This window comes from Rhamphochromis sp. 'chilingali', assembly GCF_963969265.1.
Source record: "Rhamphochromis sp. 'chilingali' genome assembly, chromosome: 5".
In the NCBI taxonomy this organism is placed as follows: Eukaryota; Metazoa; Chordata; class Actinopteri; order Cichliformes; family Cichlidae; genus Rhamphochromis; species Rhamphochromis sp. 'chilingali'.
Window position 1 is genome coordinate 5,914,814 of NC_137932.1, and position 144,179 is coordinate 6,058,992.

The following is a 144,179-nucleotide window of genomic DNA, read 5'->3' on the forward strand; positions in this document are numbered from 1 at the left end:
TACATGCAGCTTAAGAGTCTACACACCTTTGACTAGGGAAAAATTGTAAAGTCTAAGTCGGAATTTCAGAGTTTGCAGTCAGTTTGAATCTGGAAGACTCCCTCAACTCAAATTTCACATTTAAAAAGGCCAACAACTCCAAGCTAACAATCCAAGATGGTGGCACTGAACATAAACACTAGTAAAACTGTAAAACTTTCAATCTGTACTGTCACTGTTGTGTGTTTGTGACTAATTAAATAAGCCACATGCAGAGCACTGACCAGGCTCTATCCATGAAGGTGCTGCAGTGCTGTTTTAAGTGCAACAAAATAAGTATCATGCTGTATTGCCAGGGATACCTGAATGGCTATTCATTGTTAAGAACAAAAAAACAAATCCCGTTTTTCCTCACTCATTCTGACATATGACTTTCAAGGTATCCAGAATGTGACGTGACCTAAAGTACTGGAGTATTCCAGGTAGGAATATTCCAGATGAGGACAAACCTGGCACACATAGGAAGTGTAAGACTGCAAAGACAGTGGACAGAAACTACTGAGGCTACGTCCACACTAGCCTGGATAGATTTGAAAACTGAGTTTTCGTCTGAAAACACTCCACGTCCACATTGAAACGGACGAATTAAAGAATTCGAAGAAAAGCCATCTGAAGCATGTACAAAGTGATATTAATAATCTTTAATAGGGCTGTCAAAATTGAGAACAAACAACTGCCCTCCGCTATCTTTGTTTAATTGGTCACATGACTGCATCATATGACTAACGTGCCTCATCGTTTTCCAAAGTCTCCGTTTTCACTGTCCACACTGCGACGCATAAGCACAGTCTTTAAATGTATTCGTTTTCGAGAGCGTTTTGAAAAACAGTGCATTTTCCTTAGAGGAAAACGCCATCTCAATGTGGACGGGAGGCCAAAACGGAGAGAAAATTATGTGTTTTCAAATGAAAACGCATTAGTGTGGACGTAGCCTGAGACACATGTTTAAACACTCCCAAAATAACTGCCAGGACACCAGTGAATGACTTAGCCATGTTGGGAATTGTTGTCTCAAAGCAGACAATCACTGGAACGCTGAACAGGAACAAACTAAAAGGTTGTAGACCAAGAAAAACACTTTTTGGAGAAGGGACACATCCAAGCCAGACTGAAGTAAACTAAGGTCAACCTGGAGTGAGATTATGCGTACTGGAACTATGTCCTTTGGTTAGATCAGATGAAACTGGAGCTCTTTGGAGCTGCTGTTTATGTTTAAAGAAAGAAGGGAGAGGTGACAACCCACACCCACAGTGGTGGGAGGATTACACTGTGGGGATGCATCAGTGTGTCTGGAACTGAGAATCTTAAGATAAGATAGAACTTTATTAATCCCTCGGGTGGGTTCCTCTGGGAAATTCGACTTCCAAAAAGCACAGCAACGACCGAAGTTACAGTTACAGAATTGTTATATATATATATACACACACACACACACACACACACACACACACACACACACACACACACACACACACACACACACACACACACACACACACACATATATAAATACAGAGACAAATATAAATAAAATATACAAAGGGGATAAATAGAATAAATAGGAATAAAAAATAAAAATACAAGTGAATTGCACATTTCAAGTATTGAGTCTATTGCACTGCTGACTATTTACAAAAAGTATTGCACAAGGTATTGTACAGTGAGGTGAAGAGGCACTACAGCTTAGTTGTTCCCCCCTCCTTTGTCCTCCTGTTTCCCCTCCCTCTCCCCTCCAGAGAGGAGTTAAACAGTCTGATGGCGTGTGGGACAAAGGAGTTTTTAAGTCTGTTAGTTCTTGTCTTGGGGAGAAGCAACCTGTCACTGAACAGACTCTTCTGATTGTTTATGGCCGTGTGAAGAGGATGCCCATAATTGTTCATAATGTCCATCAGTTTCTTTAATGTCCTTTTCTCTGCCACTGTCACCAGAGTGTCCAGCTTCATGCCGACCACAGAGCTAGCCCTCCTGATCAGTTTCTCCAGCCTGGATGAGTCCTTCTTTGCTGTGCTGCTCCCCCAGCACACCACAGCATAGAAAAGTACTCCAGCAACCACCGACTGGTAAAACATCCTCAGGAGCTTCCTGCAGATGTTAAAAGACCTCAGCCTCCTGAGGAAGTACAGTCGGCTTTGGGCTTTTTTATACAGGTGCTCTGTGTTGCATGACCAGTCCAGACCAGTCCAGACCAGTCTTATAAAGATTATGAAAGAAAACCTCAAGTAGTCAGCAGCAAAACTGGGTCTCAGCCATCGGTTCATCTTCCAGTACGACAGTAACCCCAATGATGAATTATATCCAATTAAAAATCTGTGTGTTGAACTAAAGACCAAGGTCAATGCCAAAAGGCCATCAAATCTGGAGGAACTTGATAGATTCACAGAAGAAGAATGGGCTGGGATCGATCAGGAGATGACTGTGAACTATAACAAACAACTACAGGCTGTTATCCAGCAAAAAGGATACACAATTTACTATTAGCATCAGAGGGGCTAACAATTTTGACCCTGGTTTTTTTTTTAGGTTTTATGAAATAACTTTGTTTATGTGTGCAAAGTAAAAATAATGTAAGCATCCAAAATAAAAGTTTGCTTGAGAAATACTTACAAAAATGAAATTGTCATAGGACACCTAATAATTCAGTCCTCATCTGTATGTAATACCATGTTTTCACTGTTGTCTTTGCTATAAGGAGAACATGTGACAGGCAAAAGCCCTAAGATAATTACAACACTCAGCGCCTGTGTGTCTTCTTGGGTGTCTGCTGAAGGCCGGATAATCCTGCTTGTCAAAATGATAGGGAAACTATCTTCCATATCCCGGCTAATGCCCTGTTTTGATCCCCCATGTTAATAAGAGAGCCTTATTAGTAACCTCAGCCTCGCCAAATGAACCTCCCATAATAGCCATCTGGGTTTTATTGTGAGCTTGGTGGGTGTAAGCACAGCTGTTGGTTCCTCTAATGGCTAATGTCCAGGATTGTGATTAAAAGCACAGCGACCATGAACCATGAACTCATTTCAGTGCAGCTATTGTCTGCAGAATGAGACGATAAGAGCTAATAGCTAGATTTTGTTTCAGCACAAGAAAAGAAGAGTGATGTACAGGGGAATAAGTATGAAGGAGGGGCAGGAAATTAGAGTCTGAGTAATAACTGGCTGGATGGTTTACGAAGTAGAGGCAAACACTTTAAGTGAAAACTTTAGCATTTGTGACAATTGTGAGTTTTATTTCAAATGTTAAGTGAGAATGAAAAAGAACCCAGAATAATAAAGTCATTCTCTTTTATGACAAGGAAGAACATGCTCAGTGAGAGTCTAATTGTTCTCAATCATCACCGCTTTACTTCCTACTCTACCGAATAGCTACGGTATATCGAGATAAAAGGATTCATTATTATAATATGATTTAACTGCCTCCATATGTGATTTAAAATGACCAAGCTTTGCAACTTGTGCTTTTAAGTTTCCATCTTCAGACAGTGATTAGAGGAAAGAACAAACCCGGAACAGAGGGTTACAGGTGTTTTCAGGAACTTGATAGTGACATGTGCTGTTCTGGGATCAGGATATTACATCACAATGCAGCAAAATTAAACCTTGACACTACCGAAATTTGGAAGCAAGATTCAAGTTTAATAAAATTACAGGCAAATCTAGCTCAAGCTGGATGAAACAAATCATCCCCTGTGTCAATTTAACTCCTTTGCAGAGTATATTACGTTGAATTATTGCTCCTGCTTTAGTCATACAACCTCTCAAGCTTTGGTTAGACTGCTTCAGGGTTGCAGTAATTAAAGAAATTTCCCCCAACTACATCTAAAATGTACACTCTGGGGAAATACATTTCACTCACAAACTAAATGTTCTACAGAGCGGCTTCCGTGAGCGCTTTAGTCCACTGTGTGTGTGTGTGTGTTTGCACTTGCAAGTATACATGTGTTTGTGTTCAGGAATTTCAACACAGGGCTATGTATTATTTATACTCACAGGAAATCATTATTTTATGTTCCTTTCAACATAATCCAGAAACTCAGTACGGCCTGGCCTATTTCACAAGCTAATTAATCCAAGGAGATTAGAAGAACATTAGCATGGTGTCTGTCTTTTTCTGTATTACTATAATGAAGAAAAAGTAGATCCCTGAATGCACATAAAGTGCCTTTGTTTCATAATAGCAAGTCCATCTAAAAGGTTGTAAAAATTTCCTGAATCACAACATACACTAGATCGACAAACACACTGGCGCACTTGCACGTCACACCTACAAGACCATGAGCCTTTGTGGCAAGGGTCATGGAAACCCTTGCCACGAAGTTCCTGGTACACGGTTTTTGTGCTGATCATGATGTCAGAGGAACTTTTGGGACTCTGCATTAGTGTGTCAGCAGAGTGGCAACTTTTACCCAATATGCACCTTATCATTATGTGGTCTTCCTATTCATGGTTGAGTTGCCATGGTTCCCAAATGCTTCCACTTTGCTATAATACCACTTACAGCTGATCGTAGAATATCACTGAGGAAAAGAATTTCAGAACTTCTTGGTGAGATGGTGGTGTCCTGTTACACTACCAAACCTGGACACAGTGAGCCCTTTAGAACAAGCCATTCTTTCACAAACATTTATAAAGGCAGACTGCATAGCTGTGGGCTTTGTTCTGCTTTTGTGAGTTATTCTTTTTAAGTTTTAGGTTATTGATATTATTGTGAGTCTTTCATTCCTGTATCTGATGTTTGGTGTTGAATTCTCAGTTATTTCTAGCATTTTCAGTTCTAGTTATAGAAAGTTCCTGCACTGTATCCTGCCTCATCTTCCTGTGTCGGTTCCTTTATGTGTAGTTCATTTGTGTGTCTTCACTACCCCTTGTGGTTACTTTTCTCACTTGCTGTTTTATTTTGAAGTTATTTGTCTGTATTGTGTTATGTTTAATTTTACTTACCCATCCTGTCTAATGGTCTTTGATTATCTATACCTGAGTCTTGTTGTCTTTTTACCCTTCAATTCCCTGATTACTTTTTTGTGTATAAATACTGTTGTCTTCCCTTCAGTCTTTGTCTCAGCACCTGTTCCTTTTGGATCTGGATTTCTGTTTGATGCCTTTGGGATTTAACAGTATGCATTTTGGATTCTGACATTAGCATCAGCCACAAAAGATTTTTTTTCCATATATTCTAGCTTAATAACAATGTACTTTAAGATCAACTGTGTATTTCATAGCTCTAACAAAAAAAAAAAAAACAAAGCAAAAAAAAAAAAAGAAAAAAGAATCTAAATGAGCTTAAAGGGTAAAACACACTAGTCCTGTTTCGCTTTAGTCTAATTCATCACCAAATGTTGTGTAAGTATCCATCCATCATCTAATGTTTTTGTTTGCCTTTTACATTTGCTGTTTATTATTTCTTATTTCCATTCTTTATCATCCTGCCAGAAGGCTGTAAAATTCTAAGTGATTTTGCTGTATAAAGATATACTGAGTAAAACAGGAGAAAATTATCTGTACCTTAGAAGTGCCCATATGGTCTCTGTGAGTGTGTGTGTGCGTGCATACATGTGTGTGTGTGTGTGTGTTCTTCTCACTGAATTATGGTTCCTCTCACACTGCTGAATTATAGCTGTGTCACTTCCAATCAGGTCTGTAATATTTCACACAAAGGCAGAGGAGTCCCAAATCCTCTGTCTGAGTGCATTTGTTCATCTGCCTGCTCTAAAAGCAGAACTCTTTGATTGTATCTAGAGAATTGGACCACATTGTTTCTTATACCCACTAAGGAGGAAGAAGACTTTAAAAACTTTTTCCTATGTTGCACAGGTAGTTATGGATATAATGTCACCCACAGGAGTGCTTCTGATGTTTTTGATGTATTAAAAATGTGCTTTGGGATAGAGGACTCTGCTGGTTTGTATAAAAGATGTGGGTGCTGGGAGGGGTGTGGGCGAACAACACAAAAGTTTTTTAAAGATAAAAGTCTGGATTCATGTTGGGAAGGACGCTTGCTGAGCACACCATGTTCTCATTTATACAGAGATCAAGATATTGTGATTTCATCATGTTACTTTAATGGGAGGCAAAGACGAAGAGTAAGAAAAGGTGGAGTGCGGAGCTGCTCTGGGTTTGCTGCATCAGCAAATATTTTAGAAAATATTTTGGGTAATATTTTGAGGTGTTCAAAGGGAGGGTGTGTTTACTGTAATCTTCAGATGCTGAAGCTGTTTTCAGAGGTCTGTAGAGGGCAGCTATGAAAAATGATTTGGAAGGTTGGCAAACTTTTCTTTTTAGTCTCAGCAAAACCTCAAATACAGGAACAAACATGAAAAGCTACCCACAGTAGTAGGGTGAGAGTTTTGCTTCCACTTTCGTACTCTTGAAGTTTTAATTCACCTCTCATATCAAAGCCTGAAATATGCTCAGCATTTATGCCGACTTTAATCCTGTTGTGCACTAAAACACAGCTCCCTCTCTCCTTTTCTTTTGAAGATTCAAGGAATGCTTATTTTGCTCTTGATGCTTTTTACTTGGTGTTTATATAAGTTTGGTCTGAAGCAGCAGAAAACGTGGTCATACAGATAATTTTCTGCTCAGTTCAGTTCATTTTTGTTTGTCTCTTTTGTCTCTAATTTAATATTTTTCACTAAATTAAACAAAAAGTTCATTTTTATTCAGCCAACTTGTGAAATTAAGATTTGTTACAATCTTGAGCAGTTGTTATTTGAGCCATTTCAGAATTAAGAGCTGCCAGCATTACTCTCATTAGCTTGGTGCACAATTCAGTGTCTTAAAATTTGAAGACCCTTTGTTTTCTTTGTAAAGTGTGCACACCATATTGCCAAAAATGTTCACTCACCCATCCAAATCATTGGACTCAGGTCTTTCAAGCACTTCCATGGCTACAGGTGTAAACAAGCACCATTTGTACTATTTGTAAAAGATTTGGATTGCTTTCAGAAGCTCAGCGCATTCCACGATAGAATGTCACCTGTGCAACATGTCCAGTTATGAAATTTCCATGCTGCTAAATTTTCCTCTGTCAGAATACCAATACATTTTGGACAATTTCATGCTCAAAACTTTGTGGGAACAGTTTGGGGATGGTCCCTTTCTGTTCCAACATGACTGTGCACCAGTGCCCAAAGCAAGGTCGGCTTTGGGCATCGGCATCTGTGGGTGGACAGCAAAGAAAGACTCTCATTGCACAGAGAAATGCCTTTTCTCTTGTGACACATGACAATAAACACTTTAAATCTTTTTTTTTTTTTTGCCTGTCCCGTTTGGCTCTTTTGCCATCAGAATTGTTGTCTAAAGGCAAAGAAAGATGCCCAACGGATTTACTTTACCAAATTGACCATCCCAGCCTTGCCATAATGGTCCATTTGATTCACCTTTTATTGTTTATTTTATTTTCACTTACTGAATATGGGACAGACTTGATTGGGGGAAAGAAGGGGAGAAAGAAAGAGGGAAAGAGAAACAGCTGAGAAGAGGGACGGGGGAGAAGGGCAAAAGACAAAAACCAACAGAATGAGCAGAAAAAGAAAAAAAAGAAGAAAAAAAGAAAAAAAAATGCATATATCAATCACCTGGGTCACCTGCTGAGAAAGAAAAAAGAAAACAAGCAGAAGAGAACAAGAGTAATAGAATAAACAACATCACAATGATATATGGGAATATGACAGTAAATACTAAATATTAAACATTATTGTGCAGCACATAAGATCAACAGAACACAGTGTGCTTTGAGGTAGGAGCCAAAAAGGGTGTAGTTTGTGGGTGTGATCACCCGTGTGTACACCTGTGAGCATGGACGCGCTTGTTTTTTGTTTTTTAAAAGGTTCCTTCATGTAATAATCTGCTAGAGGGTGTGGGGGGGCCACAGCCCCGTCCTCCAGGGCATGAAGCAGGTATGGAGGAGATCAAAACTCCAGACATCCAGAGGCCCCCAGAACACAAGAGACCAAGGAAGACCAACAGAGGGGCAGCCGCCCCACTGTCCCAGAAAGAGCTGAGGAGAGTCCCAGATGAGGGCTCACTCAGCAGCCGCGGAGCAGAAGCCAGGGGGAGTTGCAGTGACGCGCCTGAGTGACCGAGCCCCAGGCCGAGAGGCCGGGGGCACCCCACCTCCGAAGTGGCCCGAGCAAGCCCCAGGCTCCAGGCCCCGATAAGCGGCCGCCAAGGAGTGAGCCGGTGTGCTCCTGGACGCCCATCCCCGGACACAAAGAACCACCAACGCACCGATGTCTGAGTGGCAGGGGAAGTGGTGGTAGGGGGAGATAGGCCTCCATACCTTGGAGGGCCTAAGATGTCCCCAGAGAGGTGGCGCCTGACACCCAACCTGACATATAGACACAGAAATACAGGCACACACATATACAAACATCCATTCCCACCCTCATGCTCTCATATACACTTACTCCACACTCAACCAACGTGGAGACAGACATAAAGAGACGCTGTACACACGATCACACTCCCCAAGCGTACTCTAAGCCCCGTACTCTAAACACTTTAAATCTTGAATCTTTGAAAGTGCCACCGATGAGACATTGATGAGATAGTTTGGTGTGGAAGATCTTGACTTGGCTGCAAAGAGTCCTGAACTCAACTCGATAAACAATCGTTGGGACAAATTAGAGCGGAGACTGCGAACCAGACCTTCTCATTGAACATCAGTGTCTGACCTCACAAATGCACTTCTGGAAGAATGCTCAAAAATTCCCATAAACACTCTTAAACCCTGTGGAAAGCCCTCTCAGGAGTGCTGAAGCCGTTATGGCAGCATAGGCAGGCCCAGCATCACATTAAATCTTATGGATTAAGAATGGGATGTCACTCAAGTTGAAGGCAGATGAGCAAATACTTTTGGCAATATAGTGTATGACCCATGTGAGATTGGAAAGGCTTAGCATAAATAATAAGTAATAATAAGTTTTGCATGATTTTTTATATAATAATTATAATTAAATAACAGCTCATTGATGCTTTTAAGAGCCACAGTTGGGATACAATGGGAAGGATACAGTTTTGCAATTCAGATACTATTCAAATTGTAACTGCGGGTCATTTACCCTTGATGGGAAGTTGCTTTGTTAATGACAGAAAACATAAAAACTTTAATTGGCCTAGATGATGTGGAGAATTTAGACCCTGTACAAGCATGCACAGTTTAGTCTGGGTGTCATTTCAGAAACAATTGCATGTAGTTTAGCATTACATAGCAGGATTTATGGTGATTTCAATGGGAAGAAAATCATGGGCTACATCTGCTAATTGTTGGAATGCAATAATCTCTCTCACACCCACAAACATCCACTGTTCCAATTTTATGCTCTTGCGATGATGCTATTTTTTTGCCGCCAGTCTGTTATGGTGGAAATGCACAGAACACGCTCTAGACTGGTCATCTGTACCAACTTACTAGATATTAGGCATGTGACGTTTAAGAAGATATCAGAAGGTTGAAAGCACAGGATGGGCTAAGGCACTCATGACCGTAATTGAAATTGAATCAATTTAAATCTCACCCAAAATTTCTCTTCAAGTGTCGGCTTATGTTACATTTTGTTTTCCAGTTTTTGCTGAGTTTTTCCCTTTACTCTTTGTAAGAGAAAGACGTTCATCCAGATGATATTATATTTCACCTGATATACTTGTATCTGCTTTTATGATCCAAAAGCAATCTGGCTGGCCTGTCAGTTGGTTAAAAATTAATTATGTGTTTTCTCTATAAATACAGCAAGCAAAGAGGACAGAACGTAAGGAGAGGGAGTTGCTTTGTTTTCATTAACTCTGAATTTAATGGCATTTTTCCCTGTCGGCTGGAACTTCAATCTGTCTTGACTGATTAGCTTTGGAAACAAACTCTGGGAGCCGTGCAACAGATGACCAACTGATCCCCTGGGCCAGATCTTTCATTTGAAGCATGCAGCTGGAGCAGTGCTGCATTGCTATGTATCCAGGTCTAATCTGTCACGAGAATATTGACTGCATTACTCATTATCAGCCACGAGTGTCTCTCCAAGTAAACTCTCACTCAGCTATCAAAACCAATACTCAAGAGGAAGTCCGCCCACAAGGAGATGATCCCAGTGCAATATCCCTCACCGTCTCTATTTCGTTGTCATAAATAATCTGCCGCTTTTTCTCCCTCTTCCTCTGTAGCTTTATAGCTTTTTAATCAGCTCTTCTCATCACCAATCCGTGTTCTTCTAGAGGGAGAAGGGAAAACAAGACGATGACATCAACTTCAGACGCTTCAGAAACAAATTTCTCATTCTATATAAATAAAGATGACTCTGAGTAAGAAAAATAATAAACACTCCAATCAAGTGTAATATACATTTAAGGCAAGAAATCATTTAGCATCGATGGGCCAGGAGGTAATGTTCTGAGTAATGCACTTTTGAACAAAGACCCCAGTAACAGTAAAACTGTAACAAATAGCATTGGCTTTCTAGCCAAGATTTAGACATTTAGATATATAGTAGTTTACAGATTCTCCTAACATGAAAAAGATTTCTGGTTTGAGACTGGGAGGAGTTGCCAATTAATGCTATGCATGTCTTTTGACTCTGGGAGGAAGCCAGAGTACCTAGAAAAGCCCCACATATACATGGGAAGAACACAAAAATTCCACTTAGAAAGGTCCCAGAATGGATTCAAACCAGGGTCGGATCTGCAGGGGGGCAAAGGGGAGCAACTGAGAGCCGTGGCCCCCCAACTTTCATGTCCTTAAAATACTTGTAAAGTTGCTTGTTTGTTCAAAAGATTTGTTTTCTTAAAGTGTTTTTGTGGATGTTTTCTTGACTCCATTTCCATATAGGGGATTCTCACATGCTTCGCTGAAGAGGTATGTGCCACCCTGCCCAGACCTGTTGCCCCTCCTTTGCCCTCCCATGTAGAATTTTCTATCACTGATTCGAACACAGGCTCTTCTTGCTGTGAGGCGACAGCACTAAACACTGTACCACCATGCCACCCTCTGTCTGAATGTGAACTAACAACACTTGTCTGATGGCACCTCGATAGCAAACTAATGTGTACTTTTTTTAAAAAAGTGGATTTTGTTACCATGGGAGAGAGGCAGATGGTATCTAGTTATCCACTTGCTGTGGGCTAAGCTAACTCCCTGTTATAGCCATTTAATTAGCCTACTGTAGGCTATGGAACTTTCCAACTCTTGGCAATGAAGGTTATGATTTATCATTATTTATGATCAAAGTCTGTTTAAAGCACTAGATATGAAACTGTCTCCTCCTAAGAGCCTCCTTGGACTCTAACGCTGAATACTTTTCAGCAATGTCTTCCAAACTTTCCTCTGTCTTTGAAAAGTAATTCATGCAATCCATTTATTCAGCTCTTAATGAAGACCAGACAAATGTAATACATCCATTGCCTATATCTATAGTCTCATTTCCCCTAAGAAACACTGAACATTCATTGTCATCTTGTCTTGTCTCTTACCTGTTGAACATAAATAAATAAACAGTCAAAGTCTAGAAAATGTTTTCCGTCAAGTGCTCTCAGGAATTTCAAGCATAAACAGGGTAAAGTTTCCTTTCATCCAGCCTGTTTTTTGTCTCATGACTTGGCTTTTGTTTACTCTATGAAAGTATGATTTATTTGTGCAGCATATCCACCAAGGCATCAACAGCTTCCAAACAACAGCAAGGAAAAACAAAGAAGTGGCTTGAGATACACCCAAATAAAAAGAGAGAAAAAAAAACATAATTACTTTGCAGACTGTCAAATGAGTCCTAAATTTTTTTCTCCTTTCAATCTTTCCAAAGACTGAACTTCAAAGAACAGATCAGATTTGAGTCTCTGAACTAAGAAATGCACCATTGCTGTGAGTAGCATTTTCCAAATGTCACTGAGGAGGGTGAGATGAGATAAATACAGCGATGCAGAGAACATCAAAAGAGCAGAAGAGTGCAAAAATGGTAAAGGAGTTTTATTGTTACTGTCTGAGCTACAATACTGACTGTCACAATGGCTTCTCATGAGTAAACTGAACAACCTCTATGAAAAGAAAAGCCTGTGAAAGATACGCAGGAATTTCCCTTCCACAAAGCACACGTCTTTCTTCTCATAGCAAAAAATAAGAAATATTGAGAAGGTCTAGTTATACTTTCTGTTGTTCTAGGATACCATTGTGTTACAGTTGAATATGATTGGTTGTAAACATCAGCATCATTGGCATTTGTAAAAACGAAACACCATTTTCAGTGTGTTTATAAAACCCATCTGGTGATAATAAAGTAAGAAAACCAGGATCTCCAGCCTGTCCATGCATATTTTTGTGCCTTTTCAGCTTATATTCATATACATCTAAATATTTAATATGTGCACTAAGCTGTCCCTGAGAAATAAAGCCTGGATTTACTTCCTGTTCTGGTCATTATCTCTTTTAGTCATCTCTTCTTTCTTTGTTCTGTCTCTTCCTTCCTTCAAGTGTTTGATTATGCAAAACACACCTTCTGCTGTTGTCCTGTCTCTAAAAGTTTGATGTTTACTCTAAAAACTATTTTACTCAGTGGCCTCTCCAAAACCCACTTGAACCCACTCCTTCAGAAGAGGTTTAGAAAACCTCTAAAGTTCATCAACCTCCTAAAAGTGGTACGCAAATTCAAGAGATACTTGAATATTCTACCCTGCTTAATTCGTTAGTTGAGTTACAGATGTGATTTATTCTTCTTTAAAAAAATATTTCAAGTCCAGTATAGAGCCCAGATGTTGCCACAGAGGAGAAAACACTCTATATTTTATAGCAAATTTGTACACGGAGCACTTACGTGAGATACAATCTTTTAACGTGTTTGATTAATTTGTGAGTGCGCTTGGGTTGATTTGTGGGCATGCTTTGCTGGATAAAGACAGTCAAACAGACAAGCCTTACTCCCTGAAGCACTGATTTAAAAGATATTCATGGTTTTGAACTCCCTGGATCAAGACTCCTAAGGTGAATTCAAAACCATCTGTCTTTTGCTGTCCTCCAGTCTGAGTGTGAAACATGTTAGTGATGTGTGGGTGGACCAATAGCCCATGGGTCCAGGAGGAGAAAAACTGACAAAGCAGAGTTCAGATAATTAAAAACACAAGATGCCTGTAAAAAGCGAGGCTGTAATTACTACTCCACCTTCTTTCTGACCCTGTCTATCACTCTCGCTCACACACATCTCAAACATGCCTATGAATGCGCATGAGGGTGCAGTCTCCCTTAAGCCATGACTATCACTAATCTAAATTACCGAGCTATAAAATAAACTGCATTTATCACTCGTCGCTCTGCTGTTAGGCTAAGATGCAGTCAGTGCTAAGGCAATCAGTGCCTTAGCTAGATGTCTGGAACCCGTGACGCTGTCCATGGTGCTGACGTAGGATCGCTGCCTTCACATTCCCATGATATTCATATAGCTTTATTTTTTTAATATTTCTATGATTGTTTAGTAGCAGGTGTGGCACTGAAAATACACCTAGCCACCCGACTTTGTAGGAAAGGTTTCAGGAAACACATGACAGCAGATATTGTGTTACTATAGATGTTCAGTGTGCTATAGGGGTGGAGTGGAGAAAATGATGGACGAGAGTGACCTGTCATCGATTCTACTTATCCATTCCACTTCCACTTGTGTTACAATCAGATGATATCAGTTCATGTGCCAATGTAGGAAAATAGTGACACAGTCTACCGTGTTGATATGACATTGTTTTTATTTTCATTGCTCTGTTCATAACTATTCCCACCTTTTATGCTACCTTTATCTGTATATATTATGCTCCTATTGCACTTACATTGTACTTATGATTAGATGCAAACTGCATTTTGTTTTCCTGTATTTATACATGTGTAATGACAATAAAGTTCAATTCTAATCCTAAGGCAAGCGTGTGATGGTAAACTGCAAACTGCATGCAGGATGGAAACAATCGCATTATGCTGCTAACACAACTTTGGCACTTTGCAAGCATCTGCACAGACAGCATGCCAATGCTAAGCTAGCCAAGCACCCAGAGTAATGTTAAAGCTGAGTGAATACCGACGCCAGCCCAGCTGCCAGACCCTGAACTTCAACAGGTAACAAAGTTATGAGCAGTCAGGGTGCAGCCTCTGTTTCTATCTGCTCATGTTTCTACAGTAGAATCACTGTGACAATCGCTTTAAAGTTTTATTGTGCTGGTTTTCACCTTTGATTCGTGCTGTCAACTTAGTGTTCATACCTAAATACTAATAGAAAGATCACATGTGTACTCATTAGGATAGGGATTTGTGTTGTACATGGAGCACTTGTGGGGCTGTAACCTTTAGGTTTATGTTGTTAAATAGTAACTATGAGACATTGAGTTTCAGTTCATTATATGGAGAAATGTGAATGTAAAGACCAGAAATACCTCTAGCATATATTCAGCAACATTTAATCACACAGCAGAGACTGTAATGTCTTTATTTCTTTACTTTCTTCTGCTTTTTTGTAAAACAGTACAATTCTATCTCTCTCTTTCTTCCTCTCTTTCTCTCTCTCTTTCTCTCTCTCTCTCTCTCTCTCTCTCTCTCTCTCTCTCCCTCTCTCTCTCCCTCTCTCTGTCTCAATATATTTTTTAGCTTTCAACAAGTTTCTGACAGATTTTGAATATATTTGCATGTATTTGTTTTTACTGTACCTAACGTCCTGTATGAGATAGATGGAAAGAAAGAATTATGACCAAAATGTATACACAAATTAATCAAAATGCAATAATCTTATCAATTTGTATCTTGTGTGCGGTGGTATTTCACACAGCATAAGTGGCCTCTATGGATACTTCAATGCTGATGTTCAAATAGTCACTAATCATCATTTGCATAAACTTACAATATTATAGTCCTTATTAGTATAATACTGTAATTAAAAAGCCACAGTTATTTATTACATTACATTTTTTCTACAGACTGTGAAATACATCAGAGAAAGAATTTAGCTTGTTTGAATTGGTGTTCATTTTAATACATACATTTTAAATGAAAACACATTTTGCAATTTCCTATTTTCTTCATGCATAGTATGCTCTGAATAGGCAATCAACGACCTCCGAAGAACTGAACAAAAGTAAATTTCTCAGTAAATTTCAAGCCTGGATCCTGATCTGAAATTAGGTCTGCTTTTTCACTTTCAGATAGAGGATGCTGGGTGGGGCACAGAGGTAAATTGATCCCAGATTTGATGGAAAAGTCCTCTGTAGCTCAGGGGTATCAATCCACTGTCGCCTTTTGAAGATATAGCAACACTGTTTAGCATTCAAAAAGCAGCTCCCTCCGAGAGAACAGAGGAGTGCAAATAAGAGATCGGTTCATTTCTATGCCCCTGTTGTAACACAAATGCACCCTATCAAAAATACCAGACAAAAGCAAAGGGAGAGGGCCTGGGGCGTCAATATCTTCAATACCTGTCCCTAAACTTGAACCAAGAGTCTGCCTATCTAATTGGCAATCAATCTAAAACCAGAGAGAAATCCTGAAAATTGAAGACCTCTCTTCCCTTGGTGTCTTTTCTTTATGAATGTCTTTCTATTAAAAAATAAATAAGTAGCACCGCTGTGAAAGATAAGGGTGTCATTAAAATTCACTCAAGCTAAATACTTACCGCCACCCTGTTTGACATAAACAAGTCAGCACAAATCCTGCTCTAAGCTATACCAATGCACTTTGTGTGCCGCATGAAAAGGTTTGCACAGATTGTCAAATGCTGGAACAAATGTTCATGTGGCATTTTGCATTCATCTGGTAGCACTGTGTTACACAGGAAATCACGCACACAGAGGAGAGGCTGCTGGAGGTTTGATTCCCCCAAATTTCAGCCAGCTAATTCATAAACCTCAACAGTTATTGTGTTTTCCCCCTTAGGGCCACCGGATAAAATACAAAATAAACACACAACTTTAATTTTATTATGCTGCTGACACACACACACACACACACACACACACACACACACACACACACACACACACACACACACACACACACACACACACACACACACATAACCCAGCATTAAAAGAGGGAAGTTAAGCCTCTATCACCCTGCACTGGATGAAGTCAAGCTTAGTGGAGCCAAACATCTGGAGTGGAGTTAGGAGCCCCAGAAGCAGGGCTTAGGAGCAGCACGCCACCTCTGCTCCAAAGCCAGGAAGGTATTGATGCTAATGGGGCTGGGGCAGCCTCGCAGCCTGCTACCTGTATAATCTCCTCTAATACTCTTACCACCTGCAGCTGTTTACTTTTACATTTGCCTCTGTTATTCTTCCACACATGCAGCTCATTGGTGGGTTGACCCTCTACAGACACTTAAAAAAAACTATTGATATTGTGCAACTTATTGTTTTTTATGAAAAAAAAAATGAGAAGAAGGATGAACTTAAGACTCATTATGCAGTTCTATGTGTGTGTGTGTTTGTATGTGTACTAGAATTGCTACGTGCCCAAAAACCGGTAATCCTCAATCAAATTTTTAATCCGGGATAAAGGATACGCTGATCATGCAAATGTGTCAGCAAACAGGTTCTAGTATTTCGACTGAATAAACCAAACACAAATGCTGCTTTTATTCTCTTTTAGGCAACTCTATGAAAAGACTAAGAAGTGCCTTTTGAAGCAGTTCAATCCTTCTAAGGGAGAATCACTAGGAAAGACAAGAGGAGAGTGCTACAGTAGAAAAAACAAAATACTGGCTTCCTGATATGACAGGACTACTTCTTCTACTTGTCAGTCAGTCGCAGCAAAAGCCAACTGACAACATCCTGAGCTTCCAAGGTGTCATTGTGGTTTCTGTTTCTTAGCATGGCAGTTTTCGAGACCCAATATTTTTAGCACTACTTTAACCACTTTTTGTTATTTGTCAAAAGTCAGCAAATATCATTCATTCTTACCAAAAAAAATATTGGATTACCCTAACTACCAGGGCTCCAAGAAGCCTCAAGTTTCCCCCATATCATTGGGGTCTACTGACATGTGTAGAGGAACAGCTCATAAGTCTAGTGGTAACACCTTAATTGTGGCTGCAGGTCAGGGGGTAGAGCAGGTCATCTATTAATCAGAAGATTGGTAATTCGATCCTTCCCTGCGCCACTCTGCATGCCAAATATACTTGGGCAAGATACTAACCTAAAGTTGCTCTTCGATGCATCCATCAGAGTTTGAATGCTAGACAGCATTTATGCATAGATAAAAGTGCTTAAAGGCATATTGTATAAAATGCTGAGTGCTCATGTAGGGTAGAAAAGCGCTATATAAGAAGCAGTTCATTTATCGTCAGTTATCACATTTGATGTTGTGACTATTTTTAAAGGCAGTGTTTTGTTAAATTGTGTCAAAAAAGAAAAGGAAAACCTCAGGCAGTTTCATCATTTACTTACTGTGAGGAAGCAAAAAAGTTTAATATGCTCAAACAAAGTGTGTGCACGTGTGTGTGTGTGCGTGCGAGCGTGTGCATGTGCATGTGTGTTTTCTAACAAGCTGTCAGAAACTAATAAATGTTGACTTTAGTGTCGTAGAAAACTAGAAAATTTTCAGATTTGAGAAGCTGAACTTTGGCATCATTAATCTATTTTTTAATTGGTTAATCAACCAGTCACTTCAGCTCGAGAGCGCTGTTTGGTTTCTGGGTGCCTTAAGCAATTAAAAGAACGCAGTGTATTCTGGGGTTGAGCAAGCCCCAACAGCGTGTCCCTAAGAGGTTACTCTAGCCATCTATGTTACCATGGAAACATGGCTCTTAGTTCTATCTGTTGTAAATGCGTGTTATGAAAAGGCCTCCCAAGGTAATTTTTCTCAACCTCCCCCCCCAAAACAACAAAAACAAAAAACAGGGATCCGTTCAGGGCCAGGTGCTCCTTGTGTGCTGGTTTATGCTGTAAAATCAAAATCTGACTAATCTTGGAACAAAATTAAGACTCAGAAAGTAAAAAAATAAAATAAAAAAATAGATGAAGTGGAACTCACTCTGCGGTCTCACTGCAGAGCCTCCTGATGAAAGTCGATCACCTGAATGACAGTATGTAACTGTACTTCTAAAAACCAAATAAGCAATATGAAATAGTAGCAGCCATATTTATTACATCTACACTTATTTTTGGTTTTCCATGAATAGATGTTTTTTTTTTTAAAGGTTTAAAGAATAAGTCGATTTTTACAGAATAGGTTGAAAAGACTTTTCATTACATTTTGTTTAGCCCATTTATCAAGTGCAGTGCCATAGATTTATTGGACCGAGCTTCCTAAACGTGCCAGCTGGCCTCTATTCTCTGTTTTGTTCAATTCTAAACTTGAGTTTTCGACTGTTTACAGACTAAACAATGAACAATAATCATCATGTGCATTTTGCAAACTATACTGCTGTCTGCTGTTCCAGTAGCCATACTGGTTTAAAGATTGTGAAATGAGGCAGATCCTGTTTACTACCAAATTGTGCAGACCCTGAGCTGTTCCACATTCCAAGCTCCATTGTTACTACAGACTGTTGTTTAACAGTCAATAGAGCAGGTAAGTGGCAGTAAGTTGATGTTGTGGCACAAGCTGTATACAATCCCAGCTGAGCTACTCAATGCCTGACACCATCCACATTTTTGACTCCCTTTCGAGCTCATGCCAATATGTGTGTCCAACTATTAAAGCAATTGCCTACACTAACAAAGCACCACTTGGACTTGGCAAACATGATTTTTCTTGTATTACGTTGATCCCTTTTACTATCACTTTCCTTTCCCTGATCACTCACTGTTCACACTGACAAGCATATACAAAGTATGTAATATGAGTACTATATAACAATACTATAATATAAAGCACACACATCCTTCATATTATAGTATGTACATTTATATATAAATGTCAATATCTGGCTGATTCTGGCCGAAGCTATTTGAACTATCTTTGCAGACACATTCTCCGAATCCAAAGACAATACTCCAACATTTTACTCAGTGCTCTCCAAGAGCTACTTGTTCTTTGCTAAAAGGGTAATTTTGCTTTACAGAAAAATGATAGCATTTGGTATCCCTTCACAAACACACACACCTAATGAAACCTGACAAAACACATATTTAGTACCTAAACAAAATGAATCAAATCAAAAACAATTCTTATTGAATTCAGTGACAGCAACAGGGACAAAGCTGTTTTTAGAAATCTTTGTCCTGCATCTTGGAACTAGAAACCTCCGTCCCCATAGAGGATGGAAACCATTTTTAAGAACTGATAAAGCCATCCGTTGTACCTGTTTAGAGTACAGGACTGACTCACCTCAGACCACTGGACCATCTCACTATCTGAATCAGTGAGTTTTTCTCTGTGACAGAGGTCTGACCACGCCACCAAACTAAAATATAAAACAGACTTAATAAAAGACAAAACTAAGCAAGTTTACAGTGAAGATGAAGACTGACACAAAGTATGGTGGAAGCAAGAGGTGTTTATTTGCCCACAGATAACTAACGCCATGACAATCAATGACAGGTCAAGCTGCTAACAGCAACAGCAATCACTCTGCTGTCCAATGACAAAATGGCAGCCTTTAATACTCTCAGCTGTTACGGATCAAAACATTATTTACTCTCAGGTGAGTTTTTCAAATCTAATTAAATATATACACACATTTGACCATTCTCTGAAAATTAAATGTTTTACATTTTAACCTTACACCTTAACCCTACTGCAAAAGAATTAAAACCCTGTACAGAGATTCCCCACACTCCCTTAACTCTTGGCCTTTCTGGAACCTTTAAACAGTGTCCGGACCCCGGGGAAACATTTGCCCAAACACCCTGGAGAGGACACAGAAAAGACAGGTGAGTAATCTCACAGCACTTCTTTGCACCAACACTCTAGACTTTGCACAGATATTTGCATACGTTATACTTAACAGTAGAACTTATTTGCTGCAGTAACAATTCCTTCCTCCTCACAGACAACCACCACACTTCTCAATGAGGAGCAGCTGTGCAGGACCTTGAACAAAAGGCTACCTGCTAATTATTAAAATACTCAAGAAATATTCAATATATAATTAAACCTCTTGAGTGCAAATGGTTATCGATGTGCAAATCTATGCTTAAAGCGCCATGCTAAATAAAGTGCTGGTTAAAGTGCTTTTAATAAAGTGCAAAGGTCCTCCTAAAGTGCTATACTAGTTACAATACAAGTGATACTAGTAAGGAAATCATCTTCCTTACAAGGTGAGTCCTTGAAGAACCTTTCTGAGAAGTATCTCAAGGTACCTTTTTGAATCAACACGGTTCCTTCACAGTGGCAATTGTGACTGAACCCCTACAGGATCCTTGAGGTTCTTCTACTTTTAGAGTGTAAAATGTAAATGCTGGGCAAACAAAACCGATAACCATTTAGAATGTCACGGTTGCTATTATTTTGTGAGCTATGAGCTAATCGTTTCTGGGATATGAGTATTAAAAACAGGCAGTCATGACTCAGCAGTGATTAATGAACCAAATAATTATGGTATATAGTAATTGCTTAATCCTTTCATGCTTGAATTCTTAAAGATGGAGCGAGCCGCTTTGCTTCATGCTTTTATTGCTGCTAATACAATGTGAATACATACAGAAGAGCATTATTTTCAAAAACCCAATGTATGACAAAGTTTATATATTAAACACAAGAATATATTATTACAAGCTAGTAATAACACAATGCATGGAATGATTAAATGTCTCAGTACCTTTATTTTTTTTTATAGTATCCACTGCTAAATCCTTTAAACTGTATAGTGACTGCAGTTTTACGCAGTAATATTAATGTAAATAATAATAATAAGGTAAAGAATAAAGCATCAATCATAATAAATAGTCCCAAAAACCAAAGGCCATGTATGACTATCCATGGTAGTGCAAAAGCCTCAAAAGCCAGAACCACCCATTATTTTTTATGTTTTTTTTTTTAAGTAAAATGGGAAATACTTGCAGCGATTTACATGCAGCCATACATGTTTTCCAGCTGACATTGCATGGTGGATCATGTAATGCTGTGACAATACTTTTATTGTGGCAAAAACTATATACAATCTTAGCTTAGTGACTCAACACCTGACATCCAGTGTTAGTGCAAAAAATGCTATTTTACGCTAACTCTCTTGTCTTCAGCGTCTTTCATAGATTCAACTGAAGAAATGGGAATAAATTATATGTTTTTTGTGATAGGCTGCTAGTAACAAAGTGTCCGAAGGGAGAATTTAAAATTGAACTTCTGAGAAGTTGCCTCTTATTTATAAACAGAACACTGGTTCATCCTTTGAGTAAGGTGCCTTTTTTATGCTTGAATGGCTCATACATCAGTGTGGCTTAACATTAGTAAAATGCTGCATTACTTTTCAGAAAAACAGCAACTAATGCATATACTGCTCAAGACCACTTTCAAAAATGAGTCCGTTTCCTTGGAAACACCATAAGAGGTGGATCAAAACTTTAGCACAGGGATGTACACATTTATTAGTGTATATAAAAAGTCGCAAATATTAAAAACTAAAACTAACTTTGCTGCTGTTATCTTGGGATGACAGATTTAGGTACATGGCTCCTAGTGTAATGCTAGGAGCCAGATAAGCCATGAGGTTGGAATTTAAAAAAATTAAAAAACAAGGCACAAACGGTTTTGAACTTCTACATTTGTATTCCACTTAGCTGAAAGGCAGCTGGTTGTGCGAAAAGACTGTCTGAGTATATTATTATCAGTTGCTAACCTGGACATGAATACACACTGTCATTTTGTGACTTTTTTTAAAATAATTTGGCGTAAAAAATAACAGCCTACGGTATTTTTGCCATGCTTCACAATGATGTTTTAAATTTAAATATATCCTGAAATATCCACAGGTTGCTGATTTACATTTTAAGCAGCACATAAGAAAACAAAAGACATACATATTCAGTGATTCAGCAGTGTTGTGCAGACTAACAGTTATATGTTGTGATGAATAATATATGGATAGAGAAGAATAGGATAAAAATATGTGCTGTGTTGAAAGGACTACTTCCTCCGCTAATTCAAGGCCTTGCTGTCAACACATCACCCCTCGGAGTCCAAGTAAAGTCTATAATTGAGCCGAGGGAGACAATGTAGTGCGCTTAACTTTTCTGTTGGAAAACTTAATGCAGCGATGAGATATGTAGTTTCTGGCCAGTTGTCTGTTTTGTAAATAAAACTGTCCATTGGGAGATAAGGGTGTGGGTGGGTCAGGTAAGAAGAAAAAACAAGGGGAAAAAGTCCATAAATATATTTTGAAGCATATTCTTCCTTTTACAACTTGCACTCTGTATATCAGCCAGTCTGAACTGACTGTTTGAGGTATGAGTCATAAAAAAACAAAACAAAACCAAGAAAACAGGATGGTATAAATGTTTGGTGCTGTTCTTTCACTGGAAACACATCTCCACTCTTCTGTGGTCTTCTATACCTCTGTCAACACATTTATATGACAGGCTCTCAAACTACTGGTTGAAAATCAGTGAATAGTTCAGGGAGTATATAAATGAAGTCAGTCTACCATGCAAACTTCAGGTGATCACAGGAATGTGATTAAAGCAATCACAAGGAGGTTTTTGGTGCTGCCCACTATTTGTGACCAACCTCCAGCAACCAAAGACCAATCAGTAGGGAAATAAACTTTTTTTTTTCATGACCAGAAGTTGCCATGGTCTCTTCGACCAGTCTCCAGGTCTGCGTGATCGAGTGATTACAGATGAGGCTGTGCAAATATCGTTATATATAGAAAAAACTTTTGTTTTGTTATATATAGCAAAAACCACATTTGTTTTTCCCCAAAACATACTTAACATGCTTAAAATTGACCAGTCTTACTCTCAAATTGTCTCATGGTGCACCTCTGGACCACTTTCAACCCTATTCTCTCATTTTAAGGGCTTCATACAAGACTATTCTGACCAACATTCCCTCCTGTGACAACAAAATCGCTGCTCTGTAGCTCATAGTTGGGGATCCAACTATCACACGGGAAGGGGAAGAATCGCCACATAAAAATCCATCAGTCTGACACAGAACTTGGTGTTTGGTGTTTGCAAAAGCATGAGATTCATAGTGAAACTGCATGGCAAGATATTAATGCAAGATGAAATAGCCTACAGTAACTAGTATATTCTTGGTTGTGATTTAAAGTGTTTAATATCCAATATTTAGACCTTTTTGCTATTTCGACTTTCATGAAAATGAAGTATATTGAGTCAGAAATAGCTACTCCAGAACCTTGTTAAAAATTGTAACCATGACAATGAAAATCATCTACTTTAAAGTTATTTTTGTGCTCAAACTCAAAGAAAGAAAAATAACTTTAAAAATCTATGTACTGTAATTTAACTCATCAGAAAGTAACCTATATGGTTGCTCCAGATAAAAAAAAACTCGCCTGACAGCTTAGTACAACACAAACCATGCACAAAGATCTGGATGTCTGTGCATGGTTTAACCTAAATGTAACATTTTAGTTGCTAGTACCTCTTAAACACTTTATTACACAGTTATATTTGATTTGTCAAAAAAAAGGTCATTCTTAGTTGTCTAAATGTTTTCAAAGTTTTATGTAATGTGTTCTTTTCTGTATTTTTTGTTGATTTTTTTTTGTTGGTTCTGTCTCTCTCTATTAAAAATAAACTATAGAAAAATGGACTTTGTTCATTTCGTGCAAATAGTAACAAATACAGTATATGCATGCAAATCATGATCTAATTATCAGATCATATATGTATGTATTTAAATAAGTATAGAAATACTTGTGTGTAGCAGTTTTATGCGTACTTGTGTTTTGTGAGAGAAATTTCTTTAGAGTTAATTGCATTGTTGGCAACAGTCCCTAGTGCCAGCATGTGGCTTAAAACGCCCCGTAGGTCCTCGAGTTAGTCACATGATGGCAAATATAGAGTTAGTGATCCCGCTGGGATTATGATGATCGCATTTTTAATTATCATTTAATTACATTATAATTACATTTTCATGTCAGTGTGACTCAGTAATTGTCCCGGCGGCTTTCAAAATATACTACTGGAAGAGTAGTAAGTGAGAAGGAGAGCACTGCTAATATGAATACAGACACATATTACAGATGATTTGGGGGGTGTACGAGACTTCATTTATATTATTTTCAATAATATTTCTAGACAATGTTAAAAAAATGAAGAGCCAACTAGTTCACATGATGGCTTTTGCTGTCAGCATGGACACAAAAATACAATATGCCTGAGATTTTAGGTGTCCTGCTTTGGTCTAGGTTACCCATCATATTTCAATGGAGAAGTTGTTGACCTTTCGACTCTAGTACTAAATCCATGGCTGCGATTACTGGCTTCCGTTTTCAGGCCCTGCTGAGCTTCAGTGCAAGATTGCGCATAAATCTCTGTGAGAAAATAATAAAGGGCTTGTTCTTCCCGTCTCATAGATTTTCATCATAGCCCTGAAAAACCACCCAGACATCTGCACAGTTGCATTGACATTCACACATGCACAAAATGCATCTAATTCAGGGGTGGACAATCTCAGTCCATGAGGGCCGGTGTCCCTGCAGGTTTTAGATGCGTCCTCGAACCAACACAGCTGATTTAAATGGCTAAATTAGCTCCTCAACATGTCCTGAAGTTCTCCAGAGGCCTGGTAACGAACTAATCATGTGATTCAGGTGTGTTGACCCAAGGTGAGATCTAAAACCTGCAGGGACACCGACCCTCGTGGACTGAGATTGCCCACCCCTGATCTAGTTCCTCCATGTAACTGTGATACTGATTGAATTTCTAATATTATGAAAAAATATTTTAAAAAGCACTGGGAAAACATTCTTGAGTGGAAGAATTGAACGAAATAACACATTTAAAAAATCGGTTCGTTGTTAAGGTGCTGCAGAAGACTGTCACACTTTTATTCGAAAGGGTCCCCAGAGGCATCATTTTGGTGTTGAGTGCACACATGACACACAAGAGGGTCTGAAGATGAGCCAGTTACCAGAGCACATCTTTGCAAATGACAGGATCTTCCAACTGTGAGGATGATATATGAATAGTCGTGGCTGAACTCAGTGCTGAGTATATTGCCACATCGCAGCTGTGCTCGGGATCACACGACTCACAAGCAAATCTGGCCAATATATGCCACCTGCACCCAAATGGATCATATAGTATCACAGCTGTTCTTCACACAAATGCACACGTCTGCGCATGCGGGAATCACACATATACAAACATGCATACTTCTATAAGTTAAGGCTTCAAAGCCAGCCCTACTAAGTGAATCTGCTTATCTCTACAGATATGATGCACAGTGCTACTTCTAAAATTAGTAGTTTATCATAAGTGTGGACTGTAACTATATTATGTTGCTCAGCAGCTGCAGCAAGTGCATATAAATATTTATCTGTGTGTAAGTGCCTTTGCGTCTTATGTTTTCTCATATCGTGTGTATGTTTTCAAACATCAACAACCGCCCCGTCTCTACCCTCCGTCCCCCGTTTCTGTATACGCACAGCCTATTGGGATCCCACAGAGTCAACAGAATCAGATAGATCTCCTTGCTACACGCCTGTCTTGTCTACTAATCTTTGCACGTCCCATCCCTCCTTCTGAGTTAGATATCAAGCAAATGAACTGAGGACACATCCCCAGTCAATGGGCTTTCATTTGAAAGCAAGAGGCATTAATGCAAGGTTCTTCTGCACGCCTCCCACACTCTGAGGCAGAGGAGAGGGAATGGGGAAAAAATGACAAGATAGATTTCCCATGGGCTGCTACTCAAATGATTTTTGCCAAAGTGCTTTGTTCAAGGCAAAAGTATGAGGATATATTTCACCACCAAAGGAATGTGTCAAAGCTCTTTATGTAGCAAATATGTTCCCTGCTGTTTCTTAAATAATAGAAAACCTCCACAAAGCTCGAATTCCCTGTTCATCATGAAGCAAGAGTGAATACTTAAATTGGAATTATGTGAAAATTGTGCTTTATTTATACTGACTGAAAGTAAAAACCTCTTTTAAAAGATGTCTCTAGTCAATAGAGATACCAATAACATAAATGTGAATAAATGTGGCGAACAGAAAGTGTATGATTGCTAGTCTTACCCCACTGCTTTTCGATTTATAGACTACTTATTTCCATTCTATGATACAAAGTTAATGAATGACTTGGATGTTTTTTTAATGTCACTGTCAGCATATATCATAGCACCTTTTTTGTGGCACTAATACCCAACCACATAGAAGAAAAAAAACAGGTCACAAACACAAAACTCAGCCAATATTTAAATCTAAGGACGATGTTAAATGGACTAGTATTTACACAGCACTTTTCTACTCAATTTGAGCACTTTCTAACGCCAAGCACCATTTACAAATTCACACAAGCATTATGCCTAAGCAATTACTAGTAGTCACACACTAATACTCCAATGGATACATCAGAGTTCAGTATCTCGGGGTTCAGTCTCTTGCCCAAGGATATTTTGGTACGCAGGCTGAAGAAGGGAGTGTTTGAGTCATACTCTTTCACATTAGTAAACAACCTACTCTACCTTTTGCTGCCCAATCGTTATGAGCAAATACTAAAAAAACTAGAATGCACTTGTTTTTCTTTAAATGAAAGAGGATGTCTTGGATGGCTGGAGGTTTAAGTGACTTCACCACTCAAAAACTGAATGGCGCATTATGTATAGGGCCATAATCAAAATCTGCACCATAGGTGAATTTTTCCTGCAAGCTTCCCTTTCATGCAGAAGCAGGCTCATCCCTCAACTAATCTGTGGTCTACTTTCCCTCTTTGCCATCCTTTGCTCTTACATAAATAAGAAAATGTCAGCTGAAACCATCATGGCACCATTTCTTGTACCTAGAGTTTTTAGTTTTTGAACTTTTAAATTCCTATTATTTACTATTCTCTGTTTGGTTTTTGGTTGTGTTACATCCCTCTGCAGCCTCTAATCTCTTTGCAGTGGCAGTGCAAGAGTGTTCAGCTGTTGTTTATTGACCACACCTAGTCAGGTGTGGATAAAGGCATACCTGAGGCAGGCTTTCTTAAACGCTCGCCAGTCTTTGTCTTAGTGATACCAGCTATTTTAGCCAACTTGTTATGTAATTTAAAATAAAACCTCTTCTCGGTGAAATTTTAGTATTAGTATCCATATTTATGTTGTGGCTTTTGAGCCGGCTCGTAAGAGTTGTATTTTAATTTTTCTGTAGATTCATTAGTACTTTAGTCTTAGTCAGTGGTTCCAGCTTTTGCTTATATTAGGATTAAGTTGTTCCCTTTGTGTTTCCTCAAGTTTATCTTCCTCTGTCAAATTCTTCTGTTTCTAGTGGTCTAGTGACTCATTTCCTATTTTACTTTGGTTGTCACTTTTCTCCTGTGTTTGGATTTAGTTTGACTTCTTGCCATTATCTTAATTAGTTTCACCTGCGTCTCATTTCCCCAGTTCTCTCATTCCCCCCCAATCAACCCTACTGTGTATATTCTGTGTATAGAACTGTGTCTTTGTTCTTTGTCAGACAATCTTTTTTTAAAAACAAATGTAACCTTTTTTAAACGATGTTGTGTGTAGCGACTTCCTTGTCTTTTGCATTTTCTTTGGATTTTGTTACTTGCTTTTTGTGATCTTAGAAAGAAGTTATAACATATTTATCATAGTCACTAACAGATAACACAGCTAATATCATAGTTATGTTATCTGTTAGTGAAGAGGCAGAGCTCAAAATGAAAGGTTAGCTGTTTATTTGCCTGATCAAATGTCACAAACATAGAATCCACAACTAAGGAAAACCTGAGACCACAAAGCAAAGAAGAAAATATCCAGGAAAATCTAGGAAGAAACCTACAACCGATAGGTAACAGTACGACATGACAAACAACCGAGGGGAGACAGAGACTATACATACAGAGAAGGCAATTAGAGAAGCTAAACAGCTGAAAACAATCAGGATAATGACAAAGTAAATAAAACTAAATGCAAAACATGACACAGATGACTATAAAAATAAAACAAGAAGGAACTAAATAGAAAATCACTAACACATGAAGAATTGACAAGATACAGAAAGACACTAGAAAAGTTGGATTAACTAAAACACAAAGGACAGTAATAGACACCAGATTACAAAGGTACCAAGGACTCAAGGTGAAACATGCAGCAACTATTAAAATACAGGAAAAACTAGGAACTCTAAACAACTAAACCAGAAACTGAGGATGCTCAATAGTTCATAAGAATTCCAAAAATAGTCCAAAAATACAAAATGCAGGATTTATCATCCAGTACCATGACAGCCTGTGGTTAGGTCCTGCATGTGGAGTCCGCCTCTACCTCTGTGATAGCTGGGATAGACTCCAGCCCCCCCTCCAGCCCCTGACACGTGGAAGAGAATGGATGGAAAGCTTTCTGTGAAATTTAAGCTTTGAAAAAGAAGTGCATAAAATGCATGGACAAAGCTATCTTCTTTTGAATAAAATCAGTTAAAACTGTCACTAAGTGAACCCAAGCATGGGCTTCTTGCTAAGGTTCACTTTGCAATTGTGTGCTAATGGGGTTAGCTCGTAAATCTTTATTAGACTTGTATAATCTGACACTACACGCTTTAATCAGCCTTCATTCACAGGCAGAGCCTTCTCACACTATAAAGACTCAATTGACCAGCCATCATAAAGGGCTCACCTTCAGAGTGGAATTTCACTTTAGAAATCTCAAATTACTCTGAATGTCATGTACCAAAACAGCTGAGATGAATACCCATATGCCCTTAGCTGTTATTTTATAGAAGGTTCAGCTCATTGCCTTTCTCCTCCAACCCATAGTGGAAAATGGATCAGTTGTGCTGTGTGTCTTGTGTGTACCTTGGCATTCTATGTGGAACATATAGCCTCCCTGAGAGGCTCATACCAGCTGTTCGTATTTATGGTAAAGGAGCTTGAGGACAAGAAACTGAACAAACAACAGCTCGTACATTGGCTCAGTGAAAGCTTTATATATCCTGGAGGGGGGGGAAGCATACTTCCAAGAGAATGGTAACTTCAGGGCTTCTGTTTAGTCCAGTGATAAAAGACATGATTTGGAGCATCTTGTGGTTTATGCCAGGCAAAAGTCTGCTGTTATTTGAAATATTATCCAGTCTTAAAATATGATTTTATGGCACAATTTGTCATTTATCCACATGTTTTCAGTTTCATAGATTTTATTAATAATATATTTTGATATAAATTTTTAACAAAAAAGGTGCTACACCAAATCCTAAAAAATGATGAATGACTTTTTATTGGCTACATTGCTGTGTAGTGGTGCTGCTTGACAGCTAAGCTGACAGTACTTATTGCATTACACTGCTTATAGATCTGAACCGTCTGAAAGTCCTTATTTCCAACACAGAATGTGGTGTTTCACTTGATTCCTTCATGCCTCAAGAATAAATTCTGTTTGTATATGCTGACATTAGATGACTGCTCATTTCACTGTTATGCTGACGATACGCGGTCATATCTCTCTATTAAACACTGAGAATGCAATAATTTGGTCAAATAACAGAGATGATGTAAGTACCTGTAATCACAGAACTTTCTACAATTAAATTTTGCCAAAAAAGATTTGATCACATTGGCTCTGAGACCCTCGATAATCAATTCCAGCCTCTGCTAAGTCCCCTAAGGGCCCTATTAGCAAACCTGAGGGTTATTTTTGATAATTATCTATGTTTTAGAGAAATTAGTGCAATCATATTCCTTGCAGTTTTATCACAGCAATTGTCAACAAAAAATATACAAGCTTTATTTTCTTAAATCCTTTTTTTTTTATCTGGCAAAAACCGTCACACAGGGATGACAGACTTAGAACAAGAAAATACCTCAATTTTAGCTTCTTTCTACCATTTACCATTTTCTTTTAGAATATATTTTATTTCTGCTCACAGCATACAGGGGTTTACATTGCTAGACACCTCAGTACACCAATGCACTTGTAATTTCTTACTATTCACAGAGGGTTCTTTCATCTGATTGGTTGGGCCTTGCAGCTGCTCCAGTGTCCAGGGTGGCCAAATCCAGGCCTCGAGAGCCGGTGTCCTGCAGGTTTTAGATGTGTCCTTGATCCATCACAGCTGACTAAATTACTGGCTAAATTACCTCCTCAACATTTCTTGATGTTTTCCAGAGGCCTGGCAATGAACTCATCATTTGATTCAGATGTGCTGGCCCAGGGTGTTATCTAAAACCTGCAGGAGACCGGCTCTCGAGGCCTGGAGTTGGCCAACCCTGCTAGACAACCAGCAATCGCCCAGGTAGTATTCAATGGGATCATCTCATATTGTTGGTGTTTTCATGTAAATCTTTTAATGAATGAAGTGTATAATTTTGATTGCTTTTTGCTGCTTAGTTTTCAGAAAATGTCTTCAACAATCCTTAATAATGTGCTTGCACTGTGCCGTTTCCTGTACGGTTTATATATTTTGGGGCTTCCTATGGAAATCACCTTTTGCTCCTAGAGTGCAATGCAAATAAACTCTTGATTTGTGCTTTACCCTCCAATCTGTTTGAATTTTTACAGCTACGTACTCCGTTGTGGTACAGCAGAGTTTAAGCTGCAGGAAATGTTTCTGCAGTATTGTAGCCTGTGAAAAGGCAGAATACATTATCAGTAAGCACTGAGCCAACATGTTTATTGCATACTGCTGTAAATAACATGCCTTTGATTAAATTCAATCACAAGAAATAACTGAAGAGTAATGACTCACTTGTGCCTATGGAGATATGAATAACTATAATGAAGCACCAAGGATGATCACATCACTCGTTTCAAGCTTATGTGGAATTTTATGATCTACCGCTGCTCTTTAGTAGATAAAATTGGATTCTGTAAGGAAATACTCAGCATCATTGTTCAGCAACTTCCTGGGGCGTTAATAGATGCCATTCTTTGATGGTATAAAAGCAATTATTTGAAAACAGCATGAATTCTTTAAAATAAAATCTAGCTGTTTTCTATTCAAATGAGCGTGAGACGCAGTGGGGCAGGTTGCAAACTCATATTGTAAACATTAAAACAAAATAGAAGTGGCGGTGTGAGACAAAACATAGGATTAGGCATGTAGAAGCAAAGCATCTTAAACTGTGTTTATCTCTGCCACTTTTCCCAAGTCCATATCTATATTGCAACAGTTCTAAAAGGTTTTACTGAACACGGGTAAAATAGCTGGTGTTTGACAGAAAATGAAAAGAAAATGAAAGAGAGTGAGAGAGAAAGGCAAATCCCATCCCACCCTCCATACCCTGATTAATTAGTTCCAAGTTATCCATGAAAGCAATACACTGATAAGGCCAGGACAAACAGAAGCCAATTACTAGAGTTTCCCTGTGAGCTCAGAGCTCCCAAACACCAGCAGCACTGATGGAAAGCATTTATGGCTTGGTCTTGTGGGCTGATTGGACAGGTGTTGGAGGGGGTTTGCAACTGCTCTCTCTGCCTGGCAGCACACAGCACATCTTTTCATTACTGAGCCAAGCACACCCTTATTCACGCTGTTTTCATCGATGATGGGAGATGAGACCTTGCATGAAAAAGCCATCTACAACAACAGATTGAAGGAAACTTTGGGACCTGTCCTTAGTACACACAAAATACACACACATACACACACTCATTCACACTCCCACAAACACGATCTCACGGTGCCACAACTTTTTTCAAGTCTCCAGGTGTGTTGTATTGCCAGGATTCTGCTCCCACCATGCTTCACAGGCTCCCTTTGACACAGAATAAGAGGTTTTCTACAAGCCTAACAGAAGCAAAATTAAGAACCAGTTACTACTGGACTGGTCTACTAATGCATCATACTCAAAACTACAGACCCAGGAGCTTTCAGCATCCCTACATCTATGTTTTATGTCCATTTGAAAACTCTCAAAGCCTACAGAATCTAAGAATAAGTATACACAAGTATACACTGCATTTAGAAACACCACAGCTTCGTAATATCTATTATGTCCAATCTGGTGTCTCACAAACACAGCTCACCTTCGAACACAGAATGACCTGACATGTTTGTAAAGAGCACATTTACTCTTTCTCCTCATTCTTGTCATTACCTATTTTTGTAAACCAATAATCAAGCCCAATCTCACACCCTGTTATCAGCAATTTCTCTTGTTTATGAAGCCTATTTGCTTCTCCTAAGAGAGCCTATATTCCCCCACACGTCACTTAGAAATTGTTTCTTCTTTTTCCGATTCTCAAGGGAGAAAGGAAAGATGCAGGCAAACACAATTGTTTCGTGATCGCAGTGCTGCCTTGTAAACTTGGCCGTGCCCTGGGGATGTCAACAAAGCCTCCACATACACTGGCTTGCCAGTGGGTGGGGCTGTCATCGGGAGATAATTGACAGTCAATTAGCCACAGAGACAACAACATGAGAGTCAGCGTGAAGGCAGTAAATCACTACCTGTTGTCAGGCGGCCTTGGTTGTCCCGCTCTTGTCTTCATTCCCTTCACACTCTACCTTTATGTCTCTCCTATTTATGGTAACCTCTGAAGCATCCTGCTCTTTGATACCTCTTCTTTTGTCTCCTGGCACTCTCCTCGATTTTATTAACAAAACAAAAAAGCTCTGTTCGGTTTTTACCCAAAACCTTCCGAGGAATGATCACATTAAACTGTGTCAGGACACCTGAGTGAATGGCCTCATTTTAAAGGTTTCCCCCTGCCACCGGCTGATTGTTGCCACTCACATCTTGCTTTGCTTAAAGGCCAGACTGTCTCAGCACCATTCCCCAGGTTACACAGATTGACTCGTGCAGGCAGCTAACCCCCCTTTCATCTCGTCATTGTGAGATCTAAGCTCGTGGCACGGAAGCTCTATTGAGCTGCTGGCTTGTCTCTGTGCTTACAAGCACAAACACAAGGCTGTGAAGCAGTCAATAACTGTAAGAGCCATTTAAATAGACCAGTGTATGCCCTACAGATGTGACAAACCCCTCACAAACCTGGTGTATGTGTAACTAGAAATGAAAGTCTTGGTTATTTTTTTCAAACAATGCAGCAAACTGTTTAATTTTGTGTGTTCTTAAGCTTTAGTTACTTTGGAAGGAGAGCGCTGTCGCTAATCAAAGAAGCTAGTGCTGAAGTCTTTACACAGGTTCTTGATCAGACTATTGGCTAGATGGACTGTGTCTTATATAACACTATTCTACCCAACTTGAGCACACAAAGTGCTTTATACATTCTCATACATATCTCATTCACATAAGAACTTTTCTTCTATGTCCAAGTGCTTTCTATTGAACATTCACACACATTCCCACTCCAGTGAATGCACTGGGAGCAACTGAGGGTTCAGTATCTTACCCAAAGATACTTTGGAGTGAACCAACAAACCTTCCAATTAGCAGATGACCTGCTCTACCTCCTGAGCCACAGTCATCCCTAAGAACTAGTAATAAGTGTAGCAAACAACAAACAAACTCTTCTAGTTATGAGCTCAAAATTAATAAATGAAAGAAATGAGTGACCTGAATCCAATAATACAAATCTCTAGATTCTGGTTCACTGACTGAAGCTGAGACAATGCAGCTGGCCATCTGAAACCCTCCAACAACACAGTAGTAAAAAGAAGGAACCTATGACTTGAATGCACGTGAACAGAAGAATGGCAGCTGCAGGGGGTGTTCCTACAGAACCAGGTGTGCCGTGTAAGATAATGAAAGAAACAAGCGTGTATGGGCGGCTGGTGCATTATTCAAAGTGTTGCTGTTTCCATTTCACGTTGCCTTTCACTGCACGATACTTGAGGCCTCGTCTAGTCTGGTGAGCAGAGAAACTGTAATAAAACTCCCGCTGAGATACTGTCAACTCAATCAAGCATGAGCACACCGAGGACAAGGAGTTCCAGATGCCATTTGACTGTAATGCTGTAATCTTTTAAGAATCATTAATGTGACAGTTGTCTGGCTGGAGTTACAAAAAGTGGACAGATTTATCACTTGACAGCTTCGCATGGTATCGTTCTTAAAATTTAATGAGGATTTTATGACTACCTTCTCATTAAAATGAGAATGTCTGTCTCTCATAAAAATGGCCCCAACTCCACTAATGATATTGTACCTGCATATGTAAATCTGCAAAATTCTTGTAAGAAGAGGGACAGAAACAAAAGGACGTACTTGTCTTACTCAGTCGAGAATCATATTCTCGCTTCGGTGACATTCAGAAAGTCAGGTTGGCCTTGTTAACATGTTTAAATTGGCACTATACAGAAATAAAAGGTATGAATGTCCACATTTCCTCTGCAGTGCATCACTGCTTGAGGCAAACTGCTAGTTCTGATGAACTGCTGCTCTGCTACTCCTCTGCCGCTGTATCAGGCCTAAGTCTGTTTGATGGCAGAGCTGAGCCCACTTTAATGTTTCACTTAATAAAACAGTATCTTAATCCAACTTATGAAACATCTATCTGCGTAGTTCTATTGCTTTCCCTGCAAAATCTCTAATTCTGTCAACAAGAAGACTAAAGTATGCCTTTTTATTTGAGCGTTGAGGGAGAAAACGGGGCTTTAGAAGGCAGCTCCCAAGGACTGTGGGCAGACACTACTTTGACCTCGTTGCTTTGAGTTATCCATTTATTTTGTTGTATTCACGTTTTACCCCATCCCCTTTAGTCCTGAGGAAGATAGCTTTTGAATTTCATAGGCAGTCATGACTGTGCTTGGAGCTTAAACGTTTATTGGAAAGACACACACAAAAGCCAATATAGAAGCAAAAAGAGATTAGTTTTCACTTCTCCTAAAACATGTTTTTGCCAAAAGGGAGGAATTTAAATGACTCTGTGTTTGTGTGTGTGTGTGTGTGTGTGTGTCCCTTCTCGAGTGTGTTGGTATGTTAATCAGTTGTATTTGAGACATGAATAATCTGACACTGTTTCAGCCTGTACACATTCCCTGTGGCATCTTATTGTTAGACCTATTGTTACTGTTACAAAGGAAATGAATGGACTGTAGCATGAAGCACATTCCTGAAACCCTTTTAACCAATGGGAGTTAAGGTCACATGAGGGTAAATGTAAAGGCTTTCTCTCTGGGTTGCCCAGGGATGTGCGTGAAAGTTGCATGTTTGGACTTGCTGCTATTTCCCCCAGCTGGAACCTATAAATATATTACCTGTTGGCAAAAAGTCTCTTTCCCCACAGACCACTATTATATTGTAAAATGGAAGTCTGCAAGAAATCAACAAAAATATTTGTATCCTCTGAGGTTTTCAGCATGCCCAGTCCCCAAAGATTATCAGTGTGTTTATTGATCACAATTTCCGCCGTTTATTTTGATGCCGGGAGGAGACTCAAATCCCCCAGGGGTTGTGTCAGGAAGGGCATCCTGCGTAAAAATCTGCCAAATAAAACATGCGGCGCTACCCGCTGTGGCGACTTGCGAATAAAGGAGCAGCCAAAAGTAGTTTATTTTGGTTTATGGCTTGAATCTGTTAATTCGACTGAGTTGGGTGTTTTGATTCAGTGTTTTGATCCTCTGTGATTTATTTGTGTTTCCTGTGGAATCTGCAGTTAATCAGTAGTGGCGAAGTCGGGTTTGCATGATTAGATCCTAAGCTGTGAGTGATTGGGGGACAGGAGCAGAAGAGGGAGAGAATAGGTGAGTGGTTTTCGGTAGTCATTGACATTCTGTGAATATGTGGATGCACAACATGTTATAGGTATCGATTTTTAAGGAGAGCCTGGGCAGGAACCAGGATGACCTTTAACCTTATTGTTGTATGTATATTTTGTGTTATTTGTGTGTTGATCATCCTCATTCCTGAAAAATAGCAAATGCACAAATTTATTAAAATTTAATATTACCCAAAATGTGTGCCTGATCCAGTGTACCCAAGTGGTCAAATGCACTGCAACTCAAGAAAACACAAGAAAACAAAAAAATGTAACACTGAAACGAAACAGAAGTGTTTCTGGGGAGACAATAACCTGACAGAGCAGCTGTGGAAGTGACAAGCTAGCAGTAAAAGGCTAATGGCAAACATGTATCTACAGTATTATATGAATCATGTGATTAAAACACATATTACCTGCATCTTTCACTAATTCCCTACACTAATGAATCCACCACTTCTTCTAAGTGTGTCTCAGCGCATTGCTTCGCTTATTTGGATTTCTTTCACTTCAGCAGCCGGTGCACAAACGCAGAAATGTTTCTTTTGTGTTTTGTTCAGTTCTGTTGTGCTTTGTGTGCTGTTGCTGCATTTTTCTATTTGCTGGCATTTTCTTGAGTTGCAGTCTGTTCGATCTCTCAGGTCCACCATAGTCTGAGAACATTTTTCCACATATTTCACTGGGATCATTAGTCTTTTTGCAGTTTCGGGTATCGTCCCCTGGTGGTGTTTAAAAAGAATGCAGGTTAGAGGAACCTCCATGTCGACTTCACTTTTCAGACCCAGAAGCTACATCCATCTTTTATTCCGTCTATGCTCTTGATCTAGCTTGCAGTGGCAATCTGCTTTTTACTCCCATGATTCTTAGCTGTCATTTTATTTTATCTTCTGATCACCTCAACCACCCAGTTGCTGCCTTTGACCAACTTTGAATAACTGTGCACAAATCCCTCCTCTAATCTCACACTTCCTTCTTGACTTCGTTTCCTCTTTGCTTGCTTTTGAATTGATAGATAAATCTTTACAGATGTATCTGGGTCTTTCCCGGGGGATTGAAAATCCATAAAATTAGCTCTCTCTCGCCTCTGTTCTTTCCCATGCTTACAGACAAACCGACGAGTGCAGCAGCAAGATAAAAGCCAGTGTTATGTGAAAACACGAAATCACTCACTTTCATTTCATTTGAAAGGATCTTCCTAAAAAACCACTCCCTTTAGTCAAGGAGAGGTGTAGAGTCATGGATAGAGCTCAGCAGCACAGCAGTAGTATGGTTTCAGGCTTTACTAAAAACAGAGATTTTTGTCTGTATGAGATGTTCTCAGGCAGCTCTGTGTTATTCACCTGCTCTGTAGCCTTACTATCCACATGCTTTACTGAGAAACTGACTGAATATGTGTTAATGCACATCCTCCTCATGCCAGCTCGACTCAAAGCGCCATAGCTTTCTGCAGGCATGTAAAAATAAATGTATTTCACAATAAGCTCCTCAGTCTTACGAGTGCACGGAGTCATACACATTCAACAGTTTTGACAATATTCATTTAACTGCAGCCAATTAAAACTCAGGTAACAAAATGAATGGCTCTCTGGCCCTCACTCTAAAGACATTTTTAACTATTTCTCATGAATAACTGACAAATTCAGTTATTCAGCGGGGACATAATTTTATTCTCTCTGCTGAGGTTTCTTTATTGAAAGAGATAAGTGAAAGCAAATATACCCACAAAGAATATCCAGTCTAAATATATTGGCAGGAAAAGGAAAGATAGATAAAGCTCAGTTCAGTTTGAAAATGCAAATACTTCTGTGGGTTTTTTGAGGGTGTGTGTGGGTGATGTGATGTAAACTGTATCCTTGGGGTCTGCTCTGGAAATAAAGCTGAAGTAGCCCCCAGCTTGACTAATACTGTCATCTGAGATGGGAACATTTAGAAAACATAACATCTGTGAGGCGTTTTTGTTTTTTTCTTAAACTGTTTTGGAGATCTCAGTAGAAAGAAAGGCAGCACACACTCCTCTAAGCTCTTTCCCCTGAATAATCTAGCATTACAAATTCACAAGGTATGCTCAAAACCAGCACCTGCTCTTCGTGCTATTTTTATAGACAGCGCCTGAGTCACATAAGCTAAATGAGCCTCTTTTTAGAGTTTGCAGTCTGTCCAAAGCCCTCCTTAATACCCCAAGCAATTTCATTAGAATCCAAAATTAGCATGTTGTTATTGTTTTTAAAACGAGACAACACAATAACAATCCAGCCCAAATCAATTATGTTAAACGTACTTCTTATTTTACAGCTGTAGGGAAATATCATATAGTGTGACCTAAGTGGGAGGAGACGAGGGGGTGCTTGCTCTTCAATTTTCATTTCCATCAGTCTCCTCTACCGATATGGAATTCTCATGGGTGTCTTGGAGCAAGTTATCTCCTCAAAAAGAAAAAGAAAAAGAAAAAGAAAAAGACAATTGTTGATGGGGTGGGGGTGCTGGAAATATCTGGGTTGCGATGCATTACATCCCTAAATCTATGTGCAGAACATTTCTGCAAAAAGTTTATTTTTCCGACCAGCTTCATTTTCATCTTTGTCTCCTTCTGTTGCAGGAAAATGGAAAAAATGAGAAATGGTAACTGCAGTGCACGGCAGCTGAGAAGGAAATCACACTTAAAACCATGAGGGACATGTAGTGTTGACACTGTAATTAATACCCAAATTGTTTCTGTAGTTTGGAAGCTGCTCCACGTCTTTTTTTTGGCTTAATCCACCGCTAAACATGATTACTGGAACAACTCCACTTGCTCACAGATTTTGTTATGCATAAGGGTTCATAAAGTGGGGTTTCCAAAGAACCGCACCATCCTTGAGTGAAACACAAAAATGCATCTGAGAAATCCACATGTAGACTGCAGTCCAGTGCTGTAGCTTCCAGTCAGAAACATGAGGTGAGCAAATACAGCCAGCCTGTTTCTCTCCTGCAGGAATCTTTGGCATTGCCAAGAAACGCTCATTGAAATGATGAAAAGTGACTCATCCACAGATGAGAGCAACCGAGGAAGTTGCTTTGCTTTTTCTTCTTTGTAAACTCTCAATAATTGACAGTCTGTGAAGATTTTATTAGTGACTTCATAACAACAGGCCCCCTTTCCTGCACCTTCACAAATGATTTTATTTAATTTAAATGTACACAAGAAATCCCTCGTGCACAAATCAGACACAAAATATTTTCCCACTCACTGTCTTGTTTTCTCAGGCAAAAGCACGGAGCATTGGCAAACACAACAGCCTTCGTTTGATCTATACTGCTTATTAATTCAGTCTGCTTGTTTGTCTGCCTGTTCAGCATATCCTGGTGGAAAAAAAGTGAAGCAAGCTCTTTGTTTTGTTTTATATGAGCACTTTTCACCCTGGATGACTAGGCAAGCATCTCATCATTGGTTATTGTGCTGCAGCATGTTCACTGACAAAGACATCAGCATGTGACTCACTCCTCACTCTCCTACTGTAATGAGAGCTCTTCCCCAGCTGGTGCTGCAGTCGCTGCTGTTGCATGTATGCTGGCACGGCAGAGCCGCGTTTAACCCTCTCACAGAGGGGATTCGGCTATGCAAATTTAGTTTCTTCATTCTTAAGGAGGAAGGCGTACTTCAGTTTTTGTCAGCATAACTAAAAAAAAAAAGCACATTCATCAACCTGATTCAGCTGCAGCATAGTGACACCAACAATGCTTACAAACTGGAACATGCACAGAGCACACAGCAAGTAACAAATTAGCAGCTTTAAGAAATAAGTAATTCAAATAGCTGGGTGAAATGTTTGACATTTTAAATAAAACAAGCTGTTGAAGCCAGCTAAAATTATTGTAATTAATGTGCATGTTAGCTAATGTAATAGCTAACATATGGTGTATTGTACGGCTATTAAGGCCCCAGTTTGAATTCACCCCAGGTTTACTGGCTGTCATTCCCCTGCTGTTTCTCAGCTTCCTTATCTTCTGTCTACTGTCCTATTCAATAAAGAAAAAAAAATGAAATGATAGAGATTAAGCTACATACTAACCTTTATTATAGCGGTTAATAGACAACAGAATTAACTGTTAGCTAGTGTAAAAATTGAAAGGCAGTGGCTTGAAACTGTAAATACTAAAGGGGAATTAATCAGTTACTAAGAGTAGGAAAAAGTTGCAGCTGATGGTGACTTTGAAAGAAAATGCAAGTAAAATATCAAAAATGTAATGAATAACTGAAATAGCTGAGCTTAATTCAGGGAATAATCCTTTTACAAAAGTCATGTGATACAGCACAGGAAAAGCCGGCCAAAGATTGAGCTTGAGAATCTTGGTAAATACAGCCAAGCAATGATGCGATGCAGAGTTCTAATATTTTGATTTCACCATTTGCAAACATTTTCAAAACTATGTGTGATAAATGTAGTCTGCGGAGCAGTTTGTGATGCATAAATTGCAGATAATGCAGCACTTCCCAAAATCCTCACCCTGTAAACCTATTGACTATAATAGGAAAACTCATACTTGATGAGGCCACACTCAGCCGAAGGTATGATCTGGCCAGTCAGACTTTCAAATTTTCCTCCCTAGTGATGCTGGTGACCTTTTCTTCTTTGTGACAATACCAAAGAAGAAAAGTGCAGACAATCGCTTTTTGCCTTTTTACTAAATCACCATAAATTAAAGAAGGGACACAGTTTGACAAGTTAAAAGTCATGGAGATAGATTAAAAAAATCTGCTTTTTTAAGCCAGCAGTATTAATATTTTAGGAAACAAACAAGTAAAGTGGTGTTTGCGGGCTGCACCACACCCGTTGTGCTCATCTGATACACTGTGGGGGTATGTACAACAACAACAACAGAAAAAAAAGTTGAGAGCCATTGATAATGTGCACCACAACCAACAATCACAACAGAATATAACATCATTGCTCTTCTTTGTCAAAGTGACTGCCGCAATAATAGGACACCATGTGGGAAATGTTAGCTTGTTCTGTTGGCATTTTGTTCACTGTGTGAAATTTTGAGCTGGGTAGGCTACAGCTCTGCTGTTCAATAATCATAATGGTTGACAACACAAAGGGAAATGTACTTTCCTGCATGCAGCAAAGAGAATGGTGCAGTTATACAGATTTCAAAGCTGCTCCTCTGTCTCTTTCTGGCAAAACCACCTACACCCCATGACTCAGTCTGTGTTTGCTTTTGCTTTAAGAACAACTCAAGCATCTCAATTACTCAGCCAGTTCCTTCAGATTGTGAAGGGCTTTTCAGATATGAATCCAACTATAGAACTTCACATTACAAAAATCAGAGAAAGAATTTTTGCTTCCAAGAAAGGCCATCCTTCCTGATTTATTTGTCATTACATTTGAACATGTCTTTATTTGCAATATGTACATGTTGCCGTCACACAAGATAGGAAAGAAATCCCAAAGATAATGTAACAACATTGTTTTTCTTTAACGCGGCTTAAAGCACGACACGAAGAGATCACTATCAACCTGGCATTCAGCAAACTTCTTTGTTGCATGGATGTGTAGCTCATCACAATGAGGAAAAAAAAGAATAACAGCATTAAAACTTACGTATTGTTGTAACACTTTGCACAATACCATGTTGCCAAAGAAGCCAGCTAAAAACACATCATTTGAATGACACGCTACAAAACACAAAGTATCTTCATCGCTATCAGCAATAAAACTTTCTCCGTGAGATGAAAACAAACTTTCGCTATAGGTACAGTGATGGTGATGTGTGCATACACTGCAATCAGTAGCTTGTGAGTTAAGTTTGGGACAAGTGGTCAAAAAGGTGTCAAAGGTTATCAGACTAAACATATACAGATACATTATCCTGTCTTCAGAACCCCTTAAGAGTGCACTGTGGTCCATTTCTGACTTATTTTAGTCAGAAGATGATTGTTTACCCATAAAGGCAGTCAAAGACAACATTCAAAAGAAACTTTGGGGTTTTTGAATTAAACTGCAGCTCGGACCCCAAACTTCAAGCTTCCTCTTGTAGAGAATATGTAAAGATATTCACTCGTCATTAGCACATGAGAACAGAGTTACATTTTAGCCTAAAAATTTCACAGAACCAAGGATGTGTGTAAATGGATTGTTTACTTGCCTGGTTTGACAGCAAGCAGTGACATCAAAAGTGGCTTATTAGTGAAATTAATGTGGTTGTGCTATTTTAGGGCTATGCTCCAGAGAATATGCATTCCTTCAGAAAAAGCCATTAATGGGAGCTAATTGTGCACCATAACTGTCAGGTATGACTAATGCAGGACCTGTGCAGGGTAGCAAAGTGTATATCATCCCCTCTTGAGGCTTCACTGCTTGAAATAGTATCTGCCAGACTTGTGTAAAAACACAAGCTAAAATATCAGACAGAAGCTAAGCTCGTTGCAACATGGCAACTGCCTCAACGCTACCCGAAATTGAACCTCCCCCACCCTCATTCTCTGTATTGAACTCTCTTTTCCAAAGATGAGTGATTCCTCGATCAGATAGATTTATTTGTTTTATTATTTTGCTTTTGTTGTTTCAGCAACATTAAATTTAAAACTGTACTTTTGAGTTAAAATATATATTCATAATTTTAATAAATGACATATTAAAAAGGCATGAACATTTTTTTGTATCGAAAAAATATCGACCCGTGACACCAAAGTGTCGAACCGAACCGTGAATTTTGTGTATCGTTGCACCCCTAATATAATATATATATATATATATATATATATATATATATATATATATATATATATATATATATATATATATATATATATACACACACACACACACACACACACACACACACACACACAGTTAGAAGTCTGGAATCTATATACGTCACCAAATGTTGCATTTCCTTGCTTCAGATTCACTGCTAGGCCTTTACTGTGGTCACATTTAATTGCTTATTATTGGGTTTGTATTTAACGACATGCTCGGTTCAGACAGATACGCACGAATTACTTCACCATTGAAGGATATGTAACTGTTTTGCCTTGGGTTGCTTTTGCAGTATGCTTTCCATTTCCACTGTGAAGTTCAGTGTGATCAGTTTTACAGCTACAGCTGAATCTGAGCAGAGTGTAGTCGTGTCATTATCATCAATAAACACCAGTGACTCAGTTCCACTACCAAATGCCACATTTGACCATTTGAATCTACTCCAGATCTTTTATTTGCTTAATTTATAATACAACGGTGCAGAAAACCAGGCCTCACCTGGCTGTGTAACTGCTTGTTAGTCCATTGTCCAATTATAAGTATTTTTTGAGCCTCTTGAAATTAAATACTAATTAAATACTTCTGTTAAACCACTTGAATGAAATCGGAAAGTCTGCACATCTTGATCGTTTGATTTCCAACAAACCAGAATTTACACAATTAAGTCTTTGTCCAAAAACCAAGAACCTAACTGTATGTAAGTCCTGCTTTGAACTGACATTATGTACTTTATGTATATGGCATCCTTAAATGGCTCATGCTTCATTTCATATTTCATGCTGTGTTATCAGATGTGTCACTTGTAGAAACACTGGACACCATTTGCCCTGAATATCTGGCCATTTCACATCTGTGCTTTACTTCAAAGGCCATAAATGAAAATTAGTTTAAGCAGTATTAATGAAGACACTTTTTAAACAGTAGAGAACACAAAAGGACAAACATTAAAAAAACAAACAAAATAAAGCAAATTTGTATGTATGTAGGCAAACATATCTGCATGAGCAGATTTTAGGAGTACTAGGGATTTGACAGATGGCTAGCTTTACTGAGGAAAAATGCAGGCCTGTGGCTCCATTGAGATTTTTCTGATTCATGCCAGTGCATTTGTTTTAATGAGAAGGGAACCGTGTTCCCTATTATAATTATTATTATTTTGATTTTCAAGAGTTTGATCCTTTATTGATGAACGCTCTATATTTTTTTTCTTATGTCCCTCTGGAAATAAGTCCTTTGTCATGGTTTAAGAAAGTGTAAATATTCTCACATCTTCTTTTTTTATTTTATTTAAATCTTGCGGTGTGAGGCAGTCAGCCCAGAGACAAATGCATTTTTGAGCTGATGGGGGCAGATTATAGTATATTAAAGACAATCCTAGGTGGCAAACTGAGATGATACAGGGCAAGACTCCACAGGGCAGCTCCAATTTTAACAGCAGCTCAAACAACAACAGTATAGTATTGGTTTAGGTGAATAAGTTACACTGTGTTGATCTGAACCTTCCTAAACCTCTGCTTGTTAATAATTGGTTAAGTTCAATAGGTTACTGTATGAGCTTCTCTCTTCAAAGTTTCTTTAGGGCTTGTGGAACCTAAAAATCCGTCAGGAGAGGATGAAGCAAACATGGATTTAAGCCATTGCAATGCAAACTGGGCTCCAACATGGAATGCTTCCTTTACTCAAACCCTCTGTCTCAGCAGTCTCTCTCAATCCACAGGCCTCCCTCTTCTTGCCCTCTTGCTTGACCTCTCTCCAGTCACTGTGGCAAATCTTGGCTGACAGAGGGCCTGCAGGGAGAGAAGTCTGGAACAAAAGGAAGGTGGAGGGGGGGAAAAATTGTACATCCTGGAAAAACTTTCCTCAAAGTCTGCAGGCGCAGTGACATTCCCCAGAGGACGGTGTTCTCTTCCTGGGCTCCCTGGAGGTGTTTGGAAAGAAGGTGTGACTGCTATATGTGCCCTGGTTTAGAAAGGTAGGCAATGAGCGCTACCACTACCCCTACATACACACCGGTGCCTATAGTGATGGAGAGGGCAGCTAAGAACAAAGCCCTTCGGGAGGCGATGTTGGCCAGCGGGAAGTCACCTTTGTTCACTGCCTTAGTGGTCTGTAAAAGAGAAAACAAAGAAGAAGAAGAAGAAGAAACTCAGAGGCTGATATCATTTGCAACGACTTCAAGAGAAATGGTGAGCCACTGAAAAATATGTTGTTTATCGTTTCTATTGCAATGTAAAACCTAAAGTCATGGAAATGGAGAGACCAACTGACTGACCTGTGCAAATAAATACATGAACTGAATAAAAAAATGCATTGCAGGACTAAGAAATCGCAATCAGTGTGAAAATGTGAAGGACAGGAGGTTATGGTCACCTCAGCTGCTATCACTGAATGACAAAAATCGTATGGTGGGAAACAAGATAGATAATTTATCATTGAACTAAAAAAATAATAATTATTTTCATATTTATATATCACACAGTTAATCCATGCTTTCAAGTCACAGAGTGTAAAGCTGGTTCTTTGTGTGCCCACACTGCTTTTTTCCCCCTCCAAAGAGTGACTCCCACTGACATGACCCATTTACAACAGGCACATATAGATCCTCTTCACGAACCCCTGTTAGTGTAGCTAGAAAAAGCAGCCGTTAAACCGCAGTAAATACTAGTTTTTGTTTTCAATCAAATAAGAATCCTAAAATTGGTGTTATATTTTGTCCTCTGACATACATTTATTTTTCAAGCAATCTGCTTTTATAACAAAAACCACTCTGAGAGCACAAACCTCTGCCAAGGCTTCTCGTTGTCTGGGCAGTATTTGGTTTCAAGGAAATGGGAAATGGCATTGAGATCTTTATGCATTCATTTTGCTTTCTTTGTTCTTTTTATTCATTCTTTAAGAAGCGTGTTGTACAATAAAAAGTAATTTCAGGCTTTTCTTTTTTCTCTGTTGAAACCCATTTTAATATACTTGACATGTTTTTCAGTACAATTATGTTTTACTTTACTTACTAAACTTAATTTTAAATGTTTAGTGATAAATGTCAAGCGAAAACGTTTCTATTGATTTTTTGTTTGATAGTTTTGTTTTCCAAATAAAATCATACTTGTTCATGAGCATGTATTCAAATTGTTATTTATTTAAACACTTAGCCTTTTACTGTAATGTATATAACAACATCAAAATATAATATTAATAATATTATAATAAATATAATATTTATTCACTGTTTTCCCATACGTTGTCAATACAAACAATGGCAGTGATAAACATATTTTTAAATACCTACAGCTTTACTATCACTTTGACTTTCAGATCAACCTATTAACATTAAAGGAAAGGTCAAAGGTCAAATGGGGAATGATATTTTATATCGTTATACTGTACTGTACTTTCAATACTAAGAATCATAGTTTATAGGTGAGGTTATAAGGCTTTTGTCAGTTTTTAAATCCATTAATTATTAAGCTGACCTTTAAGACCTTGTAGGATGAAATCCAAGTTTTAATGAATTGTTAACATTACCCAACTCTACACACAAAGTTTTATCAGAAGTGATTCAAAACTCTTTGAGCTTTTCTGTGTTTACAGACATGAATGATGACACGCATGCAGGTACTGCAGCCTTTTTTTCTAAGTATATATGCCAACTGGAAAACCAATTGACAAAAAGAAAAATATATATATGTATGTATACATTTACAATATAATCACGTATATATGATTTGCCATTTGACTAAATTTGATTTGTATATTTAATCTGTCTGATTTGTGTTTCCAGGAAACTACTGACTTTGTGTTTTACAGTGCAAACACTGAAGCGATTATGTTGCATGATTCAGCGTAATGAATATAAGCTTGAGCATTAATATAGTGTATTTTTAGAAGTGTATTAGAAGAGTCTATGGTAAAAGAAGAAACTAAATGAACACTGTGAGATTAACAATGGGCAGTACTTACATTCTCAGAAATAACAATTATTTGATATGTAATAACTTCAGAAATAAACAGACTGAAACTTGGTTATGTTTTGAAGTGGTCCGTTTCCTGCCTCATTAGTCACTGTAGATGTATATTAAACATGTTGGTTGTATTTAAACACATCTAAATGTAATCATGTAGGTGAAAAATTCATCCTAATTTTGTGGTGATTGTAATGTGAAGTCTGGGCTCCAAAACACTGAGCTGAAAATGATTATAAAGCAGGGAGCTGCAGAGTTGTGCAGTGTTTGGATGTAGTATTTGGAATCTACATCAAAACATACATTTTTTTAGCATTTATCATCACACTATAATTATTGTAATATATGCATGCATGTATGTTTCCTATCTCCCACACATAGGGCGGGGGATTTGCTAGTTAATAATGGTAAATAGAGAATCTCCTCTCTAAAGCAGGAGCAGGTATAAAGACTTGTGGTTGCTGTGCTATGTAACCTTTAGCTATCTTCTTGTTCAAATGGATTTCCTCGCCAGAAGGGAAAGGAAGGGAAAATAGACTATTTTGATTTCTCTTTTTCATTTAGTTCACTGAGTGGAGGTTATCCCTGAAGCAGAAATTACAGAGCATAAACTGTTATATTGGCGTTTTTTGGCCTTTGTATTGGCTTTTTAAGTTTCTTGTTTCATTTTTCTTCCACTAAATTAAAATAAATTCAGTTTTTTTATTACAATGCCTTACTGTATTTACTACTTTTTTTTTCTTCACAGCAGTCAAAGATTCAGCAGTCTCCAGTGTTCAACATGTTTATAAATTACAACCATAATTCAATGTGCCAACAACACAACACAGTCAGATGGGTGTGAACCTGTGCTAACAGAATTTTGAAATGCACTGTGTGGATGCATGAAATGGCCTTCATTATTCTTGTATCCAATTTAATAATGATGTGTGGCATGTGAGTATGATGAAGTTGGCCTTAGGGTCACACTAGCTCACTCTGCCACTTTCATTTTGGAGGTGAGCCACAGCACCAAGTACTCATGAGGTAACATTTCTTACTAAAAATCAAGGTTAACAGGGATTGCACTGCTACTCAGGTGCAGCTCTCTCAGTAGTCAGAGAGTTTGCATCTGGCAGAGGCAGGGAGTGGAACCCTAAACACAAAGTCTCCATTAAAAAAAAAAAGAGCTATACTTGGTTTGACCTTTGACTTTGAAAGTCTTGCATATGAGTTGCTTTTGTAGAATTGCTTTGCTCAACATAAGGGAAAACTGAGAAGAATTCTGAAATCTTCTTCTCATTGAGAAGAGCGAGCTGGTTCAGGTATGTAGTCTAATAGCATCTTTCTTTATTTAAGTGTGGTCTTGTTGGATATCTGAGGGGAGAGAAGAAATACTGACTGGAGTAAGGATTACTTGAAGTTTACTTTTTTAACATAGTATAATCTGAGATAGTTCTCGAGGCTTTCTGAAGGCCTTTCAAAGTTGCTTTTCCTTGAAGATTGGCTGTTTGGTTTTTTCTTGTGCTAGTCATATAAATAGTAAAACAAAATCTGTCTTTGTAACATTAAGCCAGTATAATGTTTAAGTATTGCACTTAAAATTTAATATTTTATACAGTACTGTATAATGCTAATACTGTTTTTAGCCGCCTGTAACAAAAACACATAATTTATTCTAATTTCTTTAGTTGAATCTACAAAAAAAAAAAGCCAAAGATGACATAACACAGTATTTTTGTAGCAATAAGGTGATTCCCAAATAGCTGTTAGCTGAAAACGTATCTTGGCATCGAGTGCAACATGTCCTTAAACAAAATGAGGACATTTTCCTTCAGGAAAATGAGGATAGTAGAGAAAATAGAGAGTGGAAGATGCAATAAAAAGTGGCAAGACTATTTCCTAAACTATATTTGAAGGTGATGCTGACATTTTTTACTATTTACAAAGAAGAAAATCCAGCAATGACGTTTGACAGGACCCGAGAGATGCATCTGGCTCTTCAGTTGCGTCATTAGAAATGGTCTTACTGGGAGACCATGTGAAACATACAGTGGAACAGTATCAGCCATAGATTGGCCTCCCCAGAGTTCGGACCGCAACATTTTTGAAGCAGTGTGGGAACATCTTGACAGAACAGAACAAAAGGCAGCACACATCTAAAAAGAGCTTTAAATGTCCTTCAAGAAGCCTGGAGAACTATTCATCAATCAGACTCAGAATACTTTATTAATCCCTAAGAAAATTATTTGGTCACAGTTGCTCCAAGACAATAAGAACAGTAACAGACTGAACTAAATTAAATAATACAATATATTACAAAGTGACAAATTTAAGAAATTGGCTCTAATACATGCAAACAGCTTAGTTCAGTCTTTCTTCAATAATGAAGGTGCTCATACCAATTATTGACATTCAAACTTATTAGAATTGTGCAAACTCTGTGTTTGCCTTAGAAACTGTATTATGTTTGCACGTTTTAATAAATCGCCGCACCTACTTCCTGTTCTACCAGCAAAATATAAGGAAATATCGGAAGGCTCAACTCTTTCGCACATTACAGTACAGTTTACAGAAATACAGTGATAACAAAGAATGAGTGCAGTGTGCGATAAATCTAATGTAAAATATATATTGAAATTTCTATTAGGAAGATTGTCTTGATGCTAGCTCTGTTTAGATTACTGCACATCCCTCTCTCCCGTTTCCCCACTTCAAACTCATCACTTTTTCCTGAGGTCATTTATTCTCTGCCAAACCAATCAGATTGTGCTTTCTCTCCCACTGCCAGGTGTTATTTTAGTGTGGAATTAATGCAATTCTCTTCAACCTTACTGGTGGGTTCTTCACATCCCTCCAGTTCTCATGTCATCACTCCTCGTCCACCACCAGGGTCTAGACTCCATAAAATGACTAACCCGTTAAAATAATGACATCACAATGGGGTCTACTCACAAAAGGCTAATGGCATATTTCTTTTCCCTTTTGTGCATATTAAGTCGAATACATTATTTTAATTACTCTTTAAGTGTCTTGCTTTATCGCTCTCTCCTGACAAAAATATTGTATTATTCATAGTCTCTGCCAATTTGCACTACAGTCATGCAAACAGCGACAAAGCAGCTGTACCAGAATATGACCTCTAGTTACTCATGCCTTCCTCCATTTAGCTCGAAATTCTGGATCTCATTCTCTGCAGTTTCTCACCAGGGTAAAATAACTCCAGTGAAGCAGATATAAATGAATTTTGCATATTTAGTCTGGCTTTAGCCAATTATATTAGAACAGAACGACAGGCATTGTTTATGTAGTCATTTCAATATATTGTTAAGAACATAAATGCAGACAGGATTAATAATCAGTTGTTTTCTGCTTTTAAGGAAGCATTGTTAATTGCCATGAGCTCAGAGCTCAAGAGGATTTTTTGATGCTTACTGGACGGAAAACTTTGTGTTGGGGTTGTTTTTTAGGGTACGGAGACAATTACGAAGCATTTAAACAAAATCAGATGCCTAAAACTTTCTGTATGTTTCTGCGAGTGCCCACAGCAAGTGAAGAAGATGTTTCACTGCAGATTACTGAAAAACCAATCACTAGTTTGAATTCCTGACTTTTGTGGATGTAGCCCTGGCTCAGACACAACGCATCTGTCAGAACCTTCTGTAGTTTTGCAGAATGCACGCAGAGTGGCCATTAGGAAGGGTCTTGTATCACTTTGATTGTTTGAACTTAATAAAAAAAACAGCACAAGGTATTGCCACTTTGCTCTGTTTCTCTAAGGCTGAGCAGATTTTTGAAGACAAAGTTAATAGTCCAAGACAAAGACAGCTAGATTAGAGCCAACGAGAGAGGCTCTTTAGACAAATGCCTCGAAAGGTCAGGAAGAAAATCCAGACGAAATATGTGCATTCGAGGCAGCCTTCAGCTTCCACATCAATACAGTAATCACTGGAACAGAAGCTCCATTATGAGGGGTTTATGGGAAATTAGGCTTTAATTTGCTTTCAAAATGACACAAAGCACATTCTCCCTCTGACAATATATTAGCACAACCCCACAGAGGTCTTTGGGGACACTAAAATAGTTCTGACTTGTTTTGAGATTCAGACTGAAGAGGGGGTTTTTTCTACAGAGGCTATTCAAAGGGCACTCACTCGAGGGTCAGTTTCTCTGGTGCATTTGTCAAATATGATACGCAATGTTTGTCAGTTAAAATGAAATCAAGGCATTTTGTGACAAACTGAAATAATGCTGTAATGTGGACTGAGAGTGATGAAAATATCGCAGCTTAACTTTTAACACTGTCAATCATTGTATTTTTCCTTGAATACCCTTGAGAGCAAAATGGTTAGAAGCATTTAAGGCTTTATCTCCACCACCTTGACAAAATGATTGAAATGTGGTGTCATAGAAAAAAGATAACATCTGAGACTCGGCTGCATGGAGACTCGGCACCCTTAACAGGTTTTTCTTCCAAACAAACAACACTCGACGCCCCCTTCTCTGTGTCTGTGTCTCCGCCTCCCTCGCACAGACAGGCACAAATAGAGAAACAGTTTCACTATAACGAGCTCATTCATTTTCATTCTTTATTATGGCTCGTACGCCATACGATAACTTCAGGGGAGTCTTATTTGCAAGATCGTGAAATAGATTGTTGCTGCTCCTCAGCCCTGCACTTTCCAGTGCAGATGTCTCAGAGCTAAGTGACGAATTTATCAGCATCTCCAAAACAAAACACTCACCCAATTAGCGGCAATAATTGAAACTCAATTCCGCTTCCCAATCAAATGCTCAAAGCTAATTTCCCTCAGATATTTATGGTATTCCAGTTATTATCAGCTGATGTGTGCGTTTGTGGGGGGAGGTTAACACTGAATCTCAAAATTGTGCACCACAAGTTACCATAAAGACATTATGCACAATAAAAGCCGTTGTCTTTGGCGAACAGCGTTACAGCAGCATATGAATGCATGTCTGTTTTTGTGTTAAGGTGTTTGCTGACGCCTTCACTCACTCGTCTCCTTGGCAAAGCAGCGGCGCTGTATTTGACTAGGCCTGACCTTCCAGTGGAACAAAAACACTATTGATCTGCCATCCACAGAGTCTATTACAGTCGCTAACGTGTTTGTTTTTAAATGTCCTTAGAGTAAGTGGTGAAGCTGATGTGCTATCATTTCTAAAATATAAATAAATAAATTTCTTTGCCCTTGTCACATCTACAGTGTTCTACAAAGACAGAAAGCTCTGCCAAAGCAATGAAATGAGCAGGGTGTGTATATGTGAAAGGAACCTGCGACAGAGGTAAATCCCTATCTTAGAAAACTGATTTCCATCCCAGTTTGCATGTTAGGTGTGTTTTAACAGTCAGGTACAGGAGTGGATAATTCATTTTCCCAGAGGGCCACATGAGAACCTGGGACTGTTGTGGAAGGTACAGCCTTCTACAACAGTCCCAGTTTCTCAAGCGGCCCCTTGAGACAATTAATTGCCCAGCCTCGGTCAGGTAGCTTGTTGTAGGTAGGCAATATTTATAAGCATGGCTTAGGGTTGCTTAAGCATTCTCTCTCAGTAGATCTATTGAAGCTTTCTGATTGAAGTAAAGGGTAAATCAATATAGTTTTCATATACGGAATTTTCTTGATGCACTGATTGGAAATTTCAAAAACGTAACTGATTTTGCTATGTGGTCCACAGCTCTTCCAAAACAGTGCCCTCAACCCAGCAGCGAGCGAAACGCATGCTTTGTTGTATCTGAAAGCTCCATTTGTCTGATTTTTACCCCCAAACATCATTGTGACAGACAGATTACCTTAGGCAACAATGCAACATCTGTTTATTGTTTTCTCTCATCAGTTCTGGACAGCACATTCTCATCCCAGGGCATCACTTACTGCTGTTCCGGCAAATGACGCAGGCAGAGATGCACACAGGGTGCGTGCCATGGAAATATTAGATTTGGAAAAATAGCTGTCTTATTTTTGAGATCTACAAAGTACTCATTTGGAGTGGCAGTGGAATAATCAGCCAGAAGAACATGGCTTTGAATTTAGGGACTTTGTTTTGCTCTTTGCTTCGCTTGGTTAGGTTTGGAAATTGAAACAGGGTTCGCTTGAATGCTCGCAGGATTGGGATGTTGGTATCACTAAGGATAGGATTCTAAGATTAACAAAGTCAGAATGATACTATTGATTGTGTGATGATTGCACAGTTTAGGAGGACCAGTTGCTAATCTTGCTATTTGAACCCATGTCTAAAACAAAAACACAGAAAATCAAAATTATCCTTTAATTATATTAGATAACATCCAATCCAAAAAGGAAATCTGACTCAGCTACAACTAGTTATGGTTTGTGTTGGCTTCTTTTAATGAGTCATATATTCCTCAGCCATTATATTTTTATGAAGTAAAAGCTGATAAAGATTCTGATTTTACCTACATGTTGAGTTGATATTGCCATTATTGGCCACCAGTGCAGTGCAAATGCACCGGTAAGCATACTCAGACATGTGCTCTGCTAGCTCCTATAGAATCACCACTTTCAGGTTGGTCCTTCTGAATAACGGCATGAAACGAAGACCAGTGAAGTGGGTTATTGAACTATAAAATTAAGCGATCCCAAACTTCCTCCATATCTTTGAAATCCTGACAGCTCTTCAGGAAAGCACCTTCTAAAGGGGGGAGATTGGCAGAAAAATCATCCATCCCTAAACACAGCCATCACTTCCCCATAATTACCCAGGAAGAATCAAATTAGCTCCTGACAAGATAATTCACTGACGGGCTTAGACTACTTGCGCCCAAGATAAGGCAGCTAAATGCTTGAGCTTTTGATAAGAATTTGTGGTCAGACGCAGGGCAATTTAATGAAAAGCTTGTCTGTCTCTAGCACGTTTGTGTGTTTGTATGTGCAGTGCGTGTGTTTACATGCATTTTCGGACATACTGTGTGTTTACGCTTGTGCTGATAGCCTTTTAATGTGTTGTCTTTATTATGCTGATGATTCACAGGACAGACTTGATTAGCGGCAAGACAAGAGGCACTCCCTGTGCTCTTTGGTTGACATAACATCATCAGAGTCATTTCAAAGAGAACTGAAAAGAGGGAGGAAGTCTGGCTGGAATCTATTAGATACCTATTATGTTGTGATTGCAGACGTTACTGAAAAGAAAATATTGGTAAAGCTTCTCGCTTCAGATTACGTTGTTTAGGGTCATTTTTAGTATTTTTTTATGCTGGACTGCAATAAAACATTCGTTTTTAGTGCATCAGTCAAAAGAATGCCAGTGTGTCTGCAAAATAATTACGGCTCATCTTTCCCAAGGGCTCACCATCTTTAATACATCAGCCCGCCTTTAATTGGGTTCATCTTCAGTCCTCTTGAAAAGTCTACACGTTCAGAGATCCTCTCTCATCTTATTATTTTGAATACAACCTTTCTTGGCATTTACAGATAGAACCTTGAAAGTGATTTATAGACTCTTCCTAAAGGAGGCTCTCAGCCTGTTTACAGAGCATCAAGCAGCCATTACAGATTGGCCTTGAGTTATTGATGCATAGCTCAGTAAAAATTGGCCTTGCAGTAAGCGAGTCAGCTGTCAGTCCTTTTTTAAGAGTGAAGGCTCTTAATCTTTTGGTAATGAGTCATACATAAAGACGGATAGATGTGTGTGTTTACATGTTTGTGTGTTCCCATCTCTACGAATTTATAGAAGCATGTGTATGGGTGATTGGGGGGGAGGGGGTGGGGGCATGCTAGACCTTGACAACCAGATGCTGCATCATTCATGTGTGACAGACCACAACTTTGAAAGGGTATGCATTGCATGCCTGTGTTAATATGTGCATGTGTGGCCTCACCCCTTGTGAGAAGTAAAATGCTGCAATCCCCAAAGGCCAGAAACAGCAGAGCATGGAGAATATGGCCAGGCCGAGATGATCTCGTGGAGGGACAACTATGAAGTTGTCTTCACTCTCGCTGTCGGTAGAACAGTCTGTCTGCACAGAAAACAGCAGTTAATGTTAAAACATATAGCCATTTAAAATTTCATGATGTATATGGGCAGACTGTGTAGTTTCAGTGGCGATGTAGCAGTAAACAGGTGGTTTGAGAAAACACTGGAATTGATTCCTTTTGATTTTTGATGCAGACAGCTGCATCAAAATGCAGACAAAGACTGATGCCACTCTTATGCTTTGCAAAATTTAAGGCTATTGACAACAATCAGTTAGTATACAGCCTGGAGAACTGTAGAGACTAACAGCTAATCTACCCCTGCACAAAAGGCCACAAGCACTTCATTAACTGAAAAGCTATATTTTTGTCACAACTCATAGCCAATGACAAGATGGGTTGTTATGCCAATTGTGACTTTGTTTACAATAGTAAAAACAAAAGTAAAAATAATAAACATGAAGTATGTGGGGTCAGAGGTATCAGTTGTGGCATGGATGATTGAGATAAGCATTTTTCTGTTGTTGAAAGTGGAGTGGATCTTTTTGTTACTTAATTTTCTTAGGTCATTTTTTTCAACCCACAAGACAAAATTTTTTGTTGCTAAAAGTTTTTGCTGCATCTGAAATTTTTGAGTTAAGATCTCAAAATTTTGAAATGCAAAGAAAAAATTTAAAAAGCTAAAAACAAAAAAAACCACTACAAATGGAGAAAATAACCTGAAATTTCAAGCTACCAAGTTGGAATTTGTGTTGACTTGTGAATGAGAAAAAAATGTTTGTTTGCTTTTTTAGTGCCAGAATAAAGCTTCCATGGTAAGTAGGCAAACTTTGATTCTATTTGACAGAACTCTGTTTTATGTGCTAACCAGTTTTTGGTTGAAGACTAAAGTTAAAACCTGACCAACTTAGGTTAGATATTAGCCATTCGTCTTTTGGTATCGGCATATATAATAGCCCAAAAATGAACATTTAAAAAGATAGCAACCAGCTGATCCAAACCAAAATAAATAACCAAACAAAACAGATATTAGCAATATCTGTTTATATTAGGTTTGTGAGAAAGAAAAAAATAATCAGCCATTATATTGAAATATCTCAGTTTTAGATATTGGTATCACTCTTAAAACAGATTCAATATCCTCTAATCCTCAGTGAAAGCACAAGCATTATTAACCGTTGAACAGTTTCTAACTACTGAGATAGAAATTTCTCATTGCAAACTCATAGCAATACAGGTAATACAAGTAATATCACCAAGACACCTCATCCTGTATATTTTTGGGCGCCTAAGTCCAACCATGTGGAACTTCTGTAAATTTTCTGTCACTGGATGATGAAATTTGCCAACAAACATGCAGATAAAAACAGGATTTACTTTAAAATACATATGAGTAAGACTTCATTTATATGGTACAGCAGTCTTTGTACAGGTAGAGTTGGTTTTCAAGTTGAGTGGGTGGGAAAAGAATCTCCACTTATTGAGAAAGAAAAAGGCATTTGTGTAATGGGAAACAAAACATACCAGCGTATGCAGGATCATTTGCTTCCACATAATGTCACAGCTCACATTTATAGACTTTTGGTGATGGCCCATTAGTTTCTCATTAGTTCTGAGATATGCAGATTCCTACATTTTGGCATCTAAACAACAGATGGCATGAAAAAAATAGCTACGGTTGAAAGTACACCCCATTTCAGATGTGAAATAGTTATGAATCAAACACACCTCCTCCCTAAAGCTTTATGAAACTATTTCACGCTCCATGCAACATTTCTCACAAGAAACTGCAGCAAAAGAGAATAGATGCTCATACATCTGCATACAGTTTAGGATGATGCAAATTCAGAGTCCTGATCCAGAGCTGAAAAGATCAGTATGTGTTACAATTCACAAGTCGGTACAGGACGTTCTGACTACGTCATTCTCTAGCATGCACGTATACAAACACGTTCCTCTTGCGGCTTTGTTGTTGGATTCTTCGACGAAGCCGAGACCAAGTACAGAGATTTATTTTCCAGGGATGAAAAGAAGTCTCAGATTGAGGCCACAGTTTCTATATGAGACATTAAGCTGCATCCTTCCCACATTATCCTGTTTGAAGGATGATCCAGCATGAGGGTGGAACATGGAAAATAAATGAAAAATACAATCAAGGCTAACAAATTGTGGGTGACTATTGTGTCAAATAAATAGACGTCAATTTTGCTCAACATTTCAATAAGAGAGATGATGTCTGCACAGATGTTGGATGTCAGGCAAAAGGTCAGGGAAGGAAGGCAGAGTACGTGAGAATCGTTATGATATATGATCTGACCAGATAATATTATTTATTATTTTTTAAGATAGCTATAGTGACAATTTTATTCTTTTTTATACAAGTTCTGGTTAAGGCAGGGGTGTCAAACTCCAGTCCCGGAGGGCCAGTGTCCTGAAACTTTGCTGCAGCACACCTGAATAAAATTAGTAGGTCATTAAGAAGACTACAGAACTTGACTGTATGCTGAGGTGGCAGTTCAGCCATTTGATTCATGTTACAGAAGCTCATGAGTGAATGAACATGGTGCAATAAAAGTACTTTTAGAAGTTACCACCTTTCCTATCGCTCACACGTTGATTCCAGATATTGTATCAAGAACCAATCCTAGACCATGGCTGGCTTGATAGAAGAGTGTACAGTTTTTACTTAAAAATGCATTTCTGATGTTTATTTTTGTGTTTCATATCGGTGAACAAGAGTGCAGAACAGTGACATTAGCATTATATTGAAAGTTACGCTTCTGTAAACATGTTAGAGTATTGGAAATACATTTGGTTTGAGGGCAAAACAGTTTTTAATTAATTTCAATAACACACCCTCCTTGTAACAATGTTGCCTGATTGATGATGAGGATTAGCGGGTGGGTGGCTGAGATGTATGGGGGCCCTGCCCACCGTCTCCAAAAATAGACCCTTTGAATGCAACCGTATTAGAGAAAGTAATTGAGCCGCAGAAGAACATTTCTAATTTCTCTGTGCACTCAGACAATGCCACGCTGTGTGAAAAGCTTTGCCTACAAAGCCGTTAAAAGCTGCAAAAACGGGCCCCTGTCTAGGTGGTCAATATATTTTCATGCTCTTTATAATGACATGTGGACACCAGAAGGTTGCAACACATGAACATAATGCAGCTTAAAGAGTGCATAATGTCAGTCTGCTGTTGTGGCCTTAAGCAAGCACTATGGTGCAATCTCTGCAGAGCCAGCCCTGCTGTGTGCTGTGCCTTAGAGCTCCCTGACAATATCTGCACAGCCTTCTGGCTGTTTGGAGAATCAAAACACACATCATCCAGGGATTCTATTGGCTTAGATTACTGTGGGGAGAAAAGTTCAGGAAGCAGGGGAGGCAGGCAGGTGAAGATTTAGGTTGTCTGAAATCAGTGCAGACCTGCAGATAAGTCTGTGTTTAAGGAAGGAAGGTCATTAATCACAAACCTTCAAAGTAAAACAGGCCACTAACCCGTCTGGAAGACTGTCTCAGTTGTCAGTGAAATTACTTTATCTTTTACAGCATTTTTCTCAAAATTAATGATGGGTATGAAATCAAATCAAGAGCTGAATGACGTTACGGGTCGCAAACTTCTTTACCGGGTTTACAGAAAAACCCATCAACAAAAACTGTTGGATACTGTTTGTGACCACAATATTTAAACTTAGCCCTGCTTCCTGGCCCAACAAAAGCTTATTATTGTTATTAGAATATAATGGTTATTAGAACTGGAAAGTGAATGATGACAAAGGACCGCGTTACCTAGAACAACACAGTGAATCACAGAATAGAATAGCCCTTTATTGTTATTGTACATGTACAATGAAATCATGGTTGATCCACTTCAACTGTGTAGGAATAAAATGTAAATAGCAAGGCAGCAGCAATAAATAAAAAACTGGAGAAATATATAGAAATAGAAACATTTCATTATTTATCATCATTTATTTCACAAAGCTTGAGGGGATAGGTTAATTGGAAAATCCAAATTGCCATTGTGTGAATGGTGTGAATGTGCGAGTGAATGTGAGTGCGAATGGTTGTCTGTCCCTGTGTGTTGGCCCTGCAACAGACTGGCGACCTGTCCAGGGTGTACCCCGCCTCTCGCCCTATGACAGCTGGAATAGGCTCCAGCGCCCCCCGCGACCCTGAAAAGGATAAGCGGAAGCGAATGGATGGATGGATATTTCACAATGATTGCTTCTAAAAACACACCCTGCAAACCGTGCTGCTTTAACCTCTCTGCTCTGTGTCTCTGTTAAGCTCAGCTAAGTTAAATAGACACCCAGACCACAAGAGTTCCAGATAAATACACCACCACACGTTTTTAGTTTGTAATAGGAGATGCTTAAGTAAGAAAACCTTTATATTATTTATTACAGACATATTTATCTGGAAGATGCTGTAGATTATACCTTCAGTTTAAACAGCTTTGTAGTTTTTTGCCAAACTTTAAATGAGCAAATGCGCATGTGGGTTTGTTATGAAATGTTTATCTCTCCAGTAGCAGAAAGGACTAATGACTTGTGTATGCAGATGATGCTATCTGTGCTCAGATATCTCCTACGAGGTGTAAATCCTGTCAACATGCGGTAACTGGCTGACAGTTAATGAACAGCTAACTGATGATTTCACCATTCTGCTGTGACAGCTTAAACAAAAGCTTGTGTAATTTGCACTACAGGAAATGTGCCCCCCAACCTGTAGAATTTAATTAAATGTTTTATTTATTGATTTATTTTCATCAGATCTGATGTCATCTAAATGTCACAATTCCTGATGACAACAGCAAGATCATTTTTAATCTTTGCAAAAATCATAGGGAGGATTTTCACAAATTTGGGTACCGAAGCATTTTATTTTATTACACATTACATGTATTATTTCATAAAATAACCCATTGTGTGTGTGTCTACCCGATAGTTTAGTATGCACTTCTGCCATTATTTTGTGAACAAAATTAAATACATCATTTTCCACTAATATCCAAAACAGTGCAATAAAAGAAAATGAAAGTTATATCTTCAACTACTTTAAAAGCAAAAGCCAGCAGTTTAAATAACAGAAATTAATTGTGTGAGGCTACGCAAAGGTAAAGTACTACAGGATGGTCTCTAGAAAGAAACTACTTAACAGCCACAGGGCACTGAATTATTTACCTGCTTAAAAAAATAGATTACATTCAGAATATTTATATTTCGGGTGGTGAATATGAATTCAGGTGAAATGAAAAGAAATCGTGCAAGAAAACAAAGAACGTTAAAGCAACAAGCAGAAGTCTGTAGCCACTAGCGATTCAGTACTAATCGACACAAAAAAGCACTATTGTAACAACCGTAATGACCTTTTTCCATTAGTACCTACTCCGGTCACCTCGGCACAGCTCAAAATGGTTTTTAGGGATTTCCATTAGGTCATAGTACCTGGTACCAGGTTTTTTTTTTTAATACCTACTCGACCGGGGTTTCAAGCTATCTGAGGCGATCCAAAAATGTGACATCAGCAGACTGCATGCCACGGATTGGCTAGTCAGTGGCATCACTCAATGATTTATGAAAGCATCTTCTTCACAGAAATCAAAACAACCATTTATGAAACTATGAGGGGAGTGGCTGCACAGAAACAATACTCTGGTCTTGGAGTTTGACAAAAGAGCCACAGACTGAGTAGCAGGTATCACATAGAAATGATATTATGGGGTATTGCCATAACAACCACATGCACATTTGGTGGTACTCTGTTGTGTCTTCACCTCTAGCTGACACTCAACTTTACAGTCAGGTAGGCACACAGCCCCTCACCTCGCTAGCAGCTGAACACAAACAGCAACAATAGAACAATGAACTTCAAGGTCAGTTAAGCACTCATTTCAGCAGCATTGGCATATTAAATATTTAATGTAACTATTAACCTGGCCAGTGTACCCATTACCATTAACCATTTAACTATCAGAAATTCCCAGATGGATAACAAACCCAGCCTCAGCGCATCATAAGCTAGCATACAGCTAATGCTGGTATCAAGATAAATGCAATGCGTTAGGAAGGGCATCAGACATAAAATCTGTGCCAGTTCAACCATGCAGGTCCATCCACAGAGTTAATTTAACAGGATAACACCAAAAACAGTTATGTTTCTCTTAACGTCCCAGCAACTAGACAGAAAGAATGCTAGCCTACATTACCAACTACTTATCAAATCAAATATCTGGCATACAAACACCATACAGTTCCGCAACTGTATTTTTCTTTATTTTTCACCACATCAGACAACCTAAAAAAATAGTGTTGTCATTGGGGTTATTGTTTGCACTGTTCTAATCACAATCATTTTTTCACTCCTATGCTTCTGAAAATGGCATAAAGTATCAAATTTAATTTAATGTAATGTCTAAATTTGCATTTTCTTCTAACTAACAGAGCAACACTGCTCTGGTTATTTAAAAAAAAAAAAAGCCTCATCACATTCGATATATGACCTCAGTAAAAATGTTCCTAATAACCATATTTTCTCAGATGTTAGTTTATAGTCTATCAATACAGCACAATGTTTATTCTGTAACTTGTGGTTCCATTTAGAGTGAAAAAAAGTATGATTTAGGGTGCAGATACAATTTGCTACCATGAGTGCTCACCATCCCTTGTTCTCACAGTCAGATCCCCATTTAGCTAGTAAAAAAAGATGCCCTAGATGTGTGGTTTTAGGGGTTTCAGAGGAATAACAGAAGAAACACCAAGTAAAAAATAATATAATCTTTACCATATGATTAGTAAGATTTACACAGTACCTGAGTGCACAAACTCTGGGTCGACGACACTCCTGTATGTGAGAGGCATATTCAGTATTAAGAGCTTTTCATGATGTCGTTCTCCCAAACATGTATTGCAGTTATAAGGGGATGTACTTGCAGTGTTGGATTAATGAACAAAATATTTGTTATTTTTCCTTTTCGTTGCCCCGTTGCTTCTTGTTGACAGGTGTGCAATTTAGGATCGTGTAATGAGGCTGCAAGAGGGAAACACTACACATCATGCTTAGCATTCACATCAGGTTGTGTAAACAGGTTGAAATGCATAAGCAAAACTGTGCTGTTGAGCACAGAAATTGGTGATTAAATCTGACAAAAATAACAAATTCTTGTTTTGTGGGACCCCAGTACAAGTTGGATTTTATCTTTTTTGAAACACTTTTTAAAGGTGCAGTTGTAGCCTAAAGGGTTTCATGAATCATGAATCTGACTGGTCAATCCAAGGACTTTTGCTGTGTGTTGCTCCCCATATAGTACTACCATTCATTCCCATCACTTCTCCACTATGAAAAAAAAAAGGCATACATAGCATAAAGAAAAATGAAAAAACTCTATGACAAGGTAAAATGATCAAAATAAAAAACAAACAAATTAAAAAAAACATACAGAATCATGGATCATGAACTTTGTATAAATCATATAAGTTGCAATACTAATGCAACTTATATGGTTTATACAAAGTTGCAACTAATAATATTTCAGCAAACAGGAGCACACTGTGTTCCTACATTATGCAAATGAAAGAAACTCCTGAAAAAACTCAAAGGATAGGGCTGTCTTAACTAATCTAAGTAGCTTCAGAATATAGAACATCCAAAACACATTCCTGCAAGTTGGGATGAGAGCACCGTCACCCCAACTGAGACGGTAGCTGCATTAACAGTAAAAAAGCTTGCATCTATAATTTAGCAGGTAATTGATTCGCTGGTGCCTTTAGCTGTGTAATACGTGATTTGGCATGACTGTATTACATATTCACATCCATTGAAAAGGTGTCAAGTCAGACCTGCCACAGTAATGGAGAGGGACAGATGGGATATAAATCAGAACACCCTCTTGGTATTATAACTAGCCACAAATTCTACATATTGCTTATTTTGTGAGGAAGAAAAACCCCTAAATCTAACAGACTAATCATTACATGTCTGCCCATAAAAATAAATAAATAAATGAAAGAAAGAAAGAAAGAAAGAAAGAAAGAAAGAAAGAAAGAAAGAAAGAAAGAAAGAAAGAAAGAAAGAAAGAAAGAAAGAAAGAAAGAAAGAAAGAAAGAGGGAAAAAACTGCTCAGGATTGCAACATGTAATCACTCCCGAAGGGCTGATATTACTCGAAACTCATTGCAAAAGCATCTTTCTCATTATTCACGTTGCTATTCAGGCAAGGATTAAAGTTGCAACAGTGACGTCTGGCAGAGAGAAAATCTGTGCTACTTCGTTTCTCTTTCAGGAATCTTATTCAGAACCAAAAATAAGGAGAGTCTTTTACTCCTTATTCTGTAATTAACAGTGAAAGCCACATATCATATTATCCTCATTTAGGATGACCAATTATGCCTGCTGCTGCTTACTGACTCCCACTCCTGTTCTGGGTAGAGACTGTGCAAACATGCACTTGAATCACTATGATGACCATCATTAATGCTTTTTCCTCTGCCTATTCTTAGAACCCAAATTGGTGTGCTCCTTTGTCTAAACAGTGGCTATGGGTAAATAAAAAAGAAAAATGATCTTTAAGATTAAATAAACAACTAAAAAGGCTGTTTGTGTCTCTACAACAACCTCATTTGACGTATTTATGATTAGGTTCGAGGCAGACTCAGGGTTTTGGTAAAACACTGTCATATTAGGAGATAATTCAGGTGGAGGAGGCACAAACAAACCTGTAGTCACACAGTTCATTAAAGTTGGTTTCTAAGTTGTATTAGCTCAAAGTGCAGTGGAAATGTTTTCCATAATCATCAGGTAGGAAAATACTAATAGAAAAACAAAGGTTTATGTAACTAAAAGATCTATAAAAAATAATTCCTTATATAAAATTCTGCAACTTTAAAAATATGTCATTATTCACACTCCCTCAAGGCCAAGTTTGCTTAATTTTATAATTCCTGTGGAACTAACCCTGTGGCTTTCCAAGTGATCATTTGTATAATATATAGGGCCATGTATTAATGCATGCTGAGTGGAAGAGAGCAAGGCCATGCCAAACAATTAATGAAATGCAGTGACTCAAACTGATATCCCATTTTAATACCACACGATCCCAGGAAGCAAAGATTGTCAGAATGCAAACAGAGTTTGGTTGGCATGTTTTGTTTGTGTGTGACTTAGTATTGCATTAGACAGAACATCACTGCCATACTTTTCCGTTTAATAATCACCCAAGGACTTATGATGTTGCTGTTAATACTCCTCCAACAAAATGTGTCCATGTGGTTGGAGGAGGACTTTAGTGTCCTATTAAATAGAATGGAAAAATCCGCTGCCTTTGCAGTGGTGCCTTTCATACCTATCTGGACTCTTTACAACTTCAAATATACTAATCATGCATGTTATCACACACAAAGTGGCAATCTGTCAGAACTCTTTTGCAATTTTAAGGAGAAATTCTGAGCTACTATTTCAAAAGTAGTTTTGGCACGAGATTTGATTCATTCTTTAAATGATGTAAAAAGGCAGCCAAGAGCAGAGCGACTTAATAAATACACATAAATGAGCATTCCTAAATCTTTTTATAAATTAACATTGAAGAAAAACTTAATATGGAATTAGTGTAAATTACTGACATTCCAAATGAATATAACATCAAAGGAGAAAAAAAACAATCTTTAATGAAGGATAAGGTTTCTGCTTATCATGACCACATTTTTGAGTTATTCTCGGCCAATGGAAGCAGTGACTCACAGACTCTGGAAAGTTACAATGTTCAATCAAGTTTTTGGAACCAGAAGATTTCGATAGATCAGAAAGATTTTCCAAGCTGAGAAATAAATATCTTTAGTTTGAAAAGAGAACACTTTCATTTTGCTGAATTGGGAATGACTCAAGAGATTGGTCTGTCATTTTCTGCCACAAAGAAATGTCTGAAAGATTTCACTAGAATACATGAAACATTGTCATAATGGTTAGACCTTTCAGAGGAAGAACAATGTGCGTGCAGTGAACTGAAGAATGACTACATTTTGGATTTAATTAAGCCATAGGCACTAATATTCCCACAGATTTAGACAGAATTGATAACCTTTTCAATCAAACTGGTCTGATTTAAAATTCAGAAAGGCAACAGAGGTCAATTATTGTATTTCTTTCTCTGGATTTCTCTTCAAGGCTTAGGGTTTTAAAATTACAATATCTCAATTGGAAAAGCTGAAGAAAGACAGGATTTAATGATTTAATGAAATGTTGCCACTGAATATGATATGCACTGATGAATGCAAATTCTGTACGCTGAAGAACATGCAACAGATGGTGCAGCCATTTTCAAACTCAAGTTTTGGTAGTATTCGTTGCTGTCATTTATTCTCCTCTTCCATTAACACTGTGCTGGTGAAGTCCTCCCATTCTAGGAAAGCCCACCAGGCGTTTTTCTTTTCCTGTTATATTTCTGAATATGTAGCTTCTCAAAGCACATTCCATGCTTTAAGGGAGTCATAAATATAGCACTTATAATGGAACTGTTCATATCATTAACACCATGTAAGTATGTTTACCAGCGAGGGTCAGAGGTTTTTCTCAAATTAACAATATGTGATATAACTACAAACAACATACACTAGCATAATGCTGCTGCTGTGACAGAGACGCATTTACTCAAATGATTTAAAGAACACCCATATTCCAGTATGTCAACGCCAGTAACACGTTAAGCCTGTTCATCCCTGATTCTATATATGTATAGTACACACATAATCGTTACACTAGTATCAGGGTTTTAGCGTGAAATTTAGGACCTTGGGGGGAGGGGTATTAACAGGACAGTTGAACATTGACATTGCAGCTCTCTGTACTTCTGTGCAGAGCTGCTGATGCTTTGTGGACAGTGAAAGAGAGACGATGGGATATGGGAGGATGACAGCTGAAGAAACAAAACGGTAATAAGACAACATATTTTAATTCTTCTCTTTTAATTTTAAACTTCTTTAGTTTTAACTCAGCCAACAGTATAAACTGACTTGTACAAAGCTAAATTAGTGTTTGCAGCTTAAGTATAAGAACAGTTTTAATGTATAAGTTAAAAACTGCCCCAATTATTTGGCCTATAAGTAGTCAGTTGGACACTTACAGACCTCTGGGGCCCAGTCAAAAATGAAATTAAACCACAGCCATAATACCTACTAAATCACCCTACTACAATGTTTAGCAATCATGTTATGATTAAGTGTCATTTCATTATACTGAAGTATTTGCCATCTAAAAACCCAGATACTGATGTGTGAAATGGTAAGTAATGGGAACGGGTTATGATCAAGGCAAATCAGTTTCTGCTGGTTCATTAACTCCACCCGTCTTCTCAATTTGATACCACCACCACTATCACGGGATGAGTGATTTCAGGTAGTACCGTGGCCTTGGTGTATTTTGTCCTGCCACATCATGCTTCCTGCAAGCACTTATTTGATTGATGCACTCTCTTCAAGACCTATCCACCAGGGGCCCGTTCTTCGTACGTCGCTTACTACATCCAAGATCAAATGACACATCCAAGATCAAATCATCGCGCTAACTCTGAGCTCGCTATTCCGGTTCCCCGAACACACCTGTTGTTGACGATTAGTATAGCTGGATGAAGTAATGTGAGATCACTGGGTGGCCCAACAGGGGCTACGCATCGATAGTAGAAACATTGATCGGCAACCCTTTGATTGGTCGGCGAAAATGTCGAAGGAGCGCGCTCGGTATTCTTCGGCAGCAGAGCAAGAACTCTTGAGTGAGGGATTTTAGGAGTTTCAGAGTCTAATTAAAACGCAAGGGAACACTGCAAAGGCTGCAAAAGCAAGGAGAGAGGGCTGGCAGAAAGTTGCTGACAAATTAAACTCGTAAGTAATTTAATAATAACAATAATAATGGAGTGGATCTATATAGCGCTCTTCAAGGCACCCAAAGCGTTTTACAATGCCACTATTCAGTCACTCTCACATTCACACACTGGTAGCTGTCACAGCTGCCCTGGGACAGAAGCCAGGCTGCCATATCGCGCCATCGGCCCCTCTGGCCAACACCAGTAGGTGGTAGGGTAGATTTATCATATCACACTATATTATCCAATATTATATTACATTATATTATATTACATTATATTATATTACATTATGTTATATTATATCCCCTTTCACATTAGCGCCACAACAGGACCCACTAGAACATGGGAACAAGTAAAAGGGAAATATAAGAATATTCTACAGAATGGTAATATTGATCACTTATATTGCTTTTCGTCTCTTGGAAAGAGACCCTGGAATACTCTGTTTGTTTGTTTATAACAGCAACCAAGAAAAGGGGCAGCGCAAAAAAAGACAGGTGGTGGTCCTGCACCCCCTCGTCAACAAGTTGGTTAAGTGAATAATACCCTCACGGGAAAATCGATATCTCTCTATGAGCACACTGTCGCGCTGAGCTAAAGGATCCTGTCTGTCCCGCAATATACGCTGGATTCTGAGGACTCTCCTTATCAATCTTGCACCTTCCGCAATGGGTGGCTCGCGTATACGGACAGGACATGGCTGCAACAGGCTTCCCAAATCCACCTTCGCTTTTATAGCCGTGGTCTCCCATCTTGATTACACGAAGTAAATTGCAATTACTACTCTGAAATCTGAATTACATCTGTAATAATCACATACATGTAATAGAATGTTAATAGTACATTTCCCTTTTTTAGGAAATGACCTGTATGTATCTGTGTGAAATCAATAAAAGGATCAAGTGCTGCATTATCTTTAGTTACATTGATGTTATTTATTTATGGTACAACAGTGGTAAAATATCGCTGTTGCTTTCGTATACATGAAGCGGAAATACCTGAGTGGCCGCGATCTAATCCTGTTTACATAAAGTAAACCTGCTCCCGAGCAGGTTTACGCTTACGGCTCTGTTGCTATGACAGCAAGTCCCGGATGGGCTTCGAAGAACCGAACGATCCAGGATCACGCGAAATCGTCAACAGTCAAATCCGGCTAACTTACTTAGCGAGGTACGAAGAACGGGCCCCAGGTCTCTACCTGCCCCTGCACTCAAAAAAATGAAACGTTGACTTTAATTAAAATTATTTTGTCAACAGGTTCCACGAAATTGAATTATGTTAGTTTAAAGCAAAAATCTTTAGTTCATCTAATTTAAAAAAAACTACTTAAGATTAACAAGACATATTTAAGACTAACTAAATCAAGTTATGTTGTATGAACATAGATGATATATTTACAGGTTAGATAGTTAAGATTAGTTACTTCAACACATTTCTTATTTGTGGCAGTAAAATGTTAAATTTAAGTTAGATTAATTCAAATATTATATTTTCAGCCACCTTGTGCTTTATTAATTAGTTTTACCTAAATCTATTTTGTCAACAGGTTCCACACAAATGAATTAAGTACATCCAACTTATTTTTTTAAATTTATTTTATTGCCAACACATTCAGTGAGCATTTGTGTAAACCCAGTCCAAAATAAAACACAACAGCTCATTAGGGTTAGTAATTAACAGTATGTAGACAGATGCAACATCAAGACTTTAAATTAAATGTCTGTATCTACCAGAAATAGAAGAAAAAAAAAAAACGCATTGAAGATCACATAACACATTAATAAGATGACACTTGAGTTATGCACATGTGATGCTAGTAAGGTCTGTGAGTGTTTTTTTCTTTTAGTGTCTAAAATGGATAGCAAAGTTGCTATTTGCAATGATTGCTTAGGGTCAGTCCAGTAACACAATGCCAATGAAGTGCTTTCCTTTAACAATGCAAAGTGAAGTGTCCACCTCAACAGCCACAATTTAAAAAAAAATTATGTAACAACAACAACAACAACAACAATAATAATAATAATAATAATAATAATAAATAGTCCACTGATATTAGCAATCAAAGAAAATTACATCACCATCCCAAATAAAACTTTAACAAAACATGCCAACATTATGGTCTAACAATAAAACAGCTTGTCAGCGTTCAGTTTTTTTGCAACAGCACAGCAGTAACCACTTAACACTTGCCACTGTCAACATTTATTTTACCAGTGTTTGGGCAAAAAACTTCAGATGTAAACATTTTAACATGGAAACAATTGTTCGTCTTTAAAAGTCCACAAAATATACATTCATCCTGCATTCCCAACTTGGATGATTTGATATCCTCGTGTTGGTGTTGTTCCCAGACCATCATGAAAATGTTGTTCCAGGTTCAACATTGCAAGTGACCAATCACATTGTTGTGACGTTATTCTTTTGCGCGCCAAGCCATTCGTGCATTTATGAAATTCCAATGTTGCAAGGACAATATCAATTCTGCTTACTGTTTATTAAAGGGTTACGGTTAGGGTTAGGGTCAGTTGATCGGCGGACAGAGGCGGTTTCACGCAGCTTAAGTACAGTTTTTTGTTTTACGCCGGTTTTTCCCGAAGTCGCAAAAGTATGACGTCACAACATTCTGATTGGTCACTTGCAATGTTGATCCTGGAACAACATTTAGTATGATGATCTGGGAACAACACCAACACGAGGATATCAGATCAACCTCCTAACTTACCCTTATTTTTAGTATGTATTGCAATTACCTTTACAATGCACACAATGTAACACAAACTGAATATGAACATATTTCCACCTCATAACAATATGCCTTGAACGCTAATATACACACCACCCTTCAACATTTCTGGTGCAGTATCATCTCTCAATTAAATCCTTTAAATCTCAATACTTTTGATTGTCTCTTGGCTTTCAGTCTTGAGGTTAACTGAGATTCAGTGCATATATCCCACCCATTAAGAGTGCACATGCAGAGGCCAGGTCTTCCAGGTCATGCAGGACACACTAGATGGTTATACCCACATCGGCTGGAGGAGTGCTGGCATCAGCTCATTCGATGGTAAAGATAGCAAGGGTAATTTGTTCCAGCTCCCTCTGAACAGCTGTAGCTTAGACACAAAAACATAGAAAAATGGCATCCAGTTTTAAAAAAAGAAAGAAAAAGGGCCAAAGCTACCCTTTAATGACGTAAACACAATATTAGGAACATGCACCCCAGTGCGCCACTATTTTAGACTACAGATTCAACGATAAATAGAAATAGTTTGGGTATACAAGAAGATTTCCCAAAACATTTAAACAGGTTCCATGCAAATTACAACAACAACAACATTACAACATGCAACAACATTAGTTATTCAAAATTTGGTTTAATACAGATAAAAAACTAAACTAAAATTACCAACCAATTATTCTTTGAAGAGGATGCTTGGGTCTTCATTCAGGTAAAAAGGTAGTGCCCTGAGGACACACTCCCTCCCCTTTTCAATGGTTTCCTTCTGTAGAGAGTGGCAGAGATACAGGAAGAGAAAACAGATATACTTTAGGATGACAGAAACTCACATTATACGCAAAATGAATGACATATCCACTGCACAGATAGACATGTACACAAGACCAACTAATCATCACATGGACATGAATAGTTAACCTGTTGGGCAGGGTTTCCACCACATTATATATGTCCATAATGGAGGTAAAGACAAACTAATACATCATCTTTTTTGCATTCAAAACATAACATAAAAACATTCACTTCTGGTTTAACCTAAATCAAGGGATCAGATTTTACATATGTTTAGGTAATTTAAATTTTCCAACGTTTTGAGTACCAAACTTTGTCTTGCTTAATATAAATGTAAGTGCACTGTGCAGCTACCATACACTAGCTGTTTAAATTTGAAAATGATCTTATTAGCCATAATATTTTGCTACCAACAGAATAATGCACCTGTGTGGCTGGGGCCAAAGTTTGTCTAATTTTCTTCCCTGCAACGCCTCCTTTTTTCTTGAAGACTTTTATGAGCTGGTCAGTGTATTGGTCAAGTTGTGTAAAAAGCCTTGGAACATGTGCAGCAGTAGTAATCCTCACATATTCTGCTTCCACCTGAAAATATGTCAACAAACACAACATACTGTACTGTAAATATACATACTATATGTACACATATACAAACTAAAACTAATGTAGAAAGACCTCATTAAAGCTATAATTTTAACACAAACATTTACACAAAATGCTAATGGAGCCATTACAGCTTTTATTGTTATTTATCAAGTTCCAAAAAATATTGATCACAGCTGATCTGAAAAGAATTTCATGCCTCAGGCCCTTGAACTGCAACCTTTACCATGGTTCAGATGTGGAGAAGAAATAACAGGGGCATGGGATGGGTCACAAAAGAAAACTTAACTTATAAAACAGTTTTGTTTTTAAAAGTATAACAGTTCACATACCACATACAAGCTCAGCAATACCACATACACCACATCAGTATAGGAGGGAGCAGGTAAAGGCAGGATCTGAGATTTATAAAGTAAAACAAGAAATTCATTACTTAATTTCAAGAAGCAAATTATTGTTTGAATTACAACTAAATAAAATACTACTCAGAAGAAAAGCAAGAGATTGACACTGCCATGTGCTAACTTTCTATAGAAGCAATTATCACCAGGTCTGTCGACCTCCATTGTCTGTCCACTCATATGTCTTGAATAATTTTATTAAAAAAATTAAGTGTGTACTTTCACAAACTGTAATTTATAACTACATTGATATGTATAACTCCGCTAGGAAACATGCTGTATTTACAGACCATTTTTACATAATACAGATTACTGATAGAGCAGAGCAATGGTGTCACAGTGGCTTTCGCCCTTCACTTTTTGGATTTTAAATGTCACTTTATGCTATCCTTGCTATCCTATTCGATATTTCCGACTCTCGGATTACAGAAAAGGAATCCCAAGAAAGCAAATGGAAAAATAACCCCTTGAAAGAATAACCCCATGAACCCCTGTAGCTAATCCCTTAATAAAACAAAAAACAATAAAAATGTTTCTTATACAGTCCACAAAATAAGCATGTCCAGGACCCAGTAAAACTAATGTAAAACAAGCACACGCAAACGATATAACATGTCTTGTAAGACAAACGTAAAATATAACCATGCTGGACATATAGATACTACACAACATAGTCAAAGAAAAAAGTGGTCTTACCTCTCAAAGAAACAGCAGCTTGGCGCCAAAACAGCCTTTTTCAGTTAAATTTGAAGTCTTGCGCATGAGCAGGCACAAGCCGTGAAACCTTCTTGTTCTGCGCGGTTTCATTACAACTGTTTTTGCATTACTGCCACCTTGTGGATATACAAGGTATATCGATCCTAATTGACTTAACTTAAATGTTATGCGATCAAGTAACACAGTATTATGTACGTTGAATAATAGACACAATTACGTAGACTTGATTAGAAAAACATATGTTAACTTAACAAAAACATATATTTTAAGTAAAATGAAAATAAATAATTAATATACACTGAACAATCCACCTCATTCATTTTTTTGAGTGTGTGTAGAGCTTACCTGAAAAAACATCTTTCACCACCAAATTCAAAGGTTGCACCTCCCACTCAAATGTATTTATTTATTTTTTGCAGAGGATTCTCTCTCAACCCTGATTTGCAGTGAAAAAAATGCTCTAAATGCATTTTCTTCCCTCTTTTTTTTGGTTTCAGTTAGAAAAACATCAGTTACACTGTCCCCCTACTCAGACTCTGCACACCAAAACCGTCACCTTTAACTTGATTATATTGTCACACAACTAAATAATAAAGCAGAGCAGTAACTTGCCAACTGTTGTAATATGAGCACTGGCATCTTGACGGCCTGTATCAGTCACCGTGACATGATAATGACATCGTCTAACAGCATAAATTAAAAAAGAATAAACAAATAGATAAATAGTTTACCTCTCGTGTGACATACTTTATTGGCATTCAAGATTAGTGACTACAGCTGGGATCTGAGCAGGCATGCCTTTTGCATAATTTTGGAAAAATCAGTGCCTAAAACACAGGAGCTCTTTCAAATCAAGCTGACTGTATGTTCCCACCTCACAAAAGTGAGACCAGGAGCAAGGCAGAGAAAGAAGGCTTCATTTGGTAGCCCTCCTGTGGTTGATGCTGAAAAGAGAAGGCAGGTGAGGTTGCCTCAGTTGTCTGGAACAGACACCTCGAACACGTAAAGTGTTTTCTGAAGGCAAAACTCTCACCTTTCATGTTCTACATGGAGGTCACAATGCAGAACTGTGACCTTGCAGCTGGGACCGATTCAATAATTCTGGTGCATGCCATTATGCTGCTTCTATTCAGCAAATGTTCTGCTTACAAACTGCTCTGCTTTTTAATATTGCACTCAAAATAAAATAAAACTAATAAAGGGGAAAAACTAATAAAGTACTCTAATGGGAGATGTAAGACTTAAAAGGGGCTTTTGGACAGAGGATGCGTTTTGTAAAAAGGAATGTAAGTGTTAGTAAACAAAAGTTAATCATTTGATGTTTTAGTGTTTTGAATAAATTATTGTTTTGTTTTTTTACACTTGAGATGTTACTGAGCTCTAAAAGTGTTTAAAAAAGACAAATGGTACTTTGAATCATACTGAGATTTCAGTTTCTCCAGTAATATCATTAAGAGCTGCTTTACTTCTAATTTCGTACTTGAAGAAATTGCTATTCTACTTTACTGATTCTCCTCAGAGGCTATCTGCAATTTACTCATGCACTTTGATCATTGGAGAGTTTGTGCTTTATATAATAACTCTTTTCAGGCCCACCCTTTTAAAAATAAAATACTTCTTTCCACTGCAGTAGTTCTCTCTTTTTATCTATCTTTTTTGTAATTTAAACACACACACATATACACACATAGTCAGCAAAATAAAGGAAAAGTAACATGAGCATACTGTACTGGCTAAGCTGTTCATTCATTAAGTTAAAAAAAAAAAGGGGGGGGGGGGGGGAAACCTGATTAAAACCTGAAACCTGATTAAAAGATTTTCTCAGTAATGTGATCTTGAAATGTCCAAGAAAGGAATCCAACCAACTTGAGTGGAGCCACCCTATGCATATTATAATTTATGAAAATATATATGTGTTTGCATAGCCCTGAGAGATTTCATGATATATAGTATATTGGGAATTAAAAATTAAAGGAAGATATGTCGGGGCGACCGTGACTCAGGGGGTTGCATCTGTAATCGGAAGGTCGCCGGTTCAATCCCCGGGCTCTCTGTCCTGGTCGTTGTGTCCTTGGGCACTGGTGATGGCCAGAGGGGCCGATGGCGCGATATGGCAGCCTCGCTTCTGTCAGTCTGCCCCAGGGCAGCTGTGGCTACAACCGTAGCTTGCCTCCACCAGTGTGTGAATGTGAGAGTGAATGAATAGTGGCATTGTAAAGCGCTTTGGGTGCCTTGAAAAGCGCTATATAAATCCAATCCATTATTATGTCCTGGAGAAAATTCTGACACAGATGAAGGCCCTAGCATGAGTAGTGGTCAGAAGAAAGCAAAAAATGTATACTACGGACAAACCGAGCCAATCCCGCTATACCTGGGGCACGGGGAAAAATGATCAATATGCTTTTTGTGACATTTTTGTTTGGTGGTGCGCTGCATGATTTTTCTGATGTGAAATATATGCCGTGGCTCCAAAGGTTTGGGAAAACACTAATTTAGACTTTTAATTATTCATCAACTCAAAGCTCACTTAATTCTGCTTTTAATGAGCGATGAACTTCTTCCGATTTAAACCCTAATATTATTTATTTGTATTTTATTCATTTTAATGCACTATATTCTGTGGAATTTGTTACAATATGAGAGGTATAAAAAACTATTTCATTACCCTTCTGTGTTTCATAATCAAGATTCAAATACTGCTGGAGTAATGTGATACATTTGTGGTAGAAGCCTTATAAGTAACCACATCTGTGTAGCTGTAGTGTATAAAGACAGCCGTTCTGCTGTTGTAGACGCTCAGCAATGACATACAATTAGTTAAACTGTACTTCTTCTCATTGACAGGTTTAATGAGAGGTGAAGCAGGCACAAGTATTAATTGAATGTTTTAGGGCGTTTCTATATCCAGTGGATAACTGATGGAGTGGAAATGAAGCTCTGGCATGTGCACTCAGTTCGACAAGGACTGAGAAGTCAGGCAGGAGACAGATTTACTACAGCACACATTTGAATTTGGCTATGACTTGGAGTTTTTCTCTGGAACAATCTGAGTAGGCATGGCACGCACTGTCCCTGGGACCATAAGAGACTTATACAGTTAAATGTATATATTATGAACAAAGAAACTTTTGTTATTGCAAGAAAAGACTAAGGAATTCGGGAACTTACAGATCTGAAGTGGGACAATATAAGAACAATTTGGTGAGCACAGCTCAGGCAGTATGAATGCCACCTCAGGTATAAAGTGTGTTAATTGGGTGAGACAGCTTCGAGCCTTAAATGGTTGGATAGAAAGGAGCTTGTGACTAACATCTTGTGACTGAACTACCATTTAACCCTTGTATGGTGTTCGGGTCTGTGAGACCCGTGTTCAGTTTTTTTCAAAAGAAAAATTAAACAATTAATTATTTTTTCACGTGTAAATGTGTTGTGTCTTTCCACTCACTCCACTTGATTATAACTGATTTATTTATAACATTTTATATAAAAGAAAAACGAGAAGCACATTAATTCATAAATGTGATCTAACAAAGGTAAAGGGAAAAAATTAACCATGTTTGCTGTTCATATGTCTTGTAATTGGGATGAAGTAAACATCTGTTGAGTAATTTAACATAAAATTGTTTGATAGTGTTAATTTGGAAAGCCAAAACTCTAGCGGGTCCACCAGACCCATGAACACTGGCTGAGTAACAAAAATACGAACACCACACAAGGGTTAAGGTAGGCAATATATCAGATCTAACATGACTACACACTGACAGAGGGAATATGAGAGTTAAGTTAGCTGTAGTGGAAAGTGCACTGTTTGAATTCATGCAAGCATCCATCAGCAGCAATATTCACTTAAGTGTACAAAAGCTGAACTGAAGATATTTAAACAACCTGAGGTTCAGTTCGTCATGACTTGTGTGACTTCACAACACAAGTCATCCTTAACCACTCAACACTCACATAGAAGAGAGAACTAAATTGAGGGAGTGTGGGATGGAGGGCTATATACATTTTGGAAAAGACCAAATTTAATACAGATATATAGTTGTTGTGAAAAATCCCATTCTACGCCAAATCCAGTTCAGGTGATTGTGGTAATGGACCAAGAAATTGTTTGCAACCATCAAAAACAGCAATATCCACGCTGAAAAAAGAATGCTCCCTGTCTGCATTACTTTGCGTCACAACAACACGAGGTCAGGAACACAAAGTGAATTAACCAAAGCTGCCAAACTGCTACCAATGTAGGGGCAATGTGGTAAGCAGAGAACAAGCAGAATAAAACTACAGTACTAATGCCACCTGCCATTTTAAATTCCATTGTAATTGGTGCCAGGCGTTTAATACTATAAGCAGCGCCAGACGTTTAAAACATGTGATGGCACCAGGCTTTTAATAAGGGCGATGCGGGCAAGGACAGCTGGCTGTGTAGTGTAATGGGTAAGGCAAATACCTTTCATGACAATCTGGGGTTTACTATAGGGAACGTAAGAGAACCCTATAAATGAGTTTTTCACTCAATTAAGGGATAAATCTATTTAGCATGAGTGATGTATCGATTCACAATGCAGATACGGATTATATGATTAAAAAATTATATATCAAAATTTAGACTTTTAAATGTATTTTGTGATTCTACATACTATAAACACTGTGTATTAAGAAAAGGATATAGCCAAGGTAACATCACATCATCACATTTCTTGAAATTGCACATCATGAGTGAGTTATGGTTCCAAGGTAGAACCTTAGCAGACAGTGAACATACACACGGTAGTCTGCTGTCTATTTTAAAAATGGAAACAGTTTACAAAATAAATATCATACACAATTGAAAATGACCATTAACTCACATGGTTACTTTTTTGTAGTCTGTTACAATAGGAATCAAAAAGCTGGTTTATTACACTTTCACATCAGCTTCAATTTTGAGATCAGGAACTTTGAGTTTCTTTATATATTTTTTAAACCCATTATGATTATTAGATGACAGTGAACAAGTAAGTTTCTAATTGTTAAGAATAACCCATAGCTGGACTGCCAAATTGGATCATTTTACATTGGTTAATAAAAAAAGTCCAACAAGAGCAAATCTCAACTCATTTGATTGAAATGGGAAGTGAAGGAAATGACTAGCAGTCCAGATAAAGTTCATACTAATTTAAATGATGCCAAAAAGGTGAGAAGATCTATGAGGATATCAGCTGCTATACTAGTTCTTTTGGGATTGGGTGGATCAGGTTAACAGCCTTTTCAAAATGGCATCCAAATAAGAGAAATGAAGAGAAACGGCAGGTGGTGATATTAAAATGGCAGCAGAGAGAATGACACAAATTATGACCCCAACAGCTTTCTGTGTAAATGAAGACTGCCTGATTTATAAAGCATGTTTTTGGATGGGCCCAACTGGCCAGGAATGGGGTTTGTGACTAATGCTAACACTGTGCCTGCCTGAAACGCTGCAAAGGTCTGTTTATAAGTGATTCTAAGCGAATGGGCTTTATATATTTGATCTAAAGAATTTGCATTCATATTTCTGTCTTTATATAAAACCGGCACATACAGTAGTATTAAGGTCCAGCGCACCAGTAAAAAGGCTTTTGTCCAAATCTTAACCAAGCTGACAAAAATACCATAACTCTAATCACCAGAATCATGCTTCAAGCAGACATAGATCACATTATGTAGTCGGAAGCACTGCACTTCAATGTTTGCTGTTCTATAAGCCTGCAAATTTTTTTGTTGCTGAGTTTGGTTGATTAGCTTTCTAGTTATTAGTTTTAGTAATTCAGAAACTTTATAGATAATATGCTTTTTACACTGGTGGTATCATTCCTGGTTACAGGAATAATGATGATTATGGATTAGACATCGCAAAAGAAGTAGTTTTGGTTAAGCAATACCAATGGTTCTAAAAGAAAGAAAGAAACCATAGAGAAAAACTCTTTTCTCATTGCTCTATTCAGCTGAGTCAGGCAAAAACCATTACACCTTACTGATCCCTTTATTAAATCAATACAACTCACTAAGGAGGAGCTGCAAATAAAGAGAAGCAGACTAGATAAAAGGATTAAAAACTTCAAAAAGTCAATGTGGAGTAAACAAAAAAAAAAAAGGAAAAGGAAAACTTCTTCTTCTTTGTAATTACATTGTGAAAGGAAACGAGGCTGGATTTTGGATCAGTTGAGCATTGGTCATGTAAGACCTAGTGCCTAAAACAAAGGATGGTAATATATGGCAGCGCTTGCAGAGTGTCACACAAATTGGCACCCATGTTATGCTTTAAACAAATAAAATTGTGTTACATTAGGCAAACTGTATTTTTCATATTTCACAATATGCCTTAAAAGTCCACATGTGCTACACAAAATAATCTAGTACCTCTTCACATTTAGGATTTAGGATTTTCAGTTTCAGGTGGGTCATTAAAGGCACCCTGTTGAGTTTCTGCTACGATCTCTAAAGAACAAACTTTTATATGGGATTTATATGGGCTGTTATATGGGAGTCAAAATCATAGACTGTATAAAAGGTGGGTATAGGTGCTGTGATATTACCCATCGGTTTTGGAGCCTCAATATGGGAGTTTCTGCCATCATCATCTTGGTTGGAAACAATGAAAAGAAATTACATGACGAGGAGGCCCTAGTCTGACTGAAAACTGCATGCTCACGAGCTAACAACTTGATACTGGCAAGTTGTTAGCCAATAAGCATACAATTTCCTACCACAGATAGTCGTTCATTTTGAAACACACTAAGGCCGAGACTTGCAAAATAGGCTCAATTTGTTTTAATTCAGTGTGACCCAAATTTGACTAAGCCAATAAAGTAAGTAAGAAATTTAGAGAGAGGGTGTTTATATAAAGGTCAAGTCAAAAAGCGGTTTTCCTATATACGTTCCATAGACCCATTCCCATTTTAAGGCCTTTAGACAGAATTAAGTTATAAGGCACTTTGATATTGGATCTATTTTTACAACCTATAAGCTAAATCCATGTGTTTTTTATTGTCCATAGCCACAGTCCTGCTGTGACTTTCAGGTTACTGTTTGGAATAAAAGTACATAAAAACTATAGCAGAGTGCTAGCAAAGGCAGTGAAGAATACAAAAACTAGTAACTTGCATTCTGTGCAAGTTACTGATGTGTATTTTTTTTGCATGAGAGAACAAATCAATATGCTATTGATTGGTAGCTGTTTGCTAGTTACATTGCAAATACATCCTGTATGGCAGTGTTTCGAATGGTAGACACAGACGAGTTTTTGCATGTCAGTGTAGGGGCTTTCTAGTCTTCCTTCTGCACATTGTGTCAGACTGTGGGCCTGGTGGTAGAGACACCACACACTTTGTGGTGTCAATGATCTCCTGTTGGGAGGCTACATAATGAGTCCCACTGTGTATTTGCCTCTTTTACATCTCAAATCTGGCTGTGGGGCCTGATGATGCTTTTTTAAGCACTTGTTCATTTTTAAACAGGAAGTGTGTGGAAAAATATGAACTATATGGTAATGTGTTCGCTTAACCTTTGAGTGGGTTAAAAGGAACCTCTAGAAGTCTATGAATAGAGACTTTGTGTGAATTCAGTAAGAATTGTAACTCATGTATTCGCTCTTATTTTGTGTGCAAATCTACAACTACAATGGAATAAACCTTCACATCAGAAAATCTGGATTTTATTTGCTCTTGACATTTGCACATCAAATTTTTTCCTCAGCTCATCCTGCCAGGATGAGCTCAGTTAATCATTTACATTCCTCCCTTCCCCAGCTTCTATTTCTATGAGCTATATATACCCATTTCACGCAGCATTTCTGCAGCTGCATGTTTATCACTGCAGTCCAGGTTCATTCTAGTGGACTCAGGTGTGTGGCAGCCAGTCCATTAAGCGTTGCAGGACACTGGTCGACTCTTAACACCCTATTCCACCAGTCCAATCCCCTAAATCCTTTGGAGTGCTTTGTGCTATTGGTCATGTCGGTTGAGAGTGAAAATACTGTGGCTAAAGCTGTGGTACCTAATATTCCTGTGTGAGGCAGACATGGGTGATTTATTATTATCTAACGATGAATTTTACAAGAGTTGGGAATTGAGGCCAAGGTCAGTGGATCAAATGGATTTGTGTTTAGCAAAAATGGCAGACTGATCCAGGAGCTAAGCTCAATCCTTTGGTGTGATGATATAAATGCAGATCTACCACAGGAATACAAGCAAGCTTGCTGTCAATTAACAGAAACACATGCACACCCACATTAGCTGCCTGCTTTGGGTTTTTCCTACGAAACTGCACATGCGTCTATGAATGACTGAACTGAAATTTATATGTATATTAAAATATTATATATATGGTACTATTCGGTACAATTCACTTACAAATCCCTCAACATTCTGGTCCTTCGGTACCTATCTGACCTGCTGCACCCATACAAACAGTCTCTAATGCAATGGGCCTGCTTTTGTCCCACGCACCACCCTCCACACCTCTGGGGACAGAGCCTTCAGTGTGGCAGGCCCCACCCTCTGGAACTCTCTGTAATCTGAACTTTGAAACACCCCACACTGAACTCTTAAGGAACCTCTCAAAAATAATCTCTTCAACAAAGCGTTCACCCTCCAGCCTTTTTGTTTACTTATATACTTTTGTAAAGCATGTAAAGCACCCTTGGGTTTCTTGAAAGGCGCTAAACAAGTTCATTTTTTTATTACTTTTGGATTCTTCTATTTTAATTTTAGTTCTACGTGCTTTTTGTTAAGAACAGAGCAAATTTTAAAAAGTATCTAAAATAATGCAAGCTTTCTATCATGCATTGTCTTTCCATGCTGAATGCATTTTTTGCCCTTACCTCATATTCCACATACTCCTCCTCCTCCACCTCATAGGAAACCGTTTGGATCTTGATGTGTTCGCCGTCCTCCAGCAGCTTCGTCTGGGGTTCTTCCGTGCTGGGCGTGTCTGCCCCTGTTGTGTTGGACACCTCCTTTGCCTTTTTCTCAGTGAAGGTGGTCTCACAGCACTCATTTCTGTATTCCTTAGCCTTAATGCTGCCACTGTCCTCCTTGTATAGGATGAAATTGGGTCTGTAGAAGGCTTCTACTGCCAGATGTAGCGAGGTGGCATCCAAAAACTGCTGGGATTTCACCTTCCCGTTGGTATTGTAACTTCCGCTCACTGCATTGCCATTACTCACTTTCCTCCTCCTCCACCTTCACCTCCTCCACCTCCTCCTCCTCCAGCAAAGTAGTTTATAATGTTTTCCTGATAATGATTGTTGGGGAATTCTCCTCCGTAACCATTGATCATGTGTTTACTGTTTTTGTCCAGCAAAGGATTTTGGAGTTCACTGAGATTCTCCATAATCAGCAGGGGTAAAAAAGTGGAAGGAGCTTCTCGGTGACAGCAGGGAGATGAAAGAGTGATGTGAAAGAGGCTCCTCGGTGACTGGTTTATGTCAGTGAAGGAGTTAATGGCATTAAGCACTCTGAGACCTAGAGGAAAAAGAAACAGCAATAGAGACGGGGAGCGTTTTTAGAGTCAGTGGAAAACTTGGAAGGAGAATTTTATTTGTCATGTACCAGCAGGTAGCAGTTACTCAAATCTCGCTCGCATCAGATCAAAGTTTAGCTGTCGTTTCCTCAGCAGAAACAAATTTTACAACATTCTGCTTGTCGAGAGGTGCACCCTGCAGACGACTCAATTAAGTTTAATTTGCTTCCTTGCTCTAGACACATAAAGTAACATGAACACACACACACACACACTGGAGTATTAACAGCAGTACATCATAGAAATTTCCATCTACTAAAAATATCAACCTCCACCATCAGTGTCCATGTGTTCTCTGTCCACCTAATTTGATTTTTATCACTACATTGTTTATAGAGATCATTGGGGTGTCATTACTGTCACAGTCTGATCCTGATAAGCTGAGGCCTCCTACCCATATAAAGCTCAGAAGGCTCCCATGTATGTATAAATTTATGACTCATTATACTAAAATCAGTTACACATCGGCTATGAAATGTACGATAAATAAAATCGGTTGACGATGGACATAACACAGCGGGTAGAGCATTAAAAATGACTTGCTAGTATTCTGTAACTGTATTGTGATGATTCATAATAGTGGTTCACACATTCATCTTACACTCGAACACACGAATTACTGCTTCTGGGGGTCACAACCCCCCCTGAAAAAATATGGTATAAAATCTGTGCCAAATCAAACATGTGGATACATTCACTGTAGAGACCCTTTGAGAAATAAGGGAACATGCAGAATGTTCCCAAAGACTTAAATGGCCTCATTAGTTAGGGAGCAAATAATGATCCCGTGTTAACAGGAGTTACCTGGTGTTTGAGTAGACTCCAAGTTGGATACATGTAAATGCAGATTTTAAAATAATTCTTATTTTGATTGTGTATAAACCTGCAGTTTAGAAGTGGGTTTTGAATTTAACATTCTTAAATATTATACTTTAATAAACAGTTTCTCATAAGTTTATATCCAGACATAAATTACATTTGTAATTGGCTTCCATATATCTATATTTTAGGAGCGGGAACTATGTATATAAATATAGTTGTTATATCTGTTTAAAAATCTGGGATTCTGCCATGAATGTATACTGCAGATGTGCAGCCTTAAATAGCTACAGGCTTGTAATACTGAAGCCAACATTGATTATTAGCATTATAAACATGTAGGTATAATATTGATGCCAATCATGCAGTGCAAAGCTAAGAAAAGTGTGAGCTTCAGAGGATGGACCAAATACTTAACACCAGACTTATAGGCCTCAGTCAGTCCTAAAAAGCAATCCAAACCAAATTACAAACTTCCCCCCTTCCCAGCTATTTCCATACTGCAAAAATAGTCCAGAGTTTTCTGCCTCCCAGTCGGCACCCTGAACTCTTGTCTGATTAATCTGCGTTTAAAATAGAAATGCCAAGAGCAGATTATTTCTGGGGGGTCCTGACCCCAATCATGTATATCTGGCTTGCTGGCGTATTTCTAAATGCTTGAAGGTAATGTATTTCCAATTGAAGACAACAAGATTACACAAAATGCAAACTGGCATTATGGTGATGGGATAAGGATAATAGTCTGTCAGTTCATAGGTTAATAATGTCACGGAAGATTCGTGTACTTTCTTTGTAGATTGATTGTGGTTGTAAAGCACTGGTGATCATATTAGAATAACGTTTAATTCTTCATACTGTGTAGGCTTTTGTGTTCTGTGCCATACATTTATTCCTCCCTTAGAGGAAGATGAGAGATGATCAGGAGAAGTTGTGAAAATATTTAGGCTTTGTTTTTGTTTTTTCTGACAAATAATTCATCTCAAAACAGGCAGTTGTTTTTGGAATAAACTCTAGAACAAAAGAACAAAAGCCCCTATAAAAGTCCAACATACTCAGGTTCCTGGAGGGGAAACTGATTTAGAATCACCTAAAGACTCTTTCTATTAACATTTCTTCTCTTTATTCCTCCATCCATGCTTTGTATGTAACAGCTCCCTCATTATACTCTGTATACTCTTTAATTTGCTGCGTATTCATCACTTCCTTCTCAGATTCCCCGACTCCCCTTCCCTTATTTACTTTATATGTTGCAGTTTTCTTTCTTTCGCTTCCTCAAATTACCTCGATGTAGGATTTTTGTTAGCTATCCTTTTTATGTTTTCTGCGCCATGAATAAAACACAAGCCCCATGCTCCCAGATTTCCTGAAGCTCTGTAAGCACTGGACAGCCAGCAAAGTTTTCATGGTTCCTCCCTGTTGGACCTCCTGCGTCTGAATATGCTGACATTGTTGTTCCATGCCAGTGCTCCTTTTGGTCCGCGCATAGCCCTGGGGATCACATACTTCTTCAGTTCGTCAGATAGTGTGAGTACCTTGTAAAAAAAGATGAGCCGGCCCTGGGATTGCCAAATACTTTAGATGCTGATGTTGTGTGTGTTACGTGCTGTTGTTTAAGCAGCAGGATGCTCTCTGACCCATGTGTGCTTAAGTGTCAAAAATCCACAGCTAGCAGCCCTGACAGCTACAAGCATTGCTGAAAATCAGCTGTAATCTCCCTGGTGGGGTTAATGAATAATCCATGCAGATTTTGTGGACACAAAGTTAATTTATATTTTAGTATTTCTACTGCTTTATATTAATTGGTTCCAACAGGGAGAGAGTGATAAACGTTACATAACACACCCCATGTCCAAGTGTTTTCAAAATGTCAAAGGACATCAAAGGATCAAGACTTAAAGGGGCCACAAATAGCATTTTAACATCAATAAATCACGACTGCATTAATACTAAAGTACAGCTGCGATTACCATAATCATGTGGGACAGCCACCAAGCCTGAGAGCTTCAATGGGATAGTAGTGAGTAGGCTCTGTTGAAGGCAAAGTTGAATGAAACCTCAGCTGAGTGAAATTGTATGTACCCTTCAACCAGTGACTGGTTGGGTATACAACTTATGGTGGTGGTGGGAGGTAGTTATTGGGGTTATGTCATCGCTACATTTACTAAATCTGCCAGATGAATTGGAGTGCACTCTACCTCATAGAACACATTACCCCAACAGAACACTTCACTTTCAGACTGCTGGCTTATTTGTGGTTTCTAGGATATTTAAAAGTAGAGTATGAGGCAGAGCCTTCAGCTTTCAGGCTCCTCTTCTGTCGAACAGGCTCCCAGTTTGGGATTCAGGAGACAAACACCCTCTTTACTTTTAGGGTTAGGCTTCCCGCGATGCACTGTGTATTTCTTCTTCATTCCCCTTTCATTACTCACTATGTGTTTATACACCACTCTGCATTTAATCATTATGTGGGAGTGGGAGGCAAGTTAGGGAGGTTGCCCCTTCCTTCCTATATGTCCTGGAGGAAGCAGCTTGAGGTGACTGTTGTTGTGATTTGACGCTCTATAAATGAAATAGAATTGAACAGAGTCCATTAAAAGCTAGAGTAACATAAAAAAGTCAATTGAATTTGCTGTTAATTCATTTGGAACCAACTAACTAAAATTTTAGCAAATGTAAATTTAATCAGACCAGCAATCACAGCGGCAGACGGGATCATTTTTCCCCGTTAAAAGTAACATTACCAAAAATCAGTTTGGACAGACAAAAATCTGTCGTATTTACCAAAAACAATTAGCAGCTAACTTCAAAACTACAGCTATTCTTTTGTTAAAAACACAAAGTTTGCGTCACTAAGTGAATTTGCTCCAATAACGGCTAAATGGGATTTTCATCTTCCAAAAAGGTACACAAGATTTTGTGACAGATGGTGGAGTCTAATACACAAATTAACATTTTGCTTTCTTTTGTGTCCAAACACACCAGTGCATCAGCTAATGCAAAAATAAATGCTAAATAATTCACTCTGACGTGGGCTGAGGAACGAGATACGATGGGCTGTGATGCACACAGCCCAAAAAAACATTTCCTCTAAACTTCCCAGCTTTTGCTTCTGTAAAAACTCCCACTCTGCACAAAGCTACGAGCTGACAGCGGATTACTTTTCGTGTCATTACTTAGGGATGCTCTGAGTAATCTTTTTGGTGCTGTCATCCTTGCAAATACATTGCTGCCACAATGCTGGTGCAGAGCAAGGGTTATTTGGCTGCAAACAGGAATTAAAGTGTGAATACAGTATTTTAGTGCAAGCCGAAAACAACTCAGTATGGGTGATGATAAATGCTGAAGAAATAACCACAGATTTGTGTGTTTATTAATGTGCGCGCATTTGTTTGTTGGAGGATGTGTATTGTGCGTGTGCGGCTGTGAGTAAATAAACGTGTGTATGAGTGGGTGGAGGTGTTTGGAAAGGAAGGGAGAGTAGCAAAGAGACAGAGAGAGAAGATGGGTGGGAGAAAGCGAGAGAGAGAGAGAGATCACACTTTTGTGCTATTCTCTGGTTGAGTGCATTTGGGCATGTTGGCGGGCAGCAGAGGTTATGGAGTCGTAAGGAGCTGGGAGGTATAGCTGAAAGCGAATGAGGCAGAGCAATCATTGTTGCAAGGGAAACAGTTCAGCATGAGAGCGACAGCACAAGAGGGGGCCTGTGTGCTGCAGTGCTGCCATGTAAGACATCTCAGAGGTGTCTGACAAGGGGTTAAAAGATTAGAGAACAACCTGTAAGAATACAGGTGCGTGAGGGTAAGAATGAGGCTGTGGCACTGCTAACATGTCAGACGCGCTGATACGTCTGTGCGCTCCAACCCCATTAGACTCCAGTCAGCACAATCAATTTTCCCATGTCAGCCCATTGCCAATCAACCTTGGACCTCTGACCCTGAAGCCAAGCGTGGGCATTTTCAGCCGGCGGCGAAGAGCAGCTGAATACCAATGTGTCTCATCCGTCGGCCACGTTTACCAATCCGTTCCATCCAGACTGCGTCTCTCACAGCTTGTCCTGTGCACCGCATGTAGAGATCTGCTCGCTGCACCCGACAACAACAACTTCATCTTCCTGTAATTTAATTTAGAGGCAGCGGCTGGCATATAATATGCATAATAAGGTAGCGCCCGGCAGTTATTGATGATCACAAATCGGGATAATGCACGAGATCTTATTGCTGAAAATGCAAATACCAACATAGGCTACATTTGTCAGTGAATCTTACTCCCGGCCTCAGCACGTGAAGGTCCACTGACAGATTAGGAGACAGAAAATGACAAAGTGAAGTAACTGACTTAACACCATGTTGACTGATCCTTTTATGAACTATTATCTTCAAAGGAGACTGTGTAAAATGCCATAATCCACTTGAAATTAATCTGAAGCCTATTCCTCTTACAGCAGCCACTGCTGTCCCTTCTGTCTACATGTCTATCTGTGAGCTGATAAAGCATTAAACCCTTAGCAAGTTCCCTTTAACATAGAAGTCGGGGCTCCTCTGAAGCCAATGAGCTCATCATCTGGCTTACTGTCTTCCACACCTTTGTTGGTTGATTTAAAGTGTTCTTCAGTATGTTAATCCACCATCTCTGTTACGTGTTTGAATAATTCACTGGTTGGGCGTTGCAAAAAGCAGCCGTGTATGCCTCTGCTGGAGTGTTTTGTTGTTTATGAGATGCAGGCTCTGGCTAAGTTGCCTTTGTTGTTGCCTATTGATCACAATCTCCATTAGCAGATGATAGCAACATTTAGGTTGTTTCTAGTCTGTAGCACTCATTTCTAAACGTGCTCGTTATTCTGAAGATAGACAGATGAATGAATGTACAGTAACAGAATGAGAATCATCTCCTTTTAAAAAATACAAAAAAATAACAAACAATAAAAACAAGACACTTTTCCCAGTTCCATCTATTAAAGCAGTTAAAGCAGAGATCAGGCCTGACTTTGCTTGTGCTACCCCAATTATTAAAGGCACCAGGGGTAGATCAGAGGGAGGGGGCAGTCTCTCTATCTGTGTGTGTGTGTGTGTGTGTGTGTGTGTGTGTGTGTTACTCATAGAGGGGCCATAAATCTGTTTGCACAGGCACATTTTGGGGACCTGCCGCAAAAAGCAAAACCACACATATAATGACTTGATTTAATGTTGGTGTGTGTTAGGCTTAAGTCATCTGAAGTAATGTTAGTTTTTGTGTGCGGGTGTGTTGAGTGTGTAAGTGTGTGGGTTAGAGTGCATGGTCTTGCACTCCTGTTGTATGCCCCCTTATTTTGCCCTCACTACTAAATCTCTGATATAACTATAACTGTGTAAGAGCTGCTAGAGTACCTCAAACCATAACTAACTACATGCATGACAACAACAATAATAACAACAACAACAAAATATATCCTGCATGCACACAGAATCATCACTTTGGTTCCCTTTGTTTATGTTTATGAGGTAAAAATGACCCTGGTGCATTCTTTGGCCAAGTGTTCTAGTCTATTTGCAGAGGGACAAAAGAACCAAAAGGCGCTGTTACAGTAGGAGGTCACAGAATGACTTGATGACTTCATGCCAAAAGCACTTCTCACTTAAAAACACACAAAGAAAAGGAAGGGATTTTTTTTTTTTGGTCCAGCAATCGCAGGTGGAAACTGTGTGGAGAGTTCTTCATCAGCATCATCCTCCATCCTCCATCACAGAATACATTGCAGTGCGACATATTCATTACTTATTTCTATTTATAACTTAAACATGAACATGTGTATTCACGTAAAAGCACCGTCTGGGTGCACAGAGTTTACTGTAGACAATTAAATAAAAATAAAACCCTTAAAAACAGATCAAAACGCACACTATTAAAAGGAAGTTTTTAACAAATAACCGAAGAATGTTCTTTACGCTTTAAGGATTTATACATATTTTTTCCTTACCTCTGAGTTCTCGTCAATCCAGATATTGTTTGAAGGACGCAAAGACTGGCTTGTTTTCGCCTGTACATTATGGCTCGGATGCTGATGGTGTCGCCCACAGAAAAAGACATTTCTCAGACTTTCTCATTTGAAGAAATGGCCAATCGCTCAGGAAAAAAAAGGGGGGGAAAAAAGAAACCCACTGCCGCCTGCCACAGTATCGTAATTTCTCTCCTCTATAAATTTGAAGGTCGCTTTGTTCAATAAGCCATTTGGCCACTGAAATTCTGTCGTCTTTGCAAAGTTAAAATAGCTTCTGTGAACGAGAAAGAGAGAGAGAGCGGGAGAGTGTGTAGGGAGGTTTAGAGACGCGGATGATGAGATGAGGTGAGGAGTGTACACGCTTCGCAGTGCGCGCAAAGCGAGAGCCCCCAGAGCAGCGTCCACCCCTGCCCGTCTGCATGCATCTTACTTTCACAGTACTGAAAACGGTAGCGAGGTTAATCTTGTCTTACAGATGATGATGATGATGATGATGATGATGATGGTGTGTGTGTGTGTGTGTGTTTTTTCTTCCTCTTGCAAATCATTAAGAGGTAGAGGCAGGCTTTAAAAGCTCCACCTCTGAGAAGTGTGGGCAATTGCCCATCATTTAGACGCTCCATGATTTCAATCAGTTATTTCAGACAGCAGCCGCTTATGTCACGGAAGAGCAAATAACTACAACACATGTTCTGCTAGAGATTAAAAAAAGTAAGAAAAATAATTCTGTAATTGTTGTGATTATTCGTGAAAAAATAGTTGCGGTGGACTGTCGTATCTCGAAGTGTTTCACGGCAGACAGCAAAACCTTTCACAAGCTGCCTCCACAATTAGAGCGATTGGACTACAGCTGATGTCTATTGTGACTCTGCTGATTTGATTAGCTAAAATGGACTCGGTGATCTCAGTAAAGGCACTGTGACATCTGTGCGACTTTAATCTTTCATTTCAAAGTACACGGGGAGCCACAACTTTCCTATGATAGACTTTGAAAGACCTGAAAGCAGAATTGAATGAACTTTTCAGTGATTCCATCTAATATGATTGTCAAAGTCACAGCAGTAGGCTGTAGATTATTTTGTACTGCGAGATTTTGTGTTTTTCGTGTAAACTTGAAGGTTTATTTTTATGTGGGCGTGGCTTAATTGAGTACAGGTGATGTCACACACCTTTAATGGCGTGCAATACTAAAAATGTTGGTATTGATCAGATACTGATTTTATAAAGGCAGCTTATGTAGAAAAGAGCAGTGTGACATGACTTATGTAACAAACCATCAACAATTTGCTAGTTCTGACCACATTTAATGACCAATTCACTGTATTCATTTTTACTTTCCACAACAATCAATTCATAATGTTGTACTAGTACGAATTGAATCCCAATACCAATGCTGTTATCCATACTATTGATATTGGGATCAGTCTGTGTAGGAGCCATAATTAAATGTATTGAATTTTGATGATCACTGGGTTTTCATTTGTTTGGTTGCTATGGTGAGGTTTAATGAGAGTCACGTGGGTGCTAGCGGTGACATCAAGAGGGCGTTGTCAGTCTGTCATTCACTGGTTTGATTCTGACAGAGAGGAGGGCTGGGTAGCCGTAGTTTTTGTTGACCGCTGCGCAACGAGTTTCCCCTTGTTGCGTTAGAGTCTGTGATGTTTTAAAAGTCCGAATCGCGAGCCAATCACATTACTCTGTAAACTCTCAAAGCACTTTAATAATGAAGACTATCAGTATGAAAAAGAATACAAACATGCCAGTGGTGCTATTTTAATTTGAAATATCATGTGACGAGGCATAGAAGACATGGGAAGGTTTAAAAAGAGAATATTAACTTATAAACACAGCAAACTGTCAAATAAAATAAAGGAAATCAATGGGCTGTAATAGTCACAATGGCTTTCAAGTTATTAATTACAGCATCTTCAGTTTTATTTAATAATGGGGAGAATTGTCATTAAGTGGAGAAAAATACACTTTGAGGTTCTGTGGACAATAGTATTCACTTAGCTTTTACAGAAATATGATCATATTTAGAACTGAAAATGTCGACTGTGTCTAGGAAACTCAGTCCTGCACTATTATTCTGTATGCATTGCATATAAAAACCAGCAGTGGAGTGAAATTGCCATTTGACCTCCAATTTAATACTTCTAAGCAACTGGCTTTTAAACCCATCAAATACCTTGCTGAATAAAAATGCTGTCTGCTAATGAAAGTTCTAGTCTAAAGTTTAGTCTTATTGTATCTATCCTCTGATCCTCAGAGAATTTAAACGTCAGCTGGTTTTTGTGAACTCCATTTTCTCCTCTAAAAGGACCAGCTCAGACCTCCTTCATTCCCTGAGGCATCAGCTTAAATTTGCACAGTGAGACAGCACAGAGAGGAAACAAATAATAGGGCTGACGAGGCTTCATCTAAACTGAGAGGAAGCAGTGAGACAGAAACGTGTTGACAGAAATCTGAACATTTTAAGTTTCTTGAAAAGATATATAAAGATACATCAGCATAGTTTGACAATTACAGTTATTATGTGACTGTTTTAATACTTAATTGATAGTAGGAAAGATGTAGCAACCCCACATTTTGTGAGGCTTTCTTTTCCAACTTAATTTAAAAAAAGAAAGATTGTGCAAAAGTCTTCAACTAACCCTGATTTCTTTATATTTTGCTTAGAAAATGGAAAAATATATTTGGTGTATATAAGACAAGAACAGAGTTTGTACAATTCTAACAAGCTTGAGAGTCAATATTTGGTATGGCCACCTTTATTCAACACATCTGTCATCATGATCTCACACTGTTTAAGTTGAGGTCTGGGCTATGGGGAGGCCAATCTATGATTGATAGCGCTCTATTGTGTGTGTCTTTCTATCCAGATATCCGTTTATGGTGTCATGCTAAATTAAGTGGTGGATCAAAATCTGATCCACCACTTTTCTGCATTCATAAGTCCATCAATATTTGAGAAAATACCAAATACTACTGTCTGAAATCCAACCTGAAACCATGACTCCTCTGCTGTGTTTTACAGATGACTGCTGACACTCACTGTTGTAACTCTGATCTCCTCATAACAACCTTTACATACTAAACATACTTACATACTATGTCAAATTTTGATTTATCACTCCATAAGATCTACTAGCACTGATTTTGAGGGCAGTTCTTATGCAATTTGGCATATGTCATCCCTTTTTTCCTGTTTCCCTTCATTAAGAATTGGATTTCTTTACAGCCACCCTTCTTCCTCTGAGACCATTTCTGATGAGGCTTCAATGAACAGTAGATGAATCAGCCAGATGCATTTCTCAGGTCCTGTGTCAGGCATTTGCTGGATTTATTTATTTTTTTTTAAGGACAGGACTTTGTGATACTCTTCATCGGCTGTAGATGGCTTTTTATGCCTGCTACTTCTTTTGTACTCCACTTTTCCAATTCCATTTGATTTTTTTAAAGAGAGACTGCAGACCATGCTGAGAAATGACAAGTTTATGGCTAATAGCTCTTTGGTAATTGCCTTGTTGATACAAAAACACTGTTTTATGTCTTTCAAGTTATGTTATCTTTGGCATTTTTCATAGATTTAACTTAAGAAATGGGAGCAAAGTATGTGTTGCTGTGACAGGCTGCTAGTAACAAAGTGACTAATGATACGGTTCAAGATTGGTTCTTTCTTAAATTGCTAAGTTGTAGGCAAAACACTGGTTCATCCCTGGAGTAACGTGTCTTTTTTATGCTTGAATGATTAATAGGTCAGAGTTAGGTGATTTAAAAGAAAAATAGCAATAGCAATTTTTTAAAAACCTTTGCACATTACTGTATGTAGTTTGAGAAATTCAAAGGCACAGCGTGTTCATCAAGGTACGAGGTGATGAATAAAGCTCAAAACCGAGGCCACTGAAATCATTCAAATCGGTCTTTATAGTGCAGTAATAAAGACAGTTAAATGCATGACAGGACAGAATACACAATAGTAAACTTTATCAAAGGTTGAATGATGTGATAACAAACACAAGCAGGGAGGAAAACCATAATAAAATGGTGACGGCAAAGCCCAAGCCAGTAACACCATGGCTAACAGCCAGGTAACAACAATACACTGAAAATTGTCAAAATATGTTGTTTCAAAAAATGTCATGAAACTGGAACACACATGTAAACAAAGGCACTGAAATTGGTCATACTTGACAAAAACAATAAGAAAAGCATGAGAGAGAAACATAATTAAACTGAGACTGGAAAGACATGAAAGTGACTATAACAGCTTTTTATTGACTAATATATCAGTGACCACATCCATTGTAAAATATGTGTAATAAATAGTAAACATTCTATAAATGTCCATGGACCGCTAAGGACAGCATAAAGCTGAGGGATATGATCAAAAGCAGAAAATGCATGTCCTTCATCAGAGCTACTGGTCTTTAAAATACAAACCAGGCTCTGTGTCTCTAATGAAGCTCAGCAAGCCCACAAAGAAAGCACAGACTATCAGCAGAAGACAAAAGACAGAGAGATCAGCTTTCTTTACTCTGCATCAGCTCTTCTTTTTTTGCCCATGGGAGCAGATGATTTGGTGGCAGGGAGCTTTGGAGATGTTCTCTTGGTCTCTCTGTACCAAGAAGTGAAAGGAGACTTTAAAGACAGTGCGGTAGATGAGACGTCAGGATATTTAAGTGCTGGCTCTCAAGGGAACGTTGAAAATAAAAATAAACATAATTTCTTAATTGCATCTTAATTTCTTAATTGAGCAGCACTGGTCACTGTGAAGTGGCTGTTATTAATTTAAAATACATCAACACCCTTCTGCTGCATACTGTTGATTTGTTTTCTTTGACTTTCACAAATTTTAGTTTTTAACTTGCAGCTTGTTTGACTTAATCGGTCTATAATTTTCAGACTGATTTGAAGTTTGGTTCTTTGTTTTGGATTTTAATCTTGTGTTTACCTTGATTAGGACATTAAAAACAGCAGATGCATTTGATATTTTACTGAATGTGTACAGCATAGAAATAGTCATCAAAAGATTGAACTTTTCTTCATTCATGGGTACATGATAATTAATGAACGTTTGTTCACTGCACAGACACTGTTGTCAAATTTGGCGTAATGTTTTCCTACTTTTCAATTATATTTCTTGCACAGTGTCATGTTTGCTCTTTATAAGATAATAACCACATTAATAGCTTATATTCACAGTTTTAATTGCAGAGGTTTTGTCACTGTTTTAAACTCTTCATGCATTTATCTTTCAAGGTTATTGAAACACGCTGAAAAGCAACTGGATGCCACTTACAACATCAGCCAGATAAAAGTAAAGAGCCCCAGTGGCTCAATTTAGAGGCGCCTGTGAAAAGGAAAAAGTCCAAGTCAAAGGGAAAGAAAAACTTTTGATTTGCTGAGTGTTGCTTTGTATATCTTGATTCAAAATGTCACACTGCCCCTGGGTGCCGACATCATATTTCCCTCTCTGCACTGCATGTGGTCGCCAGAGAGGCTTTAGGACAACAATACAGCTACAATAGTGTGGATGTTTTTCAGGTCAGTCAAAGAACTAATAAATTGTGTTATACATTCATCAGTAGTGATGCTTTTTAGCCTCTGTTAGGATTTTCCGAGGTAAATAGAACCAGCCAGAAATCCAGCTCTGAATGATGGTTATAGCTTCTTCCAGCTCTTAAAAGGGGATAATGACATTAGAGGGGGCTATTATTGTGCAATTACATTTACAATGCTTTCCTTACTTATTTTTGTGATGTCTTGACAAAAAAGTTTTAATTGTATCTCGACCGAGAAGGAAATCTTTTCAGTTCTTTTTTTTTCTGTTTGCTGAAGTCGTCATATGGACACAGCTATGGTGGAAAGTTAGACTTTTAATTCATTTTAAGACTGCATATATAAAAAATAGCAGTCTTTCCACTGAGACTATTAAACACCTATGGCTTCATATATGGGCTACCTATATCAGCACGAATCCATATGGGCACCACCCAAAGTGAGAGTGTTGCGCACATTTAGGCTAATTGATATTTAATTATGATGACTGGGTATACATTTTAAATTGCAGACTGCACACGATGAGCTGTCACACAGAGTTGGTGTTTTACAGTTTTACACAGCAGCTGTCCTCAAACTGAGTTTGTGTTTTACTGTTGGTAAAAATCTGATCTGTTCTTACTAGAACTGCATAAATCAGTTTAATACCACTCCATCTCCTGAAAATCTGATTTATTTATTTTTTTTGTGCATGTTATATTTCTATATTTCTTTTTCTTCTTTTTGTTGTTGGGTCCTGCTGGCAAAGTTGATGCCTAAATGTTTTCTTGATTGAATTATTTAATTTTAAGTAACAGGCTTTGCTATAAAAGTCTTTCCTATGGCCTTTTTTACAGTTTTCAGCATGCAAATGAATAATAAAGAAGTTTCAGATATGATATAAAATGGCTGTGTCTAAAATATGTCCCTATACACTGCCTGAACATTAAATTGACTTCCAACTTTTCCAGAGACATATAATTCTGTTATAAGTATAAAGAAATAGAGCATTCTCAAGACATTGTGTCACTGAGCTGTGAGGACTATTCATCAAAATAAGAAAAATTTCTCACAAAAAAGGGCCAAGAAAAACAAAGCACATAAATAGCTGCTCTGATAAAGATAAGAATTTGTTTTAGTGTAATGGTCTAATAAATCAAAAAAGGAATGCACACCAGCTTTGTCAGTTGTCGCTGCTCTGTCTTAAAACCATCATTTCATAACATACAAAGGGAAGTAACTAAGTCTGAGGGACAAAGGACCCCCTGATGATCAGTGTTGGGGAGTAACGGAATACATGTACCGCCATTACGCATTTAAAATACAAAATATGAGTAACTGTATTCCGTAACAGTTACCGTTTAAAAAGGTGGTATTTAGAATACAGTTACACGGCTGTATTTTCCTGTTTCATGTTGTCGTGGGTCAGGATTGTTTGGGTTTTGTTTGACAGCTATGTTATGTTTTTTTGAGGATAGTCCTCCCCCAGCTGCTATCAGGGCAGAAGATGTTCACACCTATGTCCGAACTGCAAATGAATCGCGCATGAACGAAGCCGCTGCTCCCGCACTGTAACACAGTCAATTCTTATTTCACTGTTATGCTGTTTTGTAGATCACGAGGTTTAAAACTACTTATAAACACACACACACACACACACACACACACACACACACACACACACACACACACACACACACAAAAGAAGTCCACCAGAGTGCCTATTTCGGGTCACTTTTGCCGGTCCAAGCCCGGATAAAGGATCAAGGTTGGAATTGTGACATTAAGAAAAAACAATAATTGCTAAAAGAAATTTAATTTGTAGTTCTAAATAAACTCTAAATGCATTTAGGACGTTTTTTACTCACTTTATGTCTCTTCCACGATGTTATTTCTCTCTCCAACAACATAGGTTACAATTAGATTAGCATGACCAATTGTGCAAATTAGGCGATGACATCATTTAGCGACTTCTAGCGACTTTTAGGACAACCAATAGCGATTTTCCTTACTGAGGAGTTGGCAACACTCGGGGAGAAAAAGGAGAGTGGAAAACTACGAGTTGTCATCGAGCAGAAACGGGAGCTGGAAGCATGTAAATATAATAATAACCACTGCAGCCAAGAAGAGTGCCTGACGAGTAAGTAAGCTATTAAAACTCGACTGTACACAGTGTTCGTGTTTTCCTCCGAAACAATAAGTTCCGTTGGAGCAGCCTTTCAACGCCTCTCTCTGTCTCTCGCTAGCAAACTTGACCCAGACAACAAAGTAAAGCTATTTTTCGGCTACCAGCCCGACACGGAACCCGACGTATTAGCCAAAGGTCCTCCCTTTACTACGGTTCGGAGCCGCGGACCTTCAGTAATAGTAATAAATCACATTCATGTAGTTGTAAACAGCATGATAATATATTAACAGGGTTCATACGCCTTTTTCAGGGTCAAATTCAAGCACCTTTTAAGCACTTTCAAGGTCCCTTTTCAAGCTTCTCCAGCACATCTATTTAATTTATCATCTGTGATATTATTATGTACAATTCCAATGTATTTTGTTCATCTCCCTTAAATAAACAGGAAGCCTTAAAGTATGAAATATTCATATACAAATACACATATAAATGTGTGTACTGTCTGAGCGGCTGATTGTGCCCCACAGGTCTCAGTGTGAGCTTGAAGACATTTATGAGTTTTAAGTAGTTTAATGTGCAGGTACTGAAGATAAACACATTTTGAATGAAAGCCGGGGAACTTTGGTAGCACAGAAACAAGTGGCTATTCTTTGTGACCATATGGATCACTCATATTACCATTATTTCAAATACTCCAAAAAGCTGGGGTCCAGGGTATAATTGGCCGTTTTTGACTACTTTTGATTTGGCCTCTATATTTCACCTTTAAAAACTGTTTATCTGTTATTTACTCATTTTGACATACCGTATCAGCACAATTGATCTAAATTCAGACAAAATTTAAAATATGAGTAGAAAGTGATATTTTTGACTGTAAAAACCACAGGCATTTTCATAACTTGAAATGCAAAAAGAAATTGTACATTTTTTAAAAATATGCACAAGTTTTGCAAAGCTGTCAGACCTGCAAATCCTGCAGGTCTGACAGCAGCTGTGTCACTCAGCGTTTACACTGCAATCTGCCTTAGGTGGCTTTTTTGCAGCAACTGTCACATTCACTAGTAGAACTGACACACAAAACAAAACAACGATTACACTACACACTAACTACAAAATGGTAAATGGCCTGTATTTATATAGCGCTTTACTAGTCCCTAAGGACCCCAAAGCGCTTTACATATCCAGTCATCCACCCATTCACACACACATTCACACACTGGTGATGGCAAGCTACATTGTAGCCACAGCCACCCTGGGGCGCACTGACAGAGGACACTGGCGCCACCGGGCCCTCTGACCACCACCAGTAGGCAACGGGTGAAGTGTCTTGCCCAAGGACACAACGACCAAGACTGTCCAAGCCGGGGCTCGAACCGGCAACCTTCCGATTACAAGGCGAACGCCCAACTCTTGAGCCACGATCGCCCGTCAAAAGACAACACACTAACTTGAGACTCCAAACACGGTAAACGTCACAAATTTCTCATGTATCAAAACCGTCTCTCTCTCTCTTTCGCTCACTCCTAAAACTCCCCTCTCTTCCCAAACAACCAAATGCCACATGTTGCCATATCATTTTTTTGATTGGTACATTTTTCCACCAATAGGGAAGGAGAGTTTTTCTTTTTTCACCAATGACTGTTGTTTTTCACTCACAAGCAAAGCGTATTTGCTAGCGCTCTCCTTAGAAAACGCCATTTTTACCGTTTCTTCCCGGAGTAAACGCCACTGTTTTATTAAAAACAAAAAACATCGGTTTTACGTGGCCTGTCAACACAATTTAAACACTGGTATATAGTTTGAAGTCCGCACGTTCGACCCAAGTTGAAATGGAGACTCTAGGACGTCGACCCCAGAGGGTTAACCAGAAAGACTTAAGTTAGCTAGTTATGTATCAGGCTAATGTTTAAAGCTTTCACTTGAGCAAAGTAACTCATATCACTGCTAAGTAATGTTAGCCAAGTTCACAGCATATTCCATTATAGCGCTGCCATACTGCATCACACTCAGTGCATTTCAATCATTTCTCCAGCGAGTTTGATAGCTAGCAAAATAATAATCATAATTTTTTAAAAATAGCATGTGTAACGTACACGTACTAGAAAATTATTTACTAGGACTCACCTATCATGCGACTGGAGACTGGAGAGCTTCTTTCCAAGCTCCTTGGACTACGATGACCTGGATGACTGAGAACCTTCAAGGCTTCTGTATATTTGTAATTGTCTTTTCCAACTGTTGCTGAAGAAGTTTGAGAAAGAATCCCACAACAATGGGTAAGCATTGTCTTTTGGTCTACAGGGTCATCTTTGTAAAAAGGGAAAATCCCCCCCCCCCCCCCCCCCAAAAAAAACCCCAAAACAAAACAAAAAAACCCCACAAAATAATCAATAATCCTAACTGCACCTTCAACCTCCTAATATGGACTTTCACAGTCTTTAAAAGAAGACCCTGAGCTCACGTCAAACAACTTTTCCACTGCTACTTCATCAAGGCACGGACACCAAAAGAAACAGTCTTCTGTACTGTTGTGCCACTGTGACCTACCTCTTACAAGGAAGAAGTGCAAAGTGAACAACTCTTTTTTAAAATCAAACTTTTCTATCTTGCCATTTCCTGGATCTTAGCATCACCATCCATAGGGCAAACAGACTCACTGAATGGTTCAGCTAGGAAAAATTGAATCATGTACTAAAGCCCCACAGTCACCAAGATCTCAACTAAATTTTACCCTTGTGAGAGATTTTGGACCAGCATGTTAGACAACACTTTCCACCACTGCTTTCCAGAGACCTTCGAAGTGGACATCCAACATTCATGCAACTTTAAAAAAGATTTCAGTGAGGCTGCATTTGTTTGGCTGAGATAGTGGTATGGTGGGTGTCACAGCTGTGAGCTCTGACTGCATGCTCTACCGTGGAGGTCAGACAGCAGCCGTAGAGTCCATTAGCACATTACACAGTCCTCTCAGCCAGGAGACGAGAAAAAGCCATTGAACATCCCATTCCACCCCGCCACCACACAGATTAGAGTGGTCCTAATGCAGCTACGATAGGTATGTTACTCATGAGAGAGGAGGAGAGGGAGCTGTGAACCAGAGGCTGAGGGTAACAGCAAACGAGCAAGTGAGGGGGAGAGGAAGACAAAGAGAATATTAGAAAGAGAAACGAGGAAGTAAATGAAGTGTGCGCCACTGATGATCATTCTCTTTGATGGCGTATTGGCATAGCGTCCAATAGACCACACACTCATTAGAGACAGAGAACAGAGTGCAACTTTCCTCCATATGCTTGGTTAAAGCAGGCCAGAAATTAAGAACAAAACTTAATAAAACACACTTCACTAATTATCCTGCTGTATCAGCATAAATGTTGACACGTTTATTTATTTATAGTTCCTCTGAGCACAAACCTGTATGTATAAAAAAGTGTGCTACAGCACACCCCTTGGGAAAACGTGCACTGAGCATGTCTGGGTAATGTGTGAGTTGAATGGAAGGACATATGTTTTATCTGTCTAATACTTTCTGATGCTGTTTTAGGGTTTCTGTGGAAGTGCACTGTGTCAGTGTTTTTTTTTCTTTTGATGAATTACGCAGCTCTTTCCGGTTCTACAAATTGATGGTGAAGATTTAAACAAAAAGCACATTTTCCATGAACAACATGGAAGTTTAACATGACTTGAAAGCCTTTTATTCTCTTGGGGAAAACCACATATCTACACTAGCATCACCGAGTTATTTTCCTTGCTCTCTTTTGGTTGCCGGATTTCATTTGTCTCTTGATTTGTTTTCCTTTCACCACTTGTAATAAACATATGTTAGAGTACATGAAAGGGTATTTGAATTTCCTTTATCTCAAAAGCAGCGAGTGATAATGCAAACTGCCTCAGAGGCAAAAGAAACCAATCCATTTAATAAACTTTTTCTCCACAATCTGTTTATATGGGCCTGCCTGCCAATGGCACATCAAAGAATAAACTTACAAAGGTTTTAGAGTGTGTGGTGCCTTATTACAATTCGCTTGAAATCATTAAAAGAATACTGGGTGGGTGTTGTTGCTTCTGGTTCGTCTTTCATATCAGGTGGTTTTGATGAAGGAATGGTTGGTAGGGAGACTTGGAGGCAGCAGCACAAGGTGGTAAACAACTCATCTCTCTTGCATTTATTTTTTGAAAAGCATTATAAGTATAAGAGACTGAAAAAATGAAGGAGGTGGAAGGGAGGGGTGTGGGTGTACAGTGATTCATTAAAACTGATTTCCAAGCTCAGTCGATTTCCCTGCTATCGGTCTCTGCAGACATGGAATGCCTTTGGGTATGTAACAGACACAGCACAGAGTGAGATATATTGGAAGTCTTGTTCAATGGATGCATTGATGGACAAACAGATAGGCTCAGGAACACCAACCATTTATAATCACTAATGTTATGCAACCACTTTTCCATGATATGAAAGCCTGGAGTACATGAGATATGACAATGTTTATTCTGGGGAAGCTTAGAAACATTAAACCAGGGGTGTCCCAGATGATCATCATTCTAACATTTGTTCACATAAATCAATAAATTCACCAATCTATCTATATACCCGCAGAACATATATAAATTTCTGTTCTCCCCCCCTCCCCCCTCCCATTTTCCCATGCTTTAATCAGCATGGAAAAACCTTAACTGACATCTTTTATAGTCATTTCGAGCAGTTTGCCATGTTTGTTGTTGTCAAATTGTATGCTAGGCTTGCTCATTAGCTTACTGCTCCTTGTAGTGGTGTGGAAGAGCTGGGAGAAATTTGCATAGATGCAATAACCCAAGATTAATTTTCCTTTCTTCTAACATTAAAAGCAACATTTGAATGTCTGTTACAATGAACAGAAGCATATTTAGACACTCTGGGCCAGATTTGCGCTGTTGCACAGTAGTTCTGCGGGCTATCTACTTATAGTGCAGTAATCTATCAACAAAGACACAGCCAATTTATTTGTGTATTCACAAACACATTCCACAAAGAGAAGTGCACATTAGTGAGTAACAAATGAGCAGACCTAATGAAGGGGTAGAGGTATGTACCAAAAGGTTGTGGTTCTGTTTGAAATCAACATAGCATTTGACATAGATTAGAGACAGCTGAAGGAGAATCGATATGTTTTTGTTATACAGGTGAACTCCTGTTAGAAGTCACTGTGAATTGTGTGGTCCTATAGGTTGACACAACTGTCCCCTGGATGAAAATGACAGCTCAGGTCGAGTGCTAGACTTATCCAGCATCTGACTGACAATAGCTTCATTTTTCAGCCTGGCAATGATCCCAAACACCCTGCCAATGAAGTAAAAGCATACCTGGATAGACACACAATGAAAGATCAGTTGCAGATCGGCCTCCCTGGAGCAGGGACCTTAATATTATTGAAGCAGTGTGGAATAATCTCATCAGAGAATGGAACAAAAGGCAGCCACCATCCAAAGAAGAGCTTTGAATGGCCTTTAAGAAGTATGAATAACTATTTCTGAAGACTACTTAAAGAAATTTCAAGAAATCTTACCTAAGAGAGTTCAAATTGTGTCCACACATTTCATTCGCAAAACTGAAATAACACCCCACGGCTAGGTAATGATGACAGTCTTTTTTTAAATACTAAAACAGAGTTTTGGGCTCGCACAAACTATTAATAAATCTGTCTGTTCATGTCAATATATGCTTAACATTATCTAGTGCTTACAGTAATGTACAAAGCTCAGCATAATATGTTTTTGCAGCTCCCCCCCCCCCCTTTTTTTTTTTAGCAGTAACAGCATTAATTTATTGATTAGAATTATAATCTTCTAAATCCACTGCATTTCATTTGTTGTTATCTAACAAGCTGTATAGACAAATAACTTGGTTTCCACTTCATCAAAATGGCAATTACTGTAGGCCTAATTGCAATAATCTTTAAAAAAAATTTCTATGCAGATATAAAAATCCTCCAAACACTTTAGGTATTTGTTTACATTGCTTTTAAAATTATTACATTAAATTGATTTGTGGGGATAGGTTAATTGGATAATCCAAATTGTCACTAGGTGTGAATGTGTGAATGAATGTGAGTGCGAATGGTTTTCTGTCTCTGTGTGTTGGCCCTGCGACAGACTGGCGACCTGTCCAGGGTGTACCCTGCCTCTCGCCCTATGACAGCTGGGATAGGCTCCAGCGCCCCCCGCGACCCTGAAAAGGATAAGCGGAAGCGAATGGATGGATGGATGGATGATTTAGAGCCTTGTGATGCACTGGCAACCTATACAGAGTGTACGTTGCCTCTCAGCCTGACAGGTGGGAAGGGCTCCCCATCAACCTAGATTGGATAGACCTCTAAGAAAATGGATGGATTAAAAGTCCAAAAATAAAAATCCAAGTAAGACTCTGTTTTTCTTTCCAAAACACTGCCAGAAGACTCAAACATTGCAAAAATGCAGTGAAAGGTCGTTATTTCTTCTTCATGCTTAACCATTACCTTCAGCCTCACCTTCACATCTTGGGTGCATTTCAAATCTAGCACACAACAGAAATTGACATTTTCGCTCCTAAATTCATCTCTCTGTACAAAGACTCTTGCCTCTTGTTTCACACAGAACTGTTGAGGCTCATTCATTTCTGCAGAACTCTGTCAGTTCACACAACATGCCCCCTATGACTTAGCTGAAATACCATGCAATGAAAAAGGCATTGCAAAAAGCCCTTCCTCTTTCAATAAAACATAATATTATCCCTTTAATCCTATGTTCAGAAGGACTGTATAGCACTTTACAGACAACACATCTTTTAGACCTCAAAATCTACCTGTTTATGTGTTCATGTATATGCAGTTTAGCAAATGAATCTGATAGAATTTCCTGTGAATGACTAAATCGTACTGAAAGTAAACATATCTCTTTTTATGGTGGAAATAAAAGTGGTGATTACAATGAATGCTGTTTCTTGTGAGATGACCGATTATATGAACTCAACAACAAATATTAGAGGAAGACATGTGACATCACTGTCAGGTGAATGACTATTTGAACACAATGCATCAGTGGCAATACCTCCGAGAAGTGTCTGCAATATAAAAAGGGTGGGGGGGGGGAGACAAGCGCTGCCAAGACAAAAAGACCCATATGGCAGGGATAGACAAGAAAACAAAACATATCAAACTCTGATGCCAAAAACGCTGCCTCTCATAACATATTTGTCTAACTAGGTTCTAACAGGCACTGTCAATCGTCGTCCCTCAGAAAAGCCAGAATTTATGTGTCTTCTCCTTGTTCTTGTGCTTATTTTGGTGAGATGAACAAACAGGGAGGAAGAGAGAGAGAGAGAGAGAGAGGTCATTTGAGGTACAGGTAAGCTGTTCTAAAATCCTGTGCATTTGCAGCACAGAAAGAGGACACAAAAAGATGATTTAAACAGGCAGTTTGATTCACACTGTTATTCTGTTTTAAAAATAGCATGTAATGCCATTTAAATGGCTTGGCTTGTTCTTGGCTTGTTCATTTAGCCTGTTTAGCTTCCTGCTGCATAATGGCATGAAAATGTTCAGGGATGAGGACTTTGGAAGGCAGGAGCAGAGTAGGGCATGTTGCCACAAACACAAACACATCATTTTAGGCATTATTTGTCTATGTAAATATATGTATTGACTTAAAACAAATTGAAAGGAAAACAACATTTGAAAACCTAATTAAAAAAAATAATAATATTGTAAGCATGCAATACAATAATAACCTTGGCTGACTCTTTAACTCTTCTGTTCCATTTTCTGTCCAGTTTTGTTTGTTTCATTAAGGAAATTTGTGACAACCCCGTCCTTTAGTGTCAGTTTTCCTTTGCATGTCTGTGAGGTAGAATTTTTTTCTCCCTTCCTGGCTGCTATGAGTCTTCTCAAGACTATTTTGTGTCCACTGGCATAGATATTTGCCTGCACAGAGCCTAGACAACCTAGGCAAATGTGCCTGTGTGCAGTCTTCCAAAAAAACAGCAGGATGTAGCTCAACATGGATGATTCTATGTATAAGTTGAATCCTCATTGGTTGAAAGTGGGCTGGAACAGGAAAGGGAGCGATAGCAAAGTTCACCATGAACAAAGGAAGTGGAAAAAAACAGTGTCACAGCAAAGACAAAATCTCTATGTTACGGCTGAAGAACCAACAATAGCGTAAGAGCCCACAAAAGGGTGGTTTGGGACACTGACCCCATGGAAAGAGTGAAAAGATGCAACATGTAGAAGACGGTCTGCCAATCTGTCTGTAGGCTGCACATCGGAGTCATTATTTACATGCCTGATCAATTATAAGTTGTTTTAGATAAAACATCATATTTTCATTCAAACCAAAGGACATTTTCACCAGTGTTTTGAGTGATAGTGTATTTATAGCAGGGTGGTGCTGGAATACTGATAACCTCTGATTGTTAAATCAGAACAAAACAACACGGATGAATACATATCCCTTATGGCATGACTAATGGATTGGCAGCTGAATTAATTAATCTTCATCTGGGAAATAAATGGCATATTTATAATATTCATGGCCTATTTGTGTATATCTGTCTGTCTGTCGTTCGGTCTGTCTGTGTCTACTAAACCATATATATATACACATACACACACATATATATATACTATACACACACACACACACACACACACACACACACACACACACACACATATATATATGTATATATATATACACACACACACACACACACACACACACACACATATATATATATATATATATATATATATATATATATATACACACACACACACACACACACACACACACACACACACACACATATATATATATGTATGTATATATATATGAGGTGTGCAGGAGTCACAGAGGTGTTGGGACATGGGACGATGGATGTGGGATTAAGTCAGAGAACAGCATCTTCTTCAGGGATCGGCTGATGGACGAGGCGTTGCAGACGACATTAGGATCTGTAGTGAGAGTAGCAAGCAGGTAGAAGTAGGCCTGGAAAGGTGGAGGTACACACTGGAGAGAAAAGCAATAGAAAGTTAGTAAAAGCAAGACAGAAGACATATGTGTGAGAATGAGAAAGAGAGAGGGAAAGGTGATGATCCAAGGAGTAGAGAGGAGTGAGCTAAAATACACAGGGTGGAGTGGTTGGAGAGGGGTGTCAGGGGTGATTTATGACAGGAGGATATCAGCAAGGGTGAAAAAGGAGGTTTACAAGATAGTAGCGAGACCTGCTATGATGTATGGTTTGGAGAGGGTGAAACTGAGAAAAAGATGTGAAGCCAAGATAGAGCTGCCAGGTTGAAGAAAAAAAGGAAGCTCATTCATGCATTTAGTGAAGGAGGACATGCAGCAGCATGGTGTGACAGAATATGCTAGAAACAGGAAGTGATGGAGGCAGATGATGTGTTGTGGTGACCCATAAAGGAAACAGATGAAAGAAGAAAAAGAAGATCATTTGTTTGCATTTGGGACATCTAGATCATGGTTAAAGGAAGAGTCCATTAGATTTAAGTGACTATACTCAAACTCTAGCACCAACAAAGGGTAAAAGTTTGAGGTGTTTTGAACTTATGTCAGATTTTCTCAGTGGTGAAGAGGTACGGTTCGATTCCTTGATGAATTTCAATACATTATGCCCAAGAAATCTACTTTATAGTAACTCCACTAAACTGTGAGAAATAAATAAGTCTTTCTTTCACTCCCCTAATTGCTATCCTATATTTTTGAAAACCTCTTGCAACTGTTTTGTAGCAAAACCAATTTACTCAAAGAGCTACTGCTCGACTCACCAACCTTTCCACTCAATTTCTCTTCTCCTCTGTCTCAGAAAATGTATAATATACCTCAGTGTTATGCATGAACCAACACAGAGTTTGACATTTTAATTGAATTCACAGAAGAAGAAAAAAACTTGACAGCCAGATTCTATGAGCATGTTATAGTAAGCCCAAGTTAGTTTTTTTTCTACTTCTTCCAAAATCCACCTCTAGCTGAGTCATTCACTCATAATCTCAGTAGCCTGAGGGTGTCATGACTTTCTTACATATATAAATCCCTTTGGTAGTCTACGTGTTTAACAAAATGATTTGACCATATGAGATAGCTTAAATGAGGCTTTAAAGAAATTGGAGCTTTTACAAGACATATGTCCACAACTGTATTAATTCCTGTTAAACCACATGCCACTGAGCTGTGAGTGTGTGCTGTGTTGCTGCATTGTAAACAGTGAGTACAGTATGTAGATGTGTATGTGACATTCACAGTCTATGCTTAGAGAACTGATTTTCACCAGAGCTGTTACTAACATGGCACTGGTTGGCCCAGTTGGTCTATATGAAGGTAAACAGTCAAGACAAACAAAACAAGCACATAAGCATTTTTTTAAATGAGCAAAATATCATCATTTTCACAAAATGTCTCTAAAGGTAGAGCTTAAATACATTTTGTGTTTTGTGTTTTGTTTTGTGTTTTTTATTTCAAGATGTGCTGGGAGCTATAAAGTATATGAAATGGAGACAAATGAAAACTGTCCTGACTCTTTGCCCTTTTTTTGTACAAATCCTGATCTCCCCAGGTGTGGGTGTCTAGCCCTGTGTTGCTGTCTTTTTATGTATTTGAAAACTCAGTTTTGGGTGGTGATTCAGCACTCAGTTCTGAATATTCCTTCTTCAGTGATTCATTGTGCATTCTGACTCATTTTTAAGATGTCTGCCCACAATGAAGGTGACTCCAATAACCATCTTTCTGCACAAGCAAACCAGGTTTACACTGCTGGGGAATTCTTGCATTTTTTATGATTGTGTTTGTTAACAGTCCGAATGGCCCAGGGGAAGAAACTGTTTGTGAGTCTGGAGGTGTGGGACCTGACTGACCTGAGGTGCTGATCGAGGGCTGCGGATCAAACAAGTGGTGGGCAGGATGCACGCAGTCACCTGTGAGGGCCCTGGTTTTCTTGAGACAACTGGCAGGATGTCTGGCAGGATCTGGCAATGACCTCCAGGGGTGGCAAAGAGAAACCAATGATTCTTTTGGGCTTTGTTAATTACCCTCTGCTCAGCCTTCCTGTTCTCCGTTGTAGGAACATGAGACCTCATTTTCACACTTGGACTGGCTACCACAGAGACCTTAACCCCTTAAAATCTTTGGGATATTAATGAGAAGACTTTAGCAGTCACAGTCTTCCATCATAAGTATCAGGAGATCGCCAGGTGGAAAAAAATAATGTGATTTTGCATAAACTTGTTCAGATGCCATGTTAAATGCTGCCATCATCAAAGCTAAAGATGGTCCAACAAAATATTATAATGTGTGATCCCTTTTCTGGTCTGGCGGGGTATATGGCACAATACTGCTAAATAGGGATAACTATCATCTGCATATGAGCAGAAATGTATGCTCAAAGCATGATTAAAAATGAATAAGGTGGGGAAAATACATTGTGAGTGGCTGTCTGTAATGGAAATATGCATGTGTTCCACTCCTGAAAAAGAAAAGAAAAGAAAAAGTAATGTCAACAGTAACTTGTATGATAAATATTGGGAGATCATCATTAACTACAATCATGCTATCATGGTGTGTTCAAAGGTGTTCTAGCCATCAACGCAGAGCAGATGACATCACCCCAGAGAAATACTATCTAAAAATTTGAATTGATTATTCAGATTTTCCACAGGGAGCTGCATGAAATATCAAATGTGCCCTTTGACTGGCATTTCGACTGATTACCCAGGGTAGCCAAGACTGTATTCTGTGCTAATAGGGCAAAACTGACATGCTGTTCATTAGTGGGGCCTAGTAATCAAAGGTATGCAGGCCCTCATTAAACAGTTGCCAATCATTTATCCAGGATCTTCACAAGTCAGACTGAGCCACTGCAGGCTTGGCTGAGCATTTAGGGACAGTGAAATTAGGCCTGTCATTCTGCAACGTGCAGTTATTTTAAAAGTGCCAACTGAAAAATATGAAAAAAAAGGTTTGATTTTGATTTTATGCTCATTCCTTATCCCCAATAAAAGCTAATTTTGCACCCACGTAAAAACGTGAAAACTTTCCTATATAAAAATTAGACGATACAACTAAAGAGAATACACTAAATTAACACAAGACTTAAAAGGTAATATAAAGATCTATGTATATGTACCATTTTTATAAAATATATTACAGTCATGATAATTTAATTAAAAGTTTGGTTATTTCCAAGAACACTGAGATGCTAGAGTCATAATGCACCTGGGAGCATTTGTTGGTGAGATTCAAACACTTGCCCAGACTCACTTGTTCAGTGTGCACTGGTGGCGTGGTCCTGTGAGTGTGGAGAAGTCTGTAGGGATTCCTTTCACATGAAGCTGAGAGGACGGCTGGTTGGGGTTTGAAACAGTCGTGACCAGGCACATCACAAACAAGAGCAGGTAGGTGGTGGAATCAAAGGGCCCTGAGAGGCACTTTATAAGAGACCCAAAGCATTGCAGCAGTGCACCAGAGATGTAGAGGTTCCTGATCAAAGAGGAGGAAGAGCTGAAGGCCGGGGTAGACTATTTATATTTCAGAGTTGGAATCTGACTCCACTCAGACCCCACCTGGCTGCCAACCAGACCGCAAATTTTCTTGGCCAACTCTGTGTTTTTCAGTATCAAAGCTCAAATTAGTTATAATACAAAGTCGATATATAATAGTATAATCTACAATATATAACATGACTTCTGTCTTATAGTCTTTTGGAGCCCCAAGTGACCATATTTTCTTGATCAAAGCCCATCTACAGGCTGTATGGGTATACTGCAGTCAGATACCTGCTAATCAATGCTAACTTTATCAGTAGGCTAATCAATCTATCCACTAATAAAATTATTGGGCACATAAGTTAGTACAAAAAAACATATTATTTGTAAGACAATGACACTTACAAAAACTAAAAAAGCTCCTCCACCATAACATGGCAAATATCTAATCAGTAATTGAAAAAAATAACCCCATACAGAAATTAGCTGAGACCAATGTTTTACAACTATGTTGTAATCATATTTCTTTCATTCTTGCATATAATATATAGTAGGATAAAGTAACTCTGGCTATAGGCAAAGGTTGAAATTGCCTTAAAGAACTCATCTGTGAGATGTGTTTCCAAAGAACTGCCATAATTGTCATGGTCCTGGGCCATGTTGGCCCAGCAATCTTAGTTTTTTTGTATTTTTGTATTGTGTTCCGTATGCCGTGGTTCCTAGGTTCTGTTAAAGATGTTCCTTGTTTGATTACCCCCTGTGTGCCCCTCTGTGTATCTGTGAGCCCTCGTTTCCCCTCGTGTTTCATTTAATGTTTTCCCCAGCCCGCTATGTCTGTGCTCTGTCTCCTCCTGTCTGAACCTCTGTGTACTTCCTGTTTTACTTTGACAGTTTCTCGTCAGTATGCGTCATGTTGTGTTCACTCCTGCCCTGTCTCATTATGATTATCTGTGTCAGCTGTGTTCCCCGTGTACTCCCACTTCCCTCGTTAACCCTCTGTGTATTTATGTGCATGTCTCCCTCAGTTCAGTGTCGCGTCGTCAATGTCTCCTCCCGGAACCTGTGTGTCTTTCTGTGGTCCCTCGGTCTTCTGTTAGCATTCCCAGTTTAGTTCTGTTTCTTTGTGAAGCCTGCAATAAAGCAGTGATTTTGAGTTCAGCTTTTTGTCTCCGTGAGTTCTGCGTTTGGGTCCTCTTCTGCATCCACACAGCCAGTTCATGACAATAATATTATGTATTTTAAATGTGATGCAATGTATCCTCACTATAGGGTGCTGTTTTGCCTTAGAGTGACCATCAGTCATGAGATGTGCTTGTAATCCAGATTATGCCTTGACATACCACCTGGGGAAATATTAGCCACTGAAAGATAACAGACTAGTTCCAGAGAAATGCTGTTTAACAAGGCTACTAGTTGTTAAGCATAAGACACTTTTAAGAAGCTTTGAGCAAAGGACCCAGCCTAACACTTTCACCTTTAGGCCAACACTAACATATTTTTTTCACAAAAAGGCTCTCTAGCATGCCAGTCTTTTAGAGTCTGTTCACCTTCCATGCAGCATAATGACCACAATTAAAACTGACGAGCTACTTTACTCTCATCAGTCATAACGCTAATACCTGTCTAGTAAATTACACACTGGATAAGCTTATTCCCTTGGTAACTGAACAAATCTGTGATTTCTTAATTCTCTTATCTAAACTATTCATTTAAGCAAGTGACATTGAAAAATTACAATGCACAGTTGAACAGAGCACTCTGCTCACTTTATTCTGACAGGAGACCTTTTGATAAAGAATTAATGTTAGTGTCAGTAAGTCTTTATGCCTGGATTACCTTTTTTTCCCCTTTCAATTTTATTCGCCAGAATTAATTGATATTTTTCTTAATCCTTTCATTGTTTATTAAATTTTTTAACAAGTGACTGGTCTTAATCCATTTCATTGTGCCGTGTATGGTACTAACGATATCATTAAAATAGACCTGTAGTTTTTCTGTGCAAACAAAAAGGATGTAGGAGCTTTTTTTTTTTTTTTTCCAAGTCTTATAAAAGGGAGGAATGATCTCTTGGGATAAATGATACATTGCTGCGTGAGATTTAAAGGTGGTAAATGAAAAAAGCGAAAACAAAAAACCGTCAGTCTTAACAAAAAAATGGAAAACTATTAAAATGAAAGGCTTGATGGATTCCCAGTGAAGCTTATTAGTAGAAAGCTAGGAACCATAAACAGAAGGGTGCTTACAAGCATAAAAACAATTAATGTTTAACACGGGGGAGGGCAAGAAAATACATTTCATGAGCACTTTTGAAGATTTGCCTAAATTAAACTGTGGTCATAAAAGACATCGCTGAAGTGGAGAGATATGTCTAGACGCAGCCTTCTCCAATAATATGCTATGATTGCTCAATTCTTATTCAAACGAGAACAAAAATCATGAAAGACCTCCAAAGCCCCTTCAGAACAGTGTGTGTGGAGGACCAAGGATGGGTCCACTTTGAGTTTGATTATTTTCAGACCGGTTTTGTTCTTTATTTTGTTTGGTGGTGAGAACACAAAACCCATTGTTTGAAAAGCTGCTGTGATCTGCTTTTATCCTGACTGTAAAATCCCATTAATGCGTAAACAAAGAGTAACCTTTAAAAAGAGTGGTATTTCATTTAAACTGCTGAAACAAGTGTCTCGGATTTAAACAGACACGTCAAAGGATGAAACAGCAATTAAAAAAATACTCTGTGCTTTCAGCTGGTTGTCTTTTTTGTACTCGGTTCAGAGGGATGACAGTGGTGTGTTGATAACATGCAGGCCGCAGTTTCTGTGTCTTCAAAGCATGAATTTTTCTTAAGACTTCTTTACACAGTTCAATTCGAAGCTGTCTGAGATGTGCGTTTGCAGTCGTTTGCAGAAAACACTGACTCCTAAATGTTTGTCCTAGATTGCACTGAGGCTTTTGCCCCTGATGGCTGAGTTTGGTCTTTGACAACCAGTATGAGTATATGAAAAACTGATTTGCTCTCCTGCTGAATTTGTAAGTTTGCTCACTTACAAAGAAATGTTAGTCTTTAATTTTTATGGTAGTTTTATTTTAATGAAGAGGGACAGAATGTCCAGTATTTCATTACAGTATTTCATCCCCAAGGAAAATATGACTTAGTACTTGATGAAGAATTCTGTTTTGTCCTGCACTCTTAGCAGAAAAACACTGTGGGCGTGGTTTTCTTTGAGTCATGCTCCGCATTTCTGTCCCTCCACACACAGTGGGTCGAGTTGATGCCAACAAGCTTGATTTTGGTTACATCTGACCACAGCATGTTCTCCCATGCCTTCTCTGAATCATTTAGATGTTCACTGGCAAACTTAAAGTTAACGCCTTCTTGAGCACAGTGACCTGTCGGGTGCTGCAAGATCATTAACAGCTCCTACCATGTAGTTTTGGGCTGATCCACCACGTTTCTCATGATCATCCTCACTCCATGAGGCAAGAGCAAATGATCGTCAGTTATATATCTTCTATTTCTGTCACTGTCCTGGGTCGGTGTCCCAGTGTTTTGTCTGTTATTATTATTGTTCTATGATTTCTTTGCTGTAATTGACTTGTGTTCTGATTTGATGTTTGATTTTCATCATTGTTATCACTATTAGTGTTTAGGTTTCTTTCTCTGTATTTCTAGTGCTCTAGTTCTTTGTTCAGTGATTTCTAGTTCTTAGGTTTTGTTCATGCGTCCCTTTTGGTTCAGTGTCAAGTCTGTGTCTGTTGGGTGTTTCCTGTTATGCTTTGAAAGTCTGTTTCACGTGAGTGATTCTAATTTTGCTTCCCCTGTCTTGTTAGGTCTAATTTCTCCTGGCTGTGTTCCCACCTGTTCCTTGTTCCCTCATGTTCCTGCCTGTGTATTTATAGTGCGTGTCCTCCGGCGCTCTTTGTTGCGTCATACTACTACAACTACTGCTATTACACTCGTTGTGGTGTGTCTCCTCTCGTCGTGTCCCAAGTGGTCTTAGTTCGGTTACCTGTTCCCCAGTGTAGGTTCTAGTTCAGCATTTGAAGTCTGTTTTATTTTGTCACGTTTTTTTGTAAAGATGAGTTTTTCTACAGCGATAAAAGCTGCCTTTCTCAGTTTACGTCTTTCGTGGTTGGACTCCTGGATTTGGGTCTATCATCCTGCCTGCCTCTACACAGCCATGACAATTTCTAAATAATCACAGCATAATTTTTCACCTGCTCATTAATTTTTTTGCTGATTGTCTTGTAGCCCATTCCAGCCTTGTGCAGGTCTACAGCCTTGTCGCTGATGTCCTTTGACAGATCTCCTTGAACAGGCGTGCTTCATACACGTAACGTGTTTCGATCAGGAGTATCTCGAACTGATTGGAATCTGTGTGTCACATGGGCAATCTGCGGGGGTCTGGGTTATAGGGGATCTAATACTTATTTTGCTCACTGACATGCTAATCAATTTCTAACTTTTATATAATATTTGTTTATGTTCTGTGAATTTTTGGTTGATGCTCTCCATTAAAATGAAACGACCCTAAAAACATGGGATTCTTCGTTTCATTGTAAGTGAGCACACTTAAAGATTCAGCAGGGGATCAAATCATCATTTCCCTTGCTGTACAGGTCTGGCATGCAATAAACATACACTATCATTGTTCATGGTCCAGCGGTATCTTTTAAAAAATGCAGCAGCACTGTGTAGGCACTATGCTGTAGAGGAGCGTACGTGACTGATGTTCTTACCTACTGATCTTACCTTCAGAGGAAGGCTTTTAGAGATAAGCAGCCCACAACACCAGCTTTTTTGTTTACTTTGAGCTGGTTGTGTTTAGTATGCTGCATGCAAACCTTCAACCACATTAAACGCGAACAAAAAGGTTAGACTTTACCCACCTGGCAGCTATTAACTTCCGACAAGAGTGTCAAAGTCACAAATATATTCAGGTGGAATTTAATCCAACTTTTCACAGACTCTCAGCAACTTCTCCTGTTTATAAACATTAATATTTTAACACAGCTGTGACACCTGAAATTTTCCTCACAACTTTCAAACTCTGGAGGTATATATTATTATTATTATTATTATTATTATTATTATTATTATTATTATTATTATTATTATTATTATTATATGCTGCATGTGTTAAAAGCTAGCTCATAGCACAACTGAACATTATTATTTGGTACTTTAACCTTGAAGCATGTGTGCTAATAAATAAATAAAGATAAATAAATAAGGAAGTAAAAAGACTGAAAATATCACAAGCATTGGGTCAGGATAAGCATTACAAAAGAAACAATTGATAGAAGTATGTGATAAGGTCAGTTACTTGTCCTGATAAGGTCTGACTTCTTGAGGAAAACCAGTGCTTTCTCCAGGGCATCAAATGCTGCTGTCTTTTTGCTGGTGCCTTGACGCACTGACTGCAGAAATATTGAAGCAAGAGAGTCAAAGGAGGAAGAAGCAATGGAGGTGGTGTAAAAAAAAAAAAAACCTTTTCAGCTTTGGTTATGTCCTGTTTTAGAGGTTTGTGATGTCTTGGTTAGTTTCATATGATAAGCCTTCACACAATTAAGCTTGCATATTAAAAAATTAGGTTGGGATAGACATCCAGAGGTAAGAAGTCAGAGCTATTTGAGTCTTCTCACTACCAACTCAATTCAGTTTCTGCATTAACTGTTGGGGACCAATTCTTCGTATCAGAAACTTGAACCCTTTGAAGAAGGAGTTGGTCAAGACCTCCTCTACAGGAGTAATTAGCTGATCCAAAGGGTATAGAAAACATTTACCTGTGATGGCTAAGTGTCCTAAACAAAGAGTTGAGAATATGAGTCCCAGGAAGGCTCTCAGCGTTTTCTCAGCTGGCACATCATAACACTGTGGCCAAAGCACACCTTGTGCATATCCAATTATATGGTAACTGAGAACATGGGTCAGGTGCTTCTCAGAGATGGGTAAGATTTGCCTTTTGATTATGCATCTGTCCTCTCTCTTGCCTTCTTATTCATACTGCTGTCCACTATTGTTCTTTCTTATGTTAGAAAATGACACCAAAACTTTTGTTATGATGAGAATATGCTCCTAACCCATCATCAGTGCATGAGTGTGTGATCACATGTGAGTGAGAATACATTGCTCATAATGAACAGGCTGGTACAAACCCATTAACAGGGAGGTAGAATGTCGTTTCTTTTTCAGCTGAGCCTTTTGTCCAACATTGAATGTGTGTCTACATTAGATTTATCAACAAGTATCTCACTTGTTGCATTTAAGAAAAATTATATAAAAGGATAAATTTTAAAAGCAATTCAGTTTTTTACGGGGCATATGTACAGACCTGAGAGTAGCATCAGTTGTTATCCAACTATTGTCAAGTAGGGAAAACCAGCTTCCTTAAAACTGTATCTAAAATGCAGAGAACCAAACAATTATGTATTATGTGCAGCCTTTCAACAGCCAAACAATCATGTACTGTAAGAAGCATAGTGAATGTTAATGATCAAGAACAGATGGTAGACTGCACCAGTTTTGCCAGCAGCAAATTTACATTATGACATGGAGTAAATGTATCATTTAATTACGTTCATGTACCATATTTCAACATCACTGCCTATGTTTGCAATGAAAAAATAAATAAAATAAGACAGTGTAAGTAACCTTTCAATACCTAACACAAAAGCAAAGAAAAAATGTCTGTATGTATTAAAGTGTAGGCACAATAAGCTTAAACTTGAGCCTACATTTGAATTTAATTCTTGATTGTCAACATTTATTTATTTAAATAAACTTTTGGTTTTTTTTTCTGTTTTGAAAAAGAAAATCCTAATAATGACTGAAATAAATAGCAGTATCAGTAAAACCAGTGAGGACCTGTACATATTGTCATCTAGCTGAGATCTGTATCAGGTTTTTGTCCCTCAAATACTTTGTTGCTCATTTGTATTCCCTCCAGTCGTTCCCCGTGAGTGTCTGCGGAGAATGACAGAGACTATAGATGTTGTAACTCTGAGCACGACACTAGAGATGAGCTCGCTTTCTTTTGCACTCATTTAGGAGAAGGTCGCTACAGGTGACAAATGAAACCATAAGGGGAAAGCAGGAAAATGTTGGAGTGGAGAAGGGTTTATAAAGACAAGGCACTGCGGGTCTTAAAGAATTCTCTCCATGCATCTGCCATTATCCCAGAATGCCTGTCTTCTGTCTCGAAACAGACCTGTGAGCCAGTGAGCCCAGGGATATTAATTTGCAGCCCTAATGTTCTGTGGCAAAGGAATTCGAGTCATCTCCACACAAACAAATTGGATCTTACAGCTCATCTGCATTGCAAGACATGCATGCAGGTATGACAAGTAGACCACCTCCAAAAAGCAGAGGAGGATAGGGCTGAATTTTTCAGTGTGCCTACTATACAGTGGTCAAGCTGGGTTCAAAATAACAGAAGTGAAGGAAGGGAGAAAAGCTGTGTATGAGCTCTATGATTGAAAGGTCTCTGATGAGGTCCTGACTGCAGCTGACCGGTGAATCTGAATCAAGTTGTCAGAAATGATAGCAGGGATATTGAGTTGGGGGAAAAAATAGAAAACAGTGGAGGACAATGTACAAAAAAAACCAAAACAAGTAAAAGAACAGAAATGTTGTGACAGTACAGAGTAAAAGCAGTGAAATGGAGGTATGAGCATTGTTTCAGAACACTCAGGCTATTACACAGCATCACCTCCCTTTGGACTTGCCCTCCTTTTTCTTCCCTGTTGTCCATGTCTTGGTCATCCTCGCTCATGATCTTGACTATTTTTGATTCTCAAACATTCTGGCTTTTTTAAAAAATCTTTTTTCTCCATCTTGCTTGGTAGTGCACTGGTCCAAATGTCAAGTGCACAACACACTATACATGAAAGGAAGGAAGTTTCAATTCCTAAAATCCCTGGCTGCAAACGCAAGAGTTTCTACTTTAAAGATCAAAATGACAAGATTGTGGTCAGGACTCCACTTACATGTTGTTAAAGACGATTTAGATGGATTTCCTTTGAAGTTCACTTACATTAAGCACTTGAAATTCACATTAACTCTATGAAGAATGCCTTGAACTTTAAATGAAGCCCTTCCTTTAACATAAGGAACAGATACATGCCACTGACAGACCTACCTATATGATGGTCAGCAAAAATCTTGAAATACAACATAATTGTGATTCACCAGAATAAAATACAGTTTCTTTTTGAATGTGCAGTACACTGTTATTACCCTTGGCTAAAGAATGTCTGACACATTCAAAATAATACAGCTAGAAAATATTGATGTGTTAATGGGTGCGTGGATTAAATGTAGCAGAGATACTGAGAAATCATAATCTTATTATTTATAATTGGTTGGGAGATCAATCAAGGTTCAGCTTAATATAGGGAAAGATTGAATTATGCAGTAAATGATTATTGAGTAAACTTGCTGTTTCGTGTTAATGAAGCGTCCTAGTTCATGTAGCGGTTGGAGATTGCAAAGTTAATGTGGTAGTTTCACTTAATGTTTAGGGTTAAGCTAGTTAAGGTCTCAAAGAATGAGCGTCTCAAATTGTGATTAACAGACCAATTTTATAATGTGAGGAACTACTGTCATGTACTTTCATAATGAACTACTGACAGTTTTAACTAATTATTTACAGAAACAGAAAGGATATATAAACTTAGCGCTTTAAATGACATCCAGCTATTATCAATATTATTAGCAAATTTAGAAATTTAGATATAGACAGACTATAGCGACTTCCACAGTCGCTAGAGGCCGGGGATGGAGAGGTGCGAGAGGTGGATTTGCTTACTTGTTTATTAACAACAATTTATTTTCCATTCTCTTGCTGTTATTGTACTTTTTTAATGGAAGCTTTTGAGCTACGTTATTACAGTCTGTGTCTATTAGTGATAGTGTAGGAGTTAGCAAAGACCACAAGTCAGTTTCACACATGGCTCTGTGGCCCATGCTAGTAGTATAAAGCATTTCAATGAGCTGCCTCAGACAGCTTATATCTGTTTGAAAAAGAGTGAAAAGAAATGTCTGCAGCTTTCAAAAGACTAATCCTGCAACACTACCTTGTTTTTTTTCCACACTGAATTCAGGCAAATGAAAGTCTCAGGGCTGACATTTTGCTCAGCTCTAATACTGATTCATTTTTGGTGCGTATGAAGGAAATTCACTTCTTTGAAAAAGTTTTTGTAATCAGTTTTCGCTTAATGATTCTGAGCAGGTTGTTCTTTTTTTGAAAAGATATTGCAAGTGACCATGTTTTTCTTTTTTTCCTTTTTCTTTTTTTCCATTTTAGGTTCTTTCAATTCCTGCTGCTACCTATTCCAAAATCGCCTTTTCTAACCCTTTATCTTGCCATTCTTACTCTATAAAGCACTGATTCTTTATGTGACAGCTTATGTTATTGTCTTAACATGCTTTTTACCTGATAACCTGGAAATAACCTGCTATTATCTTTTTATTACCTCACACAATGTGCCATTGTTTTCATCCTCTGTTTCCCCAGATTATCATGAACTACTAACAAATACACTGTGGTAATAAAGATATGAACATGGTCAGCAACAACACTTGAGTAGGCTTTGGTTTCGGAATGTTGTTCAGTTGGTTTTAAGGAGATGAAAGTGCTCAAAGAAAAGAAAAGAAAATTCCCCCACACCTTTACACTAGGCCTGGGTATCGTCAATGATTTCTAGAATCGATTCGATTCCGATTCACAAGGTCCCGAATCGATTCGATCCACGATTCGATTCAATTTGATTCTATTCAATTCGATTTAAATCTGGGAAATTTTGCCTCAGACAGTCAGAAATATTATAATTCAGATCAGTACATTTACATATTTTTGTATCTATAAAAGGGAAGCTGACACTTTCCAGACTTTATCAAAGGTGTAAGCGTCACACCAGATGTCTTTGTGTCAAAGCAGCTGAAGATAAAACACAGCAAAACATGAAGGTGATTTTCCTGGCCTGTGATTTTATAAAAATATTCGGCAGTGCATCAAAAACGAAAGAAAACCATTAATCAACATATGAACATTACCTCTGAAGTTACAGCGGTGAGACACAGCTGAGCGTTTTGCATTTTGCATAATTTTAAAAAGTTTAAATTTGTTCAGAAGCCTATTGAACGGCAGAAATTAGGTTTTCTTTTCTGAAGTCAGTAAAAGGAAAAAAAAAACATCGGCCGACAGCGCTGTAAACAACGGTAGACTTGTGTGTAACAAGCAAGCAAATAATGCAGAAAACAGATTTCGGGGATAGACGGGAAACTGTTCTTGAAGTACAGAGAGAGAGAGAGAGAGAGCTGTGCATGAAGTGTGATTTTATTGTGGTGGAAGCAAAACAGCAAAAGTCAGAGTGAATTCATGACGATGTTGATGTGAAGCGTAGTTTGGATCTTCTTTTGCTGCTGGTTCGGTCAATATTGTTTGGAGAGAGATAAAACTAACAGCTTTAGAATCAGTGAAAAAACGACGTAAACACAAAGCACGGACCCGCCGAAGCATCAGAATCAGCGAGCAGTCAGCTTTCAGCCCCGACCGTGTCCGTGCCGTCGGGTGAGAAAGGCGACATCTCACTGATTCTGATCCGTCGGCGGGTCCGCGCTTTGTGTTTACGTCTTTGTGCAGAAGCCGTGTTCCTGCTCTCATTTACTGTTTTAGCTGTTTGGTGGTTGTTGAAATTTCGTGAGGTTTCACCTGAGATTCTGGCATTTCGGGCAAAATAAATTTATATTAAAAAATCGATTCAGGATTTTAATGAATCGATATCACGTTATCCAAGCCAGAATCGATTTTAATCGATAAATCGATTATCAAAACCCACCCCTACTTTACACCATGGCTAGCAGCCTGGACCCATGTGTATGTATTTTGAATTAGTTTGCATTTATTTTGCTTTTGAGAGAATGCTTTTTGTAACTTTATTTTTGTTTGTGAACTCTGTTATTTTATGGGAAGAATGCATGGTTTAGTGTGATTTGTATTGTGTATATGTTGCAGAAATAAATGAGCTCCGGCCTGAGCAAGACGCTAACTTCGGTGTCCTCCCTATTAATCCACAGTTTGCTCATACTTGGCTACGCAGTGCTCTCTAGCCTGTGTGCCGCTTGCTGCCGGTCCAGATTCCCCTAGGTCTGGTGCTGGTAACACATGCTTTTATGGTTCTTCCAAATTCTGACTCTACCATCTGCGTCTTGCTTCGGAGACTCATTGAGACAATGAAAACAAACAAATGTTTTTACATTCTTCTATTGTCCAATTCTAGTGAAACAGTGTCTCACTTTCCTGTTCTCAGATGACAGGAAGTGCACCAATTTATACACACATGTAGGGCTGTTCGATATAACATATATATCGGATGACAATATAAAAACATCTATCGTTTCATTTTACGCTATCGTTTGTTTCGTGGTGTTGCAAAATAAACTGTTGGCAGCAATATTTTTTTATTATTTTGATGGTCATTGTAGTGGTTACATTAATTTCTTAAAGTTCTCTCTTTCTCTTATATTTTATATAACCACACTACAGAGGACAAGCGTTTGTTTTTATGCGTTGTCGTTAGCAACAACGACGGTAAAACCTTTCTGGAGCCTATCCCAGTTGCCATAGGGCGAGAGGTGGGGTACACCCTGGGCATGTTGCCAGCCTGTTGCAGGGCTAACACAGAGCAATAGACAACTATTTGCATTCAAATTCAAACCTATGGGCCATTTACAATCATTTATCTAACCTCACTACGTGCATGGCTTTACACTGTGGGAGGAAGCCAGAGTACCCATAGCCATGAACAAACTTCACACAGAAAGGCCCTTTCTCTGTGAAACCAGGACCTTTTAGCCACTGTGCTGTCCTGAACCACTGATATAAAATAGCAAATGGTTGTAAAATGGCAGATTCAGCCCCACTGTCCACCCCTTGCGAACTGTGACTGGAGGCTTTAATTAACCCCAACATGCATGGTAGCCATTACTGCAACAACAGGCAACTAAACTGATGAACTGCTTCAGTTTATCTCTTACCATCTCTTTTAATTCTCTATGTGTCTGTCACATCTCAAATTCTTCTTTTTTTTAAAAAACTGGTTTTATTTTCATGGGATGTTATTTTACTGTCTTGTAGGGTGTTGTCTCTGCAGCCTGCAGGAAAAAATATCAGACGGATAATAAATAAAATGTTAACATCAAAGATGCTACTACCTACAATCAAAACATCTCAGTTAAATTATTGAACTTGCAGCATAAAAGAATAGATGACATACCAACAATCAGTGGAGGGAAAGCTTCCAGGAAACTAGAACCCAGAGGCAATTTCTACAAAAGCACGAGTAGCATCAATCAGCAACAATGTAAAAAAATTCATATGGAGGCAGTGGGGGTATAAATAAGAATCCTACCAGTGACAGCTATGAAAGTCAGGTGAGCATACATCAGGAGAGCAAGAGAGATGCTAAGATGGCAGCTACTAATAAGGTGGCCACAAAATGAAACTGGCCACTGATCAAGCGATTAAGCAATGATACACTGAACAAAATATTTATTCTGCTAAACAAGGAAAGTTGTTCAGTCGTTTAATTAGCTGGAAACTGTGATTGATCGGTCTGGTGCAACGGCCTGAACACCTGTTTTACCCAGAATATATGTGCCCACCAGTTAGTCTGCTGCTTAGCAACAACAAATTAGCTTCACTATTTTTGGAGTGCAAAAGTAGATTTAAAGTTTGTTATCAATTTAATAAAGTTGTTCAGTGTAACACCATAGTGACACATAATGAGAGTATACCTCTTATGGTTCTAAAGCTTTGCTCAGTTGTATTTAAGATTCTTGGCAGTATTAAAGTTCTGATCTCTTTCTCTTTCTTTAAATTTCTGTTTTGTTTATTATTCATATATATTATGATTTTTTTTCTTTTATTATTGTTGTGATATTGAATATTTGGTTCTTGAAGTTAATTTTGGCTGCTCCCTTATTCATAACGGGACTTCACTGCCCACTCAGAAGCCAGGAAATCCTATACTTAGATACATGCAGGAAAACCAACTAGGTAGATTTAACACATACTTATTACTGTTTTGAAAGTGCATGTGTAACTATTCAGATATGTAAACATGTAAATATCAAAACCTGTAACCACCTAATGGGTGCATAACTAGCTCTATAACCCTCATAAGCACCTCTTTTGTGTATCAAATAACATATAAATTTACTTCTACACTTTACACATGTAGCAGTCTCCCCAGCATTTGTCTGTTTGTGCCCCTCACCTATTTGTCTTAGCCCGCTGTGTTCCTTTGTCTGACATCTTGCTAATGTTTATGCAAATGGAGGTGTGCAGCAAAAGTGATGTCACAACTACTGGCATGTGCTGTGCTATGGTAGATGCTGATACAGTCTCGCTACTTTAGGTTTACGTTTGGATTTGAGGGGAGTTATTATTTCCTGTTACTGTGTGTCTTCACACATCAAACTGATTGAAGCTAAATGGAGCGAACAGTAATGCATAAAAAAAAAATCTTCTTGGTGTGTTCATCAGTGGTGCTTATTGCATGTATGCATCATTTTAAGCCCTATACTCAGGGCTGAATCAATCAATCAATCAATCAAGGGCTGAATGTGGGCTGCAATGATCTAGAATGGTGTTTTTAGTGCAGATGTCCATAACTATTGGTTGCAGAACTTCAGCTATTAGCTAGCACTGCAGGAGAGGAGCGTGCATGAGGAGAGAAACAGTTTTTAAGTGGCAGGTAATTTCAAATGCAACATTTCTCGGATCAACAAATATCAGCAAACACAACTGATTTTGTTACACAATGTGTCTGCTAGCTAAAGATATAGCTGCTAATATATATAGCTGTAATTCCAAATAACAGAACGTATGTGACATAACTTTAATCAGTGTTGGAGAAAGCTTTGATAAAGAAAGGACAGGAGAAAAAGAAAAGATTATTTGTAATAGTAAGGAGTGCTCAGTGACCCACAGAGAAGTGGAAATTTAAAGCTTAATGGCCTCACTCATTTTAAAGTGTTTTTTGAACAGATAGTCGATCTGTACCTGTGTTGCTGTCTTTATCATATTGTGAAATATCCTGCAAAACAATTTAATGTATGAAAATACTAGTTCCTTTATGCAGGTTGAACAGATCAGTGTCCAATGTTGTGGTGAATTTATGGCATGTACTATACTGGACTTGAGCACCTGTCGTGTTCATCATCAATGTAAGGTTACATCAAAGGACATCAAATTGAATTGAAGCTAATGATGCTGATTAGATTCTCTCACTAAATTCTACCTAACTTTATACTGCCAAGGGATTGGAAATCAGCCATGATAGCTAATGCAACATCTTATATTATATCTTATAATAGCTTATATTTTATTGAATTTAGTTGGCTCAGTTTACAAAGAGCAGTAGCACAGGTCAGGTCATTACAGTTTTTACACAAAATCCGCTGGAGGTTACAAAAATCCTTGTGAGTTATTTCTAAGTGATTCTTTAACATGCACAGCATCATCTTTATAATGGTACTAATGTGACATGAGGTTCAGTTAGCTTTCCACAAAAATAGCTGGTAGAAATGGTCTGCTTTTTACATTCGTACTTTTTCAATTTCTTTTAAGTTAATTTTAAGAAATTAACTGGAATCAATACTTTTACTAGAGCATTTTTAGCACAAGTATATTTACTTGTACTTTTTTTTTAAAAAAAAATCCCTTGTCCTGTCCAGCAGTGTGGCAACCAGAATTGTTGTGTGAAGGCCAACACAGATCTGCCAAACAGATCTCCTCCTGCAAAAGGTTTGGAAGATCCCACAAACGTTTTTAATTTAAAGAGAGCAAGAGGGGGGATGAATGAGAAAACTTGATAAAAGACAAGAACATTGTAACCAACACCTTTATGGTGCAGAGACTGACAGTAATTTATCTTTTATGATGTCAAGTTTAATTAATGAATTAATATAAATAAGCTAGATAGATAATAGAGGAAGAGGAGGAGAAGAAAAAACATGTTGTGGATGTTTATCTGGAGTGGTGTTAACACAAACAGGGAGTGGTGCTAAGGTCACAGTAGAACCAGTCCACAGCAATGACAGCACAGGGAACTTTCTGAATAAAGCTGCACCGGACAGGGAACAGGACCTTGCTTCTTTCGATCTCTCTGGGGAACTGCTCGTTTACGCTAAAGTCCGTTCCTTTCAGCTCCCTTCCACAACTCTTCCCCTGCTCCTTCTGCTTGAAATGTTCGAATTTGGAGACAATAGGACGTGGTATTCAGGAACCAGGTCTCCTGGCTCCCGGGTGATGGATGCGCTAGAAAGTGATGTTCATCATGGTGAGTTTTGATGAAGGTTTTACTTCTGTGTAACTTCTGTGGCCTATTTAAGCAGATTCTGGGATATCTGAAAACACCAGGTTATGCTACGGACCTGGAAGTCACTCATAGTCTCTTTTATCTTTTTATTTTCTATACTGAGCTGGGTCACGTCTCAGTGAATTCCAAAGATTTCTTTAGGGATTGGGATTGCCGGTATAGAATTTCAACCAGAGACAATCTTGTGTCGAAGCTGGACAATTGCTTAGTGACTGAGTTTAGGATGTCTGCAAAGTCTTTGCTGGGCAGCAGTGTTGTTCTGGGGGAGTCTGCCAGGAGACGTGTTCTTGGCTGGGGAAAAGGAACCGTGGGCCTTCTCCATGACTATAGTGTTAAAGCATTACTTTATGTATTCCTGGAGAGAGTCCAGAATCTCATTGCCATTCTAAGGGTGCTGGAAATGACTATGCAGATATGTTTTGTTATTTGTCAATTGTTTGATGTAATTTAAGCTTCAAAAACTGTGTGTTTAATTTTGAGCAACAAATCAGTTTTTCCTCCCAAGTTTCTGGTGTCTGAAGTGGAAAATGTGTGTATTTTTGCCACATTTCCCACCCTGATTTTGTGGTGATTGTTGGGTTTTATTTTATCTATTTTTTTCTTTGTTACAGCATCTATCATTGAGTAGAAATCTCCAGTGGGTGGATGTTATGAGACAGTATAAATGGTGGGGGTTGTGACGATGACACGGTGCATGACAAAACTGATGAAGTGTGTGTTCTGTTCTACTAGCTGAAATTCCAGCAGTGTAAAAAGAGTAAAAAGAGCCTTAGAAGGACATTAGAAAAAAGTATACTATTTTAATATATTTTGCATCCCCATTTGAATATGCTACATATGATATGATATATCTATGCACATATTGTGCTGCTGTATCAGCTGGGCTTTATTCATGATATTAATAAGGCTTAATAGCTTGCACATATAAAATTGATTCACCCAGGAGTAAATCTATAGTGCCATAAGGTTTATGGTCACCTTAAATCACACGAGGAAGCAAAAAATATAAAAATGTTTCTATACTTTATTCTAATCTCCTGCTAAGTCTCTTTTACTAGAACTGAACACACACTAAGAATATTCAATTGAGAAAATCTAAAGCATTTTCCACATCTTCTTTATTGGGCCTTGCAAGAGTAAGTGTATCTTCAGTAAGTGTATCTGTCATGGTCCTGGGCCATGTTGGCCCAGTATTCTTAGTTTTCTTGTATGTTTGTATTTTGTTCCCTATTTAGGCCATGTTTCCTGAGTTGCCCTGTTGTGTTGTTCCCTAAGTGTTTTCCCTTCGTGGCTTTTACCCCCTGTGTGCCCCTCTGTGTATCTGTGAGCCCTCGTCTCTCCTTATGTTTTATTCCATGTTTCCCCAGCCCGTTATGTCTGTGTTTTCCCCGTGCTCTCTCTCCTCCTGTCTGAACCTCTGTACTTCCTGTTTGACTCTGCCCGTCTCCCGTCAGTGTTATGTGCACCCCGCCCTGTCTCGTTATGGTTATCTGTGTCAGCTGTGTTCCCCGTGTGTTCCCACTTTCCTCGTTAACCCTCTGTGTATTTCTGTCTGCGTCTCCCTCTGTTCGGCGTCGCGTTCTCCCTCATGCTGTGTGTGGTTCTCCCCGTGTCTTCTGGTATATGTTACAATTAGCTTTTCCCAGTGTAGTTTAGTTTTGTATTGCTTTGGTATCACTGCTTTCGTTTGTCACCTGTCAGCAATAAAGCTGCATTTTGAGTTTATCCCCTGAGTCCGTGAGTTTGCATTTTGGGTCCTCATCCTGCCTGCCACACAGCGACCATGACAGTATCCAGCTTAAAGTTTCAGAAGTCTAATGTGCAGCTGTGATAAAAACGGGAGTGCAGAAAATGCACTCAACATTCAAATAATTAAATCGTATGACTTGAAGATGTTTTTTGTTTTTGAAGCCCTTCAGTCTCAGATGCCGTCTGAGGGTTATGGGGCTGCAGTTGGCACCAGTAACAGCCTTAATTTGGGTTCTGGACAACCTGTTCACGTTTTTTTTGCCTTTGCCATCAGAACATCATGACAGTGTGACTACCTGACAGAAAATGACAATGAGTCCACATTTTTGCACAGATTTGGCCTTTTAAAGGCTCGTGGTCCTAAACTTTTAATCAGCTATAAAACAGCCTGTTTCAGTTTAAGCTTTGTTTTGAATAAATTGCATGCTCAAATGTTTTGTCTCACTTTTCTCTCATTTCTTCTTGTTGCATCTTGAAGCTCTACATGGAACCTTGTTAAGAGCCAACAATGCAAAATATGATTTATTTTTTTATTATTATTATTTTGCCATTTTTCAAGTGGTCTTAAACTTTTGATCAGGACTGTTTAAAAATAACCTCAGTATTTTTTTTCTCCTTCCTTCAGAAATGTGTTCAAATGGCAACTAAGGTATGTATGACATTGGAAAGATAATAGCTATGGAAAATAATACATGAAAGCTGCCAGCTCCTCCACTTTCTTTTCTATACATAGTGGGCACAGCTTCCTCCACTGACATTGAACACAGCCAAAAGACATAAAGAGTGAGTTGGAGAATCATTTTTTTGTAGACATAGATTGAGGCACTGGACTAGAAAAACAACACACCTAACCTTGGACTGTTTGCAAAGAATTATAAAAGAAAACAAAATGTGTACGTGTTTCTTCTATGTGTGTCACTATATAAATTGAACATGAAACCGTGTCAGCTTTGTGTCAGCTGGCCATTTGTACCCGCTTTATCCCTTCCAACATGGCAATCTGGAATAAGTGATATTTGGAAGCAACACTGAAGTGAACGTGTGGGCTGTGCCGTCATGCCATCATTTAACAGGCGGACAAGTGGCTGTAATTCCTACCTGCCGTGATCTATCTAAGCTGGCACTCAGATGTGCACCTGCAGAGTGCCTCTGCACCCACAGCTCTCACATCACTAGACACCAGATGGACATTAGAAATAGGAAGAAAGTACAAGGGTGACCCAAAGCTCCAACCATCCGTAAGAGATTTTCAGCAGAGCATAGTCTTGGGTTACCCACTAGAGCCAAATATGCAGTATAATTGCAACGCTTGCATATCTTATCAGATAAACATATAGAGTACAGTTAAGCCATTATCCACAAGCTACAGAGGGACTTTAGAACATCACCAGTGGTGATACTGAGACTCTCTGAAGCTCATTGCTTAAGGCAAGGCTTATGAACCTGATTGCCTAGGAAATATTTGACCCGTCATGCTAGATTTCATGCTTATACCATGAACTTCACTAAAACTAGGTGATAAGAACCATATACCTTCATGACTATCTGATTCTGCACAAGAAAAAGTGGTGGTAAACTGAAAGCGCAGCAGGTCATTCATCATTCCAGCTGAGCGCTGTCAGTTCACAGCAAATTGAATTGTTAAAGGAAAGTGACTGAGACAGACAGGCAGAAATTCTGCTTGGTGAAACATTTCATGAACCTCTCGCATATTCCAACAAAGTTTCGAGTGGAGCATGATTGTAGGAAGATGGGAGATTGTGAACCATATCTTTGAGGTCTTGAAAATGAACAAAAATTTGAATTTATCTCTCTTTCAGATGTAAAACAGTACAGTCTTCTCATTCACAGAATGCTGCCTTTCATTCTACACAATGTGGTTTTGAAATATGTTTATTCATAAAATATTATCATTTGACTGCCACAGTCAAATTGCAGATTTCATCAGCATTAAAGACACTAGCATGTTACCGTGAATGGATGTTGTGTCGGAAGCTGTACACTGAAATAAAAATAACAGGCAAACCCCTAACAGCATGTGAAGAGTTATATTCTCTTCTTACATCTTCTATAATATTGACATTGTTATTTAACCTATTAACCATCTGCTCTATTTGTTTTTATGTTCCACAGAATAGTCTCTGTCTTGCTTTAGCTTCCAATGCATTCATATTCATGTAACCACTTATAAAGCAGTGCAGATGTATATACCCAACAATAAAACAGGCACCTTAAAGGTGCTTGGACTGGAGCCAGTGAGTTCGCAAAGCAAAACACCTTTACACTGCAATTCAGTTGAACAACACATTTTGGCTGTATCTATGTGGGTGGTATCAAATTTTGATACTTACTAAATCAAGAAATAGCATTTTCTGCAAATACACAGAGAACAACATTAAAGAAAAAGTGGGATGAAGTGTAGGCCGACTTTAGCATTTAAATCCCAACAATGCCAGCCAAGTTGCACTAAATATTAAGAGTGACATTAATTTAATCATCATGCAACCAAAATGGAAATCTGTCCAGTTTACCTTATGCATTTTTATGCATTATGCATTTCTATAAATTTAAATGAAATTGAAAAAGAGCATGTGTTGTATTAACATAAATTAACATAAGCTTCCACACCGTGTATACACTGTATATACTACTGTATGCTGAAAGACAGTGTTGTCATGATGATGTTTCAGTTTCCTGGCAACAGAAAATATTGAACTCTCTTCTCCTGTCTTTGCTTTTTTTTCTTTAATGGGCACTGATGATAGCAGGACCTGCAGCAAACTAGCCTCTGATTGAAATCTGAGACTACATGACACTTCGGATGAGGGAGGGAGAACAGCATGTGTGTTTTGTGTTCTGTGGTAAAATGTGAAAAATGTTCATTCCCCTCGCAGTCTCAGCTAGTAAAATAATTTTGCCTACTGTACAAGCTGGAAAAAATATAAATCGTATTTTCTGTTATTGTTTTCTACTTCCTACAGTTTTTATGTATTTACACGTGGCTTTATTAAGTGTTTAGGTTCTTCCCTTGTGTCTCTTATTGTTTTTTCTGATCTTTCTCTTTTATTTTGTTAATAATATTATTTCTGTATCTGTGCTTACTTTGCTTCCTATAATAATCTTCCCCATGCTCATTAGTTTCACCTTGGCTCAGTGGGTTTGCTTTCTATTTATAGTTCTGTCTTTCCCCTCATTGTCACTCTGTGCATCTGTTCATACTCCTTGTAAAAAGTGTGCTGGTTTTCTTGATAAGTGCTCTGTTTTTACATATATATATATATATATATATATATATATATATATATATATATATATATATATATATATACATATGTATGTGTGTGCTTGTTTTATGTATATATTGTGTCTACATTTCTGCCCTCATCTTGATAAATCATAACACAGAGATTAAAAAAGAACAAAAAAAAATCCCTGTGAGAGTAACGGGAGTTTGAGAGTAATGGGTGTTTTATAATGCTGACAGTGTTGTTGCGCGGTCAAGCATTTTCTTTCATTTATGAACTCACTCTTGCTCATTCAAGCCATACATGATCTAATATTTTCAGGTAGCATTTTGCTTTCAGTGCAATATAGCAAAGCAGTAGATGGACATTTTGAGAAATGCATTCATTCAAAAAGTAAGTTACATTTTTCAGATGCCCTGTGCATCAGATATCGCACGCCTTAGGTGTTGTGTGTTTTGTGTAAAGCTGCCCTGAATGTAATTTTGCCTTTCAAGGCATTGATTGTGTGTGGATGTTGTATATGCAGACAGAGCAGGTGGTGGAGTTACGAATTTTGCATATAACCCCCCAACAAAACTGTTCATTTTCTAATTTGGTTTTATTTGTGTTGGTTTTCATATCAATCGTTGTGTGTCCTGGTTGGTTTTTGTCTCTTTGTCACATTCTCCGATCTGATTCTTTACACCTGTCCCTTCTTAGCTCCTCGTGTATGTGTTACATTTAGTTTCTCATCTTGGTAACTTGTCCAAGTGCCCCATGTCCTCACATGACAAAGAAGTCGTCTCACCTCTGCCATCATAAAGGATCTTGCATTTCCTCAAGCAGTTTTTGTTTCTTTTGTTATCAGGAGGAGTAACTACCACAACTCCACACACGACCGTAGATGCTTACTTTGACTTCAAATCAACAGGAATTGTAACAGATTGCTGTTATAAACTGGAATCCAGTACAGTGTGATGTAGGATTTTAATAAAGTAATTTTAATAAATTTTGTGACATAAAGCAGTTTGTTTTCGCTTATTTTAACAATTTCCCATTTTAGGCATCATTGTCCACAAAAACAATGAGGCGAGTTAAATAGCCTAAGAAATCAAAATAAATAACATTGTTCTATAAGAACATAATTTGGGAGATTTTAAAGAAAAGTAAAAAAAGAAAAAAAGAAAAAAAAAGTAAAAAGATAGAGAAGAGGATAAAGTTAAAATGAGTAATATTTTTAATAGGGAAAGAAAGATTTCCAACATCTACTTGTCACTCTTACAAATTGTCACGGTCCTGGGTCTCCTGACCCAGCGTTTTTAGTTCTTTGTGATTTTTGTATTATTGTACTTGTGTGTGATTTATTCTATGGCTTCTAGTTTTGATCCCTTGCCCTTCATGTCTCTCTGTGTCCCCTCTGTTCTGTGTAATTGTGTGTCTTTGCATGTTTGAGTTTCTTGTTTTCTGTCACTCTGCATTGTGCATTATGTTCTCATGGTTGGTTTTTTGTTACTCTCTCTAGTCTAGTCTCTTGTGTTCCCAGCTGAGTATTTCCCTGTGTATTTTGGTTCTTAGACCTCTGCCTTATGGTTTATGTCTCTGTATTTCTTAGTTGCTGTCTCCACTGTGTCAAGTTCGCGTCTCTGTGTGATACTTCCTGTTTTACTTTGATGGTCCGTGTCTCATGTGAATGCGTCCTGCTTTGCTTGTCTCGTCAGTCCTGATTTCTCCCAGCTGTGCCCTCCTTCTGTGTCTCATTCCCCTCGTTACTTCCCAGTGTATTTAAACCCTGTGTTTCTCTGAGTCAGTGTCGCGTCGTCCCTCATGCTGTGTGTGGATCTCCCTGTGGCTCCCTGTGAGTTCTTAGTTTATGGTTTCCCAGTTTAGTCTAGTTTTGTATGTTTGTTCTACCAGCAAATAAAGCTGTGTTTTGAGTTCACCTCCCCGAGTCTGTGAGTCCTGCATTTTGGGTCCAACTCCTGCCTGCCGCACAGCGATTCATGACACAAATGATGGCATGCAGCAAAAGTGACATCAGATCTGCTAGTTGGGCTGAAGACACAAGTATACGATGATGTTGCTCTTTTACTGCCATTTCAATGGACAGATGATGATGGATCAGTACAAGAGCTCAGAGAATCTAAAGCGAGAGAGATGCTGCAACAGCTTGAAAAGATAAAATCTTTCTGGAGAAAAAAAAGCTCAGTTTGGTTCCTGACTTCAGGTGCTTCTACACCAGCGCCAGTGGAGAGTGGCAGTGGTAGATGCCTCTACATACAACTGAGAATCATTGTACAACTCAGATCACATATTTTTTGTTTTTGCTGTATAATAACAGTAGCATTATTTTTTTAATTTCAAGAATTGCTCTATTTTTCTGAATTTATGCATGTTACATTGTTGCTTTTATTTAAAGAATTTAATGTTATGCTTGATACGAGGTTCATCACAGTGTCACTTGAGCGACAAATGTAGTCAAACACTGCAATCCTTATTTCTAAATCTAATTGTTTCTATTTCTATTCCATGTAGGTTTGCGTTTTCTGTAATGCTTATTTTTTGCTTTCCTCCATATTGTCAGATTACAGTGCTTGAGAAATGTATGAGACACCGTTTCATAAAAACACAAATATTTTAGAAATCTGTCAGAAATGTGTGATTAAAAATTACTGAATTCATGTTTTTCACCCAAATTTGAGCTGGCACTCTGGACGTCATAAATAATTCAAATATTACCCTCAAACTCTAAAATAAACTTTTTTTGTTTAAAAATGCAAAAGATCAAGTTTGGCATCACAATCAAATAATAATGTGCTCTGATATTTTTTGTAAAATTGCAAATGACACAATGTATGAATACCCTAAATGCATATATTTTAGCATTAAAAATGTAATTTTGATAAAAGAACTTATGTAAACTGGTGGGGTAAGCATAAAAAAAAACATGAGAAAAAAGATTTTGATTATTACCAGCATAGTTTAGGGCAGCTGTGGCATGAACCTTACATAAGTTAGTGGTCTAATAATTTTATTCATCACTGTACTTGGATACAACTAGTTTATTGTTAACTATGGTCAGCTCTTTTCTACAGTGTATGTTGTAGATTCCAATATTGCTTTTTCCCAGTATTTCCCTCTTGTCTTGTCTCTTACATTTTTTATTGAAGAGGTGAAATGTAAAAAAAGTGCTATACAGCTAAAAATAAAATAAATAATGTATAAGTAAGTATTTCAAAATAATACAGAGATATTTACAGATGTGAATGACTTTATGTGAGTCCGCCAAGAGACCACCATGTTCTCTCAAGGGAGTCCAACAAACTGCTCCATTTTTCCTAAATTTCCATGGCAACCACGCATTCCATCACACAGTGATTTTGGATAGGAGACTCAGATTCACCCTGTCTGCCATCTGTCTCTCCAATATGGAGGATTGTTTTGTTTTTGGGGGGTCTTTTTTTGCAAAAGAAAAAAAAATGCCTTTGAGGTGGAGTACAAGAGTAAAGTGTTGGCAGTGAACCAAACAGATTTCCTTCACTTGTTTATGTAAATTATTCATGGTCTTGATGCGTTATGCATCTGGTATGGGACACAGACAAATCAAGCAGCATGGTTTCATGTTTCGAATTCATGTAAGCAGGTAGTAATTTGGCACAGCCATAGTCATAGTGAGTACTGTCTAGCACCCATTCACTAGCTATTCTGGGCACTCAGCCTAACTGAGGCTTCCATGTGAATGCAAAGACGAAGCTGTGATTGCTCCCGTGTGTGGTTTGGCAAAATTTTAGATGGGTCTCTTATGCAACATTGAAGGTCATTTGATCACATTGGCTGCATTTTATAGCTCGTACAGTGCAGGCAAGGTATTTTTTGTTATTATCATTATATCAGCTTGTCAGGGTAGTGTAGTGAGGAAACGAATGCCAGAAAATAGCAGACAGTAATAACAAAAAGCTTTTAATTTACTGATGAGAAAAACATGAACAAAGTGAAAAAAAAATCTAAACCAACATGGGGAACAGAGGATCAAACAAACAAACAAACAAGCAAATAAATGCTAGAACACAGAGCACAATGGGGAAGCATAACCAAAAAGACTGAGAGAACTGATTGGGGAATGACAAACAGGAGGTAATGAGATGCAGATGAAAGAAATTTACAGGTTAAAAAAACAATGAGGGCAGGGAAGGCAATCAAAGAAGGAAGTAAAGTAAGACCAAACCAAATGCCAGAGTAAAACAGGAAGCAGATGAGCCATTGGTAAACATGAATGAACAAATTCAGGGGAAAATACAGAAGGACATCAGATGGAAATCTGAATTCAGTTTTTTCACAAAACAACGCATTAATATATCGGTTTCTTTGGTAGAAACGTGGGCCAGTGAAACTTGTCCTACTTCTTGTCCCTGCTGGAGAGAAATGAAATAGAGATATGTGGTTGTTGTTTCAGGCAATCTAACAGCAGTAAACAATCTGGTCCCCTCATCCATGTGCCTTAAAGCAATAACCTCACACAGATTCATGTGTTTGAACGCGCTCTATACAGTTCTGCTGCATGGTAGTGGGACTAAGTCAGTTATTCATTCTCGATGCCTGCACGTCTTGGCTCACAGGTACTGACGCGTAGTCCCAGTACAGTGACTGTGATATTTCAGGGCTGTCCCACTGTGCAGAGAAGAGTGAGACAGCTGTCTCATGGATATTTTTGAGTCTTTCATGCACACTCTATGTAACCTTACAATCCTGACGCATAGCTTGAGAAGCTAGTTCACAATTTGTTCCCTCATGACTGTAGTGATGACTGTGATCCTGATGAAAATGCTCTTTGCTAATACTGCAAATTGCAATTATCTCCTGAAAAAGATTTAAAAACATCAATTTACTTACTTATGTAACCCAACCAGTGCAGGGGCCTCCCTACACCCCGGACTCTGCGTTGTGTTAGTTTGTGTTGGATTGGGGTGCCGCAGAGAGACCAGTCAGACACAGGCGCTCAATTTGTGGCTCGGACCGTGCCGTTTATTCGGAAGCAGGGGCAAACACCACTCCAACTCTGCTGCTGGCCCTTTCCAAATCACAGCAAACACTGAACCAAGATGGCGCCCGCGCGAACAAGAAATCTGAAGTACGGTGTCCTGCAGAGGACAAATGGTACAAAATTGCTAAATTTTACACCATATATGCAGCTCAACAGCGACACCTTGTGACTTATTCCAGTCACTACCTTACATCCGCCCCTCCTTTAAGTGATGGCTTCCCAGTCATCAAACAAAACAAAATAAAACAGAACAGTCTCACTATGTATACAAGAATAACGGTGGTGGAAGATGTGCAGTGTAATGCGAAAATGTCTATGTGTGTATCCTATGTGTTTCCTGCAGCCCTTCTTGCTTTGGCCCTCTGCCACAGCTTCCATCCCCTTTCTATCTTCTCCTGATCCTCCCCTGGTTCGTTAACTCTCGACCCATAAGTCAGTCTCTTAGGGGGATGCCGACTCCTCGGCAAGTTCCTCCTTGGTTCACTTGGTCTGGGAGGTGAGTGGGTGACCCGGACAGTTTCATTCCCCCTCCAATCTTCACTCTCTTGTCCTGTCCCTGTGTCCCTTTCCTCTGGTCCCTTGGGGGCAAGTGATCCATTTGCTGCTTCAGGTGAAACTCCCTCCACACCTCCTTCCAGGCTATCAGCCTCCCCGTCCTCGATCATGTCCGACTCTTCATTCTGTCTGATTACTTCACCAGCCTGCTCTCCACTGTCCTCTACGTCCTCAATCTCTCCTCCATGAACCTCCTCCACGTCAAGCTCCATTTCCTCTCTTGCCTCCTCTCCCACCTGCTCCACGGGAAGAAACATACACTGCGTGAGTAGGTTGCGGTGGACCACTCTCTCTGTATCACCATTTTCCGATCGCACCACATACACCGGCATGTCTGGCTGTTTCTTCACCACAATGTATGGACGTGACTCCCACTTGTCTCCTAGTTTGCTTCGCCCCTCCACATGACACACTTTAACCAGGACTCTGTCACCCGGGCTGAAAAGCTTTGACTCTTTGCTTGTCGGTCATAGTATCTTTTCTGGTGACCCTTAGCCTGGTGAGAGGCCTGATTAGCCTGTGCATAAGCCTGTGACAAGCAGTCATGCAGGGTCTGGACATAATCGCTATATCCCCCCGACCCATTAGTGGTTGACAGCCCAAAGACCAAGTCGACAGGGAGCCGTGGATGCCTGCCAAACATCAGGTAGTATGGTGTGTACCCTGTCGAATCATGGCGGGTGCAGTTGTAGGCGTGTGTCATTGCATCCACATATTCGTGCCACCGGGGTTTCAGGTGAGGGTCTAGCGTCCCCAGCATGTTCATGAGGGTGCGGTTAAACCGTTCAGTTGTCCCGTTGCCCTGTGGGTGATAGGGCGTGGTGTGGGTCTTAGTGATGCCGGTGCATTTACACAGCTCCTTCACCACAGCACTTTCAAAATTGCGCCCTTGGTCTGCATGCAGTTTTGCTGGGAAGCCAAACCGACAGAAAAAGTTTCTATACAGCACCCTAGCCACTGTGCTGGCTTTTTGGTCTTTAGTGGGGTATGCTTGCGCATAGCGTGAGAAATGGTCAGTGACCACGAGGACATTTTCGATACCACCTTTTGATTTCTCAAGAGTCAAAAAATCCACACAAACTAGCTCCAAGGGGGCACTGCTGTGGATACTGACCAGGGGGGCCCTGACCCCTGCGGTTGGAGTTTTCCTAAGGCAGCACCTCTCACATTGTTCGCACCAAGCCTTGATTTCCTGGAACATCCGTGGCCAATAAAACCTCTCCTTTATCATGTGCAATGTCCTCTCAAAACCAAGGTGGCCTGAGTCATCGTGGAGAGCAGTCTTCACTGATATACGCAAATCCTCTGGTAGCACCAATTGCTCAACTACTCCCCTTTGGCTGTCTTGGACGCAGCGGTACAGGATGCCATCCCTTACCGCTAACCTTCTCCACTCCTTTAAGAGAAGGCGCACGTGCCCTTCAGCACTCATTCGCTCACTGCGGCTCGGCTTCTGGTTCATACTCTTATAGTGCAAGACGGGGCCAATAACAAGGTCTTTTTTCTGCCCTGCACGGATCTCCTGTTTGGTCATGGTGGGCAGGGATTCCATCCCCACATCCCTGTAAGGCTCAGTGGATGTAGGTGGCCCGAGTTCCAGTTCCTCCCCTGCAGGCGTGCCATGGCCAGTGAGGCTTTGAGTATCCTGGGTAGCCTGTGTCACACCATGCCCCTGTGCATCGACACCCACCCACTGAGGGCATGTCTGTAGGATGTGCATGACCTCCTGGTTAGACATGCGAGAGAGGGCGTCAGCGTTTGTGTTGCTCTGTCCCCTCCGATACTGGACATCGAAATCGAAAGCAGCCAGCCTAGACACCCACCGCTGGCCTGTGGCATCCAGCTTCGCTGATGACATAACATACTTGAGAGGGTTGTTGTCTGTCTGGACAGAGAATCTACGCCCATAGAGGTGGTCGTAGAATTTGTCGGTGACCGCCCATTTAAGAGCAAGGAACTCGAGTTTGTGTGCAGGATACCTTGTCTCTGCTGGGCTCAAACCTCTACTGGCGAAGGCTATGACCCTCTCAGCTCCACCTTGGATCTGAGCTAGAACGGTGCCCAGACCCTCCCCTGAGGCGTCCGTCTGCAGAACGAAGGGCAAGCTATAGTCAGGATATCCCAGCACTGGAGCGCTTGTCAGCCTTTCTTTTAGGGTCTTAAATGCCTTCTCGCATTCATCTGTCCACAAAAAGGGTGGGTCGGTAGCCAGACTTTTCTTTCCCCCTCTCCTTTTCTTTCTGGGGTCACCAGCAGTTAGGCGGTACAGGGGAGCAGCTAGGGTAGAGTACCCACTTACATACCGCCTATAGTATCCAGCGAATCCCAGGAATTGCAACACTTCTTTGCGATTTGTGGGCCTCACCCAGTTTTTCACCTTGCTGATCTTCTCTGGGTCTGTCCGGATCCCCTCAGCAGACACTAAGTGACCCAAATACTGAACCTCCTTTCTCACTAGGTGGCATTTAGAAGGCTTTAACTTCAAGCCATGCTCCCGAAGCCGATCGAACACCAGCTGCAGTCTTTCCAGATGCTCATCAAAGGTTTTGGAGAATATGATGAGATCATCAAGATAGATTAGGAGGTGGGTGAAGTTCAAGTCGCCAAAGCAGCAGGTCATGAGTCTCTGAAAGTCTCTGCAGTCCAAAGGGCATACGATTTGCTTCAAACAGCCCCATAGGGGTGCTGAATGCCGTCTTGTGTTTGTCATGCTCCGCCACCTCCACCTGCCAATAACCAGAGGTGAGGTCAAGGGTGGAGAAGTATCTTGCCTGCCCTAGAGCCTCCAGGGCTTCCTCTATTCTGGGGAGAGGGAAAGCATCTCTCGTGCTACAGGAGTTCAGTTTCCTGTAGTCAATACACAGCCTTAGTGATCCATCTTTCTTGGTTACGATCACGACCGGTGAAGCATATGGACTTTTGCTGGGCCTGATAACTCCTGCTACCTCCATTTCTGTCAGCAACCTTCTCACATCCTGCCACTGTGATGGGGGGATCTTACGGTAAGGCAGTCGAAATGGCTTAGAGTCGACCAGAGGGATTTCATGTTGCACAGTCTTTGTATGGCCATAATCCAGGGGGTGCTGTGAGAACACACCCATGTTCCTTTCCACAAGCTCTTTAAGAAGGGAACGCTGGTGCTCGTTTTCGACATCTGCTCCACTTAAATCCACTTCCTGGCTTGCCACAACGTGGTCCATACCCAGGCATGCTTCTCTGCCTCCGCTAATGTGATGGCTGCCCCGCATCCTGTCTGAAAAGTCCACAATACTTTCCACCAGAGATGCCCTGGCCAGATACGTGTGAGGCTTGATAGTGATAGCATGCTGGGAGAGGTTCATCACTCTTACCGGGGCACATCCTTTCTTTACATCAGCAAGAACTCTGGCGACCAGGATGTCTTGGCTGAGCCGCAGGGAGGGGTGGCCTTCAATTAGGGCTGTATAAGTCTTTCTTTGTGGTCCAGCTTTTATTTTGCACATTAAATCCATCTGTTTCCCTGCTTGAATGTGCACCTTGCGACCAGTATAAACAACAGGGCCCACTGTGTCATCCATATCACACTGTTCAGTGCTCTCAATCTCTAGCAGGGAGGCGTGCCACTCCGGATGAGTCTCCTTGACCTGGAGGAGGAACTGCTGGCCGTAGGTTGCCTGGAGGTGACTTCTGGAGGCACGGAGGACATTAGTTCCCACAAGCAGAGGAACAGAGGAGCGGTACTCTGTGTTAGTGACAACAAAAGCAGGCACACCCTTAAACTCTCTCCCCAACAATTTTAGGTTGATGCGTAGGGGGTGCAGGGGGCCAGAGTGTCACCTACCAAGGTGACACTCTGGCCCCCTGCACCTTCTATGGGTATCTTAGAAGGCTGCAGTTTTTGTTTATGGAGGGTGGGGTGGCTGCGCCAGTACTGATGCGTAATGCTGGTTATCTGGGAGCCAGAGTCGATGAGTGCCCTACACTTCATTCCGTTGACTTCCACCTCCCCCTCATTCCTGGGACCAACTAGGGGAGTGCTCTCTCCTCTGTCACCTTTGTTCACCTGCAGTGTGGGGACTTGCTGCTCGCCCATGGTTGCCCCGGCGACCATGGGCTTTATCTGTTTAAAGGCTGAGCTGAGTAAGTGTTTCCCTCCATGGGGGTCACAGGCTGAGGATCGTGTGCCCACGTCTGTTCAGGCCCCGGGAGCACTGCTCTGCAAACCCGGGCTATATGTCCTTGCTTCCCACACCGGTAGCATGTGACCACTGACATTGGGGTTGTAGCCCCAGGGGGTGGTCGGACTCTCAGTGGAGTGGCAGAGGATGGAGCATAAATTCTCGATTCAAGGTGGGTCAACTTGGCCATCTGCTCCTCCTGGCTCAATGCTAATTTCTTGACCATCTCTGCTAGCTCTGACCACTCTGAGGAATGTTTAGCCTTTTCTGCCTTCACATTCACACTACACTCTGATGCCACTTGTACCTGGGCATAAGTTTTCTTTGATTTGTTTTGAGGCTGGAATCTCTTTGTTTCTTTTGCTAAATTTCGGAGCTCAGCCTGCAGCTCACGGAAACTCAAAAGCCGGGGCTTCATTGGCGAGATCCTCGCATACACATCCTCATCATTAATCCCCCGTATGAACTGCCGGGTGAGTTTACTGTCACGGTCAGGAAAAGGCTTGCCTCCTCTTTGGTTTTCTTCCACAGCTCGCAGTGTTGCCTCCAGTGCTATAGCATATGAACAGGCAGACTCCCCAGACCTCTGAACACGCTCATAGAAGTCCGCTAGTAGATCTGAGGAGCTCTGTGTGTCGCCGTACTCTGCTCTCAGTTCTTCGAATGCCCTTTCAGGTGTTTGGTCATGGAGAGGTAGATTCAGGACCAGCTTTCGGGCTTCACCAGTTAGGTGACACACCACCGTGGAAAAGCGGAGGTGAATGGGGAGCTCTATTGCCTCAAGAAGATACTGCATGTCACAAATCCAGTCCTCTACAAGCACCTTGCTGTCAGCACTGCCAGTGAAGACTTGGACATTTTTCACTTGATGAGTCTGTGTAAAACCACCGTAGGCAGCTAATGGGGGGTTAGCGTTGGCTGCAGCCCCGCCCGGAGCGCTTAAAGATGTATGCACCTGCTGGGGGGGTATGCCAGGGTGTCCACTAACTTGGGGGTCTAAAGCAGAGGTTGGTACGTGCATTGAGGCATGGGTGCCGGGTGGGGCTATAAAACCTCCATGGGTCATATTCACGATAGGGGGCATGACAGTGTTGGGGCTTATAGCAGATGAGTGGAGGGGGGCTCGAGAGTCATGGACAGCAGCTAGTGGCATGTGGGGCAAACGGGGCGTCAGCCCATGCTTTGAACTTTCAAGGGTCTGCTCGGCTGCAGAGGGATTATTCATTATGCCCACTCCCTGCACTGTTAGGGGGCTTGGCATGGCGGCTTGGGGGGCAGGTGTGGAATACAGATGGCTGGTGTATGCTTGGGGGCTGAATGGAACGGTCATCGTTGGGTAAGGAGTGTTAAGTGATTGGTTCAGGGTGGGATGCTGGGTACTGTGCACCGCTGGGTAGTTGGGATATGAGGCAACATGGGGTGCCGGTGTAGCAGTGGGCCCATGGACACTGGCCTGAGGGGAAAAAGCAGGGGGCATAGTTATCTGTACATCTGGCCGAAACACTGGAGGGGCTGTAGTTAGAGGGCTGTGGTTGGACTGGCTTGCCTGGTTGGCTGGCACTGACCTTGGGCGAATTTCAGATAGGTGTGAGGGCACCTGCATTTGGCCTCCATAGGGTGGCAGTGGTGGGGCATGAGCTGGAGCCACGCCAAGATCAGTCTGGGGTGAAAGCATGGTTGGTGGTGGGGTCTGTTGTGTGCCCAGCCCAGAGTCAGTGAGGTCCCTGATTGGGGTGTGATACTGTAACCGCTGGCCAGTGAAGCTGGGGAACTGGGTGACCAGCTTCGACTTCACTGATGACTGTTGGTCCACTGTACTGGCGCTAGCTGTGGCCCCTTCATTCAAAAGGTGAGGCTGTGCCCTCTTTGGAGTGTCTGCAAAGTCTCTCAACATTTTCACTGTCCTGTATCTCTAATTTAGCTGCACCAGAAAATGTGTGTGGGCTACTTGTAGTATGCTTAACTGTGAGTAAGTACAATATATTTCTAGTAAAATAGAACACAACACAGATGTATGACAACTATCATTCTATAACGCAGAAAAAAAAAAGAATTCACAAAAAAACAGCATTAAACTCAGAGTGTAGTTAAACAACTATCTTCAGCACAGAGGTTGTGAATGACACAAATCAGCAGCAATTGCTTAACCGTATTCAATGATTATCATTATAGACAGGGAACATCATTTAGCATTCTTTCTACAATTCAAGTCTCTGAGTTTGTTTTTTTTCAGGGACAGAAACCCTCAAATGAAACCACCCCAAGATTTCACTTTCAAAGGATATGCCTGGGGAGATGAAAGTCCCAGTAATACAGCTGCACAGGCAGTTATATACTTAGTTCAGCACCCCATCAGATGGCGACACCTCTTACTATGGCCGCGTAGCTGGGGGGTGTCGGCATTGCTTTCTCTTCGGTCTCGAAGTGCCACAAATCCGGGTCACGGCACCAAAGATGTAACCCAACCAGTGCAGGGGCCTCCCTACACCCCGGACTCTGCGTTGTGTTAGTTTGTGTTGGATTGGGGTGCACCGCAGAGAGACCAGTCGGACACAGGCGCTCAATTTGTGGCTCGGACCGTGCTGTTTATTCGGAAGCAGGGACAAACACCACTCCAACTCTGCTGCTGGCCCTTTCCAAATCACAGCAAACACTGAACCAAGATGGCGCCCGCGCGAACAAGAAATCTGAAGTACGGTGTCCTGCAGAGGACAAATGGTACAAAATTGCTAAATTTTACACCATATATGCAGCTCAACAGCGACACCTTGTGACTTATTCCAGTCACTACCTTACACTTATATTTAACCCACACGCTTACACCGGCTTGTGCTGTTGGTGTTTTACAACAAGTGGAATATGTAGCTATACGGCACAGCTGTGTCTGAAAAGGGGACATTTGGAATTCAAGATTGAGTTTACTTCAGATAATTGCACAGGGGTTTTGGAAGTTGTTTTAAAATGGTAAATATTTGTATAGCACTTTTTACTCACGTTTAATGATTAAAAACTGGGATATTGTATGCACTTTGATGAAATGGCACTACTGTATATTCCAGTAAGTGGAATACATGCGCTCTCTCTTACTTTTCCAACAAACAAAATGCAGTTTAAAGACCCCAAGCTTTGCAGCATGAATTATCACCTGTGTTCAGGAAAAAAGTGTGGACAGCTCCTGGTCCCCAATTCATCAGACTGTCCAAATACAATTGCACAGTCGGCCTCAGATCAAGCGCGCTATTTATTAACTTGAATCTCTTGGTGTCAGGCACAACACCTCATTCATCCTACCACTCCACTGATAACATGAGCCTCTTACTCCAAGACCGCCAAATACAGCCTCCTGTGGATATCTGGCTCATAGAACTATGATGGCTTGCATGTTTTTTATTCTGGCTGGTTACACGTTTAAGACCTCTTACCTAGTTTTTTTCTGGTTTGAATACTGTCTCCATCAGACTGGGTAAGATTGTTCAAGTAAGGCGTAGCAGAAGTTGGTGCTAGACCATAAATAAAGCCTATGTTAAATCAAAGATAAATATTTAAATCATAAGCAGTATTTCATATATCCTTAGTATTGTTAGTAGAGTTGTTGTTAAATATGTTCTTTGTTAAGTAACATTTTTCTCCTTGTGTAAGAGCAACTATTATTTTCATAAAAGAAATAAGTTATGCGCCAAGTCTGCCCTTTTATTTCCCTCTAAAAATATTGCATCCCACACTAATGCAATTGCATAGATTTCTCCTTCTCTCTCTTGTTCATTTAATTGTTTTCTTTGTACTGATGATTTCTTATCATTTGGAAGTGTGCAATTACCTTGTTAAATGAATAGGGTTTTACATTAAGCCGAAGAAATTATGCTGTTAGAAGCCACTTTGGGAGTGTTTGTAAAGAAGTAAAAGCAAAGGACAATTGACTGGTTACTGTATATATAGGTTGTGTTAAAGATGTATTTGCAAAGCATATGTTTGCACAGAAACATCCATTAATAAACATTATCTAACTCCATTGGCTTCCAAAGCACCTTTTTTTTCTTTGCAACCTATTCATATGTTGCTATATGGTCGCTGTGCATTTGGGTAATTCAAGACCATGAGAAAATGTGTTTTGGGACCGACTCTATTTCTACCTTTTCTCTATCATCTACCTTATTTTTCCATTTTATTTATTTATTATTATTTATTCTCTGAACCACAGGGTAAAAAGTTTTTAAGATTTAGCACAAAATGTCTGGGCTTCTATAGCCTGATTTTTTTCTCTTTTAGCTACTGTGTATACCCAGGTAAATGCAATGATCTTAGAGTTGAAAACTTTATATCAGAAACTATGCCGAATCCTTTTTCGCAGCCAGCTTCACTTGACATCAACAAACTATCAAGAAGAAGACATGAAAACTTGCAGATTTATTCATTTAAATCCTAGTCACCCTCAGTGTTTGCTCCTTAGAGTACACACACTGTCTGTTGCAACCTCTAGACAGCACAGTCAGTTACACTAAGACCCCAATCTACTGCTAGCGCGCACACAAAGATACTTCAAACTTTTGTTCAAAGCCGTAAACAAGGCTTACAGCAACTGTCTCCTCTTTCCCTTCTCTCCCTGTCTTGCTTTCTCTCAGTTACCAAGGATCCAAACCTGAAAGATATAAATGGAAATGTCAGCGGTGGAGCAGCTACCCAATCCTCAGAGCACGATAATAACCGATCTGCCGAGGAATTCCGAAGGGGCTTTGTCTCTAAACCCCACATCCTCAATTACCAACCCACCCAACAGCCCTGCTGATGGTCTCCACAGTGCAAGGACGAGCTAAGAAAAACAGTTCAGCAACATGTATGTACTCTGCTTTCCTTGGGAATTCAAACAGAGCTGACTGTGATGTCTTGGACAGATCTGTTCAAAGAGAATGTACAGGCCTGCATACATTTGTGTAAAACGTTTATCTTAAGCTCTAACAAACTCTAAATAGCCACAAATGGCAATGACAGCATAGGGAAAAATGTTAATATATCTTATAAGATGTATAAATGACATGGAAATATAAAAGACAAAATGCAGAATTTCATCTCACAGAGGGAACAAATTCTTTCTGGGATTTTTGAGTCAAATCGAATATTTAAACTTCTCAGTGTTTTGGGGGTTTTTTTGTTACGTATGTTACACCACTACACACAAGAGATTTTGTTTTTATTCTGTAAGAGACTGTGTCTGTCACTCGTCTTCAGAGAGCACTGTACCCACTGCTGCCGCTTCAGAGATATATCTACTACAACAGTAAGGTTTTCATGTCACAGCTGCCTACGTGTAACACTGATGAAACATTTTGGCAAATGTGCTTCACTGTGATCAGATTAAAGAAGCCACCTGCCAATGTCTGTCGCCCTGATGAAAGTCTAGAGCACTGCGTTTTAGAGGAATATTCAGCAAAATTAGAAGGTAGTGTTCTATGCTGACATGTCATTCCCAGTGTTAATGAAGGCTGCAGACAAACGGAAAACCTATAAGACATGGATGTTGTTTCATGTTGTATCACCATTCATGTGAACATGAGTATTTCGTTTAACTGAGTGTTGGAATGGTCTAATGAAGAGGAATTGTTCCTGTCGACTCGCATTAGCCCACACGCTGTAAAATGCAAGCTGTGAAATCCATCATATTGCAGGAGGTAACTATGCATAGATAATTGCATCATGTACAGAGCATTCACACAAAAGCAAATAAATGCTTTTTCGATTCCAAGGAAATTCACTGGTACACAAGCTCAACATAACAGAATGCAAACCTCTTGAGCCCAATGAGTAACATGCAGGAATTTAGAATTTTTTCAAGGCGAAGATATTGTAAGCTTTTTTGTCCAGCATATCCCTGTTGTGTTGTAATCATACTGTAACATCAAAGCCTGCCGTGCCATGGCCTGTTGCTTTTCAAACCAGCCAAGAGCCTGCAGCAGCCTGTGCTTTGATTTTAATATTCTGTAAATGCTCATGACCTCTAAATAAAAGCAATGCTTTTAATGTTTACCATGTTAACCATCTTAGTTTAGCATGCCTGCACTAAATACAAAGCACAGAGGAAGGTTATGGAAGTGTTGTTAATTTGTTTCTATTTAAATGGGTGTACTAAGTTTCACAGAAGTCTGTTGCGAACTTGCATACTT

The 144,179-nt window shown here is 39.1% G+C and overlaps 1 protein-coding gene and 1 long non-coding RNA gene across 2 annotated transcripts; both read right to left on the reverse strand.

Moving 5' to 3' along the window:
• Positions 1-42,529: 42,529 nt before the first annotated feature.
• On the reverse strand, positions 42,530-103,226 carry syndig1l (synapse differentiation inducing 1-like). Its single transcript, XM_080881884.1, is given in 5 exon segments — positions 42,530-44,529; positions 54,222-54,359; positions 80,252-80,595; positions 80,598-80,894; positions 103,153-103,226. Coding segments are annotated over 4 exon segments (807 nt in total). The 5' UTR covers positions 80,764-80,894; positions 103,153-103,226; the 3' UTR covers positions 42,530-44,370.
• Positions 67,736-71,553, reverse strand: LOC308396520. The gene is made up of 5 exons (XR_013971580.1): positions 71,395-71,553; positions 70,630-70,695; positions 70,124-70,279; positions 69,579-69,671; positions 67,736-69,281 (listed from the first exon to the last, which is right to left on the reverse strand). It is a non-coding gene; the product is annotated as an uncharacterized lncRNA (long non-coding RNA).
• Positions 103,227-144,179: the final 40,953 nt, after the last annotated feature.